This window comes from Schistocerca nitens, chromosome 7 (assembly GCF_023898315.1).
Source record: "Schistocerca nitens isolate TAMUIC-IGC-003100 chromosome 7, iqSchNite1.1, whole genome shotgun sequence".
Classification (NCBI taxonomy): Eukaryota; Metazoa; Arthropoda; class Insecta; order Orthoptera; family Acrididae; genus Schistocerca; species Schistocerca nitens.
The window spans coordinates 118,787,329-118,931,507 of record NC_064620.1 but is presented as its reverse complement, the minus strand read 5'-3'; the positions used below and the strand labels follow the sequence as shown (position 1 = coordinate 118,931,507).

The 144,179-nt window shown below is 42.9% G+C and overlaps 1 protein-coding gene and 1 long non-coding RNA gene across 3 annotated transcripts; both read left to right on the top strand.

Moving 5' to 3' along the window:
• Positions 1-76,254: 76,254 nt before the first annotated feature.
• On the top strand, positions 76,255-76,772 carry LOC126195057 (uncharacterized). Its single transcript, XR_007538548.1, has 3 exons — positions 76,255-76,434; positions 76,532-76,576; positions 76,680-76,772. It is a non-coding gene; the product is annotated as an uncharacterized LOC126195057 (long non-coding RNA).
• A 16-nt stretch (positions 76,773-76,788) lies between these two features.
• LOC126195055 (tubulin-specific chaperone C) lies at positions 76,789-117,613 on the top strand. 2 transcript variants are annotated; one of them, XM_049933503.1, is made up of 3 exons: positions 76,789-76,900; positions 83,641-83,803; positions 116,111-117,613. In XM_049933503.1, exon 3 carries the CDS (start codon positions 116,384-116,386, stop codon positions 117,398-117,400), a length of 1,017 nt encoding a protein of 338 aa, XP_049789460.1. In that variant the 5' UTR covers positions 76,789-76,900; positions 83,641-83,803; positions 116,111-116,383; the 3' UTR covers positions 117,401-117,613. The 2 variants fall into 2 exon arrangements, with proteins under 2 accessions (XP_049789460.1, XP_049789459.1); XM_049933502.1 differs by having other exon boundaries at positions 76,798-76,907.
• Positions 117,614-144,179: the final 26,566 nt, after the last annotated feature.

Below are 144,179 nucleotides of genomic sequence, written 5' to 3'. Positions count from 1 at the left end.
TTTACGCCTCCGCACGAGGTATTTACCTTGAGCTGAGATGTACTGCTGTCTGCAAGGCTGCTCTCTCCTGCTGAAATTCCTATAAAACTAATCTGGCCTTTGCTGAACTTTCCAGCAGAAACTTTCCCTATGTTTCTCGTTATGCGAGAAAACACGTAATCATCCCTAGTCTTTGTAGGTGGCGATATACACATGCATGGTTGGAGCAGCGTGCATATTATAGTACCCTCTCAGTTCTAGCAAGAACAATTAACTAATTTGGCTAGTTCGTTTCTCCACAGTTGGAGCTAAACGTTGCTACAGCTAATTTCTAGCTGGAGTGCAGCCGCCATGAACGCAATTTCCACACAAATTTCTTTTCTGCATCTTACTGAGCATTAAGCGCTCCGTTCTGCACTTGACGCCAGGTCAGAGAAGAGTCCTCGAAAATTTCTCTCTTGTCCTACTCATGGCAGAACTGCTTCCCCCCACTTGGGTTCATTCGTTTTTCATGTCACAGCCCTTTTCGACCAATAGGAGCGTTCCTTTTATTTTGTAGAAACTCTCTCTACCAATCGCAATGTCCCTTCTATCAAACTGCATCGAAACTTCAGTATTTTTCTCCTTCGTAGTGCGTTTTCTTCAATTGGACGTTTCGTGCCCGTTCTAGATGCCTAAAGTACATTGATCTTTGTGTGTGTCGCACTCGCTGGACGAAATGCGTCGCTGGCTCTTGTTCGTATCCCGTTGGAATTCCGAAACGCATCTTTCTAAAGCTTTTTCTCTGTCCCTTGTGCAGATGTCCCGCTAAATGCGGTCCTCCAGCCCAAATCACCTGGCCCGGGGTCGCTGACCTTCCTCCTGCCACCCCTTTAAGTGGTTTCCGTCGTAACTACCGCAGCGCGCCTCCACTACGCCATTTTATGGCTGGATTTTCAAAACTAAAAGCGACTCACATTGCCTGTTCCACCATCCGCTCAAAGACATCCATTATATACGAACTGTGTATTAATTACTGTCGATTGGCTGTCATCCCTTTTTGCATTCCATACTGATAGGCAAATAGTCTCATAACCGCCGAATTACGTTAGGTATCTTCACCTTCTCGTTGCGGTGTGTGAAGGTCTCTCATAAGTTGCGAATCTGACCATTTATTCTGCCACCTTACACTGTAGTATGACTACTGCTTAACATATCTGTTGCCTTATGTGAACTTTTGCATTACAGATTTATCAGTGCACCAACATGCCTTTTAATGCTGACTTCTTGTTGGCATTTTTTGATGACACTAGTATCTTGCATTTTTGTGAGGGGATACTTTACTTTAGGTGCTGCACTATTTTTTTTTTTAATTTTTTTTGTATGACTTGTCTTAGCTTAAGAATGTGTACTTCATTTTGTTTACTAGATTACAATAATGATTTTTTGCTGCATATGCGTAAGATAAGGTACTTTGCTGATTTGTCTTTTTTATGAAATATTCGTTATGTTCTTACGTGTCTGAAATGAATTTGGTTGCATTGCTTTTCTGATGAAATATTTTTTTGTGTATATGTATATCACAGCACCTACAGTTTCATTAGAGCTCATTTAGGATAAGCACTTACTGCTGGAGGTTATAAATAAGGTAAATGTCATGACTAATAAGAGAATTATGAAAAATGGGTATAGGAAAACAGTAAATTGAGAACACAACAGGTGCACCTGGAAATGAGAAAGAAACGAGTACAGAGAAACTGAAGATGTAAAATGTCTGAATAGGCAGGTTGAATAAAATTGCATGTATGCTTTGGTTGAAGAAATATGTTGACTTCAATGTGGAAACATAAATGAATATAAGCAGGTTGAATAATGGTTTTTTATGTGGTTATGATGATGTGATAACGAAATATTTAAATTAACTTTGAATATGATGTTTTTTGCAGGTAAATTGACACGACATTTTTGGCAGGAAAATTGACAGGGAACATATTATTCTGTGAATATAACGTTTTTGGCTGGTAAACTGAGATAAAAGATATTATGAGAAAAGTATGAGGTTTCAGCGAAAATGTAAGTTCGTGAAGTACATATACAGTGTAGAAGCGAGAAAGCTCATCAGTATTCGATAGAGTAGTGTATGACACTAGGATAAAATATCACACAGACTGACAGGGATTTTGTTTTTAAGTGCACGTCGTTCCCTTTCCTTTCTCCTTTACATGAACTATGACACATTTATCTGTTGGTCCTCTATTTATGTTCTCTACGCCTTCTTGTTCTTAAGTTGTGCAAGTGTTTTTCGTATATGTACTTTTATTCCCACTGTTTCTATATTTTCAACGTTAGTGTTTAGTCTGTGTAACCAGGCATTTTCTGAGTGATAGGTAACATAAGATCTATTATCATGTACCACCAGATTTTCTTACATATGTTCTCTCAAAAGCTCCACTTCTTAAACTTTACCTTTATATCTTGCACACAATTTTGCATAATTATTTGTGTAAATAGATCTTTTCTCACCACATTGATTATTATAATCTACAAATATTAATGTTTTGTAAAAAAAGAAAAAACATAAATTCAGTGAAGTTGCCAGAGATTTAACTAATTTATAATTTATGTACACATTTAAAAGAAATAATAGTACTGTGTGAGAAGATACCTATGAGACATCAAATAGACAAATGAGCTGTCAATGGAAAAGACTTCCTGGAATCGACTCATGTTTACTTCTACATTTACTACCAATCTTCAGAGTGTTGTCAGAGGTGGGCGATCAGTTGTCTTACTGAATCTACTTCTGATGCAACTTCATCAGTGCTTCATGAATTATGTCAATATTGTGCTGCTTGCATTCCCTTTCTTAGCCATGGGTTTAATGACAAGAGACATTACACAGTATGTTCAGCAATGCTAATTGATGGAAAATTTTACCTTGGATTGTATTCACATAGTAGCCTCAGCATTAGTGATATGAGACACTAAATCAAATTTTCGATGGTTATAAATGGTGCAACATTTACCTACAATGTACAAAACTCAGCAGATAGTGTGTGCGCTCACTGGCCGGTGTGGCTGTGTGGTTCTAGGCGCTTCAGTCTGGAACCGCGTGACCGCTATGGTCGCAGGTTCGAATCCTGCCTTGGGCATGGATGTGTTTGATGTCCTTAGGTTAGTTAGGTTTAATTAGTTCTAAGTTCTAGGGGACTGATGACCTCAGAAGTTTAGTCCCATAGTGCTCAGAGACATTTGAACAATTTATTTTTGTATGTGCTCTCACCTCATGCAAACACCAATCTTCACATAAAAAACACAGATCAGAGCATTCTCCGGTACATTTTGTAACCTTAAGTCCTACAGTTAGAAATTTTATTTATAATTTTAGCTTATTGTACTCAATTCTCTGCAATTTTTTTCAAAATTTCATTCTTCTTGCCTACCACAACTAAGAGCACATAAAACTTTTTCTGGGGGCAAAGGATAAATGTAAGTTTTCCATATGTTTACTGCCATTGTAAATAATTCACCTCTACTGTACTGGGAAAAAGACGAATGAGGGCACTGCACAAATAGTAAAAAAGATGCTTGACTCAGTGTTTAAGTTTATCTGTGGTTCACTTGCTCACCACTCAGTTGTGCAACTTTGGGGCGTTCCTATTTGAGACATAGTAGCGAGTAGTTGAGTTTTTAGAGAAGCAAATGTGACATTTGTGAATCTGACATAAATTACACAGGTCTGCAAAAAAAAATTTTTGTCAGCTGCTTGAGATATTTTTACTGAATTATATGATTTAGAATGCGCTGAATTCAGAAGTGATGTCCACTTTTTTTCTATCACATAAGGTTTTTTTTGCAAATTCAAACACAAAAAATTGGTAAAAGCACTCGTTTATTCAAAATTATCAAACATAATATTTTTTTTACAACCAATGAAACTTGGTTTGAGACATATAGTAACAATATTATACTTATTCATGTTTTTTATGAAACCTTTTCTTCTTTTCCTTGCTACTTCGCCGAGTCCTTTTCTGATTTCCATCTTTAGATTCCTGCTTAAGCATCCAACAGCAGTCAGCAAGCATAGTGACATCCCATCTTCCTTGGTACTGTCTCTCGATATCATGGACATCCTGGTGAAACTGCTTCTCCTGTTCTTCACTGTAAGCTCCCAGGTTTTCAGGAGAACTGTCCATTTGGGAGTGTAAAAAATGGACCTTCAAGCTCATTTTGCATCCTTGAGCTTAATATGCTGCTAGCATCCGTTGAACAATGGTTTTGTAGTCAGGATTCTCAGTATTTCCCAAAAACGTTCACACTTCATGCTTGAACGATACCCAAGCTTCTTTTTGCTTCTCATTCATACTTCCCACAAAGAGGGTGTCGGTTAAAAGTTTTCTTATGTCGGGGCCAGTGAAAACTTCCTCTTTCAACTTGGCTTCTGACAGCTTCGAGAATTTTGTACATAGATATTTAAAACACACCCCATCCTTTTGCAGTGATTTTACAAATTGTTTCGTCAATCCCAATTTTATATGGAGAGGGGAAAAAAACCTTTTCTTATGGTACCAAAGTAGTGTTAATAATATTTTTCTCTCCATGTTTTAATGTTGCTCGGGGTGGCCAATCACTTTTAGTCCAGTTCTGGCTCTACTATCCCACAAGCATAAGAAGCAAGGGTATTTAGTATAGCCTGCTTGCTGACTCAAAAGCATCGTGAGTATTTTGAAGTCCCCACAAACCATCCATTGATGGTCCTGATATTTGATTTTTTCCAGGATAGTGGAAAAATCGTTATAGCTTTCGTCCATATGCACAGAATGTCCCATCAGAAGTGATGCAAATTTATTTCCATTGTGCAATAATACTACTTTAAGACTAGTTTTGGATGAATAAATGAATAGGCGCCATTCAAATGAGTCATACTGCATATGAAAGCAATGCATGAGTCCTGGCTTAAGCCAGAGATAAATTCTGCCGAAATTTTTACAGAGGTACAGACGGTGTTTAGGAAGGATAGATTGCATGCAACCGGTGGTGGAGTGTTTGTCGCTGTTAGTAGTAGTTTATCCTGTAGTGAAGTAGAAGTGGATAGTTCCTGTGAATTATTATGGGTGGAGGTTACACTCAACAACCGAGCTGGGTTAATAATTGGCTCCTTTTACCGACCTCCCGACTCAGCAGCTTTAGTGGCAGAACAACTGAGAGAAAATTTGGAATACATTTCGCATAAATTTCCTCAGCATGTTATAGTCTTAGGTGGAGATTTCAATTTACCAGATATAGACTGGGACACTCAGATGTTTAGGACGGGTGGTAGGGACAGAGCATCGAGTGACATTATACTGAGTGCACTATCCGAAAATTACCTCGAGCAATTAAACAGAGAACCGACTCGTGGAGATAACATCTTGGACCTACTGATAACAAACAGACCCGAACTTTTCGACTCTGTAAGTGCAGAACAGGGAATCAGTGATCATAAGGCCGTTGTAGCATCCCTGAATACGGAAGTTAATAGGAATATAAAAAAAGGGAGGAAGGTTTATCTGTTTAGCAAGAGTAATAGAAGGCAGATTTCAGACCACCTAACAGATCAAAACGAAAATTTCTGTACCGACACTGACAATGTTGAGTGTTTATGGAAAAAGTTCAAGGCAATCGTAAAATGCGTTTTAGACAGGTACGTGCCGAGTAAAACTGTGAGGGACGGGAAAAACCCACCGTGGTACAACAACAAAGTTAGGAAACTACTGCGAAAGCAAAGAGAGCTTCACTCCAAGTTTAAACGCAGCCAAAACCTCTCAGACAAACAGAAGCTAAGCGATGTCAAAGTTAGCGTAAGGAGGGCTATGCGAGAAGCGTTCAGTGAATTCGAAAGTAAAATTCTATGTACAGACTTGACAGAAAATCCTAGGAAGTTCTGGTCTTACGTTAAATCAGTAAGTGGATCGAAACAGCATATCCAGACACTCCGGGATGATGATGGCATTGAAACAGAGGATGACACGCGTAAAGCTGAAATACTAAACACCATTTTCCAAAGCTGTTTCACAGAGGAAGACCGCACTGCAGTTCCTTCTCTAAATCCTCGCACAAACGAAAAAATGGCTGACATCGAAATAAGTGTCCAAGGAATAGAAAAGCAACTGGAATCACTCAACAGAGGAAAGTCCACTGGACCTGACGGGATACCAATTCGATTCTACACAGAGTACGCGAAAGAACTTGCCCCCCTTCTAACAGCCGTGTACCGCAAGTCTCTAGAGGAACGGAGGGTTCCAAATGATTGGAAAAGAGCACAGGTAGTCCCAGTCTTCAAGAAGGGTCGTCGAGCAGATGCGCAAAACTATAGACCTATATCTCTGACGTCGATCTGTTGTAGAATTTTAGAACATGTTTTTTGCTCGAGTATCATGTCGTTTTTGGAAACCCAGAATCTACTATGTAGGAATCAACATGGATTCCGGAAACAGCGATCGTGTGAGACCCAACTCGCGTTATTTGTTCATGAGACCCAGAAAATATTAGATACAGGCTCCCAGGTAGATGCTATTTTTCTTGACTTCCGGAAGGCGTTCGATACAGTTCCGCACTGTCGCCTGATAAACAAATTAAGAGCCTACGGAATATCAGACCAGCTGTGTGGCTGGATTGAAGAGTTTTTAGCAAACAGAACACAGCATGTTGTTATCAATGGAGAGACGTCTACAGACGTTAAGGTAACCTCTGGCGTGCCACAGGGGAGTGTTATGGGACCATTTCTTTTCACAATATATATAAATGACCTAGTAGATAGTGTCGGAAGTTCCATGCGGCTTTTCGCGGATGATGCTGTAGTATACAGAGAAGTTGCAGCATTAGAAAATTGTAGCGAAATGCAGGAAGATCTGCAGCAGATAGGCACTTGGTGCAGGGAGTGGCAACTGTCCCTTAACATAGACAAATGTAATGTATTGCGAATACATAGAAAGAAGGATCCTTTATTGTATGATTATATGATAGCGGAACAAACACTGGTAGCAGTTACTTCTGTAAAATATCTGGGAGTATGCGTGCGGAACGGTTTGAAGTGGAATGATCATATAAAATTAATTGTTGGTAAGGCGGGTCCCAGATTGAGATTCATTGGGAGAGTGCTTAGAAAATGTAGTCCAGCAACAAAGGAGGTGGCTTACAAAACACTCGTTCGACCTATACTTGAGTATTGCTCATCAGTGTGGGATCCGTACCAGATCGGGTTGACGGAGGAGATAGAGAAGATCCAAAGAAGAGCGGCGCGTTTCGTCACAGGGTTATTTGGTAACCGTGATAGCGTTACGGAGATGTTTAATAAACTCAAGTGGCAGACTCTGCAAGAGAGGCGCTCTGCATCGCGGTGTAGCTTGCTCGCCAGGTTTCGAGAGGGTGCGTTTCTGGATGAGGTATCGAGTATATTGCTTCCCCCTACTTATACCTCCTGAGGAGATCACGAATGTAAAATTAGAGAGATTAGAGCGCGCACGGAGGCTTTCAGACAGTCGTTCTTCCCGCGAACCATACGCGACTGGAACAGGAAAGGGAGGTAATGACAGTGGCACGTAAAGTGCCCTCCGCCACACACCGTTGGGTGGCTTGCGGAGTATGAATGTAGATGTAGATGTAGATGTTGGGAAAAATTGCATTTCCTTCTTTTGAGAAAAACTGGGTAAATTCTTTTTCTTGGTGTCTGTACCATGAAAATGAGTTACCAGATGATAAAAGGTTTTCATTTTTTAATTTGGAACCTAACAGTTTGGCTGCATCTTTTGAAAGACCTCAATCTCTTACTAGATCATTGAGCTCAATTTGAGAAAGTATTTGAGGCCTTTCATCTTCGTCTGAAGAAAAATATGAGCTTCATTCACCCTGAGGAGGTAATGTAACTTCGTCCTCCAACTCACTCAGGTTTTCATCTACACTGGAAGGTGGCTGTGGAATAGGTATTTCAGAGCTGTGGGGCACTGGACGTATAGCTGAGTCAAGGTTAGGATGACTTACGCTTCTTTTGTTTTTTGAATTGAATTCCTTTACGTAAACTAGACAGAAGTAGCCATCAGTGGTATGGTTTTCCTGCTGACGCCATGTGATAGGAATTCCAAATCGAAATGCATTTTTCGTAGCCTTAAACCACAAACGAAGATCTTCTTCACATCCTCTACACACCTTATGTGATGCCCATGGTTTATCTTGATCACCAAGTTTTAAATTAAAGTAAGCAAAATAAACTTTCCTCTTAAAATCACTTATGTTTTTTGTCGTCTTTTAACAGAGTATTCACCACAGATATAACAAAAACTGTTTGGAGAAATAACACAACGTCTTGTAACCATGACTAGACAGAAACAACAGCACAGTTCACTTGAATAGCAATATGTCTATTGAGAGTTTCTCTTCATTTCATGTGAGATACAAATCGTCATTTGACTTGTCACAACACGATAAAACTTTTTTGTTTGCATTTCCTTCTGGCGCCCAGGAGTTCACAGTAAAAGCTAAAAGTGGTAACAAAGAATAGTTAACATTGTAAATTTTTAAAATGTAATTTGATTTTATCAATTATAATTGATATAATTTTTAATAATTATTAAATTAAAAAAACACATAGGTTTATTACTAATGAACATAAATACTGCAATATACATAAAAACCTATGTGATAGAATTTTTTGAATATTTTTCCTGTTTTTAACAAAATGTTAAAAAATCCTATGCAGTTTTTTAGTCGCAGACCTGTGTTATACGAAATACTTTATTATGGAGATGAAAACTAGTTTGTAAACATGTGTTATTGTGTCTATTGACGGAGAATACTTTTGGAAGAATATTCCAAGGTAACCCACGAACATGTAAGAATGAGATGCTAATTTATTGAAACTTTTAAGTGAAGAAAATCTTTGTCTATCGAATAACTAATGACATTCATGATTAGTGTTAATTTGATTTCTTTGCTTTTATAATGTCATGAATAAAGCAATTGATTGGAATGGCTGTAATTTTCATATTGAGAGAATTTGATAATTGTTAGGGTCTTCTTATGTTTTACACTCTTTTTTGACAGTAATCAGATTTTAATTTTGCAAGAACGACTTTCTTTAAACTAAAACGCTCCTCCATCATTCTTAGTGAAGTTTTGAATATTTTGTCAAGTGTGTGTCATTGCACCATAAATCACATGAAGCCACAGATTGTTTCTCACAAGCAATAAACCAATGTTTTGAGTAGTTTATTTTCTCTTTATCTGCTGCATCTACTGATTTCTATTTGCTATCGAGAACGTCACTACACCAGACACAAAACGAAATGCTGAGCATGGGGTAAGTTACTTTTATTTCAGAGAAGATCTCATTTTACATTCTTATGAGGGAACAGTTCGTAGACAGGATTATCAAGTGTTGTGCTAAGCAAGCAGATTAATTTACAGTGAGCAGTGTAGGTAATTTCGAACAGTTATTTTATTTAATAGATTAACTACATTACATTACTATATTATTAATATACACATATATTAGTGTTCCACATAACTTTAGTGACTTTTGTGATCTATAGTTAAAAGAATATTACTTTTATTGCCTAGATAAATTTTGTATAAAATATTGTAAACAACTATGAGCGAAAAGTGTTTGAGCTGACGTAGGAAAGTCAGTTCTGGGGTTCTGTGCAGCTGTTGTAGCAGATAGTTACAACTGGCGTGAATGTAGTGTCATGGGAATCGGAGAAGTAAATGGGTCTCTTCCATGGTATTGCAGATTATGTTCAAGGGATAGGAAAATAGAGGAACAGGAAGGGAAGATTAGAGCCTTTCAGGCTGAACTGGATAATGCTAGGGAGGAACTGATGACATTAAGGGGGGGGAGGATGGTGAAGACAGGTGGGAAATGGTAGCAAGGAACAGGGGCCACAGAAAGAGAGCAGTATCTGACAGTTTCATCATTGACACAAGCAATAGATTTGCCTTGCTACACCAGTCAGCCAAAGAAGAAACTCAAGTAGTCGGATGTAAGTGTAGTCAATACTCAACAGACTTTCACTAGGAAACCAACTGCTGCAAAAAAAGGAGAAAGTATGAGGTAAGTTCTGTTGTTAGGTAATAGCCATGGATGAGGTATGGGCCAGATCTTGAGGAAAAATTAGGTGACAGGTACCAGGTCACAAGTATTATCAAGCCCAAGTGATAGCGAGGATCATTGTGCAAGGGTTTTAGAAAGCAGGATCATGTTGTGGTAGTGGGTGGAGCAGGAAACTGTATTGATAGGGATCATGGCTAAAACATTGAGTGTGGCCTGGTAAAAATAGCATCTGCAACGAACCATGCAAATGTTGGCTTGGTTCCTGCTTTCATGTGGTATGACTGGCCCTAATTGAACAGCTCTGTCAGGAGGGTCAATATGGAGCTAGATCAGCTGCTTCAGGAGGTTACTTCCTCAGGCATAGGTTTGGTCCCTGTTGATGGTATTGGTAGGTGGGACTTCACAAGACATGGCCTACTTCTCAATAGGAAAGGCAAGGGTAAACTGCCTGGGATGATAGCAAAATATTTAAGGGAAGGGGGGCACTGAAACTCATGGGAGTACTTTTTTAGGCTAATATCAGTGTCCAATCAGCCTACATTGATTGAAATTAAGCTTCATGAGAAGTTCAGACATGCAGGTACTAGAGATGTGAAAAAGATCACAAGATTCTCATAACGGTACCGTGAAAAATAATGTTAGTATGTCACAAAATTCACATAAAAGCACAGTGAAAAATAATTTTAATATATTGCATCAGAATACTGGGGAATTAAAAAACAAAGTAGATCAGTTTGTTTTTCTTTAGAAAATTTAGAAACAGAGGGTGGAATAGATGTACTATGCCTGCCTGAACATCATATAGTCACAGGTATGGAAACGGAAAATGTAGGTGGGTATAAGCTGTCAGCACATGTAAGTAGAGACACTATGGAGAGAGGAGGAGTTACCATATATGTTAATATCTGTCATAGTGTGAAAAATTTGTAAAAAAAGTTTTGCTTAGGGCAACATACAGAAGCATGTGCATGTGAGCTTAAACTAAATAACGGCCCTTTTATAATTGTAGCTGTGTATAGGTCCCCATCTATAAATTTTCAACTATTTTTGTAAAACTTGGCTTCTTTGTTGTGCTAACTATCAGGCAGAGGAGAGCAAATTATTGTTTATGGAGATTTCAATGTAGATTTTCTGAAAGAGTTCGATAGAAAGCTTGACCATGAAGTATTACTTGGTTCTTTCAATTTGACATCAGTTATTGATTTTCCTACTCAAGTGGTACAAGAAAGCAGCACACTGATAGATAATGTGTCCATAGACCAAGACAAATTTAATCAAATAGAAACTTTTCCTGATGAGAATGTTCTGTCTGATCATGACGCACAGCTAGTTACAGTATAGGACATAGATTCATACAGTAATGCAAAACAGTCCTCCAAAATAGTGTGTTCAATTAACCATTTAACAATTCAAAATTTTAGGGAAAGCTTGCAACAGTTATACTGGGATGTGGTGTACAGGGAACATGACGCTCATTTAAAATTTCACCTATTTCATGATACCTTTGTGAGTATATTTGAAAACAGTTTCCCTAAGAAAACAGTGAAATATAATTGTAAGAAACCATGTAAAAAGCCATGGATTACTAAAGGGATAAAAATACCTTTTAAACAGAAAAGGGAGATGTATCTTATAGCTAAGAGGAGTAATGATCACAAAACAGTGAAACACTATAAAAACTACTGCACTGTATGAAGAAAAGTTATTAAAAAGTCCACATGTATGTGCATTATGTCTGAGATTAAAAATTTTTTTAATAGTGCGAAAAGAGAAACAGGGCAACAGACAGCACAGTAAGACTGTATTTCTGTCAAACACAATGAAAAGTTTGTTAACAAGAAGTCAGAAGTCGAAAAAATTTTAATGATCATTTTTAAGTGTTGTAGAGAAAATATGATCCAGCTATTCATTAGAAAATTCAAGGCAGTATATGGAATTCAACCCACCGCTCCTGATGAAACTAGGAAAATAACAAATTCACTCAAAAGTAAAAGCTCACATGGAATTAATGGCATTTCCAACAGAGCACTAAAAGATTCTTCCCAACAAATAAGTAGGACTCTCAGAAAAATATTAGTAGCTCACTGAAACAGGGCATTTTTCCAGATAGACTGAAATACACTACTGTCAAACCATTGCATAGAAAAGGGTATAGATCTGATGCTAACAACTACCCCCCAGTCTCACTTCGTACAGCTTTATCCAAAATTATTGAAGAAGTAATGTATTCAAGAGTATCATCACATATTTGTAAAAATGAAGTACTAATAAAATGTTAGTTTTGTTTTCAGAAAGGCTTTTCAACAGAAAATGCTATATATGCTTTCACTGATCAAATATTAAATGCACCGAATAACCAAACGTCACCCATTGGGATTCTTGTGATCTCTCAAAGGCTTTTGATTGTGTGAATCATGAAATTCTTCTAGATAAGCTTAACTATTGTGTTATGAGTGAGACAGTACACAAATTGTTTAATTCATTTCTAACTGGAAGAATGCAGAAGGTTGGACTTGACAATACAGATAGAGTGCAAAAATCAGCAGATTCCTCTAACTGGGGAGGTATAAAGAATGATGTCCCACAGGGTTCAGTCTTGGGTCCCTTATTATTCTTAACATATATGCAAGACTTGCCACTCTATATCATGAAGGTGCAAAGCTAGTTCTTTTTGCTGATGATACAAGTACAGTAATCACACGCAACAAACAAGAATCAGCTGAGAAAATTGCAAATAATGTCTTTCAGAAAATTATTAAGTGGTTCTCTGCAAATGGACTCTCACTGAATTTTGAGAAAACACAGATTATAGAGTTCTGTAAGTAAATGTCATAAAATCATTGATAAATATAGACTATGAACAGAAGTCTGTTGCTAAGGCAGAATACTCCAAATTTCTATGTGTTTGCAATGATGAGAAATTGAACCGGAAGAAACGCATTGATGATCTGCTGAAATGGTTAGATTCAGCTACTAATGCTGTTAGGGTTATTGCAAAATTTGGTGGTAAACATATCAGTAAATTGGCCTACTATGTCTATTTTCATTCACTGCTTTCATATGGCATCATATTTAGCGGCAATTCGTCATTAAGAGAGAAAGTATTCATTGCACAAGTGTGTAAGCAGAATAATAGGTGGAGCCCACCCAAGATCATCTTGCAGACATTTATTTAAGGAACTCAGGATATTCACAGTACCTTCACAATACATATATTCACTTATGGAATTTGTCATTAATAACCTGTCCCAGTTCAAAAATAACAGTGAAGTGCATAGCTACAACACTAGAAGAAAGGATGATATTCACTATCATGGATTAAATCTCACTTTGGCATAGAAAGGGGTGAATTATGCTGCCACCAAAATCTTTGGTCATTTTCCAAATAGTATTAAAAGTCTGACAAATAGCTAACCAACATTTAAAAGCAAATTAAAAGAATTTCTGAATAACAACTCCGTCTACTCAACAGATGAATTCTTAGATATAAAGTAGTAACTGTAATAAAACAAATTATTAATTATTTTGTGTAAAGAAAACTGCCGGCCGCTGGTGGCCGAGCGGTTCTGACGCTACAGTCTGGAACCGCGCGACCGCTACGGTCGCAGGTTCGAATCCTGCCTCGGGCATGGATGTGTGTGTTGTCCTTAGGTTAGTTAGGTTTAAGTAGTTCTAAGTTCTAGGGGACTTATGACCTCAGCAGTTGAGTCCCATAGTGCTCAGAGCCATTTTGTAAAGAAAACTTATGTTAAAGTGAAACGTTCCACATATTACGAAATGTCGTATTCATGATCTATGGAACAAAGATTAATGTATGTACGTATGTATATGTGTATGCATTTTCTGAGTAGAGCAATATTTCATTTTTGTGGACATTTCAAGTTCATGTCACACAAGTTTGATTATGTACTTGAGTACTGAGTTTCAGTTAAATGGTTTTCATTGAGTACACAATTAATTACTTTTGGAATTTAATTAGATTAGTTCTTGTTATTTGAAATTCAGTATTTCACTCAGCTTCGAGTTTTGTCTCACGACACCGTTCACAGGAGCAACACAGGTCAAGTCAACAGCCAGCTTTTACTCAGTAGCTGAATACAATAGCTAAAGAACATGTTATTTGGGGAGAATATCTTCGAAAGAGAATATTCAGTATCTTCATTTACTGATAATTTTTTTTATAGAAACCTTACAACATCACATACCCTGTCAACCCAGGAAGTTTCATTGCGTTTCATCTTCCCTTTCTTGGCGCTTCACTTTCTTTGTTAGCCAGTGCAAACAGATAAAGAATATTTTAGAGTTTTCAACACGTCTGTTTCTCAGTAACCGTATACAATTTTCATCCATAGGAATTATACAGACAATCAGTTGCAAATAACTGTTTGGTACAATTGGCCTATGTTGCGACACCTACTGTGTCTTCTTCAGACTGAAATTTTGAGAAAATCTATAAAATAACACACACAAAATTAAGTAAGACCAAAAACACATTAACTGAGATAACAACTGTCATGACGTACAGAGGTTACTTACGTAAAAATTACATAGTGAGAAAGCAGTGTGCGGCAGGGCGGGGTCAGTCGTCTGCGTTTTTGATAACGCTATCGTTCAGTCCACCTACCTCGATAGAATTCTTGCCAATATCCCTTCCCTCTGTGGTAGCAGATACGTGCTAGGCAGTGTAAAGCAGTGTTGATGAAGCCACCACCTAATACCTACCACACAGAGCCCGTTTAACTCTAACTGAATAATCAGTTCCTGGAAGTTCATGATTAAAAAATCGGGAGTTCGGGATCTTCAGTCTACCTGCAGAAATGCGTTTAAAATTAGAATAACTCTGCTTTTTGTTCATATTGAAACACATTAAATGGCTATCAAGTCCGTATTTAATATGTTAAAACTTTATCATTCAAAGATCATTGTCTGTATAACAAATATTCACGTGAAGAGCAGCCAGAATTTTAGTAAGTCCGACCCGACTAATTTTCACATTCTACCAGTGACAGACCCACAGCTATTCGAGAGTTAAACATTCGATCGTTTCAGTGGTCTTCTTCGTAAGAGGTGCTCGCCAAAATATTCTGTACAGAGCGCGAAACACGCCATGCCGAGTTGTTACTACGACCAGAAAGTCCACACGCTCAAGTCTCTGAAACTATTTAATTCAGAAACACCAAACTTTCATTAAAATTTTCGTAACTCCAGTCGTTTGAGCCACGATATGTTAGAACCGAAATTAGCTCACTATTTCCTCAACTTACAAAGTATTTTTAAGGAGCGATCTGACCTCGTTTTATCTGTAGCGAATCTTCCTGAGGTACGCTCCTATCTGCCCACTTCTCTATTCGCCCGGGAACAGCTTAATTCTCATTTGCTATTGATCTTAACGACCAATCAGAATGTTCCTTCCAGATCATTCTCGCGGCAAATCTTGCCTTATCCAATCACTAGTTTGATAGTACACTACTGGCCATTAAAAATGCTACGCCAAGAAGAAATGCAGATGATAAACGGGTATTCACTGGACAAATATATTATACTAGAACTGACATCTGATTACATTTTCACGCAATTTGGGTGCATAGATCCTGAGAAATCAGTACCCAGAACAACCACCTCTGGCCGTAATAACGGCCTTGATACGCCTGGGCATTGAGTCAAACAGAGCTTGGATGGCGTGTACAGGTGCAGTTGTCCATGCAGCTTCAACACGATACAAGTTCAACCAGAGTAGTGACTGGCGTATTGAGACGAGCCATTTGCTCGCCCACCATTGACCAGACTTTTCAATTGGTGAGAGATCTGAAGAATGTGCTGGCCAGGTCAGCAGTCGAACATTTTCTTTATCCAGAAAGGCCCGTACAGGATCTGCAACATGCTTTCGTGCATTATCCTGCTGAAATGTAGGGTTTCGCAGGGATCTAATGAAGGGTAGAGCCACGGGTCGTAACACATCTGAAATGTAACGTCCACTGCTCAAAGTGCCGTCAATGCGAACAAGAGGTGACCGAGACGTGTAACCAATGGCACCCCATACCATCACGCCGGGTGATACGCCAGTATGCCGATGACGAATAAACGCTTCCAATGTGCGTTCACCGCGATGTCGCCAAACACGGATGCGACCATCATGATGCTGTAAAGAGAACCTGGATTCATCCGAAAAAATGACGTTTTGCCATTCGTGCACCCAGGTTCGTCGTTGAGTGCACCATCGCAAGCGCTCCTGTCTGTGATGCAGCGTCAAGGGTAACCGCAGCCATGGCCTCCGAGCTGATAGTCCATGCTGCTGCAAACGTCGTCGAACTGTTCGTGCAGATGGTTGTTGTCTTGCAAACGTCCCCATGTGCTGACTCAGGGATCGAGACGTGGTTGCACGATCCGTTACAGCCATGCGGATAAGATGCCTGTCATCTCAACTGCTAGTGATACGAGGCCCTTGGGATCCAGCACGGCGTTCCGTATTACCCTCCTGAACCCACCGATTCCATATTCTGCTAACAGTCATTGGATCTCGACCAACGCGAGCAGCAATGTCGCGATACGATAAACCGCAATCGCGATAGGCTACAATCCGACATTTATCAAAGTCGGAAACGTGATGTTACGCATTTCTCGTCCTTACACGAGGCATCACAACAACGTTTCACCAGGCAACGCCGGTGTGTATGAGAAATTGGTTGGAAACTTTCCTCATGTCAGCACGTTGTAGGTGTCGCCACCGGCGCCAACCTTGTGTGAATGCTCTGAAAAGCTAATCATTTGCATATCACAGCATCATCTTCCTGTCGGTTAAATTTCGCGTCTGTAGCTCGTCATCTGCGTGGTGTAGTAATTTTAATGGCCAGTAGTGTGATTAATGTCAGAAAAGCTTCAATTTCTTGTGTTTTGTTTAATCAAAATAAACTAAGTGCGAAATATTCTTCAAATTGAAAATAAAGTTATTCCACCTCAAACTTCCTCTTTGGCTGCTTTTATACAAAAGCAAGCACACACCGACATACATCACCTGAATCGTGGTTGCAACATACCTTTCCCACGGTTCGTTTGTACAAGGTTTTACGTATAATGAAATATTAAATTTTAACGTATGTCCCACATACTCTCTCTCAATCATTCTCACGCACTGACACTGCAAAATAGAATCAAGTAATAATTTTTGGCCGATTTTTGTATTACGAAATGCACAGTGACAGGTTTTAAAAATAAAATTCTAAGTAATTGGTTTATATGCACTGATAACTTTGGAATGACTTCAAGTGATAATGAAAGTCAATCTGTTATTGTTCCTAACTTGGTTTTAAAAAACAAGCGTACATTTTAAGACTTTTAGGCAATTCTCTTTATCACCGGAAATATAATAAATAAAAATCTGAAATTTTGACGGCATCATTCCATTAATAACAAAAGGCTGTGTACCAAATTTCAACAAAATCTGATAATAATTAATGTGAATTGTTTAGATTCGTAGAGGGTATGAATCTTCGTATCGACTGAATGTCACGCTATGCAGTTTTCACGGCAGGCAGCGTCAGCTGTGCTGTGAGCAAAGCGGAAAAAAAAGCCATCCTGCAGCCACCGTACCAAACGGATGCGTGCCTTACTGCGATGAATGTCATCTCACATTAATTTGCTGCGTTATGAGTGGTCAGGATTTGCAGCAGTTATGTCTTGTCACGTTTGCCTAGCGAGGAGTAACACCTGACTGATCTGTCCAGAGGCTTACATTGCTACCACAAAAACAATATAAGTAGCGCCCCATATTGGGCGCGGATAGTGACATGTGCCCATTTGAAGCATTATAACAGAACTAACTGAAGAAACTACAGTTAATTATAAAACCAAATCATAAAGAAAGAGAGCTTCATGTATTTTTGAAATTACACACTATTCAAGCAGATTCAGTATAAGAGCCATCTATTGGGCTTTACAGAAATTACTATTACGTAAAGGTCAGAATAACATAGAAAATTTATACAAATAGCTGTACAATCCAAAAAAGACCTACATGAAGGTAACTATAGCAGTACACATCTATGAAATTCGAAGAAAATGATGTTTCGGAGCTAGAGGCAGAAAAATATAGTGAAAAATAGAGGAGTCAAAATTCTGCGAGTAGTGGATTAAAACCATTGAAAAAAATTTTGTTGCGTATTTGTAACTGTTTATTGAGGATGAGGCCATGGATCTTAGAAATATGCTTGAAAATCTCCACCTCTTCGAGGACGTCCAGTGTATGATGTGTCTTTCTCTATGTAAAATGGAAATTTCTTCAGCGCTTTTCAGTTTGCGACCAGAAATTAACAGGTGATCAATAAAAGTGGAATTATGTGCATTAGTGCCTCTTTTTCGTAATAAATGTTTTTCGTACCCGACTAAAAGATCTTCCAGTTTGTCCTATATAATAAACGGGACACGTATCATAAGTGATGAGTTGAACTTAGATGTAGACAGACGTTCCCACCCGACTGACGGATCACCATCGACAGCATCGAACGCCCTCACCTCCTGATGCACTGCGGAGAGTTTGGTATTTAACCCAGCACATTGGCGCAAAGGCTGGTGGTCAAAACCTTTACGCCACCATCTTTCACCCCCCACCACCTTCCCTCCCACCCGCCCCTTGCCGACCAAACACAGGCAACGAAAATTCGAACAGGCTTGCTTGCGACGCGCGTGCCATCGCACATTCCTTAGTCTGGTCTTTCTCGGTTATGTTTGGAACTATTTTTGGCAGAACTTCTGATTTCGTCAGACGCATATGCTGACGCAATCATTTAGTGAAATCATTATCATACTCACACTGGGGACCGATACAAAAATTCCGAAATTTTATCTGGGTTGTGGAGAGAATTGTTGTTGTTGTTGTGGTCTTCAGTCCTGAGACTGGTTTGATGCAGCTCTCCATGCTACTCTATCCTGTGCAAGCTTCTTCATCTTCCAGTACCTACTGCAGCCTACATCCTTCTGAATCTGCTTAGTGTATTCATCTCTTGGTCTCTGCCCTCAAATACTAAATTGGTGATCCCTCGATGTCTCAGAACATGTCCTACCAACCGATCCCTTCTTCTAGTCAGGTTGTGCCACAAACTCCTCTTCTCTCCAATCCTATTCAGTGCCTCCTCATAAGTTATGTGATCTACCCATCTAATCTTCAGCATTCTTCTGTAGCACCACATTTCGAACGCTTCTATTCTCTTCTTGTCCAAACTATTTATCGCCCATGTTTCACTTCCATTCATGGCTACACTCCATACAAATACTTTCACAAACGACTTCCTGACACTTAAATCTATATTTGATGTTAACAAATTTCTCTTCTTCAGAAACGCTTTCCTTGCCATTGCCAGTCTACATTTTATGTCCTCTCTACTTCGACCATCATCAGTTATTTTGCTCCACAAATAGCAAAACTCCTTTACTACTTTAAGTGTCTCATTTCCTAATCTAATTCCCTCAGCATCACCCGATTTAATTTGACTACATTCCATTATCCTCGTTTTGATTTTGTTGATGTTCATCTTCTATCCTCCTTTCAAGACACTGTCCATTCCGTTCAACTGCTCTTCCACGTCCTTTGTTGTCTCTGACAGAATTACAATGTCGTCGCCGAACCTTAAAGTTTTTATTTCTTCTCCATGGATTTTAATACCTACTTCGAATTTTCCTTTTGTTTCTTTTACTGCATGCTCAATATACAGATTGAACAACATCGGGGAGAGGCTACAACCCTGTCTCACTCCCTTCCCAACCACTGCTACCCTTTCATGTCCCTCGACTCTTATAACTGCCATCTGGTTTCTGTGCAAATTGTAAATAGCCTTTCGCTCTCTGTATTTTACACCTGCCACCTTCAGAATTTGAAAGAGAGTATTCCAGTCAACGTTGTCAAAAGCTTTCTCTAAGTCTACAAATGCTAGAAGCGTAGGTTTGCCTTTTCTTAATCTAGCTTCTAAAATAAGTCGTAGGGTCCGTATTGCCTCACGTGTTCCCATATTTCTACGGAATCCAAACTGATCTTCCCCGAGGTCGGCTTCTACCAGTTTTTCCATTCGTCTGTAAAGAATTCGCGTTAGTATTTTGCAGCTGTGACTTATTAAACTGATAGTTCGGTAATTTTCACATCTGTCAACATCTGCTTTCTTTGGGATTGGGATTATTATATTCTTCTTGGAGTCTGAGGGAATTTCGCCTGTCTCATACATTTTGCTCGCCAGATGGTAGAGTTTTGTCAGGACTGGCTCTCCCAAGGCTGTCAGTAGTTCTAATGGAATTTTGTCTACTCCCGGGTCCTTTTTTCGACTTAGGTCTTTCAGTGCTCTATCAAACTGTTCACGCAGTATGATATCTCCCATTTCATCTTCATCTACATCCTCTTCCATTTCTATAACATTGCCCTCAAGTACATCGCCGTTGTATGGACCCTCTATATACTCCTTCCATCTTTCTGCTTTCCCTTCTTTGCTTAGAACTGGGTTTCCATCTGAGCTCTTGATATTCATACAAGTGGTTCTCTTTTCTGCAAAGGTCTCTTTAATTTTCCTGTAGGCAGTATCTATCTTACCCCTAGTGAGGTAAGTCTCTACATCCTTACATTTGTCCTCTAGCCATGCCTGCTTAGCCATTTTGCACTTCCTGTCGAGAGAATTATCTCCTGAAAAATGGTGTTTTGCCCTTGTGACAGAAAAAAGTTTCTTGCATGCAAGCGATCCGGTTTTCTGCTTCATCTCTTAAACTATGTATGAGTCGAAGAAATATTCGAATCCTTGTCTACTATCATCTCTGTTGTTACTTTCCGTGTCTTCTGCCGAGAGCCTGTGCCTGTTTGTAAATGGCAAGACGCTACCTGTAGACACCCGATCGACGCGACATCGTAGCGTAGGACTGCGGTAGCAAATGACGTCACAAACGCTCCAGACCATGTCCAGTCACGCCGCGCTCCGCTGGATAAAGAAGCCTTGGTGTGTCAATAGCTGGTGTCATCACCGCTGGCTGGCACAAGTTCACCACACCCCGTGCCGGTTGTATACGCTGAGCGAACGCTCGGCGCCTTCCAGATGGAACATGAAACTAAAAATAAAGATCGTTTTGTTCTGTAGAAGCGAACCTCTACCAATTTTCCATTTGTTCCAAGAGGGCATTATAGGCTATCTGTGTACTCACCTCCGCAAAAAGAAATAGAATCAAAAAAATAACAGAACTGTAAGAAGGACAAACGATTCGTGTTTAATCTGCCTTCGACGATAAGGTCGATTTTCTCCTTCACGCCGATCTGGTCTGGTATTTACTGGAGATTATTCGCCACAGTAAGACTTCTTAAGATGTTCTGAGCTCAAGGATTTGCAGATTTTTCCGAAGCTATCCTCGTAAGAGGTGGAAATCAGGGTTCTGTCGACTTGTAGCTCTGTTGCTTACAATATATCCTACAAAATACAAAGGTTGAAAATTCGACCTCTGCTATAATGCTCAGTTGCGGATGTTCCTCCAACAGGATTGTTCCTACAAAATACAAAAAAATCTAAGCTGTTATGGTGGACTTTTCTATTGCTACTTAGGAGAATCAGCTTACGTCGACAGATCTCCAGAGCAACACATCGCCATCGACGGTGCAGTAAGTGCGTGTGCATACTAATTTGTATTAATAACATATCCCGCTTGTGCAACAAAATGAATTTTTATCATTAGTTGCAAACTTCAGTTGTTGGACTTCACCTTGAAAGGCTTTACCTCGAAATTTCATAAAATCACTAAAAATGAACCCTTTGCGGACATATGGACCTTCTTTGTTCTTTTCGTATGAGGAATGTGCAGCCAAAATTTATAATGACGTTACTGACACACCTTACGTTTTAGTACTTTCTCACTTCTCAGCTGCCCTTAATGCTTGCCCATCGTTACGGGAACCCCATTTACGCAATGAGACGACCCTGTTGTCATTAAGTTTTAAGTGTTGTATTTTAACAGATTAGAATTTTGATGTTAAACAGATAATTCCTAATACATAGTAACAATTAAAATACTGAAATTTTTTTGGAGACGTCTCAAGTAAAAGTCAATTTGTAAACTCTTCATTTCCGTCCTTCGTGTATTATTAAGATCGTGGCTATAGGGAAACTAAGTTGGCCGGAAATCCAGACACAGAAATTTTTAGACTGTGTACAGTATGGTCTGAAGCCCAGCAGACGCAATGACACAGTATGAAAGTATAGTGACCGTGTGGCTCGTAACGCGGGAATGCACGAGTAATTAGTGCTAAAAGACGGTTATTAATAAATTCGTTATGAAGCAGCGCTTATGTGGGGAAGTCCCTAAATGTAACTGTTGCAAATTTTGTATCTGATAGAACTGTTTTACGATGTATGTATATAAACAAATGCGAATCGGAGTTCATCTTATTCAAAACAGCAGTACCCGAGTTTTCTCAATCGCAACGCACCTCAACGCTCACGAATCAGAGTCAGCAGACAGTCTGCGGTCAATACTCAGCGCGCGAAAATTATCTGCAACACGCAGCGTAGTGTGGCATTCAAGGCTGTTCGCCATTAGTTCACAGCTAAGGATAGCGTCGGCGAACAGACTATTATTCTACGTTTATGTATTCGATATTTCTGTGTGAAGAATAATTCGTGTGAGTTCTCTGTGCAGCTAATAAGATTCTCCTGGCAACCGGACTAATTATTGACAGGCCACATCCTGCAAGAGAGTCAAGGGAGTTTTTTTCACGGTCATTTCTACTGAACGCCACTCAGCGGAACGCGACGACATCCACAGAAGAATTGTTGGACAGAGTTTAAGCGCCGTAAACTAGTAATATGAAAGTATATGAGGATACTGAACCGATAATTCAGTGCGTGAAGGGAGACGAGGATACTGAACGGGTAATTCATTGCATAAAGGAAGAAGAAAATCTAATAGTCATGGTGGACAGTAATGCGGGGTAAAAGAAAGGATTACGGGAGAATTGGACTTTTTACTAGGAATGAGGGTGGAGAAAGACTAACTGAGTCCTGCAATAAATTTCAGCTAGTAATAGCGAATACTCTGTTCAAGAATCACAATAGGACGACTTATGCTTGGAAAAGATCCGGGTATAGACGAAGATTTTCAGTTAGATTGCATCAAGGTCAGGCAGAGATTCCGAAATCAAATATTGGATTGTAAGTCATATCCAGGAGCAGATACAGACTCAGATCACAATTTAGTAGTGATGAAGAGCAGACTGAAGTTTATGAGACTAGTCAGTAGGGATCAATATACAAAGAAGTGGAATACTGAAGTACTCAGGAACGCTGAGAAACATTTTAACATCTCTGAGGCTATAGATACTGCAATAAGGAAAATCTCAATAAGCATTTCAGATGTAGAGGAATGAACATCTCTAACAAGGGATAGTCACAGGACTTGGAAAGAAAAACATAGGTACAAAGAAGATAACTGCGAAGAAACCATGACTAACAGAAGTAATACTTCAGTTGATCGATGAAAGAAGGTAATACAAAAATGTTCAGGGAAATTCAGGAGTACAGAAATAAACGTCCCTTGAGAACGAAAGAAATAGGGAGTTCAAGAAAGCAAAGACGAAACGGTTACATTAAAAATGTGAAGAAATCGAAGAAGACATGATTGTCAGAGGGACTGACTCAACACGCAGGAAGTCAAAACAAGCTGTGGTGAAATTAAAAGCAACGGTGGTAACAATAAGCGTGCAACTGGAATTCCACAAAGCAATGGTGGTAACAATAAGATTGCAACTGGAATTCCACTGTTTAGTGCAGAGGAAAGAGCGGGTGGATGGAAAGAGTATGTTGAAGGCCTCTATGAGAGGAAAGATTTGTCTGATATGATAAAAGAAGGAACAGGAGTGGATTAAGGAGACATGGGGGATCCAATATTAGAATCAGAATTTTAAAGAGCTTTGGAAGAACTAAGATCTAATAAGGCAAAGGGAATAGATAATATTCCATTATAATTTCTAAAATCATTGGGGGAAGTGGCAACAAAACAACTATTCACGTTCGTTTGTAGAATGTATGACTCTGGCGATATTCCATATGACTTTCGGCAAAATATCATCCACACAATTCCGAAGACTGTGCGAGAATTATAGCACAATCATCTTAACAGCTCATGCGTCAAAGTTACTTACGAGAATAATATACAGAAGAACGGAAAATAAAATTGAAGATGTGTTAGATGACGATCAGTTCGGCTTTAGGAAAGGTAAAGGCGAAAGAGAGGCATTTATGACGTTTCGGGTAATAATGGAAGCAACACTAAAGAAAAATCAAGACACGTTCATAGGATTTGTTGACCTGGAAAAAGCGTTCGATAATGTACAGGGAGGGGCACGAAATGTGTTACCATTTGGTTTTTGAATATAAACTTTATTGTCAATACAATCTGAAAGGAACATATACTACAATGAAGAGCCGTCCATGGAGATTTGTTCTAACTCAGCAGATGCTCAATATGTCCACCATTTCGTTTCCTAACTTCCTTCAAATGAACACTGAAGTTAGGCCGGCCGAAGTGGCCGTGCGGTTAAAGGCGCTGCAGTCTGGAACCGCAAGACCGCTACGGTCGCAGGTTCGAATCCTGCCTCGGGCATGGATGTTTGTGATGTCCTTAGGTTAGTTAGGTTTAACTAGTTCTAAGTTCTAGGGGACTAATGACCTCAGAAGTTGAGTCCCATAGTGCTCAGAGCCATTTGAACCATTTGAACACTGAAGTTAGTGATTACCCTACGGCACATGTCTTCCGTAATTTCACTGCAAGCTTGAAGAATAAGTCTTATGAGCTCCATTAAATCACGTGGACGTTTCGGGAAAATTTTTTCCTTTAGGTACCACCAAAGAAAAAAGTCACATGGATTGAGGTCTGGACTATTGGGGGGCCAATTTTGTCCGTCATTGAAGCGACCTGGAAACCTGAGTGAAATGATCCGCATGTCGAAATGCTCGTGTAAAAACTCCAACACAGTGTTTGCAGTATGTGGCCTTGCTTCATCTTGCATGAACCACTGCGTGTTGAAGGGCAAGGCAGTAGCAAGAAGCTGTGGAATGAAGATATTGCGAAGCTTGCTCAAATAACGCTCGCTGTTCACAGTTTCTTCAAACAAAAAGGGTCCAATAAGTCCGTGACTGGAAATTGCTGCCCACGCTGTAATCCTCGGAGCGTAATGTTGTCGTTCATGAAGCACTTATGGGTTTTCAGTGGACCAAATGCGTACATTTTGTTTGTTAACCACACTGTCTAAATGAAAATGCGCCTCGTCTGAAAACCAAACGTTGTTGAGAGTTTCTTCCCTATCCTCCGCCCACTGAGCAAACAGTAGTCTCTGCTGCTTGTGTTCTTCAGTGAGCTTCTGTGCACAGGTCATCTTGTATGGGTACATATGGAGGTCACTTTTGAGAATGCGTTGAACGGAGTGTCTGAATATTTCCAGTTGCACTGCTACCTTTCTACACGATTTCCCGGGACTTCTCTGTACAGCAACTCGTACCGCTTCAATATCCTCCGGCGAACAAACAGGCTTAGGCCGAGGTCGCTTCGCTTCCAATACTGTTCCTTCCTGTACAAATTTATCGTACAACCTGTGGATGGCCTTCTAGCAAGGGACCCATCGTTTGTTAAACTGTTGTCGAAAACGCCTCTGAGTCACAACAAGGCTTTTCGTTTTATGAGAAAGTAACACAATTGCCGAACGTTGCTGTGTCGTCAGTCTTCCATTGTCAGCCATTGCTGCTTACTAGTCTCCTAGCGGCAGTATCGCGAATTACACGCCATTTAGTAACTCATTTGTTTTTCCAAGCTCTTCTGGTACTGCTGTAGAGATCCCAGCGGGATATCTAATGTCCGTCGTAAATTGTGAAAGAAACAATTGGTAACACATTTCGTGCGCCACCCTGTAAAATGAGGCAAGATGTTCGAAATTCTGAGAAAAATAGGGGTAAGATATAGGAAGAGACGGGCAATATACAATATGTACAAGAATCAAGAAGGAACAATGGCAGACCAAGAACGATGTGGTCGGTTTAAAAAGGGTGTAAGAGAGTACCTACTGTTCAGTGAGTATGTTGAAGAAATAAAAGAAAGGTACAAGAGTGGAATTAAAATCCAAGTGAAAAGATATCAAGGATAAGATTCAGTGATGGCACTGCTATACTCAATGGAAGTGAAGAAGAATTACAGGATCTGCTGAATGGAATGTACAGTCTATGAGTACAGAATATGTTTTGAGGGTAAATCGAATAAATACGAAAGTAATGAGAAGTAGCAGAAATTACAACAGCGAGAAATTTAACATCAGGATTGTGATCACGAGGTAGATGAAGTTAAGGAATTCTACTAGCCAGGCAGCAAAATAACGCAAGACTAACGAAGCAAGGACACCAAAAGCAGACTAGCACTGGCAAAACGGGCATTTCTAGCAAGAGGAGTCTACTGGTATCAAACATAAGTCTTAATTTGAAAACCGGAACAGAAGAGGTACAAAGCATTTGAAATGTGATGCCACAGAAGAATGTTGAAAATTAGCTGGACTGATCAGGTAAGGAATGATGAGGTTCTCCGGAGAATCGGCGAGGAAAATAATACATGGAAAACACTGATAAGAAGAAGGGACAGTATGGTAGTACCTCTATTAAGACATCACGGAATAACTTCCATGGTTATAAAGGCAGCTGAAGAGGGATGGAACTGTAGAGGAAGACAGATATTTGAATACATCCACCAAATAATTGAGGGTGTAGGTAGCAAGTGCTACTCGGAGAAGAAAAGGGTGGCACAGGTGAGGAATTCGTGGCGGGACGCCTCAGACCAGTCAGAAGACTGGTGAAAAAAAGAAAATTGACAATAGGTAACTGTTCGTTGTGCTGCATGGCGAATGTGCCTTTGCTACAGAACCTGATTTGCAATAGCTCTGATTACGCACCACAATAAAAATTATGTACATAAATAATTTCCCCGCATATTTATTTTTAAGTCAGAACACTTTAGACTGTTGTAATGCCTCTAATGACGTCTCGTAATGACTGATTTTATTTTCTGTCCCTTAACTAACATCATCCACAGGGAACACCTTGCCTAAACACACACTCCAGTAGTCTTCCGCCCACTGTTAAATATAACTCTATTGTCACTGTCACTTATTGGGATGACTATGAAAGGAATTGTGGTCACACAAGACCTTACCTCATACATTACTTAGTACCCTACATCCACATATCGTATGCGGCTCCTAAAAGAAATATTTATTTATCAGAGTTGTGTAGTAGGCAAGAAATACTGTGAATAGAAAAGAAAGGGTAATTTCAAAAAAATGGTTCAAATGGCTCTGAGCACTATCGGACTTACTTCTGAGGTCATCAGTCCCCTAGAACTTAGAACTACTTAAAGCTAACCAACCTAAGGACATCACGCACATCTCCATGCCCGAGGCAGGACACGAACCTGCGACCGTAGCGGTCGCACGGTTCCAGACTGTAGCGCCTAGAACCGCTCGGTCACCCCAGCCGGCGGGAAATTTCACTTTTCTTAGCAGGTGACATATACTTAGCTTTAACCAAACAATCAAATGTAATAAGACATTTACTACATACATTAATATACGGATCTGAAATGATACTTTACTAGTTAAATAACGACCCTAAGTTACATTCCGATTTTCTGTTCGTAACTAATATGAAAGTTTCTTTTGCTTCAGGCCAAAAAAAACTTATTAACTTACTCTATAAGGTTCCTCTTTTCAGATAATAATATTCTTAGGTAGCTCACCAAGGTTCATTGCTTTTTCCAGTAACTCTAGTCTGGATTTCTTTAGAACGTCCATTTATTTCATACAACCATATTCTTCGTCTGCTCGCAAGAGTTCATCGCCCTCCTACCTAAAGCACATTGTCACTTATACACCGAGATGGAAAAAGTCCTTTTGCCCGGAGTAGCGCAGCAACTCGATGTGGCATGGACTCAACAAGTCGTTGGAAATCCCCTGCAGAAATATTGAGCCATGCTACATCTACAGCCCTCAAGAATTGCGCGTTGTCGCCGGTGCAGGAATTTATGCACGAACGGACCTCTCGATTACGTCCCATACTCTTTCGATGGGTGGCCACATCATTCGCTCGATTTGTCCAAATTGTTTTTGGCGTTCTTTCCGGTGTGTCCTGCACATCTGGCAACCCGCAACGCAGCACCGCTATGCTGGTCATCTCTCCAGCTCCGCAGGCGCACCGGTCGAAGTCAGCCGAACTTCGGCATACCTGCAGGAAGCAGGTTACTTCAGAGGGTGCGCGCAACAGCAGTAGATGCCGCCACATCTATGGACCTCTTGCTGCATCCTCCGCGCAGTTTTCCTCAGTCATTAAGAGCCCAGGATGCTAGATCACAAGTTGTCTGGTAGTCATCCGCCACGCGGGTATAACTGCCCTTGCCCGGCGAGCAGCAGGCAGTTCCGTTTCTGCGCGCAGAATTAGAAGATCACCAGCACCACGTCGTCGCCATGACTCGACGTCGCCCTTGCCACCCCGGGACTACTGCGCATCGCGACCCTCTGCTCAGGCCGAGAAATCTGATGCTGGAACTCCGTGTACTGCTCGTAAGAGGGGAGTTTAATTTTCTGCTTGCTCTTGTCTAGGAAGATAGTCTGTTTCGTTTGCGCCGGCCGCAGTAGCCGAGCGGTTCTAAGCGCTTCAGTCCGGAACCACGTGACTGCTACGGTCGCAGGTTGAAATCCTGTCTCGGACATGGATGTGTGTAGCCGGCCGCGGTGGTCTCGCGGTTCTAGGCGCGCAGTCCGGAACCGTGCGACTGCTACGGTCGCAGGTTCGAATCCTGCCTCTGGCATGGATGTGTGTGATGTCCTTAGGTTAGTTAGGTCTAAGTAGTTCTAAGTTCTAGGGGACTGATGACCACAGATGTTAAGTCTCATAGTGCTCAGAGCCATTTGAACCCATAGTGCTCAGAGCCATTTTTTTTTCGTTTACAAGAGAACTTTTCAGAAGAAAATATCACGCAGAGATTTACTTGTGTTGTTTCCCAAGAAGTCATTTCTTCGTTTTCAAGAAGAACTTTTCTTATTTGTTTTGAACTGCTATGGATTGCACAACTTACATTTATGAAAATAAACTGCCTCTGCCAATAAATTGATTTATGAGTGTAAACAACTGCCTTACTATAAAAGTGCCCCAAGCCGGGACATTTCAGTCTTTTTTTTTTTTTTTTTCAAAACAATCGCGAATAACTGCGACCAGGTGATAAGATTCTATCGTTGTTTGGGAACAGGAGTAGGAGTAGCAGTTTAGCGTCCCCTCGACAACGACGTCATTAGAGACGGAGCACAAGCTCGGATTAAGGAAGGATGGGGAAGAAAATCGGCCGTGCTCTCTTAAAGGAACCCGCCCGGAATTTTCAGGAAGCGATTTAGGAAAATCTCAGGCGCAAATTTAAACCGTCGTGCTTCAGAATGCGACTGCAGTTTGTTTGGGAAGATGAAGTCATTGAATGGCTGCAAATAGTCTCCAAGTAGCCGAACATACTATTTTCTAGTCAATGATTGGTTCACTTGGACCAGAGAACACACTGCACCCCACGTAAACGCAGCCCACGACGTTATGGAGCCTCCACCATCTTGTACAGAGCCTTAGTGACAACTTGATCCATGGCTTCGTGGGATCTGCGCCACATTCGAATCCTACCATCAGCTCTTACCAACTGAAAAAGGGACTGAACTGGCCAGGCCACAGTTTTCCATTCGTCTAGGAACCAACGGATATGGTCACGAGCCCAGGGGAGGCGCTGCAGGCAATGTCGTGCTGTTACCAAAGGCACTCTCGTCGGTCGTCTGCTGCCATAGCCCATTAATGCCACATGTCGCCGCACTGTTCTAAATGATACGTTCGTCGTACATATCACATTGATTTCTGCGTTATTTCATGCATTGTTGCTTGTCTGTTAGCAGTGCAGTGCAGTTAGCGTTAAGTGAAGGTCGTAGACGTTGCCAGTGGTGAGAGGTAATGCCTGAAATGTGGTATTTTCGGCACACTCTTGACACTGTGGATCTCGGAATATTTAATTCCCTGGTGCTTACCAAACTTGAATGTCTCATGCTTCTAGATCCAGTTATCATTCCGCGTTCAAAGTCTCCGTCATACAACTACAGGGTGTTACAAAAAGGTACGGCCAAACTTTCAGGAAACATTCCTCACACACAAATAAAGAAAAGATGTTATGTGGACATGTGTCCGGAAACGCTTAATTCCCATGTTAGAGGTCATTTTAGTTTCGTCAGTATGTACTGTACTTCCTCGATTCACCGTCAGTTGGTCCAATTGAAGGAAGGTAATGTTGACTTCGGTGCTTGTGTTGACATGCGACTCATTGCTCATCAAGCACGTCAGTACGTAGCATCAACAGGTTAGTGTTCATCACGAACGTGGTTTTGCAGTCAGTGCAATGTTTACAAATGTGGAGTTGGCAGATGCCCATTTGATGTATGGATTAGCACGGGGCAATAGCCGTGGCGCGGTACGTTTGTATCGAGACAGATTTCCAGAACGAAGGTGTCCCGACAGGAAGACGTTCGAAGCAATTGATCGGCGTCTTAGGGAGCACGGAACATTCCAGCCTATGACTCGAGACTGGGGAAGACCTAGAACGACGAGGACACCTGCAATGGACGAGGCAATTCTTCGTGCAGTTGACGATAACCCTAAAGTCAGCGTCAGAGAAGTTGATGCTGTACAAGGTAACGTTGACCACGTCACTGTTTGGAGAGTGCAACGGGAGAACCAGTTGTTTCCGTATCATGTACAGCGTGTGCAGGCACTATCAGCAGCTGATTGGCCTCCACGGGTACACTTCTGCGAATGGTTCATCCAACAATGTGTCAATCCTCATTTCAGTGCAAATGTTCTCTTTACAGATGAGGCGTCATTCCAACGTGATCAAATTGTAAATTTCCACAATCAACATGTGTGGGCTGACGAGAATCCGCACGCAATTGTGCAGTCACGTCATAAACACAGGTTTTCTGTGAACGTTTGGGCAGGCATTGTTGGTGATGCCTTGATTGGGTCCCATGTTCTTCCACCTACGGTCAATGGAGCACGTTATCATGATTTCATACGGGATACTCTACCTGTGCTGCTAGAACATGTGCCTGTACAAGTACGACACAACATTTGCTTCATGCACGATGGAGCTCCTGCACATTTCAGTCGAAGTGTTCGTACGCTTCTCAACAACAGATTCGGTGACCGATGGATTGGTAGAGGCGGACCAATTCCATGGCCTCCACGCTCTCCTGACCTCAACCCTCCTGACTTTCATTTATGGGGGCATTTGAAAGCTCTTGTCTACGCAACCCCGGTACCAAATGTAGAGACTTTTCGTGCTTGTATTGTGGACATTTTGAACATTTCCTGTAACAAAGTGTTTGAAGTCACGCTGGTACGTTCTGTTGCTGTGTGTTTCCATTCCATGATTAATGTGATTTGAAGAGAAGTAATAAAATGAGCTCTAACATGGAAAGTAAGCGTTTCCGGACACATGTCCACATAACATGTTTTCTTTCTTTGTGTGTGAGGAATGTTTCCTGAAAGTTTGGCCGTACCTTTTTGTAACACCCTGTATAATCAGGTCGGAAGCCTTTTCACACGAATCACCTGAGTACAAATGACAGCTCCGCCAATGCGCCGCCCCGTTATAACTTGTGTAGGCGATACTACCGCCATCTGTATACACGCATGTCGCTATCCCATGTTACCTCAGTATAAAGGGCGAAGGAAAAATTCGTTCACTCTGAGTTCGCAGCGCGATTCCTCACATACTGGCAATACTACGCATATTTCAGGCAGTAAATGGGCATTAAAGATTGGCAATCAGACAACACTGTAATCACGTGTACGGTAGCTGCCTCTGTCAGGATACAGCAGAAGAGCAGTGCAGTTGCTGCAGTGGATAGTGTTTCGGGTTAGCATGCAGGAGATCGAGGGTTAGATTCTGGCTAGAGGTTTATTTGTTTTTGTTTGCTAATTGTAGTCTGCGTGGTACGGTATCTGGCATCTTAATCGTCATACTGCGATTACAGTGGGTCTTTTCCAAAACATTTGCAATTATATACTACTAACACAGAAATGGAAATAGAATCGTTTTTATTGGTCAGCTTTTAAAGAAACCTTTTGCATGTCGTAGACGCGAATTGTTTCACACCAGTGGATCTACTAGATTCCAAATTTGTTTTGTGTGTACCCTCCTCCAATGGTTCCATCGGTTAATTCCAACTGTTACTGTTGTCACGTTCAGGTTCATTACATATTGTCAGGCCCTTACGACGCCAGTAGGGCTAGCAACGTCCTTGCAAATAATTTCGATGGGTTCCCGCCAATTTTCCCACCCTATTCTTTTCTTCTCCCTCCATAAACACGGTTTGGCCCCTGTCTCAAATACCAATAGGAGTATCAACAAGTATTCCATATTATACGACCTCACATAACAACCCATCAACTAAAATGCCACTGCACTCCTCGAAGCACCAATCAACACTCTTACTCCCAACTTATCCCTTCCCCCTGCAGGTCTTTCAGTTTAGTGCAGTGCAGTGAAGTGCTCCCATCTTAAAATAATGACAACTGTTATAGAAGAGAATAGTTTCTCTAATTCCAACATTCTGTTGGTATCAATCAGTAACTCATAACATTTGTAATTTATCGATTAAGGTTTCTATCAACCTTTCATATAATATTTTAATTTGTGACTAGTTTCGAACATTTTTCGTTAATTCTGCATCATTATCTGCGTTAAAAAGTACAGTGTTATTAAAACAACATCAATACAAAATGTTTGGTTACATAAATAATTTTGAAATATTTTGTGTGCACAAATTATAGTAGTCCAGTAAATTTTTTTGTGACATACCTGCATTTGTAATGTTTGACTGTAAATAATAGATCTGATTTTACATCATATCAGTATAACAAAATTTATGTTGCTTAGCTGTATTATGATCATCTTGTTACATTAGAGATTCGACATGTATGTTTTATTGTTTGCACATTAAAATTTCAAAGGCACCTTTTATAACCAGATACAAGAAACATATAAGCCCAAACAACAAGACTGTGTTCGTGGCCATCATTTGAGAAGCAAAAACTGACAGCAGCAGTATTGAAAACATTATGTAAATTTTACATGTAGCAACTTAATGAATGAAGTTAAATGTATAAGAAGGAAAAATATACACTCCTGGAAATGGAAAAAAGAACACATTGACACCGGTGTGTCAGACCCACCATACTTGCTCCGGACACTGCGAGAGGGCTGTACAAGCAATGATCACACGCACGGCACAGCGGACACACCAGGACCCGCGGTGTTGGCCGTCGAATGGCGCTAGCTGCGCAGCATTTGTGCACCGCCGCCGTCAGTGTCAGCCAGTTTGCCGTGGCATACGGAGCTCCATCGCAGTCTTTAACACTGGTAGCATACCGCGACAGCGTGGACGTGAACCGTATGTGCAGTTGACGGACTTTGAGCGAGGGCGTATAGTGGGCATGCGGGAGGCCGGGTGGACGTACCGCCGAATTGCTAAACACGTGGGGCGTGAGGTCTCCACAGTACATCGATGTTGTTGCCAGTGGTCGGCGGAAGGTGCACGTGCCCGTCGACCTGGGACCGGACCGCAGCGACGCACGGATGCACGCCAAGACCGTAGGATCCTACGCAGTGACGTAGGGGACCGCACCGCCACTTCCCAGCAAATTAGGGACACTGTTGCTCCTGGGGTATCGGCGAGGACCATTCGCAACCGTCTCCATGAAGCTGGGCTACGGTCCCGCACACCGTTAGGCCGTCTTCCGCTCACGCCCCAACATCGTGCAGCCCGCCTCCAGTGGTGTCGCGACAGGCGTGAATGGAGGGACGAATGGAGACGTGTCGTCTTCAGCGATGAGAGTCGCTTCTGCCTTGGTGCCAATGATGGTCGTATGTGTGTTTGGCGCCGTGCAGGTGAGCGCCACAATCAGGACTGCATACGACCGAGGCACACAGGGCCAACACCCGGCATCATGGTGTGGGGAGCGATCTCCTACACTGGCCGTACACCACTGGTGATCGTCGAGGGGACACTGAATAGTGCACGGTACATCCAAACCGTCATCGAACCCATCGTTCTACCATTCCTAGACCGGCAAGGGAACTTGCTGTTCCAACAGGACAATGCACGTCCGCATGTATCCCGTGCCACCCAACGTGCTCTAGAAGGTGTAAGTCAACTACCCTGGCCAGCAAGATCTCCGGATCTGTCCCCCATTGAGCATGTTTGGGACTGGATGAAGCGTCGTCTCACGCGGTCTGCACGTCCAGCACGAACGCTGGTCCAACTGAGGCGCCAGGTGGAAATGGCATGGCAAGCCGTTCCACAGGACTACATGCAGCATCTCTACGATCGTCTCCATGGGAGAATAGCAGCCTGCATTGCTGCGAAAGGTGGATATACACTGTACTAGTGCCGACATTGTGCATGCTCTGTTGCCTGTGTCTATGTGCCTGTGGTTCTGTCAGTGTGATCATGTGATGTATCTGACCCCAGGAATGTGTCAATAAAGTTTCCCCTTCCTGGGACAATGAATTCACGGTGTTCTTATTTCAATTTCCAGGAGTGTATAAATGAAAGATAGAGGACAGCACAAAGTCATTTCAAAAATGATTTATGATTCAATAAAGCAGTTAACTGATGACCGTACATATCAGTAATTTATAAAATAATGCGATAATGTCAGAAACTTTGTCAATTCAGTGTCAATGTATTTCGTCTTAATATTATGAGATCTTTATCAATACAATATCTTAGCTTTCAAGTTACGTCCTCTGGAGAGATAGACCATATGAATACATAATAAACACTGAAGGCACATGTCAAATTTTAATGTATAAAGAAATAAAAAAATGCTATCGAATTTTGAATCTACGAAGACAATCATAACACAATCAAACAACGTTTGTTATTTTGATCTGTCGTAAAAACGAATATATTACGTATGATGAAACATTACAAATTAAGGTAAATTACGAAGGAGTTATTGCACTATCGTCTTCTGTGCACATAAAATGTTTGAAAATTATTTATGTAACTAAACATTTTGTATTTCATATTTTGTTGATAACATTGTGCCTTCTAATGTATGTAATGGTTTGAGAATGAACGAAAATGTTCCACACTAATCACTTACAAAAATATTAGATGCAGCTCCCAATATATATATATATATATATATATATATATATATATATATATATATATATATATATATTGAAATTTTAATGCTATATCTATGCATTTTTATGAATGATCTTGGCTGTGCCATTTTCATTCCTGAGAGGAGAGGAAATTTAATTATAACAAAGAGAAAAAAATTCTTGATCATCTTTTGTCTAACTGAATGTCCACCCATTCTGCTCCTATTTCTTAGTAGCTCTTCTCTTTCTAGTGGGAGGTGTCCACAGGCTTCTCTCCTCGCTTAGTGTTTCTAATAACTCTTCTTTTCCTAAATACAGATTAAACCGAAATCAACGAACAAAATTTCGGAGGTCATTTCGTAATATTTCCTAAGTATTTTGGTGTAAGGGCCCGTGGTCTGTGGCGACACGTTACGGAGTAACTGCATGTTTTTTCATTTCTTACTCCCAATTCTCTGTGTGTCTGCACTGCAGTGAAATAAACGTTGATGCTGTGCTCTCGATTGAATGCAAACTTGTTCCCTTCCAACTGAAAACAGTACCTAACTCTTCATCCTCGACCTTACATTCAGAACCGTTCAGTTCTTTCCGGAGTTTGTGTTTCCCGCAGTGTTAGTTGTACGTTAACAGTAAAACATCGCAGCATGAACAGGTTTACTGACAATGAGGTGGCCGATATTCGCCTCATGGATGGATTCACTGAACGTAACGGGAGAGCAGCATGCCGACACCACACCTGATCTGTTCACTCAGCGACAGCGACCACACCACGATACTGTGTTTCGTCTGAGGGTTGTTATACCTCCCCGTGCTTTGTATTGTGCGGTTTGGTCATTGCGTATTACAGGATTTTTCACTGTCGTCATTAGTGAGAACTATGGATAACTGCGGTTTCAAACCGAATAAATCATAATTACATTAACTCTCAGTAAAGAGCCACAGGCGATCACGGGTCCCTTACACTACAGCACTCAATAACTATCCTTGAACAACCGCCGGCCGGTGTGGCCGTTCTAGGCGCTTCAGTCTGGAACCGCGCGGCCGCTACGGTCGCAGGTTCGAATCCTGCCTCGGGCATGGGTGTGTGTGATGTCCTTAGGTTAGTTAGGTTTAAGTAGTCCTAAGTTCTATGGGACTGATGACCTCAGATGTTATGTCCCATATTGCTCAGAGCCATTTGAACCATTTGAACAACCAACTTTGTCGGTCGAGTTCAGAGTCACTCTGCATATGGAAGAAATGTTAAGAGTTTGACATGTCTTCGACATTATGGTATGCTTGTACAAGAAAAGGATAAACAAAGGGTTGTGAATCACCTCTAGTAGTTTATGAAACCCACGGGAAATTCAAAAATCAAGGTAACGATGGGGATTGTAACCCATTGGTTGCCAAATTTCATCAGAGATTTCTTGTATTCGAATCTTTTAATGATCAAATTCTAGCATATCCAACCAATTAGTATATTTGCTACAAGTTTCAACACAACAGCAGGTTTCTGAAACTAAATAGTGCCGTAACACCTTACCATTGATGTTTCCTGATTTCTGTCATTCACTGGTTATGCATTTCCGAGTTCCCAGGCAGATTGATGACTTCAGTTCTATACGAATTATTTCTACAACTGACCCAGCAGTCTCCGTCACAAGGTTCCAGTAATAAAATTGAGGACCTCGGTCAGCCGCTGACAAAGCGACTAAATTACTCGTTTAAAAATTGTGCATAAATACAGAAAGTTCAGACTGGTGAGACGGCAAGCAAACCACATAGCTATGAAGTTTCTACTTGACAGTGCCTTGATTCGAGCCGCTGCCTAACGTAGATCAATACTGTTCGACGTTTATGAGGACTCTCAGAAATTTCAAGGTTGGCTCTGTTGCCTGACGCAATTTGATTCGATTAGAACAGTCGTTTCTCTAATGATATCGATTACAGTCGAATGCTGACATCAAACGCAGCCTGGAAAGTAGGCCGTTCCTGTGGAATTGTAGGGGGCTAGACTAAGCACAGGCACACACGCAACCGGACGGATGGAAGCTACCCACTGCTGCCTCTTCGAACAGTCCACTCGCTCTAGGGATAGGCAAACGGGAAGTTCAGATGGAACATACTGAAGGTGACCGTAAACATTATTTGCCCATACATCTCCTCCAGAATGCACTGTCCGTAATTTGCTTACTATCTTATTTAATTGTTAGGTAGAGGATTATCCAATACAACATTCTCGCTAGGAAGTTTAATAGCAATAATAGGCGTAACTGTTTTACACGTAAAATTCTTCATAATTTACAATTCTTCAAACTAGCAGGAAAAAAATGGGTCGTCATCAGAGGCATAATAATGTTGTTGTTGTTGTGGTCTTCAGTCCTGAGACTGGTTTGATGCAGCTCTCCATGCTACTCAATCCTGTGCAAGCTTCTTCATCTCCCAGTACCTACTGCAACCTACATCCTTCTTAATCTGCTTAGTGTATTCATCTCTTGGTCTCCCTCTACGATTTTTACCCTCCACGCTGCCTCCAATGCTAAATTTGTGATCCCTTGATGCCTCAGAACATATCCTACCAACCGATCCCTTCTTCTAGTCAAGTTGTGCCACAAACTTCTCTTCTCCCCAATCTTATTCAACACCTCCTCATTAGTTATGTGATCTACCCACCTTATCTTCAGCATTCTTCTGTAGCACCACATTTCGAAAACTTCTATTCTCTTCTTGTCCAAACTAGTTATCGTCCATGTTTCACTTCCATACATGGCTACACTCCATACAAATACTTTCAGAAACGACTTCCTGACACTTAAGTCTATACTCGATGTTAACAAATTTCTCTTCTTCAGAAACGATTTCCTTGCCATTGCCAGTCTACATTTTATATCCTCTCTACTTCGACCATCATCAGTTATTTTACTCCCTAAATAGCAAAACTCCTTTACTACTTTAAGTGTCTCATTTCCTAATCTAATTCCCTCAGCATCACCCGATTTAATTTGACTACATTCCATTATCCTCGTTTTGCTTTTGTTGATGTTCATCTTATATCCTCCTTTCAAGACACTGTCCATTCCGTTCAACTGCTCTTCCAAGTCCTTTGCTGTCTCTGACAGAATTACAATGTCATCGGCGAACCTCAAAGTTTTTACTTCTTCTCCATGAATTTTAATACCTACTCCGAATTTTTCTTTTGCTTCCTTTACTGCTTGCTCAATATACAGATTGAATAACATCGGGGAGAGGCTACAATCCTGTCTCACTCCTTTCCCAACCACTGCTTCCCTTTCATGCCCCTCGACTCTTATAACTGCCATCTGGTTTCTGTACAAATTGTAAATAGCCTTTCGCTCCTTGTATTTTACCCCTGCCACCTTCAGAATTTGAAAGAGAGTATTCCAGTTAACGTTGTCAAAAGCTTTCTCTAAGTCTACAAATGCTAGAAACGTAGGTTTGCCTTTTCTTAATCTTTCTTCTAAGATAAGTCGTAAGGTTAGTATTGCCTCACGTGTTCCAACATTTCTACGGAATCCAAACTGATCTTCCCCGAGGTCGGCTTCCACCAGTTTTTCCATTCGTCTGTAAAGAATTCGCGTTAGTATTTTGCAGCTGTGACTTATTAAACTGATAGTTCGGTAATTTTCACATATGTCAATACCTGCTTTCTTTGGGATTGTAATTATTATATTCTTCTTGAAGTCTGTGGGTATTTCGCCTGTCTCATACATCTTGCTCACCAGATGGTGATCAAGATCAAATATAAATTAAGTTATATGCTCCTAAGTAGACAAATTTTTTTATTTGCACAATTCATTTCCGTTCTTGAGGGTAATCTGTGAACACTATGCCGTAAGCTGCACATTTCTACTTACTCCAATTTCTGAAAATATTTTATGAAAGTGGTAAAGATCATTTTGGAACACTCTGTATTTTAGACGTTAAAACGTTCAGAAACTAATCCGTACCCAACCACGTGCCTTTCGTGCTCTTAGGTTTGCGTCTTGAGGCATGTGTCAGGGGCCACCTCAGAGCCTTAACTTTCTACTCACTTATCTCCCTGCCACAACGGCTCACCGAGAAAGAGCTTTCTTTCTCTCTTTTCTGCAGCGTTTAACCCACCCAGTACAGGATTTGCTTTTTGCAGGATTTCATTATGTAACTTTGTTGCCGGATGTCTTTCCTGACACCACAGTCGGCAAGGTAACCTAGAGGTGGGACCGTCAGTTAACTCCCTGTTATCTGCGAAGTTTCCACTAAACTCTTCACAAATCGCATCAGTGCTATTGTGGGAAACGCACAGCCCATAGAACGAGCTGGACTCTGCAGTCGTTATAGCACAATTGACCGCATACACACCCTGCGTGAACCAACTTGTCGCGCCACTGAATATGAAATGACTCTTCGCATAGCTCTCATAATTTCGAAAAAGCTTTTGATTCTGTCAGTCACACTGTTGTTATACAAGCACTGACGGAACAAGGTTTAGAAACAAGGTACGTAAGCATATTCTATATACTGATTCCGTGGTGATGTTACAAACTTTCAGGAATGACGGAGAATGGTACATGCTTCAGTTTGAGGTAACGGACCCTGGTCCATAAGCGACCGAATCGACAGTTATAACGGAAAAGCGTTCTGATACCTGTGACAGTGGAACACAAGTACCGGTACTGTTGTTCCTAAGTTGTAGGAAAGCTAACTTTCAGATGTGTTAGTATGGACCAAAACAATCAAAAAATCTCCAGTAAATGTGAGCTCTAAAATGCATAACTTTAGAGCTATGAGCATTAGAAGAGATGTGTTTTACAGTATCGAACATGAGCGAGTGTTCATAGCTCCCCAAGTATGAATTGTAGAGCCCATGTTTACTAGGCATTTTCTTCTTGTTCTGGTCTATAGTACCACGTCTGAAAGTTGCCTGCCCTACAGTCCTAGCAACAACAGTACCGGTACACATATTCCACTGTCAGAGGTATCAGAACAGTCTTCCCTTATAACTGTCGACTCGGAGGCTTACCTCCAACTGATGCATATACCCTTCTCCGTCATAGCTGAACGTTTGTAACATCATCATGTTTAACATCTATGATACCTCGATGGCTTCCATCTGCACAGGAAAATCTACAAGGGAATTTGAGAATTTGACATTGGAAGAGTAGTAAAGCAGAGTTACCCCATATCCCGCAACTATAGCAGGCCACGAGACGACTATGTTCAAAATTAATTAAAACTAAAAAGGAATTAGAATAAATGGGCGAACATTCGCCAACTTGAGATTCTCAGACGACATAGTAGTCCTAGGAAACATAAAGCTTTTATCAGATAGTTTCAAAAAACAGTGCCTTAAGATAAATGTGTCCAATTCAAATAGTATGCACAACAAGTGGGTAGCTATTAGACAAATAACACTGAACAACGACAGTCTAAAAAATATTAACGGATATGATTATCTGGGACAGTTAATTAATATCCAAGAACACTTTAAACGCGAATCGAGTTAGATTCGAGAGCGTATGGAAGAATCGCAACCATTTTTGAATCTAATATGTCAACAAACTTAAAAATTTTGTTTTCGAAAAATACTTTTCAAAAGAAAACTACAAATGGCTCAGAGAGCTATGGAAAGAGCTCAAGTCTCAGTAAGAATGATCGGAAAATAATTGAAGACATAAGAGCAATAATAGGAGTTCAAGATGTTGTGGAATGGGTAAGGGCTCTAAAATGGAAGTGGCCAGGATATATCGCACGAAGAACTGGCGGAAGATGGACAAAGGCAGTACGAGAGTGGAGTCCCAAAGAAAGACGCAGACCACACTACCTCTGGGATAAAGAGCTGAAGAAAGTCTCAGTCTTCAAACTGGCAGAGGACACGTGTGACGGAAAGGAGTGGAAAAAGCGACTGAAAGTGTACTTGTTAGCTTAACATTAAAGCGGCTACACCTTGCGAACGTTTAATTAGCTGAGTATAGGCTCGCCACGAAAAAAACCTCTTGGGCTCAAGTTTGTAACTAGTAATGATAATTTTCTCGTGGAATTTGTCCTAAAATGTCTCCTTGCACGCTTAAGTAAATCCTCTGGAACTAGAACCTCGCCGTGGTAGAATATGAGCTTCTTCCTGAAGCACAAACAAACAGCTTCCTCATGCAAACCTCCTCCGAATGCACAAACAATTTTTGACGCCCGCCTACACAGGGAGAAGTGATCATCGTAACAAAATAAGAGAAATCAAGAATCTCGCGGAAAGTTTGAGGTGTTCTGTAGTACACTGTGAGACACTGCGTTGACGATCATCAGCCGTATTCAGTTACGATCGGAAACTGCGACTATGATTCCCCATCACCTGTAGACTATTTTAGAAGAAATGAAAATTTGTGGCGGACTGGGTCTGGAACGCGGATTTCCCACTTGTCACGAGCAATCACGTTAGCCACTTCGGCTATCCAGGCACACCTCCAGGAAAGGTAAAGATCTCCATCTGAAGATGCGTGGACAACCTCCATTTGAAGATGGTTGGACAATCTCCATCTGAAAAAACCTGGACAATCTCTATCTGAAGAAATCCGGATAATCTCCATCTGAAGATTCACAGACGACCTCCATCTGAAGAAACCTGCACAGTCTCCATCTGAAGAAACCTAGCCAATCTCCATTTGAAGAAACATGGACAATTTCCACTTGAAGATACCCAGACAGTCTCCATTTAAAGACACTTGGACAGTCTCCATTTGAAGACACTTGGACAAGTTCCATTTGAAGACACTTAGACAAATGGAGATCTAGGACGCTCCTGAAGGCGGGCATGGATAGTCGAAGTTGCTAAGGCAAACGTTCGCAACAAGTGGGAAATTCCGGTTCGAGACCCAGTCCGCCACAGATTATCGTTTCTTCTGAAATATTCTACAGCTGATGTGGAACCACAATCGCAGTTTGCGAGTTCGTTTACTTAAGTGTTAGTTTTTCCCCGCGCTGTTCGGAAAGGTGGTTCGAGGAATCTTCTGCCAAGGACATAAGTGTGAGTTTCAGAGTAGTTATGTATATGTCAATGTAAAGCAATGAAATAAACTCTTCATGAAAACTAAAATATACAAACATGCGCAGACATGGCTTAGCCATCCGCAATATTCTTTCTTCCAGGAGTGCTAGTCCTGCAAGGTTTGCAGGAGAACTTCTGTGAAGTTTGGAAAGTAGGAGACGAGGCGCTGGGGGAAGTTAAGCTCTGAGGAGAGGTCGTGAATCGTGCTTGGGTAGCTGATATGGTAGAGCAATTAGCCGCAAAATGGAAAGGTCTCGCATTCGAGTCTCAGTCTGGCACATAGTTTTAATCTGCCAGGAAGTTCCAGTTTCATGTCAGCGCACACTCCACTGCAAAGTGGAAATTTCATTCTGGAAACATCATCATGTGAAGAAAAGAGTTTTAACAAATTAGTCTGAAACATAATTAAAAAGAACACTTTTCTTCACAGAAAAATCAACCAACAGCACAACTCCTCTAGAAAACAATTAAAACAGCTTGGGTAAAACCAAAAAGTACAAAAAGTCCTCATGAAATCCTGGAAATCTTTTCTTGAGGAAATAAGACATTGTTTCTATGGGAACCTTCGTCTACTTTAATGAGTGAGCTATCTTCTAAATTGCAGAAAAATCCTTGCAGAAAGTAGCTTTTTAACAGCAAGGGTTGTCCGTCTCTGTTGAAGTTGTAAAAACGTGACAAACGAAGTCAGCCGTATAGAAGTATCATTCCGGTTCTAGTAAATTTTCTAGCGGTACTACTGAAGGTGCCATGCAGGTGATATGGGCCAGTCTTTTACAGCCCCAGGACCACATTTTGTTTGGATTTGCAGTGCATTCCGCTTCAAAATAGCTTCTCGCGCATCACAACTTTGTTATAGACAATCTCATACCATTTTGACCTGACATTTGCGGACAGAAAAGTTTGATGCGCCAGGTAGTTATAATCATACTTACGGAAATCCGAGCGCTGCAGTGCGGGTTGCATACATCGTAGGACGCTGAAACATTGTAGGTAGGTTCATTAATCAATGCGGAGTCTGCTTAAAAAATAATAGTCCCACTTTCTGGCACCAGGTGAAAATATGGCGTTGTAAGGAATCAGAATGCGAAATGCTTCCTGCTTTAACATCAGTGTGCTGTGCGTCACTTGGCGACGTGTGTTTATTCCTTTTATGAGGTGACTGTTGGTGTAAAGGGTTAAGGAGGTTGATGCTTTCCACAATGAAATGCAATGTCTATTGAGATGAAAGGCAGTGGACTGCCGGTAAAATTGTTTTATCAAAACGGGAGCAATAGTAGTGCTGTACTGCAGGAACATCGTCAGTAGAAACAGCTGTGAATGGGCTCAATAATATGATCAAGAAATTTGAAGAAACAGGTGAATTAGGTGGTGTATTAGGGAGATTGAGGGGGGGGGGGGGGGGGGGCGGCGGCCCATTCCCACGGCAGTCGTAGATGAAGTTGCTGTAGCTATAATCTACCGTGAGGCACAAGGCTCAAATTCTGCAGCCACTGCTATAGCTGTGTCACGTGAATTGTCTCTCCCCTGGTCAACAGTTCATAAGATATTGCGGCGCATTTTACCCTGGTATCCCTACAAGATTCAGAATGTGCACCAAATGAAACCCCGTGACAGGATACACGCCGTGATACTGCCCTACATTATTTTTCACACTTGGGAATGTATGGCATGTGGCCAGGGAAAATTCTATGGACAGACAAGACACATTTTACCTTGCATGGTGTCGTGAATGCACAGAACTCTCTCTTATAGGGTTCCACTCCGTCACATATTGTGCGGTAACATTCACTGCACTCAGATTATGTGGCCGTGTGCTGTGGCTTAACAAAGCTCCTTCATTCTCGGTCAGTTTTTCTTCGAGGAGATGACACCTCGTGGGCCTATGGTGTATGCTACAAGGACCTCCTTGTGCAACACGTGATTCCGGCTTTGCAAGGACGCAACTGTGTCCACGCCACTATTTTCATGCGAGATGGGGCGTTCAAAGTCTGTTAATTCACCATAATCACGTTGGAAACCATTTCACTTGAATCACTTGAGTACAAATGACAGCTGCGTCAGTATGCTGCCCTTTTATACCATGTGTATGTGATACTGCAACCATCTGTATTTGTACATATCGCTATCCCTTGACTTTTGTCATCTCAGTGTATAAAGCCACACACACGAGCCCAGTTTTTTCTACGCAGAAGGATTTGTCTTGGATGTGAGGAAGGTAAGTGGAAGAATCTCTTGCACAATTTTGCCCTGATCAAGAGTACTTGTCCTCACTAGCATCGATGTAGTATCCTCTGACATGTGGAAAGCGCGATTATGAACTTGATACGTGCAAAGTACAATAAACTGGAAAATAGGTTTCTGCTATCTTACACCAAGCTGTCAGCCATACTTATAACTAACGGTGACACAAATGAATGATTGCAGTGTAAGTTCACTGCAGCTACCCCGAATGAGAATTCTGGAAATCAATATAATAGATAAAAAATACAAAAACAGAAATTCCGTATGTCTTAAAGTTGAGACGTAAAATATGGGTGCCCTCGACGGTTGCTACATGCCAGGTTCCTTCGATACGGCACATCATCCACACAGACTGGCATGAAGCCATTCCACTGTAACTTCCTGGTTTACCTTCTAGCACAGTCTTAGTCAATAGTTCATCTTCGATATCGAGACGTATCTTGTTATGTTATGGTTCGATAGTTCCCGTCTTGAGTGGTATAGAGGACATTGAAGTCAGCGTTGTAAGCTCTTCACCCGTTTATTTATTTATTTATTTTTTCAAGATATCTGACAGTGGTTCCTAATAGTTGGCAATCGGACTTCTGGGAGAGAGACTTACTTCAGCCATGATCGTAAAAAAGCTAAACTGATGCGTGACTGTTCTTGACATAACTATAATTATTTACTTCCAAATTAATCGTGAAAGATGGTAAGGTCCCTCAACAATAAAAGATAACTTCTCTGACATTAACTTATTCCTCTTCAATCAATGCAGACACTCTACCTATACCGGAGTCATACACTTTGACGATTCTGACACATTTTGATGTTCATACGCTATAAAAAATGTTATGGACGAATCACCATTCTTACTCCAACGAAATATTTCCTATCGATGCAGTGTTAGCCACCTTATAATCCAACTAGGAGTATTTCTGAGTCGCAACTGTGTGACAACTTGTTCACTCGGCCGAGTCCGCCCCACCGCTGTCCCGGCACGCTCACTGCTAACTGGCGTTCTCGTCGTGACACAATACGGCCTTGCCTGCCGGAAAAAGCGGGCGGTTGCAGAAAGTTCTAGAGGCTATTGTAAGGCTCCCCACTTAGCGCCTGCTGCTGGGTAGTTCACTGGCAACGGTATCAATCACGGTACCATTAAAGGTTCTGGAGAGAAAGATTTGGCCACTGCTCATTGCCTGCACCACGCAGAGGCAATATAGAAATTAAAATGTTTGAGACAATAGTCAATTGCAAAACTTCTAACATTCTGCGTGGTGTCTGTCTGTTCTAAGTCGTGTCTCCCTACCACTTCCGCGCAACGACGCTCTGAGCGTGTTTTTTAAGGAATTGACTAGTTTGAGCCTGGGACCTGTTGCTGGTAAGGAGACGCCAGACCACACATGACATGTAGAGTTCAGAAGAGTGCAGCGAGACTAGCGATGATATAATCAAATACTTAATGATTTCAGCGTCAGCTCCACTGCACTCCCTGTAAAAGAATCTCAATACTAACTAAATTTAGTGGAAGGGGTTCAAGGCTTTCCTATTTTTAGTTATCTGGTAAAATAACGTCGAAAAAGCAGTTAAGTTTACCATTGGAAATTTTATTCTACTCACAAAACATTTTTTATAAATTGCACTATTGATAAAAGGAAATATTTTAGTACAGAATGATAAAAACCAACTGCGTTCAACAAAAAAAAATGTGAACGAATATTCCCTGAATGGCTTTCCAAGTTCTACAATGGATCGAAGGATGACCTATGCCATATTACATCTATAATCTAGATTAAAGTTAAGTTTCATAAAAGAGAAAACTATCAAAATGGTCTACAGTGACCCTTAATTATCTTTAATCACTTATCTAACTTGTCGTAAATTACAGTGGCTGATGTGGCTTCTCAATAATTATATAATAGAAAAATCATCGCGTTTCAGATTTTTACTTCAAGTAGCAAATGTGAACACCATGAGATTTAATTGACAATCGACACTAGTATTACGTAAAAAGGGGGTGTAACAGATGAGACTTCTGCAGTTCTGAGTGAAGCCTTATGCGCTCAAAAATGCGGCATCGCGTGCGTTCATTACCTTGTCGGTGTTTAGGCAGTGTCAGGGGGCGGCGGGCGGCACAGCTCCACTCACCTCAACGTCTCGGAAGCAACTCCTTCTAACTTCTCCTTACTACAATTTACCGAAGTTGGTTTAAAAAAAAGGTATCTGGCTGTGTTTTCAGCTGACCAATCAGGGTCTCAATGTTAACCTTAAGCTCCGCCTACAAAAATTCTGTCTATCCAATGAGAAACGTTATACTTTTCGTGGTGGGGCAATGTTTTTAACATTTGCAACATAACAGAGACACGAAAAAGTCTCACGCTATAACTTGTAGCTGGTGTGGCCCTTTTAGTGTTAGCGTAAGATCTATACTGTCCTTCTGGAGGGCTATATCTTTTAACATGGGCTGGGGGGTGGTCCTGACGGTCAGCCGAAAATGTGGGAGTCCGTCCCTTACCGTAGGGCCTTCTAGCTTAACACGGTTCTGCTCTCAGCTTCTGTTCTCGTTTCTTCCCTCGGAACTGCGTCTGTTTCACGGTGGGAAGGTATGACATGCATTTAGGCGCTCTTGTGTTAGTCTGTGGTATTCCATTTGCTCACTCGTTGATCGTATTACTTTGGTTAATTTAATGTCAGGATTTATTCGGAGCTATGTGACATACTGCCGGATTTGCTTATCATGTCAGGGTTTTCATGGAAGGTGTTGGATTTGCCTGACACCTTACAAACTTAGCAGCATTTATTGGAAAAAATTGGGTGTGTATGGTTTTGTTTTGTGTGTATGTGAAATCGGCATAGGGACAAATCCTGCACGAGTTAATTGACCAATGGTGCAGCAAACAGCTACTACAGGAGTGGGCGCACGCACAACGAAATGTAACACGGTGAAATTAAGTCATTCGCCAGGGAGACCGACATCGAGACACTTTGCAGAAAAGAGTGTTGGCTCTGAATGGCGAAGCAGAGTCGTAAACAGGGAGTGCTGCATACAGGCGTGGACCAGTGGGCGAGCGGGGTTTGTCACATAGTAAGCGCTGTTGCCGGCAAACAAGGGAGCTCTGCCACACGAACGGAGCCCACTCGATGAATGCTACGAAGAGGTTGCTCGTAGTAATGAGTGCGCAATATGACGGAAAGCAGTGGTATGGACTGCACTCACTCAATTGGGTACCTTTACTAATTTTAATGACTTATTCACAGATTGTGTATTCATCTACCATTCGATTAAATCATACCTGTGTGTAAACCTGAACTCAATTATACAGTTCGCAGAATTATTGTTGTTCACTTTTACAGCTACCTGTATTTTATAACTTCGTCTGATTTACACTGCCTGAGAAGCAGACAGAAGTCGTGGTCAGGTATACTATGTGATCAAAAGTAACCGGACACCTCCAAAAACATACCTTTTTTCATATTAGGTGCATTGTGCTGCCACCTACTGCCAGGTACTCCATATCAGTGACCTCAGTAGTCATTAGTGATCGTGAAAGAGAATTGGGTACTCCGCGGAACTCACGGACTTCGAACGTGCTCAGGTGATTGGGTGTCACTTGTGTAATACGTCTGCACGCGAGATTACCACACTCCTGAACATCCCTAGGTCCACTGTTTCCGATATGATAGTGAAGTGGAAACGTGAAGGGACACGTACAGCACAAAAGCGTACAGGCCGACCTCGCCTGTTGACTGACAGAGACCGCCAACAGTTGAAGAAGGCCGTAACGTGTAATAGGCAGACATCTATCGAGACCATCGCACAGGAAAACCAAACTGCGTCAGAATCCACTGCAAGTACTACGACAGTTAGGCAGGAGGTGAGAAAACTGGGATTTGATGGTCGAGCTGCTGCTCATAAGCCACGCATCACGCTGGTAGAAGACAAACGACACCTCGCTTGGTGTAAGGAGCGTAAACATTGGACCATTGAACAGTGGGAAAACATTGTGTGGAGTGACGAATCACGGTAAACAGTGTGCCGATGCGATGGCAGGGTGTGGGTATGGCGAATGCGCGGTAAACGTCATCTGCCAGCGTGTGTAGTGCCAACAGTAAAATTCGGAGGCGGTGGTATTATGGTGTGGTCGTGTTTTTCATGGAGGGATCTTGCAACCCTTGTCGTTTTGCGTGGCACTGCCACAGCACAGGCCTTCTTGCTTCCCACTGTTGAAGAGCAATTCGGGGATGGCGACTGCTCAAATGGTTCAAATGGCTCTGAGCACTATGCGAATTAACTTCTGAGGTCATCAGTCGCCTAGAACTTAGAACTAATTAAACCTAACTAACCTAAGGACATCACACACATCCATGCCCGAGGCAGGATTCGAACCTGCGACCGTAGCGCTCGCTCGGCTCCAGACTGTAGCGCCTAGAACCGCACGGCCACTCCGGCCGGCTGATGGCGACTGCATCTTTCAACACGATCGAGCGCCTGTTCATAATGTATGGCCTGTGGCGGAATCGTTACACGATAATAACATCCCTGTAATGGACTGGCCTGCACAGAGTCCTGACCTGAAGCCTATAGAACACCTTTGGCATGTTCTGGAAGGCCGACTTCGTGCCAGGCCTCACCGACCGACATCGATACCTCTCATAGTTGTACCACTCCGTGAAGAATTGGCTGCCATTCCAGCACCTGACTGAACGTGTGCCTGCGAGAGTGGAAGCTGTCATCAAGGCTAAGGGTGGGCTAACACCATATTGAATTCCAGCATTACCGATGGAGGGCGCCACGAACTTGAAAGTCATTTTCAGCCAGGTGTCCAGATAATTTTGATCACATAGTGTATCAATGTAACTTGGCACACATAAACACCATCGACGGATATGTAAATAATTAGGGCTGCAACTCTGTGTGACAGATAGAACACGAACCATAGTACATTAGCGCAGTTGGTGTTTAGGGTCGTTACCAGGCCTGCTGGGTCATATAAGGGGCGTGAACAGCGTCAGATGTTGAGTGATCACTGAAGGAGATGGAGATGTCGCTTATTCGCCTGAGATAGCGTTGTCTGCACCTGACAGCATCGGACATGAGCCTCGGTGTGGTTCTCCATCTGGCCGGCTGGTCGAATCGTGCAATATCCAGATTTTTTGGGCTTCCAGATGCTACAATGGCACAGTGTTGGACTGCATGGGAAGATGAGGGTAGGTACACTCGTCATCAAGGTTCGGGTCGACCACGTCTGAGCGCCACAAGGGAAGATAGCTGTATTGTGAATCGAGCACATTGTAACCGTTGCACATCTACGCCTGCCGATCCTAGAAGAAATGATGGACTCCTTGCGACGTTCCGCATCATCCCAACCCATCGGTCAGAGACCAGTAGCAGCCTGTGTAGGGAATTACCGTCCCGTGCATATACTGCCATTAACACCACAACACGGACGGCTGCATTAGGAGTAGTGCTGTGACTGGATAGTATGGACTGCTGACGAATAGAGTCGCGTTGTGCTCAGCGAAGAATCAGCTTTCTGCACTAACCGAGATGACCACTGTCGGCGAGATTGGCGCCGACCTCAGGAAAGGTTCCATTCCTCCAGTGTTTTGGACAGGAGCAGCGGTATTACTCTTGCTGTCACGGTGTGGGGAACCGTCGGGTATCACTTCACGTCACTGCTGGTAGTAACAGGGAATTCTGGCTGCACGACAGTTCGTCACGAACATTCTGCATCCTCATGTGTTACCTTTTATGCAACAGCACCATGGTGGCGTTTTTCAACAGGACAATACTCGTCCAAACGTGACACGCGTCTCTATGAATTTTGTCTGCATAAAGGTGTAGCACTCCTGTGTCTAGAAAGATTCCCAGATCTGTCGCCAATAAAACTCGTGTGGGTCCATTTTGGACATCAGCTCCATGCTAGATGTAGTACCCGGGATACCGAGGACCATTTACAACATTTATGAGCAAGTTTGCCTCAGAAGAGGAAGCAACGACTCTATGACTTCATTTCCAAGTGAATCAGTCTATCCATCCAGGTCGGAAGGGGTGTAACGTCATGCTAGTAAATGGGCTTATCCTCTCATGTGCTTTGTAGATTTCTCTCGATTTTGTGATCACTGAAATAACATCAAGTACTCTGTCAACTCACGAAATTTTGTTTCTTTTATTGCTCCCCTTCTACGTGCTTCTGTTTTCTGTCAGGCAGTGTACATTCTAAATAATGGTTCAAATGGCTCTGAGCACTGTGGGACTTAACTTCTGAGGTCATCAGTCCCATAGAACTTAGAACAACTTAAACCTAACTAACCTAAGGACATCACGCACATCCATGCCCAAGGCAGGATTCGAACCTGCGACCGTAGCGGCCGCGTGGTTCCAGACTGTAGCGCCTAGAACCGCTCGGCCACTCCGTACATTCTAAAGGTCGATGTGTACAACCTCTATGGTGGCAGGTGAAGCTGGTCGTTATGTGTCCGGATGCAACGCAATGCACCTCCTAGTGCTTGGCTGCAGTGATGTGGTGGCGTGTGTTGGATGGTGACCCATCGCAAACACATTTCTGGATTAACAGGTATTTTATTCAACAACAGTTACAGTGACGGATACGTAGCTGGGAAGGCTACCAAAGGCCTTGGTGACATGGGCGGCCGCAGTCGGAGCGGCATGCAATCGCCACCATGCAATCGCCACCAGCAGTGCCGAGTTGTGTGCCGCGGGCAGCATTGGCTCCGCTGCTCAAGTTGGCTTGTACTGTGGCAGGTGGGGTCACACCGCAGTCTACAGCAAGGATGGTGCCGGCCGGCCGGAGTGGCCGTGCGGTTCTAGGCGCTACAGTCTGGAACCGGGCGACTGCTACGGTCGCAGGTTCGAATCCTGCCTCAGGCATGGATGTGTGTGATGTCCTTAGGTTAGTTAGGTTTAATTAGTTCCAAGTTGACGACTGATGACCTCAGAAGTTAAGTCGCATAGAGCTCAGAGCCATTTGAACCAAGGATGGTGCCAGTGGCGTGTACCTGCACTGTGTTGTCGACAGCACCAGCGTATACCTGTCCACGGCTACGAGCAGCAACATGGTAGTCGCTCAGCCGGTGGTGGCTGGGTTGCTAGATGGCCCTGACTGGAACCCACAGCCCACTAGAAAGACGGCCATCAGGAGACGGCGGTCATCCAGAGGGTAGCCCTGTGGTGCGAAGGCACCAAGTTGACAGCATTCCGAGTCAGCTCAGGCAGTGCCCTGCAGCTAATGGTTTCGGAGTGCATGTGGGTGTGGACCTCTTCTGGGTAACTAGCAGCTGCGGTCGACTGTGTAATTGAGCAAACTGAGCACAACTGAGGTGGTATATGTACGGCGTCCCAGAAGGGATCAAAAATATTGAACTGTGCGAATTTCTAAGGAACAAAATTGCTGAGGTCATCAGACCCTAGACTTACACACTACTTAAACTAAGAACAACACACACCCATGCCCAAGGGAGGACTCGAACCTCCGGCGAGACGAGCCATGCGCTCAGTGACATGGCGCCTCTAACCACGCGGCCACTCTGCGTGGCCCAGGAGGAATGGCCAACATTCAGATGTACTTTGAACATAGCTGCTAAGGTTCAGTGACCGTGTCAGAATTATATTAGAACAAGTAAGACCTCGGTCACAAATTATAAGTCAAAATTGACCAGGTTTCGACGCTACTATGAGCGTCGTCTTCAGAATTAAACTGTTCTAAAACATAATAGTTATATAAGACATTAATAAACTAAAGTGTGTACTGACAGGAAAGAGATTCACATTCTAAAAAAATCTAAGCCGGAAAGGCGACGTCATGAAAAGTTGTAAATAAGATAAGATGGCGAGCCGCTAAGGGTTGCTCGTACCTGGGTGAACACGGGTTGCAACAAAACTGAGGTTCCCACGTCAGAAAGTGTGGGCAAATAAACATGGTGTTGCTACGAGCACCATCTAGTAGCCGCAGAAACAACTAGGCTACTGTACATTCAAAATTAGGCACATGAAATTGTAGTGAAGCTGATTCAGGCGTAACGTAAGCACTAATCATAATAAGATGAAGTTACATATTTATCTGCTTTAAACGGAGATACATTTTGTAACATAAGAAAAAACGTCAGTTATGACACACAAGAAAACAGCAAAGACGTAACAGGAAAACAACATTTGGGCAAACTGCATGAGGAAATCAGAATCAAAGATCAAGCAACGGCTTTATACAGTCGAAAAAGTTTTTATTTCACAGCTGCAGCTGTTCGTTGAGAATGAGGCCATCATGACGAGATAGATGTTCGAAAATCTCCAATTCCTCTAAAATATCTAACCTACGCCTCTTCTTTTCGGTATGGAGAATATTGCTATCGCCAATGGCTTTAGGCACGTGTCCAGTAATTAAGAGATGATCGGCAAACGATTAATTTAGGGGACTGGTGCCGTTTTTTCTCAAAAGATGTTCTTCATATCTGATGGTGAAAGCACGTCCAATTTGCTCTATATAATAGGAGGAGCAGGTATCACAGATGATCTTATAAACGCCAGAACTTTCTGTAGGGGAGCGAATGGATTTCAAATTATGAATGAAGTTTCTCTTCAGATTGTTATTGGTAGAGAAGGCAACATTGCAATTGTATTTGTTGCGAAGCAAGCGCTGAATCTGATAGGAAATGGGTCCTACGAAAGGAATATAAAAACGTTTTTTTTGGGTTAACTTCAGCGCGTGAGGTGTTGAGCGTAGTAGTTCTTGCAGTTTTCTTTTTGAGGATATCGTCCACTATGTTAGGCGTATATTCATTATTGACTGCTATGGTTTTAAGTAAATTAATCTCCTCATTAAACTTTTCTGTTGAAAGTGGTATAGAGGTGGCTCGGTGGACGGCAGAGTGAAAAAAGGCCATTTTTTGAGACTGTGGATGAAAAGAGAAAGCAGGCACGATTTGGTCAGTATACGTTTCTTTTCGAAAAAACATTAAAAGTGATGTTATTGTCTTCTATTGTAAGCGTCAAGCCTAAATAATGTAATTGGCGGTTTTCGTTTTCGAGTTCAATAGTGAAAGAAAGTTTTTCATGGAGGTCGTTAAAAAGTTTAAATATATCTAAGGAAAAGAGCTTGGTGTCTGAACTGCATACTAAGTTTTTAATATTTTGGACCAAAACGTAGCTGTTGGGAACTGAATAATTATTTTCGAAAATATTTTTCAAAGTTTCGTGTAGAAATCGGGCCAAATCGTGATATGCGCTATTCATGCTATTGGAAATTGGACGTATTGGATGATTAGGTTTATGAATTTTGAACTGGAACCGAAGTTTAGGGAGCTGAGGGTTCATATTAATGAGTAGTTTCTTTTGGAAAGGTTTTATAAGAAATTTTGCATTGTTTATGGCTGACCTCACTTCTTTCTGTAATTTAGGAGTCGGATCCTCATGCAGCTCCGACATGTTGTTCTCACTGAAGAAATTTTCAGTTTTAGAAATATACTCTGAAATATAAGCAATGACTAGACAACAACCTTTATCGGATTTAGTTATTAAAGCATTTGCTGTTTTAAGTTTATTATTAATGGAAGTTACTAAAATTCTGTCGTTATGCGTAGCATTAGGCAAAGTAGCTGTATTTTTCTCTAGCATGCGGGTTACATCATACGCAATTCTGGCTTGAGAAGCATTATCTATCTTATTATAATCTAGACCGATTTTTAAATCAGCAAGCATATTTTCTCTCACATTTCTGTCTGGCAGGTTAGGGCTGACGTTGTATTTTAGTCCTTTTCCTAACAGGACTTTTTCATTCTGAGTAAAGACGATGTTGGTTTTATTTAAAATTCTTTCATGAAAGACGTGACTGCTTTTTTGAAATGTATTCTGAGGACATTTTTCGTTAGAAAGCAGACAAAAAAGATTGCTGAGCTTCTCCTCGTGTTCCTGCATTATACCTATTTTACAAATCTCTAGATGTTCGTTAATTTGCGTCCACATGTCGTCAATATTAAAATTATAGTTAACACGATAAGTGTTTGTGATATTTAAGTACGAATGGTATGCTTCTTCATTAAGACGGTCTTTTTTAGCGTACAGCTCTTTTATCCCATTACAAATAATATTCTTAATGCTAGGTCTAAAGGATTCTGGATTTTTCTTACAAACAGAAAAATTGATGTAGGCTTTTGTATAAGACGGGACAAGTCCCGTTTTTTTTTTCACTGCTTGTTAAAATAGATAGCCATACTTGTATTTAAAATGTTCTTTTTTAATTCTTTATATTTCGAAGCAGCCTTAGATACCTGGGCAGGCAAAAATCGTAAAACTTTGAACATAGCTGCTAAGGTTCATTGACCGTGTCAGAATTATATTAGGACAAATAAGCCCTCGGTCACAAATGTTAAGTCAAAATTGACCAGGTTTCGACGCTACTATGAGCGTCGTCTTCAAAATTAAACTAACTGTTCTAAAACATAATAGGTATATAAGACATTAATAAACTAAAGTGTATACTGACTGGAAAGAGATACAGTACTTACAAGTCACATTCTAAAAAAATCTAAGCCGGAAAGGCGACGTCATGAAAAGTTGTAAATAAGATAAGATGGCGAGCCGCTAAGGGCTGCTCGTACCTGAGTGAGAAAAATTCTCAGTTCACCGAGAATCTTACCTTAACTTTGTAGTATCAGTTCCATCGTTGTATGTTGTTTTGAACTTGGATATTGTGGCCAAGCTATAAGTAACTTCAAGGTGTTCGTGGAATTGGCGTATATGATGCAGTGGAGGTTATTTCAATGTAATGAATGCCTTACAAGGGCTTCGTGGCATTTTTCAACGATCTTTGATCTCGTTGCAGGGGCTGGTAGAGACTTCAGAAATGCTTCGCTGCCTGAATGAATGTAGATGCCACGATCCTTGTAGCACCTACACAGGTTCTCCTCCGTGCACGCTCTGCTAGCAGATATTTCTGCCTGGAATACCGCGGTCAGCTTCCCTAGAGAGACTGCTCCCTCTATTTCAGGCTGTAACCCGCCTCCGCGTACGAGGTCGCTGACACGTGCTCTTGCGGTGCCAAGGGGGAAGAGAGGTTGTGGCGTAAAGCTGCTGGTCACCAGACTGTGCGCCAGTGTCCTGGTTTAAATGTCAAATCTCTTCGCAGTGTCTCATGAAGACAGAGCATATGACGCTGTTTGTAGTGATCCGTCCATCGGATGGGGTCGTTGACCTCAGCGGACCCCCTCAGTGTTATTCACGAGGAGCAAGCTGTGTGCCAGCACCAGGTTTCACCTTCTACCTTCTCTCACCCCATCATCATCATCATCATCATCGTACAACACAAACATTATGCTACACCCCACACATGTGCACGCACACAATACATACACGTAGTACTACAAAAAATATGCTGGAGCAAGTTGTAAATAAATAAACAAAAACAGTTTAGGCTGTAGCCCATATACTGCGGCTGCAGCACTTTTCTATGTTTTCGACCCAACAGTAACCCAGACTACGTCTCCTGTACGCTAAGAAAGAAAGGGGTGAAGCCTCTCCACGCCCGCATCGGCATGGTTGCCAACACAAAAGGTCTACTGCAACCTCTGCATATTGGTTAGTTTTCACTAAGTGAGGTCTTCGCAGGATGTAGGGACTGCGATGGTCGTGTGCGTCTGGTTATGATTAACGATTAATAACCGCTCTTCTGGAGATAGACTGGGTAGAAAGTTGTACGAAGGGTAGCAGTTTGAAGGGCAGAGGAAAAAAGTGCCAAGGCAAGTGTCAAAGGAATCAAGAACAGTAGCGGACTGCTTGCTATCTGTGACAGATCACGCATAGGTTGCGTAAGTTAATCGTGGGTATTATGCAGGCGGATATCTTTACGTTGTGAGACGTTGTTACTCGGCAGGTGCAGTTGGATACTGACATTGACTTCTCGACCAGCATCCGAACATCTGTAACAGATGGTTACATCATCGGTTAGTGTCCGATAGGTCATATACCGGATTCACAATGCAGGATAGTGTTGGCGATTTGTTTTTGTGCTAGTGTGCGAACTTATCGGCTTCCCTGCTGTTGCCTATTGGTCGGCTGTGGTAGCAGCTGGAGCATCCAGTCAGTATTGCTGATGTGCAGGGACTTGCTGATGTTGTCGCTTGTGTGTGTTAGCTCGCCGCAGGTGGTTATGCCCTAGCAAGCAGTGTGTTGGGTCGCTTAAGTTCCATCTATGGTTGTGGTCATAGTTCCCCAGAGTAAGGATGAAAGGATCGTTCGAGTTCCTACACTCCTGGAAATTGAAATAAGAACACCGTGAATTCATTGTCCCAGGAAGGGGAAACTTTATTGACACATTCCTGGGGTCAGATACATCACATGATCACACTGACAGAACCACAGGCACATAGACACAGGCAACAGAGCATGCACAATGTCGGCACTAGTACAGTGTATATCCACCTTTCGCAGCAATGCAGGCTGCTATTCTCCCATGAAGACGATCGTAGAGATGCTGGATGTAGTCCTGTGGAACGGCTTGCCATGCCATTTCCACCTGGCGCCTCAGTTGGACCAGCGTTCGTGCTGGACGTGCAGACCGCGTGAGACGACGCTTCATCCAGTCCCAAACATGCTCAATGGGGGACAGATCCGGAGATCTTGCTGGCCAGGGTAGTTGACTTACACCTTCTACAGCACGTTGGGTGGCACGGGATACATGCGGACGTGCATTGTCCTGTTGGAACAGCAAGTTCCCTTGCCGGTCTAGGAATGGTAGAACGATGGGTTCGATGACGGTTTGGATGTACCGTGCACTATTCAGTGTCCCCTCGACGATCACCAGTGGTGTACGGCCAGTGTAGGAGATCGCTCCCCACACCATGATGCCGGGTGTTGGCCCTGTGTGCCTCGGTCGTATGCAGTCCTGATTGTGGCGCTCACCTGCACGGCGCCAAACACGCATACGACCATCATTGGCACCAAGGCAGAAGCGACTCTCATCGCTGAAGACGACACGTCTCCATTCGTCCCTCCATTCACGCCTGTCGCGACACCACTGGAGGCGGGCTGCACGATGTTGGGGCGTGAGCGGAAGACGGCCTAACGGTGTGCGGGACCGTAGCCCAGCTTCATGGAGACGGTTGCGAATGGTCCTCGCCGATACCCCAGGAGCAACAGTGTCCCTAATTTGCTGGGAAGTGGCGGTGCGGTCCCCTACGGCACTGCGTAGGATCCTACGGTCTTGGCGTGCATCCGTGCGTCGCTGCGGTCCGGTCCCAGGTCGACGGGCACGTGCACCTTCCGCCGACCACTGGCGACAACATTGATGTACTGTGGAGACCTCACGCCCCACGTATTGAGCAATTCGGCGGTACGTCCACCCGGCCTCCCGCATGCCCACTATACGCCCTCGCTCAAAGTCCGTCAACTGCACATACGGTTCACGTCCACGCTGTCGCGGCATGCTACCAGTGTTAAAGACTGCGATGGAGCTCCGTATGCCACGGCAAACTGGCTGACACTGACGGCGGCGGTGCACAAATGCTGCGCAGCTAGCGCCATTCGACGGCCAACACCGCGGTTCCTGGTGTGTCCGCTGTGCCGTGCGTGTGATCATTGCTTGTACAGCCCTCTCGCAGTGTCCGGAGCAAGTATGGTGGGTCTGACACACCGGTGTCAATTTGTTCTTTTTTCCATTTCCAGGAGTGTATATAGTCGCGGGACGAGTTTTTTGAATACTTCCTTGAGGGTTTCAAGGCTGTATTCATTGTGAAGAACTGTAGTGGGAGTGTAGCTTGGAGCGTTGCTAATGTTGCCTTACACTTTGTTCTGTATGACCTGCAGGCAGCACAAGCGTGTAGGAGCTGCGAATCCCCAGACGGGAGATGCGTACATCATCAGAGGTCTGATCAGCATCATGTATATGGACCTCGGTACCCTCCTGTTTAGTGTACTTTCCCTGTTGGCCTTGGGTAGAGTTCTTTGAGCCTCATGTGCGCTCCGTTGGCAACATATTCTATGTGGTCACCCCCTGTAAGTTTCTGGTCCAGCCGCCGGCCGCTAGTGGCCGAGCGGTTCTGGCGCTACAGTCTGGAACCGCGCGACCGCTACGGTCGCAGGTTCGAATCCTGCCTCGGGCATGGATGTGTGTGTTGTCCTTAGGTTAGTTAGGTTAAAAAGTTCTAAGTTCTAGGGGACTTATGACCTCAGCAGTTGAGTCCCATAGTGCTCAGAGCCATTTTCTGGTCCAGCCAGACACCGAGGTATCTGAATTTCTCTCGGAAACATATAGGGCGTGCATGTAGTGTTACCTGTCTACAGTGTTGAGGTCTGTGCAGTAGTTTCGGTGTGCATGTGAACAGAACTGCTTCGCACTTGTCGGCGTTTACTTTAATACGGCATCGTTCCAACCAAGGCTCGTCAGTTCTGAGTGCTGTCTGCAACAGTGAATTTATGTTCGACAGTTTCCAATCTTGCGCAAGGATGGCTCTGTCATCCGGGTAGATGGCCAATGTCGTGTTTTGTATTGCTAGGAGATCATTAATGTAGAGGTTGAACAAGATGCGCCTCAGTATGCTTACCTGGGGTATTCCAGTTTGGATACCGTGTTGTGTCGATTGTTTGCCTTGCACATCAGTGTTGAAACATCTGTTCGTGAGATACGAGTGTAAGAAACGTACGAGTCTCTCGGGAAAACCAGCATCGATTAGTTTGCGTATGAGGCAGTAGTGCCAGAGACGATCGAAGGTTTTTTCGATGTCCAGGAACACAACCTCTGTGGCTTTTTTCGTGCTGTAGCCGTGTGTTATGTGTTCAGCTAACAAGGGAACCTCCCCATCGCACCCCTCTCAGATTTAGTTATAAGTTGGCACAGTGGATAGGCTTTGAAAAACTGAACACAGATCAATCGAGGAAACAGGAAGAAGTTGTGAGGAACTATGAAAAAAATAAGCAAAATATACAAACTGAGTAGTCTATGCTTAAGATAGGCAACGTCAAGGTTATGGTAGGGATGGGAGCGCCGTAGTCCCGTGGTTAGCGTGAGCAGGTGCTGAACGAGAGGTCCTTGGTTCAAGTCTTCCCTCGCGTAAAAAGTATATTTTTTTTTATTTTCAGACAATTATTATCTGTCCGTCCGATGCGACTGTGAAACTGTTGCATTCATTTGTTGTAGTTTATGTGACAAACTCTTATGTTTTCATCACTTTTTTGGGAGTGATTATCACATCCACAAGAAAACCTAAATCGGGCAAAGTAGAAGAATCTTTTTACCCCTTCGCCAAGTCTACAAGTTAGGTGGGTCGACAACATATTCCTGTCATGTGACGCACATGCCGTCACCAGTGTCGTATAGAATAAATCAGACGTGTTTGTGGAGGAATCGGTTGACCTATGACCTTGCGATCAAATGTTTTCGCTTCCCATTGGAGAGGCACGTCCTTTGGTCTACTAATCGCACGGTTTTGCGGTGCGGTCGCAAAAAACAGACACTAAACTTATTACAGTGAACAGCGACGTCAATGAACGAACGGACAGATCATAACTTCGCGAAAAAAAAAAGAAAGTAAACTTTTCACTCGAGGGAAGATTTGAACCAAGGACCTCTCGTTCCGCAGCTGCTCACACTGACCACGAGACCACGGCGCTCCTGAGCTCACATTATTCTTGATGTTATCTTGCACATGGACTACTCAGTTTGTATATTTTGCTTATTTTTTTCACAGTCCCACACAACTTCTTCCTGTTTTCTCGATTGATCTGTGTTCAGTTTTTCGAGACCTATCCACTGTGCCAACTTATAACTAAATCTGAGGGGGGGTGCGATGGGGAGGTTCCCTTGTAAGCGGAAGAGTTGTTGTGTTGTTGAGTGGTGATTCTCAAAGCCGAATTGTTCCGCCTTGGGGTGTCATTGGTGATGCAGTGCCTAGCGACGTGTTTTAGTATTACCTTGTCGGCAATCTTGCCGAGCGAGCACAGCAAATTGATGGGTCAGTAATTTTTTGGGAGGGAATTGTCTCTCTCTGGCTTCCTGAACATTAGTACCTTGGCCACCTTCCAAAATTCAGTGAAGTTTTCGTGTTGTAAGATGGCCTTTGTTACGTGTGTAAGGTATTCTACAGTTCTATCCGTGAATTCCTGGAGGACATGGATTTGGGTTCCATCGGGACCACGGGCTTTCCTGGCACTGGAATGCTTGGTAGCCCAAGTGATTTCGTTTGTGCTAGTACGTCTGATTTCGTCGCGCATGGGCTGGGCTACAAGTCATGTAACCTCCTGGTCCGTTTAAATTGTGACTGCTGAGTCTGAATGAAGCAGATTCGGCGTGAAGGACACTGCAAGTGTTGTGGCCGTAAGCTCTGCCTTCTCCTTCGCAGAGTAAGCAGGGCCGTCTGGTCCTCATAGGATGGGGATGTTGTGTTTCTCCCTGGTGAAGTGTCTGGATAGCTTTCATGCACTAGGACTTTTTGCATCTAGACCTGCGAGTTTCTGCCCTCGTTGCTCGTTTCTAGACGTTTGTACTTTCTCCCATATTAGTTCCTGGAGTCTGTTAACCTGCAGATTGTAGAACGGACGCCTGGTATGCTGCCGGTATCTGCTGAGGCAGTTCCTCATTCAGATGAGGCCCAGGGCTTCTGGGGTAGGGCCATCGAGTATTGTTATGTTGTTTGTGGAATGGTGTCAGACATTGCATCTTGGACAGCAGTTGTAAAAATCTCCACCACCTCGTCAGTTCGTTTCCTGTTGGTAATTTCTTGAGTGTCCAGAATACGATTATCAAACGTTTCCTTCAACAGGAACCAGTTCGCGCGCTTGTAGTTCAGTATCCCGCGTCGTTCTGCGTCCTGCACAGTGTGTGTTCCGTGTGAAGTATTACAGAAATGTAGTCTCAGTCCAGATCGTTTTCAGCTGTAGGGTTGAGTGTCCATGTGATGCCCCTGATGGGGCTATGTCTAACACGTCTGGCCTGAGTCGGTCCTGTGAGGGCACATACGTGGGGACGTCCTGTCCTAGTACAATATAGTTTCAGCCTAGTGCATGTTCGTACAGTTTAGTGCCGTTGGAGGTACGTATTCGTTAATTCCAGTTGGAATTTTTTGCGTTTAAATCTCCAGTGGCGATTATCCGTGGTGCTATGTTGAGAACTGTGCTGATATGGGGATCTGCCCTGTGTTTTAGCTAACGATGAGACGTGTGTGTCTAGGGTTTTTAAGTTTTGTGATGTGTCTGGACTCTGGCCTAAACTTTTAGGCTGGAGGTTTTAGTGAATTACAGAGTGGCTGACTCCTCCCTTTTTTCCTTGCGGTCAGCCAGCCACTTCCATCTGCTACATTGTTTTAGCTCCCTCTACCATTTTCTTCCTGTGTTGTCCATGTTTTACTGCTGACGCCCTGCTTCATCCCACGCTTCGGTGTGGGTGAGCACATATTTTTCAATGATTGTTCCCCGTGTTTTATGTTCCGTTTTATGTAAATGTTCTGAGTTTTTTTCTTGACACCTGTCTCACTATGATACTGAACGGGCGCTGAAGACCCCTCTACTACTACGACTACTACTACTACTGTGCTGATATGTTCTTAGGTGGGTTGTATAGTGATATCAGTTTGGTTTTGACCATGGCGCCCATAGACTCTAGTTTCTCAAGTGCAGGGAGCTCGATGTTCGTGTATTCTATGTCTTTGTGTATGATGATGGCTGCGCCATTCCCCTTCCTGTCTTCCACTCAGTCGGTACGATAGACGCAGTAAGATGGGATGTTTAGCTGTCTGTGAGGCATAAGCAATGTCTCGTTCACAGGAGCGATTCTTATACCCTTTCGCTCCATCAACGCAACCATTTCGGTTCTTTGGATAAGATCCCGTTGGCATTCCAAAACAGGATCTGTGAGTTTGTATTGACATTTTCATTGCGGGGCTGATTTGGTATGTTACCCATGAATTGGTGTAAACAGTTGTGCGATAATAGTTTGTGTGTTAGTCGAGTTCGGAGAGCCCGACATGAACTGTTTGAAGAGCTGTGAGACACATCCTATAATTTTCATGACCATTTTGGTGGCTGTGAGTCTGTGGAATAATGTCTCTATTATTCTTCGGAGTGTTGTGTTGAGTGTTGTTGGGGTTGGTCTGTGGGTTATCAGTGGTGCTGCCGGCCGCAAGTGCTTGTGTTGGTTTTGGATTTGGTCTGGCTTGTGAGTCAGTTGTTTGTGGAGTTGTTGTGGCACCTGTGTGGTCTCTGTGGTGATCATGTGTTCCATGGGTCGTTGGGTTGGTGTCCAAGTTGTGTATCTGCGTGTTGGTCTCTTCTTGTCTGCGTTCTTTTCGTGGTGTAGTCGTGTTACCTTTGTTCCGGTTGTTTCTCCTCCTCCACCTTCTCTGTGGCTGTGACTGTCCCTATGTGGATGCATTTTCTCTGGCTTGCAGTGGGCTGCAATCCGTTGTCTTGGGGAGTAGGGTCGTGTTGCTTTTATGTGTCCTATGGGGTAATTGATGCAGGTGTGGTGTTGGACGTTGTCTATCTTGTCTGTGTGCCTGTTGCTGGGGGAGTTTTCTGTGCAGTTGCGCAGCTCTGAGGTTCCTCTGCCCAACCCTGTTGCTGAGGTTGCCAGCTACCACTCCAGCAAAGGATATTCCTCTCCTTACTGGGCGTGAGGGGGGGGGGGAGGGGGGGAGGGTGTTCAGAGCTATGCTGCTGATAGATTTGGCATTTTGCGCCTCAGAACCTCCTTGTAGGCAATGCACCCCCTATAGTTGACTGGATTGGCACAACCGCAGTTGGCGCATTTGCATGGCGCTATATTGGGGAGTTTGTAATGTTAAGCTGGGTGGCCTCCAGTGCATTTCCAGCAATGGAGAGCGAGACTGCATCGGATACCTGCAAGTCACTAGCAGTTGTGACATTATTGTGGGGTGCAGGCTAGTGTGGCTCGTTCTTCCACTGCTTTCTACTTCCAATTGTTAGCTTGAAAAGTTTATCGAAGCAGCTGAACGCTATTTATAGTCAGCCAGCATTTCTCTGACTATTCCTGTGTTTGACATATTCACTATATTGGTGTGGGACTCTGGATATCCTAAAGGTTTACAGTTATTTCCAGTTTTTAACCTGTATGACCCTGACACTGCCTCCATGGAGAAATGGGGGCATTTCCAGTACAGTCTCCATCCCATCAGTGGGCGTGCTACTGTAGCTAAGCAGACCAGTTTCCGCACCTTGTCAAGCTCCTTAGCAGGCACCTTCTGTTCTGCTTTGTTCCACCATACTGTAGCTCCATAAATTATCATACATAAATTACCAGACTTTTGAGATTCCTCAGTGAGAATTCATCCATATTTCTGTAAGTTCAGTGGCATATATACAGTACATACTCCTGGTACTTAGATTTCAGTTTTTATCATAGGCCCATGTAGTGCACATAAGAACACCTTTCACCTTGTAACATATATATTTTTATATGAGAGGCCCATGATAGTTTCGCACCCAGGGTCACCCCTAGATGCTTTACTTACCCTTCTTTTGGTAGAGTTTCGTCGGAAAACTTGAGATACTAGATATGATTCTTTGTGAACAGTCCTACAACAGTTTCTAGGCACTGGCCCTTAGATCATGCACCAGCTTTCAACAATGTTCAGTGACATTGCGCTGTTGTTTTAATGTCACTAGTAAATTTGTCAAGTATTACTATGAATAATCGTCTGCATATCCTTGATAAAAGTAACATCTAGTGTTTAACTCGTCAGTGAGTTCATTCACCACTAGGTTTCACATAGCAAACACACTCTGGTGATCCTGACCAATATTTTCTCATTCATCATGGTAGCTCCTACCTTTAGTCTACTCAGCATGGTCTTAATCCAGATGCATGTGGTGGTCTTAACATAATGCACTCCTGTAGCTCTAACCATGGATTCGAAGGTCCTGTTGCTAAAATCACACTCGATATGCAGGAAGATGCAGAGAGCACTTTCCGGTATTATCAGTTTCCTCTTATCTCTGAATGAAAATAACTTTCACTTTCCTCCAAGCGTTAGGGATGACTTCTGCTGCTAAGCTGACTCCAAACAGTCTGTAAAGAGGTCTAATTGATTCTTCTCCTGCTTGTTGCAATAAGCCCAGAAAGACTGCATTTGCATCTGGTAACTTCAACAATTGGAATATCTCCTCTGCCCATTGATTTTTTTTAAAACCAACACATTCTCTGGCAGCTTCCCAGTTCTCCCTTTGGCTACCTGTAAAGCAGTGCCTCCCAGGGGCTGGATCATGTTCTGTGTTATCTGCCAGAGTGCACTGAGGGAAGTCAGTCTCAGGAACACATACAGCTTCTCATATGTCGTCCTTGTACTTCCACCATACTCCTTCCTTAGTGTGCCTCCTGGATCAGTTGGTATTCTAGTGATGATTTCGTGAAGTCAGGCGCAAGTAGCCATACCTTCGATCTCCTAACAGAATGCATTTCAGGATAATAGTTTCGCTTGCTTAATCGCAAGATTGTATTTGGCCAGGGCCTCTCGACACTTTTCCCATTGTTCTTTCCTTTTTGTAACGTTGAACAATCTTCTTACTTCCTGCCTTTGCAATTACAGATTATTGTTCGACCAAGATACATGCCAGTTTGCGTACTTCTTGGTGGCTCCACAGTTTTCTACAAGAAGGTAAATGTCATTTTGTCTGCCCATTCCTCAGGATCTACTGGTGTGCTTTTTACAGTTTAAATTATCTTCAATATTGTCACCTAAGAATTTTGAAGTTTCCTCTGTACCTATTATTTTCTCACCATATATTACAATTATCAGTGGTGTAGTACCCCTAGATGTTCAGAACTGATATCTTGTGTCTTTTTAAAACTGAGGGTAAACAGTTTTCAGAAAACCAGTCAAGAATCAGTTGCAAACATTGTTTAGCATTTCTTTTGCTTCTGTATGTATGCTTGGACTGATTATAATACTTGTGTTCTCTGCAAAAAGAACTAATTCTGCTTGTTTTGTATTAGAAATACATACGTGATGAACGATAGTGGACCTAAGATTAAGCCTTGAAGAATATCATACATGATTTCTCCGCAGTCAGAATTATGTTCCTGAACTACGCTAGTTGAATTACTGAGTACAATTTTCTGCATTTTTTCGTTAGAGGTGACATTAGCTATTGATTGCCTATACCATTAGCCCCATAAAACTTCAATTTATCTAAGACAATATTGCGATTCATGCTTTGAAATGCCTTAGATAGGTCACAGAAAATGCCAACTGGTGCTATTTTGTTATTTAATGCTTGTAAAATTTAGTGAGTGAACCCGTAAATAGCGTTCTCAGTAGAGCAACTCTTCTGAAATCCAAACTATGATTTGCTGAGATGCTACATTGCTTAGGTGTTGTGTTATTCTAGAATACACCATCTTCTTAAAAATTTTTGAAATTTATGCCAGCAGTGAAGCAAGATAGTAGTTATTGCCATCTCTCCTACACCTTCCTTAAAGAGAGGTTTGACAATGACGTGTATCAGTCTCTCTGCAGAAATATGTTGAGTTAGTGATGCATTACACATTTCTGATAAGACAGGATTTATTATACAGGAACAAATCTTTAGTTCTCTATTGGTAACACCATCAAAACCTGAGAGAGTATACAGTTTTCTTACTTTCAGAAGGAGAAATTGGTGATTCATTCGCATGATTGAATTTTATAAGAGTTGCTTTTCAAATATACTGTTTTGATTTCTCTCTCAAACTGTTTGCCTGTATAGTTTCTACTATATTTAAGAAATGATTATTAAGTGTACTTGCTACTTGAGACTCGTCATTTATAGCCCTTCCTCTCATTTCAACAGTGATGTTATTCTGTTCTACAGCTTGTTGTCCTGTCACTTATTTCACTGCATTCTATATAGCCTTAAATCTGTGGTCAGAATTACTGATTTTTGACATCATGCACACGTTTTTTTTAATTTTTTAATAAATTTTCTTAGTAATTATTGTCGTGTGCAAATACTGCAGAAACTATACTTGTTCTTGCCAATAGATACATTTCCCTTTTCCTTTCATGAGGTACTTTAATCCCTCTAGTGACCCATAGTTTTTTATCTGGCTGTTTAAAGTCCTTTGTGATTAGCTTATGTGATCTCTTATAAACTACCTTCAAAACATTTGTTATTAATTATTCTGACTGGCTACTACTGAGGAATATCCACACTGTAAGGAGCTATCTTCTTTATCGTAACTAACTGTGCATCATCATCAGAGAGAGCATTTGTTACGGGGTAAACAGTTATTTTCTTTTTCTAAACATCACCAAATAAAATTTTATCAGTTAGGGCTTTGCTGTCTTTATCCATCTGTGTTGGATCTATATAAGTTTTCCAGATCATTTTCCTATCATAATCCTTTAGAAAATCTACACTTGTGAGATGCCAGGGTTAAGAAGTGTTTTGTGGACATTTCAGTTCTAAAGGATCTACCTGTAGCTTGATCACGTACTTACCCCCCCCCCCATTTATAAATGTCATGATAACTTAAGTGCAAGGATAAATACACTCAGAAAAAGTTAGTGAAGTGACCATGTAAATGATAATTGCAGAGAGTTCCTAGCAAGCTAAAATTTAGTTAAATTATGAAGTAATTGTTTTCCTTAATAGTCATTAATCAATATGAGAGGAAATGACAGCTATTAATTGACAATAGTTTAAACATAACAAAGTGATTTATTGAGCTAAGGAGATGGAAAAATATACTATAGACTACAATAAATCCTTATAGTAAGGGCACAACGATTGGAATATTGAATAAGAAGTTGGTAACGCACTTGAAGGGGTTCCTACTCTCAAATAATGAGCTATCTTATCAACCACTTGAGTCTGCACATTAAATGGTACACTTCGACTATCAAATAGAAAATAGAAAATTTGAGTTGTATTGGTGACACTGAGAACACATGCTGCTGAGTGCAAAAACTTTTACGAAGTCCCTACAATGCCAGAGCACCCAAAATACTTCACCATAGACTTCTTCAGCAGTACGAAGTCGGCAAACAGCAAACAGGTGGTGCAGTTGCTGAGATCTGTGGTGTCAACTCTTCTAATACACTCCATCTGTGAGGAGAAACCCAGCACGAATTAATTCTGTCAGTGTGACTGAGACAGTGCAATTGCTAGCTCATGATTAAGTGTCTCCAGGAGGAGACACAGACAACGCCTAAAACGAAATTTTGCACCCAGACGGTACCAGAGCTAAATCCAGAGCGACCTCCCTAATGCTCATGTCACATGCACTTCCCTAGTTGAATCATCCATGACCCTCACAACTATCGAAAGTTCTCAATCGACAGCGGCCGCGGGAACCGCCAGTCCTAAGATTCAAGAAATAGTGGAAATTTCCACCAAAGTAGTGGGCGACATATACCCATCCAATGGGGTCTTGTCCTGCCAGTTTCATGACGAGGTTCTCTGTGGTCACAGATCGTCATTGTGAACTGCCCAATCGATTTCCTGCATCTGCACTGCCGCAGTAAAATAGTCCCACCCACCACTATATCTGTGAGACCAGAAGTTCATCAAACTGCCGGTGCCAGAGAGTTTTACTCAGCGTGTCGTCTAGCATCCGCTTCAGGGAAGATCAAAATACGTTCAGTTTTGCCAGACTCCATAGTTAAGGCTGTTGATGCTATAATTACAGTATTTTTTATTTGCAGTTTCATGAATTTCACTGTGTATTGCTTTTACATCTTGAATATTATATCAAATTTGAAATTTTTGTTTCAAGGTGTTATTTCACAACTTTTAAATTTTCTTTATTTTTCGCACAATTGGTTTTTAATGTACTCCTCATTTCTTGATTCCTCGGCCTTTGAGTTCTGTATTTCTGGCTTCTTAATTCTGGATCTCAAAATTCTCAAGAAATTATCCGTCCCTGCTAACACACTTTCCATATCAGAAGTTCTTAATTCTCACTCTGAAACTGTGATTTTTAGCCTTTTATTCTTCATTCACAAAAAAGACAAAAATTAAAAGGGAAATCAAAATCAGTACTTGGAAGTCCATGTACATTCCCATTGTTGGTGAGGCCAGTTCATTTAAGTCCATTGTAATTATCATACACCATTTCTAACAGCTAGATGTGTATCTGTCCATCCATAACTTTTGCATAGTAACTATCTTCCCTCTAAATGCACAGACAATTTCAACTTGTTGATCTGCAAAACACAAATTAATGGTAGTGTATAAGAAACCTTTTAAAATATCCCAGACCTGAGATCCCAAATTGAAGCAGCCCTTCTTTTTGATGTCAAATAAACAACTGGAAAAATAAAGTCCAAATCAAGTGCATATGTAGAAATGCTTAGCAAAAAATTAAGCAAGTACTGTTACATATTAAGAGTGCCTAAAGATTGCTGCAATACCGAAACAGTGTTAAGTGAATATTACACATACATGCATAGTCTACTTTAGTATGGTATAGTGTTCTGGGAAACTACTTCTTTTGCAAAGCAGTCTTTTAAGTTCCTAAAGGAAGCTGTAAGATTAACATTTGATGTTGCTTAAAGAGCAACAAGTTGAGGTATCTTTAAGAAATTAAATTTATATTTATATTTGAAAGCATCCTCTTCATTAAAAACCATCAATTTTCAGCTTTGAATGGTGAGATCCACAATTATCAAACAAGGAACAGGGATGACTATCATAGGGATGTGCACAGAAAATCAATACATCAGGACAGTGCTGTTTACAAACCAAAAATTATATACAGTGCATTGCCAGATAGCATCAAAAATACCAAACATTAATAAATTAAAAAAAGAACTAAAAAATCTACTAATAAACAACAGCTTCTACAGAATTAATGAATACCTGGAATTTTGCTCAAGTCCGTAGGTCTTTCTTCATAAGTCTCTAAACAAAAATTCATAATTATCAACCATTCCTAGATAAAACCAAACTTCTTTCGTCCATGTATGTATCTAATTATACACATAGATTTTGTGAGATATGTTAGTATGCCTAGTTAACTAAAGTACTGGTATTTAATAGTTTTAGAAAATCAACCAAGGGGTTTCACTAGCTTTTATTCTATCTGTATGTATGTATATAATTTTATAATCAAAATTAAGCAGAATAATGTTTTTCTTATAAAGATGTTGTTCATACCAATGATAAGATTTTGTACATGATGTAAAGATGTAATATTTTATACTGTTCTGTACCTTGACAAGTCCAATATCATGAATGTGAAATACAAGCGCTAAATAAATAAATAAGTGAACTTTTTAAACTTACATGGCTAAGTATGTGCAGCTAATAATTAGGCGAGAAGGAGAGACACTCATTATCTGCTTTTACTGCTCCTTGATGAATGTCTGGTTCATAACATATTATAGCTCACTGAAAATAACAATGCTGGTGTTGTAACGATCTTTAAACATTACTACTTAACTTGTCTTGGCCTATGGTTCATCGATGTTGTGGATGCTGTGAATAATGAGAACATCAAGAAAATTTCAAGTTTGACAAATTATTTATTGACATCAGCTGATCGACAGAACTGATATAAGTGCAAAACAACTGATGAAACTGAAGTGCACTGACTCCTGAAGTAAAACAAAACTTGACTGATTGCCCATGCAGCCTCGCTGCGTTGCTTTAAATACAGTGTTAACAATTGCCCATTGTTAATTTATTACAAAATGTAACTTACAATTAAAAACAATTTCATCTAAGCTAACTGCTGTTACATTTGTACATGTTATAAATTATGATGTCAAATAACATAATATTTTTATAATCATCTTGGTTTTATGTATGAAAATTAATTCACAATCTGATTTCAACAATTATTTTGATTTTACTTTACTTTCGTAATTAGTGACATTATGCTTCACCAGCTAACATAAATTAAATACACACTTGCTTTCTCAAATACCAGGATTTCGTAAATGTGGGTTGTGCAACTAACAAGAGGTAAATATCTGCATAATTTACAAGCATCATTAATTACAATGAATTACATAAAAATGAGTACCGAATGGAATTGCATCACTGGATAATGATTGTTATTTTCATTTGAATTGTAATGAGGTTTTTGTGTTAACAAATTTACAAATTGCAATTATGGTAATTAGAGTCATTAGTTATTTATTCTAACATTTCCACAAACTCTTTATATTTGTTGCTAAACATTTATTACTTCTATTTCACGATCTGATATTTAATTTGGCAGATGTACATATTTTTGTTAATGACAACAATCTATTAACACTCACAAGAAAGTATGTCATTCCAGAATATTCTATGTGTATTTAAAAGAAGAATAGGTTTTTGGGCAAACTGAACTGCATGATACCTATAAAAATACACATAAAAGGCCCTTGGAAGCACTGAATCGTACGATAAATACACGGATGCATATAATAAAGATGATATTGAACAGTTCATAATGATCTTGGGGGAGGCTGTTGCATAATAGTGTCTAGCAGGTACAATCGGGATGAATACTGAAATTTGGGCACTGCCCCTGTTTTTTGATCAGTTGTTTTATTATCTTCATTTTATGTGTATTTTCACAAAAACAATTCAATACAAATGTCAACTAAATCTTTTCCAACCAAAACCAAATGAGTTCATAGTCCAATAGTTCACATCATAGCTCACCGACTTCCGACTCATTATTCTATAACTGACTGATGCAATTATTGACAACTGTTGAGATATGGAATTTTTAGCTCAACAATGTGTATGTAAAATGGATATAATCGATGTTTTTAATCAAAGAGATCAATTAGTTAGTATTTAATAGACAAAAGCATTTTCCCATGAATGTTTTATTTTGGAATAAATATGAAAAACTGTAAGTATGATTAAGTCCTAATTTTAAATATTATTGATTTCAAATATGAATATAAATTAAGCATATTCAAAATATATGAATAGTTATGTTTTTATATATACATACACAATATTATTAATTTGGGTATAACATCAGAATTATGGAAAATGTTCAATGACAATTTTTATCTCAGTGAATGATGATGTGAATTATACTGTATAGGGATCTCTGATCCTTGAAGAAAAAAGATGTGTGATGAACAGTTCCATTACACTGTTTATGTCTCTAGTGCACAGAAACGTCAACATCCAATTGAAGAATTTGATACAGTCAGTTTGAAAGCTAATCTTAAAATCAATATAAGACAAAAACATTTCCATAATCACCTCACTAAAAATCATATACCACAAATTAACAATGAACACATATAATCGGTGAACTTCTACATTCAGAGCAGTTCACTTGATTGAAAAGAAATAAAGAGAAGATGAAAATTTGTCAGTTTTTCAAATAATATTAATATTGTCGAAATAGTTTGTGGGTAAAATGCCAGATGTCAGTGACTAATGGGCACAATATTTCGACAAGCAACTACATCGCCATTATCAGGTCTGCTGATGAATTGACTGATGGGTGTGGGTCTCGTAGATTTGTCCCCTCCTCTCTCCCTCTGAATGGCTGCTCCACTGGCCATCTGCATCCAGCAGCCCTTCCCCCACTTCTCCAGCAACACCATGTCCATCCACACAGCACTGGCCCCCATCAGTCAGTTCACCAGTACACCTTATGATGGCAACATGGCCGTTTGCTGAAATATTGTGCCTGTTGGGCACAGACATCTGCTAGTTTACCCATAAACTACTTCAACATGAACTACACAGGGACGAGCTGTAGTATCACAATAGTAGTATTTTTCTAAAACTAAGATTTCAGTGTGTCTGAAAAGGAAACAACTATCTGTGTATAATATCATATTTGTCATAGTAGTTAGACATGAATGAGAACTAAATGCAAAAACTAGTCAAAAATTGAAGGTTGTTTGTAGTACACTGGAGAAATTATGGAAGGAAATTGGATAAGATAATTATTTGTAAAAAAAAATATGTTCCAATATTGAGACCATTCCAATATGGTTTTTATTTTTACTTAAGACTTCTCAAAACAACAGGGTGATTAAAACTGGACTTTACAACTTTGGGATGATATAGAAATTTATTGACATAACTTACAGAATCGGTAGGTACGTCATTTTGTAGCAAATAACTTCAAGTTTCACATAAAGGCGTCAAGTGTCGATTTTGGTTTGATGTGACTACCATTTACGATGCAGCAAACGTCCCACTGGTAATCAGTTTTTTCCCACACTCATTGTGGCAAATCAGGCATAACTTATATATGTAGGAAATTCAATCTGAATAATAATTACACATCAGTAGTTTTTATACAAACACACCACAAAAAGTTTTGCATCACTTCGTTTCTGAGAGTTCTGTAACCTGTACAGAATTGCAATAGAGATCAACATAAACATCATTTCCACCCTTTTTATTGCTCATGGAAACCTCACATTGCATGTTGTACCACCATACAGTGAGACCTTCAGAGGTGGTGGTCCAGATTGCTGTACACATCCTGTACCTCTAATACCCTGTAGCACATCCTCTTGCATTGATGCATGCCTGTATTGGTCGTGGCATATTATCCATAAGTTCATCAAGGCACTGTTGGTCCAAATTGTCCCACTCCACAATGACGATTCGGTGTAGATCCTTCAGAGTGGTTGGTGGGCCATGTCGTCCATAAACAGCCCTTTTAGATCCATCCCAGGCACGTTCAATACAGTTCGTGTCTGGAGAACATGCTGGCCACTCTAGTCAAGCAATGTCATTATCCTGAGGGAAGTCATTCACAAGATGTGCATGATGTGGGCGCGAGTTGTCGTCCATGAAGACGAATGTCTCGCCAATATGCTGCCGATTTGGTTGCACTATCGTACAGCCATTATGGCACCTTCCATGACCACCAGCGGCGTATGTCAGCCCCACATAATGCCACCACAAAACAGCAGGGAACCTCCACCTTGCTGCACTTGCTGGACAGTGTGTCCAAGGCGTTCAGCCTGACCAGGTTGCCTCCAAACACGTCTCCAACGATTTTCTGGTTGAAGGCATATGTAACACTCATTGGTGAGAGAACTTGATGCCAATCCTGAGTGGTCCATTTGGTATGTTGTTGGGCCCATGTGTACTGCACTGCATGGTATTGTGGTTGCAAAGATGGACCTCGCGCAATGGACGTCAGGAATGAAGTTGCGCACCATGCAGCCTATTGTACACAGTTTGAGTCGTAACACGTCGTCCTGCGCCTGCACGAAAAGCATTACTCAACATGGTGGCGTTGCTGTGAGGGTTCCTCCAAGCCGTAATCCGCAGGTAGTGGTCATCCACTGCAGTAGTAGCCCTTGGGCGACCTGAGTGAGGCATTTAATCGACAGTTCCTGTCTCTCTGTATCTCCTCCATGTCTAAACATCACCACTTTGGTTCACTCTGAGATGCCTGGACACTCCCCTTGTTGAAAGCCCTTCCTAGCACAAAGTAACAATGTGGATGCGATCGAACCGCGATATTGACCATCTAGGCATGGTTGAACTACGGACAAAACGAACCATGTACCTCCTTCCTGGTGGCATGACTAGAACTAATCATCTGTTGGACCCCCTCCGTCTAGTAGGCGCTTCTCATGCATGGTTATTTACATTTTTGGGCGGGTTCAGTGACATCTCTGAACAGTCAAAGGGACTGTGTCTGTGATACTATATCCACAGTCAACGTCTATCTTCAGGAGTTCACGGAACTGGGGTGATACAAAACTTTTTTTGATGTGTGTGTATATATTGGAAATTCAGTCTGAATGATAATTATACATTAGTAGTTTGAGTTTTGCACCCCACAGAAAAATTTTAATTAGAGAAGGACTAGCTGCATATATAAAATTAATTCTTGCATAATTTCATATCAGATATACCTAACCATTATGTAGAAATAGAATAAAATGATAGTTCTTGGCAAAAAGAATCTGTAGCCTGGTTTAGAATCCAAAAACAGAAGGCATCCAAAGCGTGAACAAACATCTCATGGATGGGCCAAAAATGTTCCATTCATTCTGGCAGGCTAAACGGCATCTACAGCTATTGCCTGGGGTCAAGAAGGAGATGTGGAACCGCCCCAGCTCTCATGGAAGGGAAAAATATGAGGTAGTCGTGATTTTCTTTAACAATAATGATTTAAAAGTCGGTATTACACAGGTTTTTAACAGGGTCAGGACTGGAACTTTTTGTCTCTTTACAACTCCCCGTTCGCCTCCAAAACATTAAAAATACTGCATACCCCCATGTCTAGCCCCCGGCTCCAGTACTCACTATAGTATGGGCGCTCTTGGGTGTTGCCCCTGACACTCTTCTACTCATATTGAGTCCTGTTCCTTGACACACTGACTGTCACGAGGGTGCCAGTTGACATAGAAAAGCCTTGCAACTGACACTATGTGTCCACTGGTAGCCACATGCTCCAGTCTGTTCAGTACAGAATATAGTGCAGTACTCGCAATTAATCATTATTTCTTGAGGTGACAATCATGTACAGGTAACTAGGTACAATGTGTTGTTCAACAATTTGAATTTTGTTTTTTGCAATTCTTCCCTCAGCAGAATTATTATTGATATTTGTTTGAAATTTCAACGTTGGTCTACATCCGTTGTAAAGGTGACCACTGATTTATATTTTGGTATGAACAGTGAGATTTCCTTTATCGTATACTACGAGCACAAATGGTTTGATCTCAAATGGATCATGCTACATCAACCAGTGGGGCGCCATGGCATTATAAACGTCGAACAAAAGGCTGGGTTAAGTGATGAAGAATTATTGAAGATGTTGGAATAATCAAGTTTTGATGTCGGTGGTCCAGCATTATCGGAGTTTTCAGTGAAAGCGGTTGTGGACACCACTGACAGCAACAGCTGTAACGATGATAACGACTGGGTTCGTAATGGTGATGGCAGTGGGCTGCGAAACATCTGCAGCAGTTAGAACTGGAAGAAGCCGCAACTGTGACCAATGCTAAACTGACATCACGACAACTCAAGATCGCATGTACAGCCCACATTCATTCACAGTATGTTTCACCAACGAGCCACATGCCATCCAAAGTTACACTGTACTTCACAGAGTGGAGCTCGAGGCCACCAGCAGGCACATGGCTTCAGGCTACGTTGTCAGCCGGGGTCTTAGTGGCAGTCAACACGTTGTGACAGTGATTTCATTTATAGCACTGGTTGAGGTCCTCGGTAATCAGCAGCCAGTATGCAGGTACACTGCACTGTCTTTGCACACTTCCAAAGGTTGATTGATTCTTCTGGCAACTAATGTAAAGAAAAAGCGGGAAACCTCTAGTGGGATGAGTGAAATTCACAACTATGTTACTCGTAAAATGATAACATAGATATCCTGAAGTGTAGATTATTTAAAAAGCATGTTAACTTTACAGAGGTGGAACTGAAACTGTTCAGTATACAGCCCTCTTGTAATCACAAAAAATATCCCATACCACAAACAAAAGCTTTTATATCATGTTCTCTTATCAACCCTCCAACCATTGGTTAATAAGGAGATTTTTGTACTACAAGCAGTAGTGATACCGAGATCTGCTTCATTGTTCTATGACTGAATGACTGTCTCTTTCCCAACAACGTAGTGCGTAGGTGTAAATAATATCTTTGGCCCGTTGTGTGTTGTGGTAATATGTGACAAAATGTTAACAAAATAATGATTGTGAAGCATCCTAAGCCAGCAGGAAGAAAATACATTCGTAGTGCTACAAAAATTTTATTAGTGGCCGAGGCTATTGCATTTGCAGGAACGTATGCTGCATGGTATCGAATGAATACATCTCGAGGTATGTGGAAAAGAAGATTAATAGAAAATGTTAAGTAATTAAAGAGTGCATAGTCATTTAAATGGGAGTATCTCGGAAATAACATTTTCGAAATACGTGCGTGCTACGTCGTCATTTCCTCCAAGAGTTGATTAGCACTTGAGTTCTTTGCAGTGATTTAAATGGTCTAAATGCTAAGCCATATATGGTAAGGATTCCATTGATACGGAGCATTGTATTGACAGTAGTGCGTCATGTGCGTTGACTGCGATGTAAACTAATAGCCTTGTGCTGTTGTTTTTCAGACTTTCGGCTTTACATGTACCACAATTTTAACTGGGCTTTGGAAGGTAACGTGTAAATTTTAAACGACCTGTTTCTTAGGCGTAGATCGTAATGCAGTAGTGATTCGACATGATAACACTAACATCATTTAATTGATTGTAATTTCAGGTTTCTATAGAACTGGTGAATACCTGGGATCCAGTAACATACGGGATATTGATATGTCCGTTTGGATTCAGGAAGGCAAAGTGCGGAAGGTCGAAAAATAGTGTCAGGGAAATTAGTGTGTTATGGCTCTTGTAAAATCAGTTATTTATATGCTGAGCTTCGGAGCTTTAGGTTACACTTTAATGAAGGTGACATCGTCAAATAATACAGAACTTGAAAAGGTGAGAGGTGAGTTTTGAGCATGCCCATGCATGTGTGCTGGGTTTTTTGATATTTTTCACAAATCGTTAATTTTGAAATGCTAGAAGTTGCAGTAATGACATAGAGTGGTTCCAGGTGTGTGTTTACGTGTGTCCATCCTAATAAATAAAATCACTGGCAGTGCTTGCAGCATATGTAAGCAATGGGTAAATCTTTTAAGTTTGATCTTATGCATGAAATTTGCATACTTCTAAATGCTTTTATGTTTTTGATGTAAGTGGGAACTACATTTATTTCAGTGTATGCTGTTAACCTGCAGCACTGTGATACTTTTTTTATATGTCAGAGTTTATCATCAGCCAGCTGTCAACTGCATTTCCATCAATAGTAGCATCACATTTTTGATATACTGACTATGCTCCATACCATTTCCATCTTTGCTATTGAACACTAGCTCTCACTTTAACTGCATTTTTACTTATCTGTTTACTTTAATAGTTTTTGTTTGGGACAAAATTTCTATTTCCTATGTACCCAGAAAACCACTAATAAACCTATGCCTTGGTCATGTAGAAGCAAGTTCATTTAGTTTTTTTATGTATTTTTATTAGGTTAACAATGATTGAAAGAGACTAGACTAGGATGGGATGGCTACTAAAAAAAGGAACACAGAAAGAAATTTGAGGTGAAACAAAGTAACTGTGCATTGATATTAAATCATCATAATAAATAAGTGTAGCTCATTTGCCCTAAACTAGTTGCAGCAAATGACTCAACACATTAATCGAAATTTGGAAAAAGGATATTGCTGTAAACAAAACTAATAGGATGTTTAGCCACTTACATAATCTTTCTTGTTCACTGGGCTCCTCTTAGTATTTTTCCCCCTTTTCAAAATGCGAAAAGCTAAGTTCAGGCTCATCATCAAAACTGACAACAGCCTCTTCGAGGCGTTTTAGAGGTCAGAGTGAAAAGAGGAAATTATTAGACTTAATGTCAGCGATCAGACTGATGGCGATTTTTGTAGGAATAGGTACAATTATTGAAAATACCAGATAGTAAGGTGTCATTCAACTATGAAGTGAAAGATGCTTTCTAACGTAAGTTGGCTTATCTGTGTGTAAAGAATGTGGTATGCTGTCTATCTTTCATTGTACCTACTAATGAAATAATTGTATTAATGAGTGTTTGCAAGTTGCGCAGTGCCTCATTTGTCTTTAGTATGATTGTTAACTGTTTAATGCCTCCATTGTCAGTGACTGTGTTTTCGCTCTACTTTTTCCCTTGAGTATGATGCAGTTAGTTACGTGTTTCATTTATCTATGTCACAGTAACCAAACGTTATGTTGTGGAACATGCCAAGTGCATAAGAAATGCACACATGAACAAGGCTCTCTCCCCCTCCTTTTTTATTTTATTTTATTTTTTTAACTTTAAATTTTTATTACTTGCCGCCACCCCCTCCCCATGAACCATGGACCATGCTGTTGGTGGGGAGGCTTGCGTGCCTCAGCGATACAGATAGCCGTACCGTAGGTGCAACCGCAATGGAGGGGTATCTGTTGAGAGGCCAGACAAACGTGCGGTTCCTGAAGAGGGGCAGCAGCCTTTTCAGTTGTTGCAGGGGCAACAGTCTGGATGATTGACTGATCTGGCCTTGTAACACTAACCAAAACGCCCGTGCTGTGCTGGTACTGTGAATGGCTGACAGCAAGGGGAAACTACAGCCATAATTTTTCCTGAGGGCATGCAGCTTTACTGTATGGTTAAATGATGATGGTGTCCTCTTGGGTAAAATATTCCGGAGGTAAAATAGTCCCCCATTCGGATCTCTGGGCGGGGACTACTCAGGAGGACGTCGTTATCAGGAGAAAGAAAACTGGCATTCTACGGATCGGAGCATGGAATGCCCGATCCCATAATCGGGCAGGTAGGTTAGAAAATTTAAAAAGGGAAATGGATAGGTTAAAGTTAGATATAGTGGGAATCAGTGAAGTTCGGTGGCAGGAGGAACAAGACTTTTGGTCAGGCGAATACAGGGCTATAAATACAGAATCAAAACGGGGGAATGCAGGAGTAGGTTTAATAATGAATAAAAGAAATAGGTGTGCGGGTAAGCTGCTACAAACAGCATAGTGAACGCATTATTGTGGCCAAGATAGACACGAAGCCCACACCTACCACAGTAGTACAAGTTTATATGCCAACTAGCTCTGCAGATGACGAAGAAATTGAAGAAATGTATGATGAAATAAAAGAAATTATTCAGATTGTGAAGGGAGACGAAAATTTAAAAGTCATGGGTGACTGGAATTCGGTAGTAAGAAAATGAAGAGAAGGAAACGTAGTAGGTGAATATGGATTGGAGGGAAGAAATGAAAGAGGAAGCCGTCTGGTAGAATTTTGCACAGAGTACAACTTAATGATAGCTAACACTTGGTTCAAGAATCATAAAAGAAGGTTGTATACATGGAAGAAGCCTGGAGATACTGACAGGTTTCAGATAGATTATATAATGGTAAGACAGAGATTTAGGAACCAGGTTTTAAATTGTAAGACATTTCCAGGGGCAGATGTGGACTCTGACCACAATCTATTGGTTATGAACTGTAGATTAAAACTGAAGAAACTGCAAAAAGGTGGGAATTTAAGGAGATGGGACCTGGATAAACTGAGTAAACCACAGGTTGTACAGAGTTTCAGGGAGAGCATAAGGGAACAGTTGACAGGAATGGGGGAAAGAAATACAGTAGAAGAAGAATGGGTAGCTCTGAGGGATGAAGTAGTGAAGGCAGCAGAGGATCAAGTAGGTAAAAAGACGAGGGCTAGTAGAAATCCTTGGGTAACAGAAGAAATATTGAATTTAATTGATGAAAGGAGAAAATATAAAAATGCTGTAAATGAAGCAGGCAAAAAGAATACAAACATTTCAAAAATGAGATCGACAGGAAGAGCAAAATGGCTAAGCAGGGATGGCTAGAGGACAAATGTAAGGATTTAGAGGCTTATCTCACTAGGGGCAAGATAGATACTGCCCACAGGAAAATTAAAGAGACCTTTGGAGAAAAGAGAACCACTTGTATGAATATCAAGAGCTCAGATGGAAACCCAGTTCTAAGCAAAGAAGGGAAAGCAGAAAGGTGGAAGGAGTATATAGAGGCTCTATACAAGGGCGATGTACTTGAGGACAATATTATGGAAATGGAAGAGGATGTAGATGAAGATGAAATGGGAGATACGATACTGCGTGAAGAGTTTGACAGAGCACTGAGAGACCTGAGTCGAAACATGGCCCCGGGAGTAGACAACATTCCATTAGAGCTACTGACAGCCTTGGGAGAGCCAGTCCTGATAAAACTCTACCATCTGGTGAGCAAGATATGAGACAGGCGAAATACCCTCAGACTTCAAGAATAATATAATAATTCCAATCCCAAAGAAAGCAGGTGTTGACAGATGTGAAAATTACCGAACTATCGGTTTAATAAGTCACGGCTGCAAAATACTATCACGAATTCTTTTTACAGAGGAATGGAAAAACTAGTAGAAGCCGACCTCGGGGAAAATCAGTTTGGATTCCGTAGAAATACTGGAACACGTGAGGCAATATTGACCCTACGACTTATCTTGGTAGCTAGATTAAGGAAAGGCAAACCTACTTTTCTAGCATTTATAGACTTAGAGAAAGCCTTTGACAATGTTAACTGGAATACTCTCTTTCAAATTCTGAAGGTGGCAGGGGTAAAATACAGAGAGCGAAAGGCTATTTACAACTTGTACATAAACCAGATGGCAGTTATAAGAGTCGAGGGACATGAAAGGGAAGCAGTGATTGGGAAGGGAGTGAGACAGGGTTGTAGCCTCTCCCAGATGTTATTCAATTTGTATATTGAGCAAGCAGTGAAGGAAACAAAAGAAAAATTCGAAGTAGGTATTAAAATCCATGGAAAAGAAATAAAAACTTTGAGGTTTGCTGATGACATTGTAATTCTGTCAGAGACAGCAAAGCACTTGGAAGAGCAGTTAAACGGAATGGACAGTGTCTTGAAAGGAGGGTATAAGATGAACATCAACAAAAGTAAAACGAGGATAATGGAATGTAGTCGAAATAAGTGGGGTGATGCTGAGGGAATTAGATTAGGAAATGAGACACGGAAAGTAGTAAAGGAGTTTTGCTATTTGGGGAGCAAAATAACGGATGATGGTCGAAGTAGAGAGGATATAAAATGTAGACTGGCAATGGGAAGGAAAGCGTGTCTGAAGAAGAGAAATTTGTTAATATCAAGTATTGATTTAAGTGTCAGGAAGTTGTTTCTGAAAGTATTTGTATGGAAGTGAAACATGGATGATAAATAGTTTGGACAAGAAGAGAATAGAAGCTTTTGAAATGTGGTGCTACAGAAGAATGCTGAAGATTAGATGGGTAGATCACATAACTAATGAGGAGGTATTGAATAGGATTGGGGAGAAAAGAAATTTGTGGCACAACTTGACTAGTAGAAGGGATCGGTTGGTAGGACATGTTCTGAGGCATCAAGGGATCACCAATTTACTATTGGAGGGTAAAAATCGTAGAGGGAGACCAAGAGATGAATACACTAAGCAGATTCAGAAGGATTTAGGTTGCGATAGTTACTGGGAGATGAAGGAGCTTGCACAGGATAGAGTAACATGGAGAGCTGCATCAAACCAGTCTCAGGACTGAAGACCACAACAACAACAACCACCTTATTCTGTCAAATGCCACAAAATGCTTATATTATGCCTATAAATTTATTCCCATTCAAGAGTTCATCAATGGTGTAGGATGATTTGTCAAGGAGATATGATTTCAGTTTATTTTTTAAACTGTTGCTGCCGTCTTTCAAACATTTTATTTCATTTGGTAATTTATCAAAAAGTTTTACAACAGCATATTTTACCCCTTTCTGTGCCAAAGATATGTTAAGTGGAGGTTAGTGTAAGTCGTTCTTTCTTCTGGTATTATAATGCTGAATGCCACTGTTGAAACTGGTCTATGTTGTTGAGAACAAATTTTATTTCTGAGTAAATGTACTGTGAGGCTGTTGTAAGAATTCCTAACCTTTTAAACAGGTGCCTACAAGATGTGCAACTATGAGCCCCACACATTATTCTAACCACTTTCTTTTGAGCAGTGAATACTTTTTGCCCAAAATATTATTCTGTAAGACATCGGGGAGTGAAAGTGTGCAAAGTACGTTAGCTTGCTAATTTCTGTGTTCTCAGAATTAGCAATTATTCAGATTGCAAAAGTTGCTGACCTAGTCACTTTAGAAGATCTAAAATATGAATTTCCAATTAAGATTCTCATCTATATGTACACCCAAAATGCTCTATCCTGGCTACTGACTTCTGTTGATGTGTTAAATTTATTGAAAGAACTGTACTCCTCGCAGTAGAAAATTGGATCTGCTGTGTTTTTTCAAAGTTCAGAGCAAGCCTATTCACAGAAACCCAGTCAATAACTTTTCCAAAGAAATTATTTGTGTAATTTTCTATTGGAGTTTCTTTTACTGGATTAATAATGATGCTTGCATCATCAGCAAACACTGTCAGTTTAGCTTCTTGTTTCAGACAAGAAGGGGGTCATTCACATATATAAAAAATAGATGGTGACCCATGATCGAACCCTGTGAAACACCTAATGTAATTGCACCCCAGTTAGATGAAGTGGAAGACTTACTTAAATCACTTAAACTATATAAAGAAACTTTTTGCTTCCTGTTCTTTAGATATGACTTAAGCCACTCATATGCTATTCCATTTATACCGTAGAATTGTAATTTCTGTAACATAATGTCATGGTTGACACAATCAAATGCTTTCGATAAGTCACAAAAAATTCCTATTGATGACATTTTACTATTTAAATACTCTGTTGGCAGTGAAATTGTATATTGCTGTCTCAGTGGAACAGCATTTTTGAAATCTAAACTGTGATTTACTAAGTATCCCATTACTGTCGAGATGGCTAACCACTCTTGAGTACATTACTTTCTTGACAATTTTTGAAAATCCTGTAAGCAAGGATGCTGGCCAGTAATTATTGACATCTGTGGTGTACCCTTTTTTATAGATAGGCTTGCAATGACACATTTTAACCTGTCTGGGAAAATACCTTGAGTTAGTGATACATTACATATGTGACTCAGAACATCAGCTGTAACTGCTCCACATTGTTATAATATCTTATTAGAGATGTCATCTACTCCAACAGAACATTTATTTTTCAAAGCTTTCATGATTTAGTTTAGAGGTTGTTAAATGAAAATTAATCTGACTAGGATTTCTGAAAACTGACTCTTCCATGTACTGCTTGGCTTTTTCTTTTGAACTATTCTCACAAATTTTTTCACCTACACTTAAGAAATGGTTGTAAATACATTAGCTACTTTTGTACTGTTTGTTAAGATCTCGTTCTCTTTAATAATAATACTACCTACCCCAGTGGTTCTATTTCCTGTCTCCCTTCTAATAACATTCCATACTGATTTTATTGCCCAAGTTATTAATTTAATTTCTAATATACATGTTTTTTTTTCTGACAACTTTTCTCAATATGTTACAATAAGTTTTATAGTGTAAAATTATTTCTGGGTCTTTACTAATTCTTGCTGCCTCATACAATTTTCTTTCACTTTCTGAAGACACTTTTATACCTGTATCAATCAAAGCTTTCTCTGAAAACTGTTTGTTGTTACACTTAGTAATTTTTTGGGGCAACACTGGTTCCCATCAGATCACCGAAGTTAAGTGCTGTCGGGCTGGCCTAGCACTCGGATGGGTGACCATCCAGTCTGCTGAGCGATGTTGGCAAGTGGGGTGCACTCAGCCATTGTGAGGCAAACTGAGGATCTACTTGATTGAGAAGTAGCTGCTCTGGTCTCGGAAACTGACATACGGTGAGGAGAGCAGTGTGCTGACATCTACTTTATTTTTTATTCCCCTGGTATTTTGAAGAAGTAAAGTGAGACTGCGCTTAGCTTTATCCCTATTTACTGTACATGAAGCTACTTCTATTCTATTTCTCTTGATTGTTGTCTGTCTGGACTTTGGCTTTAATGTAAAAACCTGACTGCCTGCTCCCATTAACCACAGGAATCGTCCCTTGTGTGACTGTACATCTCCCCCCCCCCCCCTTACAGAATCTGCTAATAGAGAAGCTAACTTATCTTTCCCCTTTCTGTTTAGGTGCAGGCCATTTTGGAAATTTATTCTTGTTATTAAGTGCAACTTTTTACATTTGTAGTCCATATTTTATGTGATATCACATAAAACGCCAGTGTAAGTAATTTGGGTCAACAGAAGTGTCAGATTCCACTCGTCTACTTTGACCCATGACATAATGGTGTGTGCCGTCATACCACGCGGAGTTTTTGAATTGGTTGTGTTTGTAGATGTCGTGTTGTTGTGTTTGATGGTGCCCTTTGGTGGTGGATGTGGACGTGCTGAGTTTTACTTGTGATGTTAGGTTCATTTAAGTTTTGGTTGTCATTGTGCTAACATTGTTTTGAGTTTAGGTAGTTGGTGCAGTAATGGGGGCTGTGGAAGTGTTTTCAGTGAGTGATTATTCTTTTTTGTTTATGTGTTTGGCAATTTTATTAGGTCTGATAAGTTTGATGTTTGTTGTGCGGAAAGAAGTCTTAATTTTCGTCAATGGTATGTGATTTATAAATATCAGTGTTCGAATGATGTTTGCTTTTAATACCATTGCTTATTCCTGTGAGTTCTTGTAGTCTATAACAACTTGAGTATTTGTTTTCCTATTTGAGAAAATAACAAAGGTAGTCACAACTGCTAAATTCATATAAGAATAGTGTATTGTCTTCGTAAATGTTTGCGGGCTATAGGTAACCAACATTTTCTGTATCACATGGTCAGAATGCTGAGCAACATCAATAACACTGGACACAATTAAAATATCTGCATTCTCGAATGAAAGAAAAAGTTTACTGTTACCAATCACTGTCTATTACCATAATGTGTTTCAAAAGTTTAAAGCTCTATTGGGTAGACTGATATGGGCTAATATGGCATGTTTGTTTTGTGACTTTGGAGTAACCTTTGGTGCTTCTAGCAGAGAAAAACAAAACAATATTTCATCTAATAAACAATGACTGGAAACAGTAAACTTGCTCCATTCCAGGATGTAGATGCCTTGACACATTGCATACTGGCTGCCATGCCAGTTACTGTTGCAGTTCCCAATGATTTTTTTGAGACAGGCAAAATAAGTGAGACTTCCTTATTTGAATATATTGGCCACGACATCTTGGTAGATGATTGTTGCAGTGTCTGTGTGTTTATGGGTTGCATTTTTTCATATGACTTGTGAAGCCAATGGCAGCACGGCATCTCTTGCCGCAATTGTCACAAGTGTATCTGGCTGCTGAGGCAGGAGCAGTGGTAGCATTGCGAAGCTTTTTCTGCCTTAATCTGTCTAACAAGCCTTCATCATGCTTAGGCATTCCAGATGATATATCATCACGCCACTCTGGTCTTGTGCCTCCCATCTGTTTGTGTCGGTTCCAAAGCTCTCCATATCTCATTTACGGGAGTCCTTGAACCTCAATACAGGATGTCCTACAGGTCTTCTGGCTATAGAGATCTCTCCAAGCATCACCTCACATGGTAATCTGTCAGGATACATACGGTGGACGTGTCCCAGCCAGTGGAGTCGTCTCTGCTTCAAGATAGCTGAAATACTGTTGCAGTTAGTTTTAGATAGCACTGCTTCGTTGGTCACTCGGTCCTTCCACGTTACTCCGAGGATGGACCTCGGGCGCCGCATGTGGAAAGCATTAAGGCAACGTTCTTGTTTGGCATAGGTAGTCCATGTTTCCGATGCATACAAAAGGATGCTGAGGATGCAAGTTTGATATACAAGAATTTTGGTGGTCAAAGAGAGTTTGTTATTTTTCCAAACACGTGTAGAGAGTTTGCCAAAAGTTGCCGCAGCTCTTCCAATGCGAGCGTCAATTTCCGTGTCAACAGACATGTTTGATTCTATAGTAGATCCTAGATAGCAGAAGTTATCTACGACTTGCAGAGTAGTGCCATCTAGTTTGATATTCGGCTTTGTGTTAGCACCCTGAACCATAATTACGCTCTTACTGCTGTTTACACTCATCGAGAATAGGTGGCATGTGTTACTAAATCTTGATACTAGCTCTTGCAGCTCTTCTGCGGAGTTCGCAACAGTTGCAGCATCATCAGCATACAGTAGTTCATGAGTGATTATCTTGTAGCACTTTGTCTTACTCTTCAGAAGACTGATATTGAAAAGCCTTCCCTCTTTCCTAGTATGCAGATGTACTCCAACATTGCAATTCTCGAAAGCCACTTGGAGCAGACCCGAGAAGAAAATTCCAAAAAGTGTAGGTGCCAACACACAGCCTTGTCTAATGCCACAGTTTATACTGAATGGTTTAGATGTACTGCCATCGAAGATTACAGAGCCACGCATATTGTCGCGAAAAGATCTTATTAAAGACAGCAAAATTGGGGGACATCCAATTTTTTCCAATGTGCTGTAGAGTCCCTCCCTATTGACTGTGTCAAAGGCTTTGTTGAGGTCAACAAAAGCCACATATAATGGCACTTGGTGTTCGCAGCACTTCTCTTGTAGTTGGCGCAAGGTGAATATCATGTCACTTGTGGATCTGCCAGTTCGAAATCCACACTGTGACTCGGGGTAGATCCGAGCAGCCAAGGTTTCCAGTCTCTTCAGGATGAGCAGCCAAGGTTTCCAGTCTCTTCAGGATTATCCTTGCATACGCCTTTCCAGCAATGCTCAAGAGAGATATTCCTCTATAGTTGTTACAGTTACCTCTGTCGCCTTTTCCCTTATAGATTGTTACTTTATTTGCATCTCGCATGTCTTGAGGTACTGTGCCTTCTTCCAGCACTGCAGTAGGATTTGATACAATATCAGCAAAATGTAGTCAAGTTTGATGATTTCTGCTGGTAAGTTATCACGGCCTGTACTCTTGCCTGGCTTTAGACTTTTAGGTGCGAGTTTTAATTCGTCAACAGTGGGAGGGTCATCAGGCTCAGACATAACAGGGTAAGTTGGTAACTTTAATCAAATGTAGCTCCACATACTGGTGTCTGATGCTGATGACACTTGGCAGACATGTTTTTATGATGTTCTTATATTCTTGAAAGGTATGATACCTCTGGAAACACACACCTTTGTGTAACAGTACTTCACAAAACTGGCAATAGTATCTTGTTTCACTTGTTTTATGATGGGCTGCGCAAACTGCAAGGTCATGCCGGATATTTCTTTTTTTCCATTTCCCACAATAGTCCGAATAATATGCTCTTTCATGTTGCCTGACTATCGAGCGGGTGGATCCTTAGCAGGTGCTCGTTTTGTAGGTCGAATTGCTTGTTTCCTCCTCAGTTGCTGCAATAACTTGATCACTTATCCTGTCTCTTGCAACTTCTTTTAGGAATGTTACTTTCTTTGACCTTTTATTGGTTTTCCGCATTATCCCAGAATAAAAAAGATATTGATGAGCTCTGTCCGTGCCTTTCATAAATTTATTATACATCACAATACATTTTGGTTTCTGTATGATTTCCCCTTTGTGTGTGTGTGTGTGTGTGTGTGTGTGTGTGTGTGTGTGTCCTGCCGCGACGCAATGTGAATTGTTAACATTCTCTCCTCCCTATTATCTTTCCACACCTGCAGCAAAAAGTCACCTTGTCTTTGAAATGTTTTCTTTAGAGATTTGGCTTCTGTTTGTAGACACTGAGGAAAACCTGTACTGATTCGTGTTGTACCACAATCTCGTTTCCCTTTGTAGAAGTGTTTTGGCAATAGCTTTGCTGTAGTAATAATTGTCTGGATAAACTTGGTGCCACATGCCAAGGTCAGTTAAAAGTACAGAGAGAATAGTGCCTCGAGGCTTTTTTCAAAACCATATCAGATAAGTTTTCCAGTATTATATGTCCGGAAATGAAGCTGCCCTCTCCATGGTGTCAGTGCTTCATCAAGAGAAAGCTCCTGTTCAGGTTTGTATACAGTCTGAAATTTATGTAGGAGGCACTTCAGCACATGTTCAGTTTTGTAGAGTGTGCTTTCCTGACCTATCTGTAAGGAACTGTCATTGAAATACCACAGATTTCCATATCTGTTCAAATCAGTTTCTGCTCATTAGTTTGCCAAAAATCAGTGTGTCTATTAGAGGATCCGTTGACAAATAGTCCAGATAATCTTTATTTGCCCCGTTAAAATAATCGTGCCCAGAATGTTTTTCATTTCAACAGGGGTGATATTTGTAAATTTGGTAGATTTGGGAGATACTTTATAATGATTTGTGTTTTGTTTGTAATAAAAGTTTGATTGTGTCAATATCTGATCAAACAATATATTGCCTAGTAATAATTCCACAGTGGCTACAATGCTGTTGATTTTACTGGGAAGGGTTTTTGCACCTGGTTTCTAAAATAATGATCTTGTCCTTCTTCAGTCAACTTTTACTGTTAGAAGCTTCTTCATCTAAATCGTTCACAATTCTCACCTTCGTTGATTATAGCCATTTGTTTTCTTCTTCACTTCCACTACCATTATCAGTAACATCATCTGAATCACTTGGAACATCAGAACAATTGCACACAAACAGTTCAGCAAGAATCTTTCTGTCAGCTGCTTTCATGCTATACTACCATACGTTGGAACAAATGATGCCAGTTGTGAGGGATCCAAGGTCATTTCTTGGGTTATTCCAGCAACTAGCAGAGAAGGTTGAGAAGACCAGCCCTGTGCATAGTGTTTCAGTGAAGCGTGCAAATTGCAGCACTGTCCCAGGAACTGATCATGACTCTTTGGTTCTGAGTAGAGTGGGAGGTCTGAACCAGTAACTTCAAAGGTTCTGTGACAAGCTAGGGTGTGACTTCCTGGACTTGTGCCATAGGTTCCCCTAAATAGGTCAGGTTTGCACTACCCATCAGAGGCTGCTAATCAGGTAGCCGACTATGTGTGGGGTGCACACAAGGTTTTTTTTAGATTATGTAACTTTCCATCCAATCCAGATAATGATAGGTGTAGGAAACCTAGAAATATCAGTGGAAAATCAAAAGAAATGCTTCCTACAAGCGAGAGTATTAAAATCCTAATGATAAACTTCCGAAGCATTTGTGTCAGAGTTTGAAGTGTTCATGAAAACCAGTGAAGCCCACGTAACGCTAGGAAGAGAAAGCTAGTTGAAACCTGAAATTGATAACAGTAGGATTATTGGGGATAATTTAAGAATATATAGAAAGGATAGACAAATACGAAATGAAGGTGGTATATTTGTCGTAGTAGACAACAAATTCAAATGCTGCATGTGAGAGTGTTTGGGCAATAGTCAGTATCAGGGGTGAGCGTAAAAAGATTATTGGATTATTCTATCACCCACCAGACTCATCTCCTGATGTAATCGGAAACTTTAGAGAAAACCTCAGTTCACTTGTACGTAAGTTCCCCATTCATACTGTAATCATTGGTGGAGACTTTAGTCATCCAACAGTTAATTGGAAAAATTACAGTTTCGATAGTGGTGGGCATGATAAGACATCCTGTGATGTATTCTCTGAAAACTCTCCACAACAGGTAGTTAAGAACCTCGCTCATGACGTAAATATATTGGATCTAATGGCAACAAATAGACCTGATCTGTTTGAGGATGTCCACATCGAAACTGATATCAGTGACCATGATGTGGTTGTGGCAACAATGATTACCAGACTACGAAGGACAACTAAAACAATCAGAAAGTTATGTGTTCAGTAAACGAGATACAAAATCAGTAGTGTCATATCTCAGTGAGGAACTTGAAACTTTCAGCACAGGGCAGGAGCATGTAGAGGAGCTGTGGCTCAAGTTTAAAAGAATAGTTGATCTTGCATGGGTAGATATGTACCCAGTGGAACAGTTGATAATGGTAGGGAACCTCCGTGATATACAGTCACTGTAAAGAAACTTCTAAAAAGACAGATAGTGCACAACAGGTGCAAAACAAAGCGTAGGGCTATAGATAGAGATGCTAAATGAAACATTTGGCTGTCAGAGCAATGCACGAGTGCTTCAATGACTACCATAGCAGAATATTGTCAAGTGATCTTTCACAAAACCCAAAGAAATTCTGGTCATATAATGGCTGTTAGTGGCACGAAAGTTAATGTCCAGCCCCTAGCAAACGAGGCAGGAACGGAAATTGAGGATAGCAGAGCGAAAGCTGCAATGCTTAACTGCTCCAGTTTAATCCTCTTACCACCAAAAAGATGAATGAAATAAGTATTAATATCAGTGGTGTTGAGAAACAGCTAAAATCATTAAAATTGAACAAAACTCTATTTCCTAATGGAATCTCCATAAGATTCTATACGGAACTGGCGACTGAGTTAGCCCACCTCTTCTAACTATAATATATCGTAGGTCTCTCAAACATAAACACTGTGCCCAGTTTTTGGAAAAAGGCACAGGTCACACCGGTCTACATAAAGGGTAGTAGAAGTAATCCACAAAACTACCATCCAATATCCTTGACATCAATCTATTGTAGAATCTTAGAACATATTCTGAGCTCAAACATAATGAGGTATCTTGAAAAGAATGACCTTATCAATGCCAACCAGCATGGATTTCGAACCCTCGCATCTCACACATGACATACTGAATGCCTTCGATCAAGAAACCAAGTAGATGCAGTGCTTCTTCAGTTCCAAAAAGTATTTGACTTCGTACCGCACCTATGCTTACTGTCAAAGGTATGATCGTATGGGGTGTCTAGTGGAATTTATCGCTGGAGTGAAGACACTTTGGTAGGAAGGACACAGCCTGTTATCTTAGGTGAAGTGTCGTTGTCAGATCTAGAAGTAACTTTGGGTGTGTCCCAGGGGAGTGTGTTGGAACCCTTGCTATTCATGTTGTATATTAATGACCTTGCAGACAATATTAATAGTAAAATCATGCTTGTTGGAGATGATGAGGTTATCTCTAATGAAATACTATCTGAAAGAAGCTGCATAAATATGCAGTCAGATCTTAATAAGATTTCTAGGTGGCGCAGAGATTGGCAACTTGCTGTAAATGTTAAGAAATGTAAAATTTTGTACTTCACAGAATGAAGGGGGGGAAAAAAATGTAGTATCGTATGACTGTAATCTCAGTGACTCAACTGCTGGAATCGGCCAACCCATACAAATACCTGGGTTCAACACTTTATAGGTAAATGAAATGTAGTGATCACATAGGTTCAGTTGCGGGTAAAGTATATGGTAGACTTTGGTTTAGTGGTATAAGACTGGGGAACTGCATTCAGTCTACAAAGGAGAATGCTTACAAATAACTCGTGACTGTTTCTAGAATATTGCTTAAGTGTGTGGGACTCATACCAAATAGAACTATGGGGGATATTTAACTTATACAGAAAGGGGCAGCAGGAATGGCCACAGGTTTATTTAATCTGCAGGAGAGTGTCCAGATACACTGAAGGAACTGAACTGGAAGACTCTTGAAGAGACTAAACTATCCTGAGAAAGTCTGTTAACGAAGTTCCGAGAACCGGCTTTAAATGATAACTCTAGGAACATACTACAACCTCCTACATATCGCTCACATAGGGATCGTGAAGATAAGATTAGAATAATTACTGCACGCACAGAGGCCTTCAAACAATCATTCTTCCCACACTCCATATGTGAACCGAACAGGAAGAAACACTAATAACTGGTACATTAGGACATACTCTCTGCTATGCACCTGACGGTGGTTTGCAGAGTGTAGATGTAGATGGCTACAACTACAGTACTGACGTTTTGTGGTACTGATTTTTGGCAGTGAAATGAAAGATAAAATTAAGTTCATACTGAAATTCACTGCACTGAACCCTCCAATTCATATCTAACCTTTTGTTAAATTTAGTTCTGGCTTGAGCAAAAAGTCACAGAAAACACATGTAGAACAAAAAACGTAAATTTACCTGACCCGTTCATAGCAGTTGGATACAGAGACACGTAAATCTCCGTGAACTATACGTGGTGTGCTAATTGTGTCCATACTCTGCACACCATAAAAATAAACCTGATATAAACATTACATAGTGTGTTCTTCAGTGTTTGCTGGAATCTCATTGGATTTCATTTCATGTGGAGCGGAAGCCAAGCTGTGTCCAGTACAGTCAAGTACAATCTTAAGGATATTTTTATGTATGGTACACGCTCATAGACTGAGTGATAATGTGAGACAACAGCTATATCATCGCATTTAACTTGGACAGCACTGTCCAGCCAGCTGGTCCAGCTAACCTGTAGTGATGTGAGCAGTTGCAGTTCAGACAGAGAGAGAGACACACAAGCAGAGAAACAATATACACTCCTGGAAATTGAAATAAGAACACCGTGAATTCATTGTCCCAGGAAGGGGAAACTTTATTGACACATTCCTGGGGTCAGATACATCACATGATCACACTGACAGAACCACAGGCACATAGACACAGGCAACAGAGCATGCACAATGTCGGCACTAGTACAGTGTATATCCACCTTTCGCAGCAATGCAGGCTGCTATTCTCCCATGGAGACGATCGTAGAGATGCTGGATGTAGTCCTGTGGAACGGCTTGCCATGCCATTTCCACCTGGCGCCTCAGTTGGACCAGCGTTCGTGCTGGACGTGCAGACCGCGTGAGACGACGCTTCATCCAGTCCCAAACATGCTCAATGGGGGACAGATCCGGAGATCTTGCTGGCCAGGGTAGTTGACTTACACCTTCTAGAGCACGTTGGGTGGCACGGGATACATGCGGACGTGCATTGCCCTGTTGGAACAGCAAGTTCCCTTGCCGGTCTAGGAATGGTAGAACGATGGGTTCGATGACGGTTTGGATGTACCGTGCACTATTCAGTGTCCCCTCGACGATCACCAGTGGTGTACGGCCAGTGTAGGAGATCGCTCCCCACACCATGATGCAGGGTGTTGACCCTGTGTGCCTCGGTCGTATGCAGTCCTGATTGTGGCGCTCACCTGCACGGCGCCAAACACGCATATGACCATCATTGGCACCAAGGCAGAAGCGACTCCCATCGCTGAAGACGACACGTCTCCATTCGTCCCTCCATTCACGCCTGTCGCGACACCACTGGAGGCGGGCTGCACGATGTTGGGGTGTGAGCGGAAGACGGCCTAACGGTGTGCGGGACTGTAGCCCAGCTTCATGGAGACGGTTGCGAATGGTCCTTGCCGATACCCCAGGAGCAACAGTGTCCCTAATTTGCTGGGAAGTGACGGTGCGGTCCCCTACGGCACTGCGTAGGATCCTACGGTCTTGGCGTGCATCCGTGCGTCGCTGCGGTCCGGTCCCAGGTCGACGGGCACGTGCACCTTCCGCCGACCACTGGCGACAACATCGATGTACTGTGGAGACCTCACGCCCCACGTGTTGAGCAATTCGGCGGTACGTCCACCCGGCCTCCCGCATGCCCACTATACGCCCTCGCTCAAAGTCCGTCAACTGCACATACGGTTCACGTCCACGCTGTCGCGGCATGCTACCAGTGTTAAAGACTGCGATGGAGCTCCGTATGCCACGGCAAACTGGCTGACACTGACGGCGGCGGTGCACAAATGCTGCGCAGCTAGCGCCATTCGACGGCCAACACCACGGGTCCTGGTGTGTCCGCTGTGACGTGCGTGTGATCATTGCTTGTACAGCCCTCTCGCAGTGTCCGGAGCAAGTATGGTGGGTCTGACACACCGGTGTCAATGTGTTCTTTTTTCCATTTCCAGGAGTGTAGCTTTGAATGTCATTTAATTTTTAAAGAGGATTAAATAATATTCAGCAATACTCCAGCACTACCCCATACTTTGTAGGTGATCAGACGGAAAGCATAAAATGCTCTTGTTCTCATGTAACATAGTATTCCAATTATACACAAGAGTTATGAAAATTCCTAACTTAAACACAGGTACTTTTTCTTTGTGCGCTGTGTGATGCAAAAGCATACAGCAAGGATTTCACCATATTGTTGAATACTGAAGCCACTGAAGGTATCAGTTACACTCGTCTGGTAACCTCTTAGCTCCTTCCTTATCCAAATCCGTGACATACATTTCAGCTCTGGAACTGTCGTCTGCTACATTGATAACGAGTTGATCAACGGAATCCGTGAAGCCACCCAGGCACCACATTTCCTCCTCTTCTTTTATGGCGTGCCGTTCTATATCCCGCCAGCGTTCGGCAGTGATATGTGAGAAAGCTGTGTGCATTAGTTCCAGTATATCCAGTACCCTAACAGCCTTGTTATTTCATGTGATAAATCCCTAAACTTGGCTCCAGGTCAGTTCTGTAGGATTCATATTGTAATGGTAAAGTGGGAAATGTAAAAATGCTGCTTTTGTATAGTGTTCTCGATGCTGTTAAAATGATACGTGGGTTTTTTTTTTTTTTTTTTTTTTTACACTTACCACTCTAGTTCGTGAGAGACTACATCTGTGGTATAAAACAATGGACATGGGCCAAATAGTTTTTTGGATCCTCATTTTTGTTCTAAAAATTAATTTGTTATATTTTCTGAATTTCAGCAACCTTTATTAACAATCTTTCTTAAAATATCGATACTTAAGAATTTATATTTGAAACTAAAACAATATGTATTTAGAAACAAGTAAACATGCATTATTCACGAAAAATGATAACAAATTTTGCAATTACAAGATGAAGCTATTTGAAATTGAATGTGGTGGGGAGGGGAGGGGGGACAAACGACCAAGGCTTGGCTTGAACTAGCAGTCAGCTGCACCAGTTTAATGATCTACTATGCTACTGATTCCACTATACATCCAATGCATATTTGTATCTCACCCATATCAAATACAGCCCCCTGGAAAACTTCAAAGTCGATCCCCCCCCCCCCCCCCCTGTAAATTTATGAAAAACATTAAGAACTTATTTCTCGGCACTTTTTAACTGTATTCCACAAACATTATTTACTACGGAGCAGGAAGCAGCCTTAGCCATTTTCATACTGCGTATTAACAGTGTGACTATCAGAGCACAACATTGCAGAGACTGTGACAGTATACAATTTTTGAAATAAAAACCATATAACTAAATCATGCTTAAGGAAAATGTTGGTGGCTGTTAATACAGTAGAATATCTTAAAGTTTCGTTTTACGCAACTTAGTAATAAGATATCTAATGCATAAAGTAGGACCTACTTCCAAGAGCATAACACCACCAGTGTACATATGCTTTGTTTTCTTACATCAGGTTTATTCTTACAATGAACAGAGCATAGTGCTTTTGATGTTGCTAAGCATTCTGTCTGTGTGGTAGACAAAATGTTGTCTATAGCCCCCAATATTTAAGTTGGCCCACACCTTTAAATAAAATATACTATTGTTACATGCATTTAGCAGTTGTGACTTGACTTCTCATGATGTGGAAAAGAAAAAAATGAAATTACTGAAGGGGTTATAGACCACAAGAACTTCAAGAAACCAGTGCAAGTATTTACAGCAAACCTGAAGCTACTGCTAATGGAGATAATGCTGTGGGCACTCCTCTCTGAAATAGGGGCAAACTCAAATTAATTATAAAGGAGGCCTCGTTGAGTGGTTAAAACAGTTTCCAGAACACCACCACCCTATTGAAAGCATCTAATTTTAAAGGAAATTAATGCAGGAACTCTAGATTAGAGCTGTAATCATACCACAGATTTTGAATTGCTACATTAAATTTATAATGTGAAAATTTACTGCTGCTGATGCATGTGTTGGTGGGGGTTTAAGTGTGGTCATAGTGCAGTGTGGCTGGAAATTGTGTTAGAAGCAAGTAATGGAAATGATTGATTTACGCTAACTCATTTTTTCCGCCTAGAGCTATAAGTCAGCTACAGGTGAACTAGATACAGGCATTTATTTTAGTGATGTTTGCACCTGTTAATAACCATCCAGATGGAATGCCTGAACACAAAAAACACAGTAAGGTTTTAAGTAAAGGGACTAAGTAAAGAATGAGAAGATGTATATTTAACACTTGTTCTGTTAATAAAATCACATAACACATATTTTCAAGCTGGCAACGTTTCTTATAAGATATTTGCAACTGCTTAGAATATGAACTGGAAGCTTACAGTTATCCTTAGAATGATGTGTTGCCACTGGATCATTCTTTTATCATCTGTTTCTGAACACTACATTTTGCGGGAATACTGGAATGTGGAAACCGTTCATGAAATATTTCATGAATTTTCATCTGTGAACCAGTGCACACTTAATCTTACAGTAGACAATCTATGGTGGGTGGTGGGGGTAATGATGTGGGATGGGGCAGGAAGGGAGAGGGATAGCAGGGAAGGGAGGGGGGAAAGGTGTGCTGCTGTGGGAGCGAGCAGGGATGTGGTGCGGACAGGTTAGGACTACCAGAGAGAGGACAGAGGATGGGAGAGACAGAGAGAAGGTGGAAAAACTGGTAGGTGTGTTGGTGGAATGAAGGCAAGTGTAGTGCTCCTGCCACAGTTTGTTGGTGGCGCTCTTGCAGACAGACAGCTTGTTAGTTTTCATGCCCATGTAGAAAGTAGCACACTGATTGCAGCTTAGTTTGTAGATTACGTGGCTGCTTTCACATGTGCCCTGCCCTCAATGGGATAGGAGATGGCTGTGACGGTACAGGAGAAAGTGATAGTGGGAGGCTGTATGGGACAGGTCTTGCATCTAGGTCTGTTGCAGGCAAACAGCCATGAGGCAAGGAGTTGGTACCAGGGGTGGAGTAAGGATAGACAAGGATACTATGTAGGGTTTGGTGGGCAGTGGAATACCACTGTGCAAGGGGTGGGGAAGATAATAGGTAGGAGGTAACTCATTGTAAGACACGATGAGAGGTAGTTGAAACATTGGTGGCGAACTTAATTCAGTTGCTACAGTCCTGGGTAGTACTGAGCTAAGAGCTCGTGTCCAAACAGTGTGCATGTGGGAACAGTAGGTGACTAGAGACGAGGCATGGGAGATAAAGAATGAAGGATGACTCTTACAGCACTTTTAAAGCAGTGACTGAAGCTGTTGACAATCAGCCACACCGATCATGTGATCAGAAGCTCAGGTGAGTGAGGAACAGTAATCACAATCTGTTGCTTACTGAGCAGGGCCACTTGTATGTTAGACATACCGTCTCTCATAACTTTAATCTAATAGTGTGTGTCGGAAGCAGACGCAGCATTATTTTAGTTGCTCGGCTGATTATTTGTAATTATTTCGATATTCTTATGAAAGAACATGATGACAGAGAGATCTGTAAGATAGCTAGAGATTTAGGTTTGAATGGAAGGTACTAACATGGTTAGTTGATATAATCAAAGAATGTTATGCAAGGAGGAGGCCAATTACATTTACTAAAAAGGTCATATGGTGGTTTTGGCTGTACATCACCTGCCAGAAAGTTTATTTTATTTTATGGGGAATACCTTATGAATATTATCCCATTTTTCATATTTTCCATGGTCTGTGTTTATATTCTTTCAGGGAAAATTATTTCAATTCGTAGTTACAAAACATGTCCGTCTACTCTTCTCTCTCATAGAGAACTTCACCCGAGCTGATGACACATACCCTTTGATCTGTCTCTCCATCCAAACAGCCCTCAGAAGGCCCAACAATACCGACTGACCACTGTGTCATCCTCGGCCAATAAGCGGGTATGGAGGGACGTGTGGTCAGCATACTGCTCTTCTTGCCATTTTTCTGTTTTCGTGGCAAGAGCCACTACTCAGTTCAGTAGCTCAGCCTCATGAGGATGAGTACACACCACTTGCCAATAGCCCTCAGATACTCAGTCAGTCACCCATCTGAGTGCCCCCAGGGGATCCACAACTCTTTTGTGGATACGTGTGTAGCGAGCACGGGACTCCGAGCTGATGTGGCCTTCCTTCCTTTCCGGGCTGCATACCTTCCCTTTCCGCATCCTTCCCCATCCCCCATCTTCGCCCCCCCCCCCCCCCTCACCTCTGGCTCTTTCCTTCCCTTTCTCCCCCTCTGGGGGTACGGTTTGTGCCTACGTCCGGAGACGGACGCTAGTAAATGTACCACATTCTTCGCCTTCCTTGCTTGTAAGTCTTCATCCTTCCTTTGTCCTTCTCTTTTCCTTACCTCTTCTCTCTACCCTTTTCTCCGCTGCGGCGTTTGAGACCTCTTCTTTCCTTTCCCTTTCTTTCTTCCTCCCTGTGCGTGTCTGAAGGCCGACCCACGCACTTCCATGCGTAGCCGGAGACGGGGTAACGCGTAATTCCCCGCCCCGGGTAGACAGGTAGGACACGTACGTACCCCCTGGTAACGGCCAGGCCCAGGGAGGGGTGATTACCCGAGCTGATACCTTCCGAAAGTGCCGATTGGTCCCTCCGTCCGTTTGTCGGGAGGTGTGACCTGAGGTGTGAACAATCACCTAAGGCGGGAGTGCCCTCAGAGAGGGCCCCCACAAGGGAGGAGCGCGCCATCGGAGACGCCGGTAATCATGGGGGATTCTTCTGCAATGGTTTCCTCACCTTCCATTATGTCTGCTCACAAGCGTAAGTTCACTGAGTCTCAGCCACAGACAGTTCTTCCATCGTTGCCACAGTTCCTTGTTGTTTCTCGGTCTGACGAAGGTCACGACTTCTCCACGGTCAACCCTTTCATTATTCAGAAAGGTGTCGACGCAATTGCAGGTCCTGTAAAGTCGTGTTCTAGATTACGGAATGGCACCCTGTTGTTAGAAACAGTCAGTGCCCTCCAGGTTCAAAAATTGCTGCGTACCTCACTACTACACACTTTCCCTGTCCGGGTGGAACCGCACCGTACCTTAAATTCCTCGCGTGGAGTCGTTTATACACGCTCCCTCGATGGACTGTCTGACGAAGAAATTCAGCACTACCTGTCTGACCAGGGCGTAACGGCTGTTCATAGGGTTATGAAAAGGGTTGACACGAACATCATTCCAACCCGCACTGTCTTCTTGACATTTGACAAAGTTCAACTCCCATCGAAAATCAAAGCAGGCTATGAGATAATTTCCGTTCGCCCTTACGTCCCAAACCCTACGCGTTGCTATCGGTGCCAGCGGTTCAATCACACCAGCCAGTCCTGTTCCAATCTGGCCAAATGTGTTAAGTGTGGCAGGGATGCCCATGAGGGTGCTTGTCCACCTCCATCCCCTCGCTGCATCAACTGTATGGGTGACCACGCTGCTTCCTCGAGATTGTCCCGTTTTTAAGGACGAAAAGCTCATCCAGGAAATTAGAGTAAAGGAAAAGCTGTCGACCTTTGCTGCTCAAAAATTATTCGCCAGTCGACAGCCCACCGTGCCTCAGAAAGGAAAATACAGCACTGTCCTTGCTTCTCCTCGGCCAACAAAGGAGGCGGCCACGCAGACTTGCGACCTCACCTTTAGTGCCACGGTCGTCAGATCGGCCAGCGCAAAGATCGCCCGTTCAACCTCACCCCTTTCGCCTGCCCACTCTCTGGCTCACCCTTCGTCGAGTTCTGCTAAATCTCGAGCCCAAAAGTCAGACACCAAGACTTCGACAAAAGAGCATACTCGTGAAGAGTTTTTACGTACGGCAACTTCCCAACCATCGGTTCCTCCTTCCTCTAAACATCATACTTCCAAGAAGGCTACAAAGAAACCCAGTTCCTCTCCTTCTCCGCCAAGGCGTGTCCCATCTACAGCACCACCTGGCGGAAATCGCCCTCGGCCGTCTTCTGTGTCGCCGAGGCGCACTGCTGGCGGCCGATCAACCGGCCGGTTGCTGGTGGCAGGAGCTGCTCCTGACCAACCTATGGATCAGGATCTTGTGCCTTCAGCTGAATGCCATTCCATGCTGTTGGTCGCAAGCTCAGAGCAGTCGTTGAGTTGACAGCGACCTTGGTCACATTCCTCCATTTTCTGTTCACCCTATGTCCATTATCCACTGGAATATCCGCGGTATTCGAGCCAATCGGGATGAATTGTCGATCCTCTTACAATCCTACTCGCCAGTCATCTTCTGTCTTGAGGAAACAAAGCTGCGTCCCCATGACCGCTTTGTTCTCCCTCATTTTCAGTCCGTCCAATATGATCTCCCCTCTGTTGAAGGCACTCCAGCACATGGAGGACTCATCATTCTTCTCCATGAAACTCTCCATTATCACCCAATCCATTTAAACACTTCCTTCCTAGCTGTCGCCGTCCGTCTTTCCCTTTCCGGATACACGTTCTCTCTTTGTACTGTATACATTCCATCGTCCACACCAATGGCACGAGCTGATCTCCTTCATCTTCTTGGTCAGCTTCCACCCCCATATTTGCTGGTTGGGGACTTCAATGCCCACCACCCGCTTTGGGGATCTCCACATCCTTGTCCACGTGGCTCACTATTGCTAGACGTCTTCCACCAAGCAGATCTAGTTTGCCTCAACACTGGGGTCCCCACATTTTTGTCTGCCTCCACGACAAATTTATCTCATTTGGACCTTGCGGTCGGTACTGTTCCGCTAGCTCGGCGCTTCGAATGGTTCGCCCTTGCTGACACACACTCGAGTGACCACTTTCCATGTGTCCTTGGACTGCAGCCTCAACTGCCATATATGCGCCCGCGATGCTGGAAGTTTGCCCAAGCCGATTGGACACTTTTTTCGTCTCTAGCGACATTCGATGACCGTCACTTTCCCAGCGTCGACGATGAGGTCACACATATTACCGACGTTATTCTTACAGCTGCGGAACATTCAATACCACGCACCTCCGAATTGCCCCGGCGCCCCCCAGTTCTTTGGTGGAACGAGGCATGCCGTGAGCACTACGTGAGCGGCGACGTGCTCTCCGCGTTTTCCGCCACCATCCTACTTTGGCCAACTGTATCCGCTATAAGCAGCTCAGAGCGCGATGCCGTCGTGTCATCCGCGATAGCAAGAAGGCAAGCTGGAAATTCTTTATTAGCTCATTTAACACCTTCACTCCCTCCTCGGAAGTTTGGAGTCGGCTTCGACGGTTCTCAGGCGCGCCTAGTTTCTCCCCGGTCTCTGGGCTCACTGTCGCGCATGACACATTAGTGGACCCCGTCGCAATTTCTAACTCGTTGGGTCAGCACTTTGCTGAGATTTCGAGCTCTTCAAATTACCCGCCAGCATTTCTCCCGAAGAAACGTGCAGCGGAAGTGCGACCTCTTGCTTTCTCCTCTCAAAATCGCAAAAGCTACAATACTGTTTTCTCCTTGCGGGAACTCCAACATGCACTCTCTTCTTCTCGCTCCTCCGCCCCAGGACCGGATGGTATCCACGTCCAAATGGTGCTGCATTTATCAACCCATAGTCTGCGTTACCTCCTTCGCCTTTATAATCGAATTTGGACCAATAGTACTTTTCCCAGACGATGGCGGGAAGCTACCGTTGTTCCTGTTCCGAAACCTGGAAAGGACAAACATATCCCCTCTAGCTATCGCCCCATTTCTCTCACGAGTAGTGTCTGTAAGGTTTTGGAGCGTATGGTGAATTACCGTTCAGCGTGGTGGCTGGAATCCCGCAGTCTTTTAACACCTGCCCAATGCGGATTCCGAAAGCATCGTTCTGCAGTTGACCATCTTGTTGCTCTCTCCACTTATATCATGAACAATTTTCTCCGGAAACGCCAAACAGTAGCAATATTTTTTGATCTGGAGAGAGCATACGATACCTGTTGGAGGACAGGCATCCTCCGCACACTGTTCTCTTGGGGCTTTCGAGGTCGGCTGCCCCTTTTTCTTCGCGAATTTATGGCAGAGCGCACATTTAGGGTGCGGGTGAACACTACTCTCTCCCGTACTTTCTCCCAAGAAAACGGGGTATCCCAGGGCTCCGTGCTGAGTGTTGTACTGTTTGCCATTGCCATAAATCCAATTATGGATTGTCTCCTTCCTGATGTCTCGGGCTCCCTCTTTGTGGACGATTTTGCGACCTACTACAGCTCTCAACGGACCAGCCTTCTTGAACGACGTCTTCAAGGATGTCTCGATCGCCTCCACTCTTGGAGCATCGAAACCGGCTTCCGTTTTTCTCCCAGTAAGACCGTTTGTGTTAATTTTTGGAGACGTAAGGAGTTTCTTCCGCCCTCCTTACATCTAGGTCCTGTCAACCTTCCATTTTCCAACGTCGCTAAATTCTTGGGTCTTATGTTTGACAGAAAACTGTGCTGGTCCTCCCACGTTTCCTATCTTTCGGCTCGCTGTCTGCGATCCCTCAACACCCTCCGTGTTCTGAATGGTACCTCCTGGGGAGCGGACCGAGTGGTCCTTCTCCGCCTCTATCGCGCCTTAGTGCGCTCGAAATTGGACTATGGAAGCATAGTCTACTCCTCTGCTCAACCGTCTATTCTTCGGCGTCTCGACTCTATCCACCACCGTGGATTACATTTAGTGTCTGGAGCTTTTTACACCAGCCCTGTGGAAAGCCTTTATGCTGAGACTGCTGAACCTCTGCTGTCCAATCGGCGAGCAGTCCTTCTGAGTCGTTATGCTAGCCATCTGTCTTCCATGCCTGCTAATCCAGCCCATGACCTTTTTTTCGACACCTCCTTTGATGTAGGGTATGCAGGCCGCCCCTCCTCCCTACTACCACCGGGAGTCCGCTTCCGTCAACTACTCCATTCTCTTTCCTTCCGCTTTCCTAAAACCTTCTTGACAACTTGGGGTACAGCACCGCCTTGGCTCCGTCCCCGGATCTGCCTGCTCTGTGACCTTTGTCGATTTCCCAAGGATGGTACCCCTTCACTTGTTTATCGTCGGGCATTTGCTGCTCTATGTGCACAAATGACGGACGCCACATTTATTTACACCGACGGCTCGAAAACATCGTTAGGTGTAGGGAGTGCCTATATTGTTGGCGACACCCCAAATCACTTTCGGCTTCCCGACCAGTGTTCGGTTTATACTGCGGAGCTTTACACTGTTCTCCAGGCTGTCCACTACATCCGCCGCCATCAGCAGATACAGTACGTTATCTGCTCAGATTCTCTCAGCTCTCCTCAGTCTCCATGCTCTTTATCCTGTGCACCCTCTGGTCCACCAGATTCAGGACTGTCTGCGCTTGCTCCACCTGGGGGGCGTCTCGGTGGCGTTCCTCTGGCTCCCGGGACACGTTGGTATCTGTGGAAATGAGGCGGCCGATATTGCAGCCAAGGCTGCAGTCTCACTTCCTCGGCCAGCTATTCAATCACTTCCCTTCGCCGATCTACGGAGCGTTCTATGTCGACGTGTTGTCCATTTCCCCCCTGTGGGTCCGGGGTAAGAATAGGCCCGAGGTATTCCTGCCTGTCGTAAGAGGCGACTAAAAGGAGTTTCGGCCTTCCATGTGATGGTCCCCCTTGGGGTTTGACCTCCATTTTTCAAAATTCTACAGAAGTACGAGCCTTTTGGGGAAGGACACCTTACGTGGTGTACCACTGGTCCTAAGTGCGCTAAGACCTTGGCACTCAGCATTGCACCGGCGTTGTAACCATACCCACTATTCCTCAAATTGGGCCTAAACGCCTGATGGGTTGTCCAAGTTACGCCCATAGTGCATCTCCATCTGCACCAGCGATCATGATGGACTTTCCATGGCACCAGAAATCCAGCACGGTAGCCAGCCCGTTGTGGTGGGGTCATCATGTACCCTCTAGGTTGTAGCCCCCTGACAACACAGGGATCGTACTGCCGATACCTGAGCTGCACCCTCCCCACGTCGGCCAAGGAGTAGATGCCCGTCTCCTTGGGGCATCAGGATTCCCGGCAATGGTCATCCTGCCAGGTGGCCCTTGCTGCGGCTGGGTGGCGCCCGTGGGGAGAGCCCCTGGTCGGCCCCCCTGCGGGTCCGGGGATTAGAATAGGCCCGAGGTATTCCTGCCTGTCGTAAGAGGCGACTAAAAGGAGACCATCCCCCTCACGGGGGTAGTTAGCGCCTGCGTCCGGAGACGGACGGTTTCCCGACCTATAATCGTGGTCTTTTTGGTTTTTCACTTCTCGTTTCTTCATTCCTTTTGTTGGTTCCTTTCTTTGCTCTTCTCCACTTCACTGTCTTCCTTACTCTTTCCCTTGACTTCTCCTTGCCTTCTCATTGCCTTTTTCTCCTTGCCTTCTCATTGCCTTTTTCTCCTTGCCTTCTCATTGCCTTCTTCTCCTTGCCTTCTCCTTGCCTCCTTCTCCTTGCCTTCTCCTTGCCTCCTTCTCCTTGCTTTCTCATTGCCTTCTTCTCCTTGCCTTCTCTGGTCTCCGCCTCGGCGTTTGAGACAGTCTGTCCTCTTTCTCCCTCTCTCTTCTTTTTCCTCTTCTTCCTTCCTCCCTGTGCGTGTCTGAAGGCCGACCCACGCGTTCGCACGCGTAGCCGGTGACGGGGTAACGCGTAAGTCCCCGCCCTGGGTAGACATGTAAGGCACGCGCGTACCCCCTGGTAAAGGCCAGGCCCGGGGAGGGGTGATTGCCTGAGCTGATACCTTCTGACCATGCCGATTGGTCCCTCCGTCTGTTTCTCGGGAGGTGTGACCTGAGGTGTAAACATTCACCTAAGGCGGGAGTGCCCTCTGAGAGGGTCCCCACAAGGAAGGAGCGCGCCATCGGAGACGCTGGCAATCATGGGGGATTCCTCCGCAATGGATTCTACTCCATCGCTTTCGACTTCGACCCACAAACGGAAACGTGACCAGCCAACAGTGACAAAAATACTACCGCCTGCCCCACAGTTCCTCGTCGTTTCTCGATCTGAGGAAGGAAAGGATTTTTCCTCTGTCAACCCTTTCGTTATCCAGAAGGGCGTCGATGCCATAGCTGGATCTGTCAAATCTTGTACCAGATTGCGTAACGGTACCCTATTACTCGAAACTGAGAGCGCCTTTCAGGCACAAAAACTGCTTCGGGCCACACTCCTTTACACATTCCCTGTCCGGGTGGAGGCTCACCGAACTTTGAATTCGTCTCGTGGTGTGGTCTATACTAGATCCCTCGACGGCTTGACTGACGAGGAGATTCAATCTTTCCTCGCTGAGCAGGGCGTGACGGCTGTCCATAGGGTCATGAAAAAGGTCAACAATGACCTTGTACCGACCCGGACACTTTTCTTAACCTTCGATAGTGTTAAGCTGCCATCGCGCATCAAGGCGGGCTACGAGGTCATTTCAGTTCGCCCCTATGTCCCGACACCTACGCGCTGCTACCAGTGTCAGCGTTTCAATCACACTCGACAGTCTTGTTCCAATGCGGCTAAATGTGTCACTTGTGGCAGGGATGCCCATGAGGGTGACTGTCCACCTCCGTCTCCTCGTTGTGTGAACTGTCAGGGTGACCATGCCGCATCCTCCCGCGACTGTCCTGTCTATAAGGAAGAACGCTGTATCCAGGAAATTCGAGTCAAAGAGAAAGTGTCCACCTCGGCTGCTCGCAAGCTATTGGCTAGTAGGAAGCCCACGCTGCTCCCAGCGGGGAAATACAGCACTGTCCTCGCCTCTCCTCGGACTACCCGGGAGGTAGCAACCCAGACATGCGATCTGACCTTCAGCACCACGGTCGTCCGTTCGGCCAGTGCTAAGATCGCGCGGTCGACGTCTCCTCTTCCTCCCATCACCCCACAGACACCAGCCACTTCCTCAGCTTCTGCTCAGTCGAAGACCCCGAAGTCAGATGCACGGGCCTTCAAGAAGGAACCATCCCGTGCAGACTTCCTCCGTTCCTCGACCTCCCAGCCTTCGACCGGTACTTCCACCAAACGTCCTTCTAAAAAGGCGCATAGGAAGCACAGTTCTCCTTCTCCGCCGCGGCGCCTTTCTTCTCCTGCGCCACCCAGCGGTTGCCGCCCCAGGCCGTCATCCGTTTCGCCTGGCCGCACCGCTGGTCGCCGAACATCTGGCCGTTCACCGGCGGAGGAAGCTCCCCCTCCCGGCCATCCTCCTGAGATGGCCGATGACCCTATAGACCCCATGGACGATGACTGTCTGCCTCCTGCTAGCGGCGGCAGTGCTCGCTCGAAGCCAGGCCCTAAGCGGCCTTCGAGGTGACCCCTTCTCTCATCTTCCTTTTCTTACGATGGCACTTATTAACTGGAATATTCGCAGCATTCGCTCCAACCGAGAGGACTTGAAGTTGCTGCTCCGCTCGCATCGTCCGCTCGTCGTAGCCCTCCAGGAAACGAAGCTACGCCCATGCGATCAAATTGCCTTGGCACACTACACCTCTGTGCGTTTTGACCTACCCCCTGTGGTAGGTATCCCAGCTCATGGAGGGGTTATGTTGCTGGTCCGGGATGATGTTTACTACGATCCCATCACGTTGCACACCGGCCTGCAGGCAGTAGCCATCCGCATTACTCTCCCAACTTTCACGTTTTCCTTTTGTACCGTTTACGCTCCATCGTCATCTGCCGTTACCAGGGCAGACATGACGCAACTTATTACTCAGCTACCTGCACCATTTTTGTTAACTGGAGACTTCAATGCCCACCATCCTCTTTGGGGCTCTCCAGCATCCTGCCCGAGGGGCTCCTTGTTAGCAGACCTTTTCAACCAGCTCAATCTTGTCTGCCTCAATACTGGCGCCCCTACTTTTCTTTCGGACACATCTCATACCTATTCCCATTTAGACCTCTCTATATGTACTCCCCAACTTGCACGCCGGTTTGAGTGGTATGCACTTGCTGATGCATATTCGAGCGACCACTTCCCGTGTGTTATCCATCTCCTGCAGCATACTCCCTCTCCGTGCTCCTCTCGTTGGACCATCTCCAAGGCAGACTGGGGGCTCTTCTCTTCCAGGGCGACCTTTCAGGATCAAACCTTCACAAGCTGCGATCGTCAGGTCGCACACCTCACGGAAGTCATTCTCGCTGCTGCTGAATATTCCATCCCTCACCCTACTTCTTCTCCACGTCGCGTACCGGTCCCCTGGTGGACCGCAGCATGTAGGGACGCTTTACGTGCTCGTCGACGTGCTTTACGCACCTTTAAACGCCACCCTACAGTGGCGAATTGCATTAATTATAAACGATTACGTGCTCAGTGTCGTCGTATTATTAAAGAAAGCAAGAAAGCCAGCTGGGCTGCTTTCACCAGCACCTTCAACAGTTCTACTCCTTCTTCTGTTGTCTGGGGTAGCCTGCGCCGGCTATCTGGCACTAAGGTCCACTCCCCAGTTTCTGGCTTGAAGGTCGCGAATGAAGTCCTTGTGGCCCCTGAGGCTGTCTCCAATGCCTTCGGCCGCTTTTTCGCCGAGGTTTCGAGCTCCGCTCATTACCACCCTGCCTTCCTCCCCCGCAAACAGGCAGAGGAGGCGAGGCCACCTAACTTCCGCTCCTCGAATCGTGAAGGTTATAATGCCCCATTCACCATGCGGGAACTGGAAAACGCACTTGGCCGATCACGGTCCTCCGCTCCAGGGCCTGATTCTATTCATATCCAGATGCTGAAGAACCTTTCTCCTGCGGGTAAAGGTTTTCTTCTTCGTACTTACAATCGCATCTGGATTGAGGGACATGTTCCCGCATGCTGGCGCGAGTCTATTGTTGTCCCGATTCCTAAGCCGGGGAAGGACAAGCACTTGCCTTCCAGTTATCGACCTATCTCGCTTACCAGCTGTGTCTGTAAAGTGATGGAGCGAATGGTTAACTCTCGATTGGTTTGGCTGCTCGAGTCTCGACGCCTACTTACCAATGTACAATGTGGATTTCGAAGGCGCCGCTCTGCTGTCGACCATCTGGTTACCTTGTCGACCTTCATCATGAATAACTTCTTGCGGAAGCGCCCGACCGCGGCTGTGTTCTTTGATTTGGAGAAGGCTTACGACACCTGTTGGAGGGCGGGCATTCTCCGCACCATGCATACGTGGGGCTTTCGCGGTCGCCTCCCTCTTTTTATTCGTTCCTTTTTAATGGATAGACAGTTTCGGGTGCGTGTGGGTTCTGTCCTGTCCGACACCTTTCGCCAGGAGAATGGGGTGCCACAGGGCTCAGTTTTGAGCGTTGCTCTCTTCGCCATCGCGATCAATCCAATAATGGATTGCCTCCCAGCTGATGTATCAGGCTCCCTTTTCGTGGACGATTTTACCATCTATTGCAGCGCGCAGTGTCCACGTGTCCTGGAGCGCTGTCTTCAGCGTTCTCTTGACCGTCTTTACTCTTGGAGTGTCGCCAATGGCTTCCGTTTTTCTGCCGAGAAGACGGTCTGTATTAACTTCTGGCGCTACAAAGAGTTTCTCCCACCGTCCTTACGACTCGGTCCCGTTGCTCTCCCACTCGTGGAGACAATCAAATTTTTAGGCCTTACCTTTGACAGGAAACTTAGCTGGTCTCCACATGTGTCATATTTGGCCGCCCGTTGTACCCGTTCTTTAAATGTCCTCCGTGTTCTCAGTGGTATGTCGTGGGGAGCGGATCGAACCGTCCTACTTCGTCTATATCGGTCGATCGTCCGCTCCAAGCTGGATTATGGGAGCTTCGTATACTCCTCTGCACGGCCATCCATCTTACGCCGCCTCAACTCCATACAACATCGGGGTTTACGACTTGCGATCGGAGCGTTTTATACCAGTCCCGTAGAGAGTCTTCATGCTGACGCTGGCGAATTGCCACTCACCTACCGGCGCGATATACTGCTTTGTCGGTATGCCTGTCGGCTACTGTCAATGCCCGACCATCCTTCCTATCGTTCCTTTTTTGACGACTCTCTTGACTTTCAATACGGGTTGTATGTCTCTGCCTTGCTACCCCCTGGAGTTCGCTTTCGTCGCCTCCTTCAACACCTTCATTTTTCACTCCCTGCAACCTTTCGAGTGGGCGAGAGCCGCACGCCACCTTGGCTCCAGGCTCAGGTCCGCGTTCACCTCGACCTCAGCTCGCTCCCAAAAGAGGTCACCCCCGGTTCGGTCTACCACTCCCGTTTTTTGGAACTTCGTTCGAAGTTCAACAACATGACTTTCATTTATACAGATGGCTCTAAGACCAATGACGGGGTCGGGTGTTCCTTTATTGTCGGGGCACAAAGTTTCCAATACCGGCTCCATGGCCATTGTTCGGTCTTCACAGCTGAGCTCTTTGCCCTCTACCAGGCTGTTCTGTACATCTGCCGCCACCGACATTCTGCTTATGTCATCTGCTCAGATTCCCTGAGCGCCATCCAGAGCCTCAGTGATCCGTACCCGGTTCACCCTTTCGTACACCGGATCCAACGCTCTCTTCAGCAGCTGGTGGACGTCGGTACGCCGGTTAGCTTTATGTGGGTTCCTGGCCATGTCGGTATCCCTGGGAACGAAGCTGCAGATGCCGCGGCCAAGGCTGCGGTCCTCCAGCCTCGGACAGCTTCTTGTTGCGTCCCTTCGTCCGATTTTAGCAGGGTCATTTGTCGGCGCGTTGTGTCGCTGTGGCATGCCGATTGGGCTGCACTTACCGACAACAAGCTTCGGGCCTTAAAACCTCTTCCCGTGGCTTGGACGTCCTCCTCACGCCCTTCTCGGCGGGAGGAGGTCGTTTTAGCAAGGTTAAGAATTGGACACTGCCGGTTCAGCCATCGCCATCTGCTGACGGCTGCGCCGGCGCCGTTCTGCCCATGTGGGCACTTGCTGACGGTTAGTCACATTTTAATGTCCTGTCCCGATCTTAAAACACTGCGCCTCGATCTTAACCTGCCTACTACTTTAGATGCCATTTTAGCGGATGACCCACGAGCAGCTGCTCGTGTTCTTTGTTTTATCAATTTGACAAACCTCGCTAAGGACATTTGATAATGTTTTTTAATCCTATGCCTGTCAGTCTGTCTTTTATTGTGTTTTCCCTTTTAGTTGTTGTTGTCAACTTGTGCCTCGCGGTGCATTCTTAGAGTAGTCAGGGCGCTAATGACCATTGAAGTTGTGCGCCCGAAAACCACAAAAAAAAAAAAAAAAAAAAAAAAAAAAAGAGCCCCTGGTCGGAGTGGGTGGTATCGGGGCGGACGTTTCGCAGATGAAACGTCAACGCGTATCAGGTCGCTCTGCGGCAGAGTCTTTCAAAAGAAAAGGTACCGTTTCTAGTTCTAGTTCTGGTTCTCCTGCCCTTTCCCCCTTGGCCACTCCATGGGAGGAGGGACAGGCCCGCCGGCTTGGGGCGAAGTACTTCCCCCGCTATTTGGTCTGTTCTCGAACCGATGGGGGGACATTCGCCACCTCCAAGCCCATGTTCTTTGTTCAGCACATTGAGGACATCTTCGGGGAAATCGAGGCTCTTAGCAAGATGCGTTCAGGGTCCGTTCTTATCAAGACCACCTCCGCCACACAGTCGGCGGCGCTCCAGGCGTGCGACCGCCTAGGGGACATCCCAGTATCCATTGTCCCACATCTGGCACTAAATAGAACGCAGGGGGTTATTTTTCATCGTGACCTCTTGCTACAATCTGATGAGGAGCTCAGGGCCAACCTGGAGCGCCGAGGCGTGCATTTCGTCCGGCGAGTCCAGCGCGGCCCCAAAGACCGTCGCATCGACACCGGGGCCTTTATCCTCGCCTTCGAGGGGGACGTTCTCCCGGAGAAGGTAAAGGTGATGTGCTACCGGTGTGACGTGCGACCTTACGTCCCGCCTCCTATGCGCTGTTTTAGGTGTTTGCGCTTTGGGCACATGTCGTCACGGTGTGAGGCTGAGCCCCTTTGTGGCGATTGTGGACGTCCTCTTCGTGAGGAACATACATGCACCCCACCACCTCGGTGCATTAATTGTCCTGGCGTCCACTCGCCTAGATCCTCAGACTGCCCCGCATATCAGAAGGAGAAGAAGATACAAGAAATCAAAACTTTGGATCGGCTGTCTTATTCTGAGGCCAGGAAGAAGTATGACCGCCTCCATCCTGTGCCATTGACCACTTCGTTTGCCTCAGTTGTGTCCACTCATTCCGCGGTATCCTCACCCCTATCCTGTCCCCCCTCCGCCTCCTCCGCCCATCAGGGGGCTCTGCCTCCGCCTCCCAAATCCCTCCCTTCCAAATCCTCCTCCCCTGTGGCCCCCACCCCCTCTGCCCCAGGGGCCACCCTTCCTCCTCCTTCTGCCCCCACGCCACCTGAGAAGCGATCCTCTTCTCAGGCGTCCATCGGGGAAACGTTCCGGACCCCAGCTTCCGAGGTCCGGCGTTCCAAAACGGACACCGCGCGTGAGGACCTTCTTCGGGTCCAGCCCACCATCCCTGTGCCTCCTCGGCCTTCCAAGAAGGCCTCCAAGAAGAAGTTTCTATCCCCTTCTCCACCCCGGCGCGTTTCGTCTGACGCTCCATCTGTGAGTCGCTGCTCCCGGCCGTCCTCAGTTTCGCCGGGACGCTCTGCTGCCAGGCGCTCAGCTGGCCTTTCGTCGGCAAACAATGCTGCCCCTCCTACACAACCAGGGACAGCGGCCGCAGCTGGCGACGAGTTGATGGAACCGGATCCGCCTCCCGTCAGTTGTAGCGTTGTTCCCTCGCAACCTGGCCCTCTGCGGCCGTCAAGGTGACCAGCTCTTCCCCCGTCTCGGTCCCCCAACTTTTTGACTAGCGATGGCGTTGTTTCATTGGAACATAAGAGGTATTCGATCTAATCGGGAGGAATTACAACTGCTCCTCCGCCTGCACTGTCCTCTCGTCCTTGGTCTCCAGGAAACCAAGTTGTGCCCGACTGACCGTATTGCCTTTACCCACTATACCTCGGAGCGGTATGACCTCACCCCTGTGGACGGTGTCCCAGCTCATGGTGGGGTCATGTTGCTCGTTCGGGACGATGTCTATTACCATCCCATCCCATTGACCACCCCACTCCAAGCAATAGCTGTCCTCATTACTCTTTCTGCTTTTACTTTTTCTGTTTGTACCATCTACACTCCACCGTCATCTGCTGTTAGTCGGGCTGACATGATGCACCTGATCGTTCAGCTTCCCCCGCCGTTTTTATTGTTTGGCGACTTCAATGCCCATCATCCCCTTTGGGGCTCTCCTGCATCCTGTCAAAGAGGCTCACTCTTGGCGGATGTCTTCAACCATCTCAATCTTGTCTGCCTCAATACTGGCGCCCCGACTTTCCTCTCGGACTCTACTCATACCTACTCCCACTTGGACCTCTCGATCTGTTCTACCACTCTTGCCCGTCGGTTCGAGTGGTATGTCCTTTCTGACACCTATTCGAGCGACCACTTCCCCTGTGTCGTTCGTCTCCTGCACCACACCCCATCCCCACGTCCTTCGAGCTGGAACATACTGAAAGCCGACTGGGGACTTTACTCCTCCCTGGCGACCTTTCCGGACCACGATTTTCCCAGTTGTGACAGTCAGGTCAAATACCTCACGGCTGTTATCATCAATGCTGCCGAACGTTCCATTCCTCGTACTACTTCTTCTTCACGTCGCGTTTCCATCCCCTGGTGGAACGAGGCTTGTAGGGACGCTATCCGTGCTCGACGACGTGCTTTACGCACCTTTCGCCGCCATGCTACGTTGGCGAATTGTATTGAATACAAACGACTCCGAGCACAATGCCGTAGAGTCATCAAAGACAGCAAAAAAGCTTGTTGGGCCTCTTTCACCAGCTCCTTTAACAGCTTTACTCCCTCTTCCGTCGTTTGGGGTAGCCTGCGCCGGCTGTCGGGCATTAAGGCCCACTCCTCGGTACCTGGCCTGACCTCAGGTAATGGGGTCCTTGTTGATCCTGTGGCTGTCTCCAACGCCTTTGGCCGCTTTTTCGCGGAAGTTTCAAGCTCCGCCCATTACCATCCTGCCTTCCTTCCCAGGAAAGAGGCAGAAGAGGCTCGGCGACCTTCCTTCCACTCGCTGAATCTGGAAACTTATAATGCCCCCTTTACTATGCGGGAACTCGAACATGCGCTTGCACTGTCTCGGTCCTCTGCTCCGGGGCCAGATGCCATTCACATTCAGATGCTGGCACACCTTTCTCCGGCGGGCAAAAGCTTCCTTCTTCGTACCTACAATCGCGTCTGGACCGAAGGTCAAGTCCTCATGCGTTGGCGTGACGCCGTTGTTGTTCCTATACCCAAACCCGGGAAGGATAGACACCTTCCTTCTAGTTACCGCCCCATTTCTCTTACAAGCTGTGTCTGTAAGGTGATGGAGCGCATGGTTAATGCTCGATTAGTCTGGATTCTTGAATCTCGACGGCTACTTACTAATGTCCAATGCGGCTTTCGTCGCCGCCGCTCCGCTGTTGACCACCTTGTGACCTTGTCGACATTCATCATGAACAACTTTTTGCGAAGGCGCCAAACGGTAGCCGTGTTCTTCGATTTGGAGAAGGCTTATGATACCTGTTGGAGAGGAGGTATCCTCCGCACTATGCACAGGTGGGGCCTACGTGGTCGCCTGCCCCTTTTTATTGATTCCTTTTTAACGGATCGAAAGTTTAGGGTACGTGTGGGTTCCGTATTGTCCGACGTCTTCCTCCAGGAGAACAGAGTGCCTCAGGGCTCCGTCTTGAGCGTAGCCCTTTTTGCCATCGCGATCAATCCAATTATGGATTGCATTCCACCTAATGTCTCAGGCTCTCTCTTTGTCGATGACTTCGCGATCTACTGCAGTGCCCAGAGAACATGCCTCCTGGAGCGCTGCCTTCAGCGTTGTCTAGACAGCCTCTACTCATGGAGCGTGGCAAATGGCTTCCGGTTCTCTGAAGAGAAGACGGTTTGTATCAACTTTTGGCGATATAAAGCGTTCCTTCCGCCATCCTTACATCTCGGTCCCGTTGTTCTCCCATTCGTGGACACAACTAAGTTTCTAGGGCTCACGTTGGACAGGAAACTGTGTTGGTCTCCACATGTCTCTTATTTGGCGGCCCGTTGTACGCGTTCCCTTAATGTCCTCAGAGTTCTTAGCGGTTCATCTTGGGGAGAGGATCGCACTGTCCTGCTTCGCTTGTATCGGTCCATAGTCCGATCGAAGCTGGATTATGGGAGCTTCGTCTACTCGTCTGCTCGGCCATCCCTCTTACGCAGTCTCAACTCCATCCACCATCGGAGGATACGTCTTGCGACCGGAGCCTTCTACACTAGTCCTGTCGAGAGTCTTTATGCTGAAGCTGCCGAGTTACCATTGACCTACCGGTGCGACGTACTGCTGTGTCGGTATGCCTGCCGGCTGTTGTCTATGCCCGACCACCCCTCTTACGAGTCCTTCTTCGCCGATTCTCTCGACCGTCAGTACGGGTTGTATGTGTCTGCCCTGCTGCCCCCCGGAGTCCGCTTCCGTTGCCTGCTTCGACAATTGGATTTTGCCCTCCCTACCACCTACAGAGAGGGTGAGAGCCCGACACCACCTTGGCTCCAGGCTCCGGTTCATATTTACCTCGACCTCAGCTCACTCCCGAAGGAGGGTACTCCGGCTGCAGTGTATTGCTCACGGTTTGTCGAACTTCGTGCTCGACTTGCCGGTCACACCTTTATTTACACCGATGGCTCCAAAACTGACGATGGTGTCGGCTGTGCCTTTGTCGTCGGGGCCGCCACCTTTAAATACCGGCTCCTCGACCAATGTTCCAGCTTTACGGCCGAGCTTTTTGCTCTCCATCAGGCCGTTCAGTATGCCCGCCGCCACCGCCATTCATCGTATGTACTCTGCTCTGACTCACTCAGTGCTCTTCAGAGCCTTGGAGCTCCCTATCCGGTCCATCCCTTGATTCAACGGATACAGCAGTCCCTCCATTCTTTCGCTGATAATGGTGGTTCTGTCAGCTTTCTGTGGGTTCCCGGACATGTAGGAGTGCCTGGGAATGAGGCTGCGGATGCTGCAGCCAAGGCTGCAGTCCTCCTGCCTCGGCCAGCCTCCCATTGTGTCCCATCATCTGACGTTCGTGGGGATGTATGTAAGAGGCTTGTGTCGTTGTGGTGGGATGCTTGGTCATCCCTCCAAGGAAACAAGCTCCGGGCAGTAAAACCGCTCCCAACTGCTTGGACAACATTCTCCCGACCATCTCGGCGCGAGGAGGTCCTTCTGACCAGGTTGCGGATTGGGCATTGCCGGTTTAGCCACCGCTACCTGCTCTCCGGTGACCCAGCCCCGCAGTGCCCTTGTGGTCAGGCATTAACAGTGCGCCATGTTTTATTGTCGTGTCCCCGTTTTAGTCAATTTCGTGTTGTCCTGTCCCTGCCATCTACTTTACCGGATGTTTTAGCTGATGACGCTCGAGCAGCTGCTCATATTCTGCGTTTTATAACTTTAACTGGCTTGTCCAAGGACATTTAACCTTTTTACTTATTTTATCTGCATCTTTGTCAGGTCCTTCTGGTGTCCCCCCCATCCCCTTGACTTTTACCAGATTCCATGTGCTCTCACAACAGTGACTGGGCGCTAATGACCTCAGCAGTTGAGCGCCCTTAAACCCAAACAAAAAAAAAAAAAAAAAAAAAATATCTGAGTACTAGCCATGTCCAATAACGCTTAACTTCAGTGAGCTGATGGGAACCGGTGTTACCATTGCAGCAAGGCCATTGGTGCCCCTGATCTGGACACTCAATAAATGTTTCCTGAAGGAAGGTAAATTAATGATGTCAGGTGAAGCATTTGGAGTACCTTTTGCATTCTTTGTGTCTCTCATGTTGTGGTGTAAGTTCCTTTTCTCTCTGTTTGTATGGTTTTTTTTTTTTTTCTCCTTGCTTGCATTTTGCTCCAGAGAAAGGATCCACAAATTCCAAAAGAAAGGCAATTGTTGTTATATTAACACCGTTCTCTATATGTTTAACTGTGTTGGTGTGCATTTTCTTCTGCTATACTCTTTTTTTAATTTTTTATAAGTTTTTTCTTTTACCAGTCAAAATTCGTCTACTTATAATGTCTTGTTGGCAGTAGTTGAAATGGAACACTATAAAATTACAGAGAGACAAAATGGCTGACCAAGAGACTTCCCTTCAGGATGTGATATTCCAGGTCTCCTGATACACACTTAAAACTGAAAACACAACCCACATTTAACGTCTTTAAAAATAGTACGGAGGCTTAAGAAGACTGTTTAAAGTACTTGCTTCATTTTGCTACTTAGAGTGCTGGAATATTTACATTGTTTTAAATTTAATGTGATTGTTTGAAAATCCTACCTGACGGGGCTGCATCATTTATTTCATCATGGTATTTTGTGTGTCAGAATAATACACGCTTATATAAGGATTATTATGTATTTGTTCATTTCAAAAAGTAATTGAAACTGTTTCATAACACTTCAAGTTTACTTCTTGAATAACAATTTTATTTTTCGAATCAAAATGCCTATTTTCTGAAAGTAAATTTTTCTTCCAGAAATTGAGACGATCTGATCCTGCTTACCAGTCAGATGTGCTGCGAAAGAAGCAAGAAATGCTTAACGTTTTGCGTGGTGCAGCTCAAGATTCTACACCTATTTACCGAAAGACCAAAGAAGAAGTTGAAACAAAAAAGAAGGAATATGTTTCTGGTGACAAATAACGTATATTGAGGTAGTTATTGTAGCAGGTCTCAGTTTCGTAGTGGACAGTGTTGCTTTTGTGAGTGCAGTATTTCCTGGTTGTATTGTTGACTATTAGGTATATTTAAATGGAAATGGATAAAATTGCAGTAGAGGACAACCGTGATCTTGTAAAGGAAAAACTAATGCGTAGAGAAGCAGAAAGGCAGCAACTGCTTGAACAAAAAAGGGAAGAAAAGGAACAAAGATCAACTGGTGAAGAGCTCAGTTACTTTTTTGATACATTTGCAGAAAAACAAAAGGAGATTGAGAATGCTTTAACCGCAGCAGCAGAAGGACTTATAGAAAAAACCCAATTGCCAAATCATTTTGATAGGATTGGAAAGAATGTGCAGACCCTGCAGCATTTTTTATCTTCATCAACAATGTTTCTTCGTGTTTATGATATCCGGAAAGCTCAAGAAGCAATTCTGACTTTGCAGCAAAGATGTCAGCAACTAGAGCAGCAGTTACTACCAAAGAAAAAATTTGGTTTTAAAATTCGAAAGGTGCCTAATAAGAAAGATGTAATATTCAATGAAAAAATAGAAGACACTGTAGATTCCCATTCTTCACCTGTTCACAAGCTGCTTCAGAACAGTAAGGAAAACAATTGTGGTTTCTCTGGCAGAACTGCTGAAATTCTTTCTCTTCCTCATGAAAAAATATATAAAAAGGATGTTGTTCTTTCTAACCTTAATAGCTGTACTGTGAGACTACCTGGAGCTCCTAATACATTGTATATTGCTGGCTTGAGCAACTGCAAAATAATAACCGGTCCTGTAACAACATCAGTTTTTATTGAAAATTGTTCAGACTGCACATTTGTTTTGGCATGTCAACAGTTAAGAGTTCACAGCACAACACACAGTGACTTTTATCTCCACGTTACAAGTCGAACTATTATTGAAGATACTACGCATGTCAGGTTTGCTCCCTATAATTTAAAATATGAAAATATGGTGCATCATTTCCAGTTAGCAGGTTTAGATGTAAATAGAAACAACTGGGATATGGTTGATGATTTCAATTGGCTGGCAAGTGATAAAGCATCACCAAACTGGTGTATTATGAAAGAAAATGAATGGAATATTGATTGGATGTAATTTTTTAAAAAGTTACTTGTGAAACCTATAATTTTGAGATGGGATGTTCATTTAATAAAAAGCTATGTAATTATTTTCATTAAAATGAATTTGCTCAATAAGTGATTATTTCTGTGGAAAGGTGTAACACTAAATGTAGACCCAGTGCACAGCAGTGTATCAAAAAATTATTTTTGGGGAACAGTGTAATAACATTTAATTTGTTTTCCTGTGCTTATTTTTTTCTGTGTTTCATGTCTGTTATAACCATTTGCACATTTTGAAGAATTTAAATTGAGCTTCTATAACCTGTACAAAAAAATGACGGACATTAGTGCATAAAAAAGGCAATTCTTTGGAAAATTGCTATAGCATGAAACTACTGTGCTGTTTGTGATGTAATAATTTTAGTATCAAACCCCATCCACCTTCCTTACAATTCTCGAATATTCTCAGTGATGAATGCATGTTTCACTATTATGAATCCGCTTAATATTTACAAAGAAAAGGCTTTTCTAAATAAAGTAGATAGGAATATTTTCTTTGTTAAAGACTGTGGCTTATTCTCAGGTGAAACTCGTGTAATTTTTATAAAACATGGGCTGCTAATATATGGAACAATTATAGTCATTTGAAAGTATCCTTTTTGAAATAGTTTGTTTTGCCATTGCAGAGTGTTTGTGTCATTTTATTAACAGACACAAGCAGACAGAAAATGTGTGTGTGTGTGCGTGCGTGTGTGCGTGCGTGCGTGCGTGCGTGCGTGTGTGTGTGTGTGTGTGTGCGCGCGCCAAGGAGCCACCCCTATGCCCCACCCTTTTTATCACCAAATACCACCCTTGGGTGAAACAACTTAACTATATCCTCTGCTAGGTCTTTCACCACTTATATCTACGGATATCTTATATCTGTCCTTTTTTCCCCCCTAAGGTAAGTCTTTCCGCTCCCGGGATTGGAATGACTCCTTACCCTCTCCCTTAAAACCCACATCCTTCCATCTTTCCCTCTGCTTCCGTCTTTCCTGATGAAGCAACCGTTGGTTGCGAAAGCTTGAATTTTGTGAGTATGTTTGTGTTTGTTTGTGCGTCTATCAACCTGCCAGCGCTTTCGTTTGGTAAGTCACATCATCTTTGTTTTTAGATAGATTTTTCCCACGTGGAATGTTTCCCTCTATTATATTAAAATAATGTGTAAGAAAAGAGATCTTTCAGTAATTACTGCCATAAACAGTGTAATGAGTGGAGAAAACATCTCAGTGTATAGGGGGAGGCAAGTGGTAAATGGATACATACTATGGGTGAGTACACTGTACAGGTCTCGCACCTAGATCTGCAAGGGTTACGACCCAGGTATCAAGAGTGTTTGGCAGGAAGTGTGGAGAATGAATGGACAGAGATACCTCATACAGTATGGATAGTATGTTCCTCATTTCTAGATATAAGTGGTGAAAGACCTAACAGAGGATATAGTTAAGTTGTTTCACCCAAGGGTGGTATTTGGTGATAAAAAGGATGGGGGATAGGGGTGGCTCCTTGGCATCTATTTTATAGGGGTGGACAGAGGATAAAGGGTGTTATGTGGACATGGCATGAGAAATTCTTTTCTCACATGATCTCCTGAAAGCTATGGATGAAACACAACAGGCAGATTTCATATCCCTAGATTTCCAGAAACCATTTGTCAAGGTGCCCCACTACAGACTGTTAATGAACGTCCCAGCGTACGGAATAGGTTCCCAAATATGAGACTGGCTCGAAGACTTGTTGAGAAATAAAACCTCAGTGTGTTCAGTCTTAGGTGAATGAATTTGTTTGGAATAACAGTGTTTTTTTGTGGGCCGGTGGCTTGTTGATGTTGCCAGTGCTTTTTAACTGTAAGCTGCTTATATGCTTCAGTGACCTCCATGTTCAGACGAACAGGGAAAACAATCCTGTACTGTTGTAATACAGTGTTAACGGTGTTCTATTGACATGGGCACACTGATTAGATATCAAGGCATAACGTTTCAAAGCAATATTAAATGGAATGAGCTTGTAAAGATGACAGTAGCGTAAGCAAATGGTAGACTTTGATGTATTGAAAAAATTTTAGGAAAATATAGCTCATCTATAAAGGAGACCATGAATAGAGTAGACTTCATGTATAATCAACTACATATAGTACTGGCAGGTTCATCTTCAGACAGCTGGTCATTCATGTGTCGTGTGTGAGAGTTCGTCCATGTATGTGTGAGTTGCATTTGCGTGCACTCGCACGTGTGTGTGAGTGAGAGAGAGAGAGAGAGAGAGAGAGAGAGAGAGAGAGAGAGAGAGCTATTTTTGACGAATGATGTTTGTGGCAGTCTTTTTGTTCTGCCTATCTGCGACTCAGCATCTCTGCTATATGGTGAGCAGCAAGTTCCCTTTTCATAAAGTTCTTACATTCCCTCCTGGATTTTCCACTGTTTCATTCTGGAAATGTAATATAAACGTGAAAAACTGTCTGAAAATGAACCTGTTAGTTTGAAACCAGTGACAGTGTTATTGGTGTAAATAGCTTTTTTAAAAGTGGATGATTGGTGTTTCCTTCTTTGCATGAGTCAACTTATATTTTGTACTCAGCTACAGTCTCAGAAATGTCTATTTTTGACAAAATAACAGGAGGAAAGGTTTTGTTTCAAATGCCGCTAATACTGAGGCTCTGTGTCTTATTTGTGAAAATACGAGCATTAGTTTTTTAAATTATTAGAACTGTAGTCAACAAAAACCACTTTTTACATCTTTCAAATATTAGAACTCGAAAGGGAAGCACAGCTTAGCAGAAATATCATGCTCCATCTACTAATGCATGTTTGAAAGAACCTTTTCCATGCCTTGGTACCTTGATCATGCCTAAAGACGTTTAACAGAGTACCAAGAAGACAATAGCAATGAAAATGTGTTTTGAGAAAAAGTGGCACATGGAACATTTTCATTTCCACTCTTCAAACGTAGTCTGGCACTGTTTTTAGTGGGCAATTCCATCTCTTTAGTATGATATTGGATTGTTTGGAAAACACTCTTTAATTTCTTTAACCATTGCACTCCTCCTAGCCCCGCATTTCTTTAGGTGTGGGGATATGTGAGAGTCTCAGTGTGCCAATTCTGGTGAATAGATACAATTCGTACATCAGATTTGTTGTGTTTGTCATTGCCACAGCACCTGTGTGAATAGGTGCATTTTTCTGATGAAATGTTATTTTTGTTCTGCATTCCACACTCATTTCTATGCATTTTTGAATCTATTTGTCTGAAAGACTTGCATAGTATTGTGCAATTATTGCTTCACACTTTGTTAGGTAAATAGAATAATTCATTCTGCATCCTAGTAAAACTTTACCGTAGCTATTGCAGCAGATGAGATTAATTTTGCCTCCACCTGCTACTTTTGATTGCTGTTTCTCTTCTGGCTTGAAATGATGGTGTCGTGTCTTATCCATGTAACCAGTAGGGACAGAAAACTGGTCAGATTCTTTTCAAATTTGTCGCAACATTGCTGAAAATGCAATTACATATGTGCTTTTGTCAGTATTCAACAAATGTAGCATTCATCTTGTTGAAAAAATTCTCATAGTTGATACTTCATTTAAAATGTATGCTGTTTTTGGATATGTCTAGTACTCTCTGCGTCAAACCCATTTGAGTATCAAATATTGTGTACTACTTCATGTTTTCAAATGTAATTGTAGCTGTGGGACCTCACTGGCATGGAACATCTTTAAAATTAAGGCCCCATTGAATTATGAAGCGCAACTTTTAAAAATATCATCTTTAACTGAATTCCCATTGATGATACGGTGTCAGAAACAAGTTGTCATAAAACTATTCTTTGGATAAAGCAAGGAGCACCCTGATCAAAACAAAATTTCATTTGTGGCAGACGGGAAAACTTTGCACCTTGGTCTAGTGTATAGCAGGAATTTTCTTTATTGTATCAGATTTCTCACCATTCCCTTCAAACAGCAAAGCAAGAGTATTGGGCCGAGGGGGACATTGCTCACTTTTCTGTAGCAGTCCATATGCTTGATGGATGGTAAATGTTGAGTACCTCAGTGAGCTCAGTCTTAGGTGACTGAATTTATGTTAGGCAAAACCAGGTTTGGTGAGCTTATGGCTAGTCGGTGTTAAAAATCATTTTTAACTGTAATCTGTGTACATGCTTCAGTGGCGACCATGTGGAGGCAGTGGAATGTATGTCATGGGGAATGGGAATCCCATTTAGCTCCCCAGATTATGAGGATGGAATGGACTTCTAACCAAAAACTCGTACTGTGCTGTATGCTGATGTGGTGGATGCTGTTGCCTCTGGGACACCTGCCACACTCCGGTAGTTTCAAGGCTCACTAAGGTAAGAGGTCTTGTGGATGTTTGTGAAGCCTACAGCAAATTGAGTTCAGAACTCCTGAACATCCACAAACACCAGACAATAGTAATGGAACAGAGCTCAGCTGTCAGAATGTGCCTGTAATAATAAAGATAGCCTGCAACACTGTACAAAGAATGAATCGGAACATCCTGAAATGTGCCTAAAACAAAAAACCCATAAAATCAAACTCAGAAACATAAATTACCTAGCTGCTTTTAATGTAAATCCTCTCTTAAAAAACAGGAAAATTGAAAACTATTACTTTCTAAAGGAAAAAAGTATAACACCACTTCAAGAAACAAGATTTACTGATAAACGTCTAACTTTGATTCCATCAGGAACTGTTGTGCAGCGACTGTAGACTGTAAGGAAGAAGAGGCACACAGCAGTCGGTTGCAATGGGAACGTGATCCAGTGACTAATATACGAAAACTGATGAAAATTGGCAGTGCAGAAATGCTAAAGGCAACTGCATCTATATTGATTTATCATATGCCCATTCCTTGTATATACAGGGTGTCCCATTTATCTTGACTACCCCAAATAACTGTTTGTCCAGATGCAAATTATAAAATTTTTCAAGCAAATGTTCTTTAGCTGTCAGGGGGACATCAATCGGCATGGTTGCCTTCATTGTAGCTTTGTTTTTTTACAAAGAAATGAACAGCAGTATGACTTTTTTTAAATGGCACCCTGTATTTTTAATTGAGTAATTCATTTCCTCTCCTAAAGACCTATTCAAAAATGTATCACAGTGTACCATTCACTGAAACACAATGTTATTAATTACATAATACAGCATTGACGTTGAGCATGGGATCACAAACTCACCCACTTCCTGGAGTTGTCTGAAAACAAATGAAAACCAAGTAAAAACATAACACAAAATTGACTTTGACTCTCCTGTACCATTGCCCAAGAGGAGAACACTCGAAGGTTCTCAAAGTGGTGACTCTGGACAGCGATACACTGGTGCACTCGTTGAATAAAAGAATTATTTACTGCTTCCAGTGTTGCCTGCTGAAGAGAATCACAAGCAACCACGATACGTGCCTGCATGTCCTCTGGAGTTGTTGGAATATTGCAATAGACAACGTCTTTAATGCATCCTCGAAGAATAACGTCCAGAGGATTTAAATCAGGAGACCTAGCAGGCCAAGTAACTGTTCCTCCTTGACCAACCCATCTGGCAGGATACCTTCGGTTCAGAACACGACGTGCACGCAAGGCATTATATGCTGGACGTCCATCGTGTTGATACCACATAAGCATTCTGGTTCTTAGCGGCACTTCATCCAGAAGAGGAGGAAGAATTTCTCTGAGGAAGTTGGCTTACACTGTGCCGTTTAGACTACCATTGATGAAATAGGGGCCAAGTACCAAGCGGCCCACACCATAGGTTAACTCTCCATTAACACTGATGTTCCACCTGTCTTAACCCATCATGAGTTGTCGCTGGACCAATAATATATGTTGCTTGTATTTACTGTCCTTTGTTTCAGAAGGAACATTTGTTGGTAAATAGAACACTGGAGAAGAAGTTTGGGTTGGTGAGGATTTGCTGCTGTGCCCACTGACAGAACTGTACACGATTCTGGAAATCATTCCCATGCAATTCTTAATGTTTGTGTACATGATGAGGATGGAACCAGTGAAGTGTAAGAATATGATGTAGACTGGTTTCAGGAATGTCAATTTCGTGTTCAAGCTGCCGCGTGCTCACATGCGGATTCATAGCAACGGAAGCGAGGACAGTAACTTCGGCAGCTTCGTCTGTGCGAGTGCTACAATGGTTGCGTTGTCATGGGTTGAAACTTACTGTTTCCTGAAGTGTCACAACAAGACGAGAAAACATCCGTCGGGAAGTGGTTCTTGTCAGGATATTGCTCTCTGTACAGTTCTGCTGCCTGCGTAGCATTTTGCCTACCTTCAACAACAACAATAAAAGAAATATTATGTCGATGCAGTTTGTGGGAAGGACAGCCTTTACTGTATGCCTACTCTACACAACAGTATTTAAAAGGACTAAACTACTGTACTAAATGTACCCATACATAAGAAAACAGTATTGCAATTACTGTTCTGCTAACTTACATTCCCCATAGGTGAGTAGCATTTCTACCTTCTCTTCCTCGGTGTACATTCTACTCGCACAACTTTTCAACTGACAATGGTTGACGGAATGACAGGTGTGATTTCTACTTGTATTTACATTTGTCCACTGTCAATGTCAGCAAGTGGATGTGTTCCATTACCCCGAGTACCTGCACTAAGCACTGGGAGTGTCAACGTCAGTGCTGTGTTATGTAATTAATAACGTGTTACAGTGAATGGTACACTGTATTACATTTTTGAATAGGTCTTTAGGAGAGGAAATGAATTACAGAATAAAAAATACAGGGTGCCATTTAAAAAAGTCATACCACTGTTCATATCTTTGCAAAAAACAAAGCTACAATGAAGGCAATCATGCTGATTGATGTCCCCCTGGCAGCTAAAGAACATTTGCTTGAAACATTTTGTAATTTTCACCTGTAAAAACAGTTATTTAGGGTGGTCAAGATAAATGGGAAACCCTGTATATCGAAAGAAGGATTTAACTGCTTAACACACTGTATGCTGGGAGGCCGTCAACGTATGCAGCAGAGGATCACACGTGACGGTCTGTCTGCTCTGGTGGCCATACACTTTACTTTGTTTAGTACAGTATATTTTTATGGTTGTGTATAACCCTTTGAGGTGTTTTAAATGCAAGCATTGTTGGTACATTCCATCGGCATGCAAATTCCAGGCAATTTGAAAAAATTATGGCGCAGCTCTGATGAAACAGGCACTGGACGTACAGAGTGGTCAGAAACAGTTGCAGCAGTGTAGGTTGTGCTGACAAATAATTGTTAAGAAAAAAAATTTGATGCGGTGCACTTTTTCTGAGTTCATTAGCGTTGAAGTTAGCCAATCAGGCGACTGCACATGCAAACTCGAGAGGCCCACCAGGGAGGGTGTCGCCAGACATCTTTGTTTGATTCCTATAAAACTGAACACGAGAGTGATATAAAAACTGAATGTGGGATGGTAGTACGGATTGAACTGGAACCAAAGGCTGAGCAGTCTCGTGCTATCACCTACACTAGAACAACTGGCACTAATTGTATCTGGCAGGTCGCTTGAATTTGCACACAAAATGGCCTGATTGGCTAATTTCAATGCAAATTAACCCGGAAACAGTGTAGTGTATTGAATTTTTTTCTTAACAGTTATTTCTTAGCACAACTTACTTTACAATACCCTTACGAGCTTTCCACACTGTCTCTGTGCACCCTGTACATTAGTGCCCTCAAGATTTAATTGTAGTGAGAGTCATCTTACCTGAAGTCAAGATTGTTGTGACCTAGCAAGAAACATACAATGAAGTGAAAGATGTTTAAGGAGCAACAAGCAGCCATATTTGTAAATTCATGTACAGCTGCAGTGCAACAGCTGGCACTAAAAGTAAAAAGGTTGCACATCAACAGAAAGAGCAGTAATGAAAACACATACATACCTGCAAATGCAAGTGTATTTTAAAAAATAAAAAAAAAGTGAGAGAGGGAGAGGGGTATATCCACAAGTGTTCGTACATTTGAGTTACTCATCCAGTTCATCATCCGTTTTAAGTCCATCATCCCTTTTAAGTCCCCAGCTCGGAGGAGGAGGGATAAGGAAAAAGACAGACATAACTGCTAAAATGACTCTCAATTAGGACACATGTGGAGGAACAGAAACTTCTGCTGCAGGGAAGGACCCTATGCTTATACCCTTTAATGCCACTGGTGCATTTATGCTACGGGGCTACTCACTCCATAGCAAAGTTGACCTTACAAGGGAAAGGATGTGTGTCACAACTAAACCAATGAAAACATTCCATTTCACACAGGTAATGGAGGTGCATTAATCCACATTCAAAAACTTGTATTACTACCTGCATGTCTGTATCATCAATGAACAGTCAGTAGTTATTCTACATAATCTTGCTCTTTTTGTCTAATAATAAAGGAGTTTCTTCTACAAAAAATATGCCTCTCAAAAACAGAGAAAGCCACAAATGTCAAAAAATTGATCTATCTAGTCCTCAGTCAATGATTTATATGCAGTTCTTCCATCAATAACTAGTGCAGTGAGTTTTGGGGGACTGACCATATCCGCACCTGTAACGGCTAGTCATGGATACCACCAATCAAAGGATGTCGCTGTAAATAGTTGTCATCTCAATGAAGTGTGCCGCGCAGTGACCCGTACACCACAAGTGCCATACATTGGAGCAAGAAGCCATGTGTCATAGAGCTGTGGCCTGTGCAAAGACAACTAAAGAGGACATCGTTGTGGCCGGAAGGAAGTATGCCACAGCTGTGTTTTGGGCTTTACTAGACGGAACTTATTGTCTGTCACTTCCAGCCACTCGTATTCCCATCAACACATGACTTTGTAACTCGGCATCAAGATGATAACATATAGGGGATGACACACTGAAACGACTGAGGATCATGACAAGCCTCTTTGGCTGCTAGATTCGCTCTTTCATTCCCTGCAACAATACCCATGTCCGCTGGTACCCAACAGAAAGACACCTCCTTCCCCAGTTGTCATAGTCGGAGGAGGAGACTCTGGATATTCTGGATAACTTTATCTGCTGGGTACAAATATTGGAGAGAGTGGAGGGTACTAAGAGAATCTGAACAGACAAGAAATTTAACACTGGGACAAAGTCTCATCTGCTCTAGTGCCCGCAATATCGCATACATTTCTGTGTCAAAGATAGTAAATTCTTGAGGCTGTTGGATCTTGAGGACATGATCCCAGGAAAACAACAGGGCAACCAGCCAAGGCCCCCTATTTAGACCTAACATTAAAGACAGCTACATAGTTGTGGTGCTCAAATAAAACGTCAGTAAATATCGTATGGAAAATGGAAGCAGGAGTGAAATCTCTCCTGTACTGCACCAAATCTAAAATTGTCCTGGGCCTCTGTAGTAACCAGGGCGGCAGACAGTTAAAACCTCGGAGTTGTGGTCGAACTTTCTCCACACCAAGTGACTCAAGCACATGCCACACGTGGATCCAAAGCAGCATTGTGGCTCGTGGACGGTTGGAGAAAAGGCACTCCAGATGCGGATGAGCAACATTATGGTATGCAGGTGAAGCCGGAGCTGTGAGGAACTTATATGCCTGATGCACCATGAGGAGCTGCCGCTGGAGGGTGAGTGGCAGTTCCCCAGCCTCCGCACAGAGACTGGGTGTAGGATGGTGTCCCTCATAAGCAAGTCAGGAAAATTAAACGCATAAAATGAACACACACATCTGGAGAAAACTGAACCCCGTCTTTGTTGCCCACTCCTCTAATCTCCGCAATTTTAGATACTGGACTCGCATTCGGGAGGACGACGATTCAATCCCGCGTCCGGCCATCCCTAAATCACCCCAGGCAAATGCCGGGATGGTTCCTCTGAAAGGGCACGGCCGACTTCCTTCCCCATCCTTCCCTAATCCGATGAGACCGATGACCACGCTGTCTGGTCTGGTCTCCTTCCCCAAACCAACCAACCTCCGCAATTTAAGTTGCAAATGATGTCTTGCTGTTGCAATATTGGAGGAGGAACAGGAAACAGCAAAATCATCCGCAAATAAGGAGCACTGTATAGGACTCCTTACCATAGACGTGATACTGTTTACAACTGTGGCAAAGAAGGTAACACTTAAAACACTGCCCTGAGGGATACCATTCTCCTGCTCAAAATGATCAGAGAAGTGTCACCAACTCGGCTCATAAAAAACTGCTAAGACAGGGAAGATCATAGGAAGATGGTGAGGTGGCCACAAAAGTTCCATTGATGCAGTTGTGTGAGAATGCTGTGTCTCCAAGTGGTATCGTATACCTTACTAAAGGTACGTTTACACTGGGATACATGTATCACGACATGTATGAGCGACATGTCAATTTGACATGTCGCGATACATCACCTCATACAAAAATTCACAGAACTTGTATGCGGACCCTCCAGCTCATACATGTCGCGTATACATTTTGTATATCGCTTTTTGGCCATATACGCGACATGTATGAGCGACATTTGAAGAACTCGCGCATGCGCAGTACTATCATTTCCTGTCGTCTTGTCGACTGCCGCTTATTTCGACGATTAGCGCATGCGTAGTACCAGGCTCTTTGGCGGCTGTTTGAGTTTTGAAGGTGCCGACTGTCGTTTCGACGTTAATGTATCTGCATAGAATATCAAAAAGTGCCATATGCAACATTATTCTTCGTGTTTGCGAGGCCATTGTGCAAGTTTTATCCCAACAAGTGAACGTAAAAGTTTTATATATATATCAGAGTATGTAATACATTATATAATTTTTTCATGCATCTGGCACGTATATCAATGTTTTGCTATTATTCCGGCGGCCTCGCGTGATAATGTTGACAACGGATGCCGACAATCGTGTGTGAGGCGTTGGCATTAGCAATCGCGCGACAGTGCAAATGTTTTGTCATGAAATCTTCGTTTTACGAGGAATCCCCAGTGGCTAAAAAACGAAGTGTTACTGCCAACTGATCCTCTGGTGGAATCACTTCCCGAAAGTTTGTGTTGGTTTTGGACACAAGAGGAGCCACAAGTGATAACAAACTGCGGAAATCCTCCATACTCATCCTAACATAATTTCTAAAATATGCGCCATCCTCTAGCGTTAATTCGCGAGAAACTCTCTGTGCCACCATCTACGCTTTCTCCGCCTTTTCTTTCTATCATCTTCCAAAAGAGCAAGTGTATCAGCACATAAAAATGTGAAATCTTCCAAATCGTCGTCGGAAGCTATCGCACAGTGATACATATCAACCAGTGTAAACGCACGCTCATACATGTATGAGATTGATACTTGTCAACTCATACAAGTCGCGATACATGTCGCAAAGTCGCATATACATGTATCTCATACATGTACCGATACAAATCGCAGTGTAAACGCACCTTAATACAGTGATGTTTAAATAGGAAAGCCTGTTGAATAGCTGCCTCTAGCGGGTCAGGTTGTCGACAGTGGACCAATATCTCTGGAATGCACATTGAGAGTGGCTCAGGAATTCCATGGTCTGTAACAACCAGACCAGACAAAGGTTAACCATTCGCTCTAGAGTTTTTCCTACTTAGCTTAGTAAGGTGATACTCCTGTAACTACTGAGAAACAGATAGTTCTTTCCTGGTTTGAGCGGAGGTACTAAAGTTGCCTCCCTCCATGGGTAGGGGAAGTTGCCTGCCTGCACATAAAATTAAAACATTCAAGGAGGATTTCCTTTGACGCTGCTGGCAAATATTAAATCGTGCAGTACTAGATTTGGTTGTGACCAGGTGCAGTATCACAAGTGCTGATTCCAGCTCCCACATGGAGAAAGGACTGTAGTAGGACACAGAACTGTTGGATCTGCAGTCCAACTTGCCCCTCTCAACAGTCATGTGGGAGCAACAAAATGCCAGATCCTGGCTTGCATTGACAGTAGTTTTTGCAAAAGGCTCAGCCAGTGTCTGAGCAATGTCTCCAAATTTTGTTTGAAGACACTCCTGTTTCAGCCCTGCTGCTATTGGTAAATGACTGTGTTTACCAATAATCTACCGGATGGCATCCCATTCTTTTGGAGAACAAGCGGAATGGCTGATAGAGTCCAGGAAAGCTTGCCGTGACCATTTCTTTCTCTCCTTAATGGTGCGTCAAGCCTTGGCCTTCATAACTCAGAAAGCTCTGAGGTTTTCCTTTGTTGACCTGTATTTAAACTGTCAAAGAGCCACACGCCTATCCCGGACTTCTGAATGGCACTCATCTATCCACTAAGGTACAGGTCGCCTCCTAAAGTGACCTGAGGATTTTGGGATGGCTAGATCAGCGGCATGATTGATCACTCATGTGATGTGGTCAACCCATTCCTGGACCCTGTTGTGGCATTCAGGCACAGCCAGGTGGCTGAGCAGCATCCAATTAGCCTCTCTGATCATCCATTATGGTGGCTTCTGTTCAAACAATCCTCGGTCCAGTAGGTGGATCCAAAGTGGTAAATGGTTACTGGACTGGAGGTCATCAGTTGCTTCCCAGTGTGCTGAGTCTGCAAGGGTAGGAGAGCAGAAAGAGAGGTCGATGGCTGAGGATGACCCAGTAGCAGCTGAGATATGAATGAGATTTCCCATGTCAAGGATGCACAGCTCCTAAGATGTCATGAGGTTCTCCGAGACTCGACCTCTGGGGCAAGTATAGTACAAGCCCCATAGTGCATTATGGGCATTGGAATCACCCAGGAGAAGAAATGGATGGGGAAGTTGTTCAATAAGGCCTGGGAGTGCCCCAAGGTAAATACAGGCAGCAAGTAGTGATCTGATCCACATGAAGTGCAGTGGCTGCTGCTTGTAGGTCAATAACAGAGCAGAGGAGAGTTGTGTGTTATTGACAAACACAGCAACACCTCCCTTATCTCTGTCCCAAGTGAGGTCATCCTACATCTACGTGGTTACTGTGTGATTCACACGTAAGTGCCTGAGGGTTCATCGAACCATATTCATACTACTTCTCTATCATTCCACTCTCGAAAGGTGCGTGGGACAAAGGAACACCTAAATCTTTCCATTTGAGCTCTGATTTCTCTTATTTTATTATGACGATCATTTCTCCCTATGTCGGTGGGTGTCAACAAAATATTTTCGCATTCAGAAGAGAAAGTTGGTGATTAAAATTTCGCAAATAGATCTCGCCACAAAGAACACCGCCTTTGTTTCAGTGACTGCCACCCCAACTCGCTTATCATATCAGTGACACTCTCACCCCTATTGTGCGATAACATGAAATGAGCTGCCCTTCTTTGCACTTTTTTGATGTCCTCTGTCAATCCTACCTGGTAATGATCTCACACTGCGCAGAAATATTCCAGCAGAGGACAGACAAGTGTAATGTATACTGTCTCTTTAGTGGGTTAGTCGCATCTTCTAAGTGTTCTGCCAACAAAGCGCAGTCTTTGTTTCGCCTTCCCCACAATATTATCTATGTGGTCTTTCCAATTTAACTTGCTTGTAATTGTAATTCCTAGGTATTTAGTCGAATTGACAGCCCTTGGATTTGTGCGATTTATCGTATACCCAAAATTTATCAGATTTCTTTTAGTACCCATGTGGATGACCTCACACTTTTCTTTGTTTAGTGCCAATTGCCACTTTTCGCACCACACAGAAATTCTCTCTAGATCATTTTGCAATTGGAATTGATCATCTGATGATTTTACTAGACGGTAAATTACAGCGTCATCTACAAGCAGTCTAAAGAGGCTGCTCGTATTATCACCTAGATCATTTATGTAAATCAGGAACAGCAGAAGGCCTATGACACTACCTTGTGGAACGCCAGATATTACTTCTGTTCTACTCAATGATTTACCGTCTATCACTGCAAACTGTGACCTCTCTAAGAGGAAATCACAAATCCAGTCACATAACTGAGACGATACTCCATATGCACGCAATTCGATTAATAGTCGCTTGTGAGGAACGGTATCAAAAGCCTTCTGGAAATCTAAGAATACGGAATCAATCTGAGATCCCTTGTCGACAGCACTCATTACTTCATGGGAATAAAGAGCTAGCTGTGTTGTACTAGAACGATATTTTCTGAATCCGTGTTGGTTATGTATCAATAAGTCATTTTCTTCAAGGTGATTCATAATGTTGGAGTACATTATATTCTCCAAAATCCTACTGCAAATTGAGGTCAGTGATATGGGTCTGTAATTCAATGGGTTACTCCTATTTCCTTTCTTGAATATTGGTGTGACCTGTGCTACTTTCCAGTCTTTAGGAACAGACCTTTTGTCAAGTGAGCAGTTGTACATGATTGCTAAGAAAGGCGCTAGTGTATCTGGAAAGGAACCTGATTGGTATACCATCTGGACCAGAAGACTTGCCTTTCTCCTTTAGGTGGAGAATACAGCCCAGCAGCACAGGTCATTAGTAGCTTTGAAATGTGTTTCCTGTAAATACAAGCATAGAGGGTGTGCCTGTTCCAGGAGTTTCAGTTCCTCCATGTGAGTCCTGAACCCATTTATGTTCCACTGTAGTATGGGAGCTATCTGTCATGGGGGTTGTACTTTCTCCCTGTCTTTCTGGTGGGATGGGGAGCCCATAACAGGTAGAGTTTGAGTCTTGGGGTAGGATGGTCAAGTTTAGCGGTCCATTGGCACTGAAGCGGAAGCAGCAGAGCCATCAAGTCCTATGACATTGACAGTATCAGAGAATTTGCCACATGTGGTGGAAGCTTCCCAATTGCTTTTTTTAGACTGTGAGGGCTTTGGAGGAGCTACCACAGCAGCAGTGGAGGCAGTGCCGAATTTTTTATTGGGCTCTGCTTTTGGAGGCACTGGAAGGTCCACAGTGGCAGCAACTGTCAATCTTACCTGTCATTTGCAGGAGGACTATGGGCTGTGAAACAACTGCAGCTTCACATGTGCACTGACAAACATAGGTACTAGTGCTGATACCAGCAACCTCCATTTGTGTAGAAGTGTTGGCTGTCAAAATAGGCTTTTTAAGGGCCGAAGCAAAAGATGAAGTGATTGTGAATGGCTGCAGGGTGTTATAGATCTGCTTCGCATCTCCGTATCTGATGTGTTTTGATGTCTTAATCTCCCGTATCTTCCATCCCCAGAGGAATTCACACACTCTGGTGGTGAGGAGCAGCCAACGCTGTAATGGGTGGCCTTGCCACAAGTGGCTTCACCCATACATCCTAAGGTGGTGTGCCTGAAATGGTGGCATTTAAAACAGTGCCTTGGGCTAGAGACATATGGCCGTACACTTAGATGAAGGAAATCTGCCTTGATATGCTCAGGGAGTTTCACGCTATTCGACATAAGGATGAGAGCTGCATCCACCCTTTTCAATATATCTTTCACATCAACTACCCTTCCTGAGCCCATTCATCCTTCAATTCCTCCTTGGAAATGTCGACAGGTCACAACACCTTTGCTATAGTTCAAGGTGCCGTGGAGCTCCGTTTCTGTGGCATATTCCCCAAGACACTCAGCTTTCCGGAGGAGTTTCAACCAACAGCGTACCATTATGAAATTGTTTCAGGGATTTCGTAGTACCTGTGGTGCCCTCTGAACATTTCTGAATATGAAAAGGCGAAACCTTCACAAAGCTGCCCTCTTTTTGCTTCACAATAAAAAACACATTCTGACCAGCAGCATGCATTCTGTTAACAATATACTGAAGAACTCTGTGTAATCCCTGAGTGAGGAGGACTGGCTAGATGGGCCTTCTTGTTAGACTGGGTGTTAGTACCTACCAGTGCCCACCCTTTCTGCTGGATGGAGGAAAAGAAAATTTCAGAGGATTCATTTTGGTCACACAAGCAGCTATGGAAATAAGGGTCCACTCAGATAGAGCTCGACATGCTACGTAAGCATTATACAACTGAGGTATGGCAGGTTCCCCAGAGGCTGCCCGCCAATGACTGCTCCATTCCAACAGCCACAAATCTCATCAGCATGCAGCACACCTTGAGATTGAGGGGATTTTTTATAGGTTTATTCCATCCTCGCGACACAGGTGTTCGAGCCGAGATCCCTGTTCGCTGTCACACACAACGTTCCACTGCCGTGCTGTACAGTGGTCACTGTAGCATGCCCAGAACTTGCGGTAGCAGGCTGTAATGGATCACTTTCTTTGTTTCTTCGTTTGTTGTCCTCAGTGTCAACGTACTGGCTGAAAAAATATGGGGTGGAAGTGCACTACTGCCTACTGTGTACGATGTAGTTGACAGGTACACATTTGCGCTTCACTGTTGTTTACTTTCACTTTTCACAACCCCCCATATACGGTTTTAATATGGTCAGTGCACTATTCTTTAACTTTCGATAAGCCTCATTAATAGTTTGCAAGCGAACATCCACATACTGCTACAGTAGTTTACTATTGAACATCTACGAGCAGTAAAAAACTAACCACAAAGTTCACAGTTCTTGAAGAATAAAAAGGTATGTATGGAAACAGACACTGTCATTGTTTTAACACACTGCCTAATTGTGTTATACTTATTTCACAGATGCATTGTTGTTGATCTAACCAATTTACGTTCATCGTCTGAAACTCAACCGTGGACTGACTGTCTTGGGACCAAAAATTGGGCCTTTATATATCCTCACAATAACAGGTGCCGAAAGTACACATTGTTTGGAGTTAAATATACAGAAATTACAATTAAAACTTAACTCATTAAATTAACTGAATACATCAAAAAATTCCGTCTTTTTAACACTTTCTTCTACTACAGGGGTTAAGCCGAATTATTTGTTTAGAACAATACGTTTCACAAAACTTTTAATTACTTTGGAATTAATTAAGGGCTGGCCTTGCTGACATGTTTAGGCATAGAGCCAAATAAATACTTAAAGAATACTAGTGTTTCATCTTCCAAACATAGCTGTCCGCTCCCGGTATTGGAATGACTCCTACCCTCTCCCTTAAAACCCACATCCTTTCGTCTTTCCCTCTCCTTCCATCTTTCCTGATGAAGCAATCATTGGTTGCGAAAGCTAGAATTTTGTGTGTATGATTGTGTTTGTTTGTGTATCTATCGACCTGCCAGCGCTTTCGTATGGTAAGTCACATCATCTTTGTTTTTAGATATAATTATGTTGTTAAATTAACTTAATTATGTCATGTATTGGAAAATTTGACTCATTCCACATCATTACGAAATATCGTATTCATGATCCATGGAACTAGTATTAATCTAATCTAATCTAAGATTGAGCCCTATGGTACACCATATTTTATTGCTAATTCGCTAGAAAGAAAGGAGTTGTTTCTTGTTTTATTCATTTTATTGAATTCATACTGAAGTGATACTTTCTGCCTGCGGTTTTTTAGGTGTGAACACAACCAGCTATGTGCTACACCTCTTACTCCTTGTCTTTCTAATTTTTCAAGCAGAATGTTATGGTCCACGACATCAAAGGCTTTTGATAGATCTAGAAAAATACCTGTAGCTAATTTATGTTGATCAAGGGATTTTAAAATGCAGTCTAAGAATTCGAAAATTGCTGTCTGTGTAGATTTAGACTTTCTAAAAACAAATTGTTGTACTGTAAGAGGTGCATATTTATTTATGAAACTTAAAAGCCTGTCATAGAAGAGTTTTTCTAGAATTTTTGAGAAGGAACTTAACTGTGACACAGGTCGGTAGTTTGATATTTTTTCAGAAGAACCTTTTTTTAGCAGTGGTGAAACTTTTGCTATTTTAAAAATATCTGGAAATACACCAGTTTTTAAAGAGAGGCTGAAAATGTTTGCCAAGGGGTTTGCTATGTGGTGAGCACATGCTTTTAATATGAAATTAGGTACTTCACCAACACCACTTGACATTTTATTGCTTAATGATTTAATTTTACTTATAATTTCATTGGGATTTGTTTCACAAACATACATAAACATGCCTAGTCGCTAGCATGGCAATACATTGCAGGGCATGCATCACTGTTCATGGTGGTCATACACCCTGTTAAGAACCATGTACAGTCCTTGTAATATCCAAAGAAATGGGCAATGTATAAATTATAAGATGCAAGGGTTGTGTAGAAGTTCAAGCATACAACATTGGAATCAGATAGGAAATACAAGAGTGGAGGTGTAATCAAGTCAGATATAACAAATACTGTTACAGAAACATTAGGAATAAGGAAGTTAAAGTCTAGGACATCTTGGATGACCCCAGAAATGTTGGAAGATATTGACAAAAGTGAAAGAAGCTCCATCAATATAAAGCAGCCAAGACCATTATAACAACAATGCCATTCAGAAAGAGAAAAATGGTTGACAAAAATTAGCAGTGACACAGAAGCTGATTTTAAATATGGGAAACAGATTAAGCTTACTCCAAAATTAAACTCTTGCAACACAGGCAGTGAAAAGTTCTTTCATTGGTGGTGGCATGAATTCATGGAAGGGCCAAGATCCAGGTTCAACATTACTTGTAGTTGACAACATCTAGATCTATTTCAGCAAAACATTTAAAATTTTCCTTTACAGTGGAATGAAGCAAAAAGCCAGTTAACAACAACCAATAATCACAGAGCACCAGAAGGCTTAGAATTAACTTTAAAATTCTCTGTTAAAAATTTACAAGATCAGAATCAATAATCACTAAGCGCCAGGAGGCTTAGAAATTGCCCTGAAATTTTTAAGTTTTACAAGGCAAGGTCAATACAGAGCCCCAGAAGGCTTAGAAAAATTCCCTTAAAAAAGTCACTTTTAACATAAATAGATCAAGATATTTTACAATTCTTCCAAAATAGTTTAAGTGAACTAAACTTGCAACAGAGTTTAACTTGATGAAATTTAGTAACTGTCTGATGACTGGAAACCTACCTATCTGAACAGTTTTGAGGCTTGATTCTGGGAGAGGAAGGCAGGCAAGGGCAAATTTAATGAGGACTGGAAAATTAAGAAGATCCCCAGGACAGAGCATCACAATAAGCATGAGAAGTTAAGTGACTGATGACCCGCAACCACAACTCAACACAGAATAGTGATCCTAATGAAGTCCTCTGCCCAGAACCATGCCCGCTTCCTTTCCTGCCGTCAAGTCAACCAGCTAGTGAGGCACACCACAACAGTTTGTTGGCCACTCAGAAAATCAGGAGCTGAATCAGCATACAAGATGGCTAACTAGCTTAGTCTGTGAAACAAACAACCTGATGTTAGCATTAGATCCACTTAGATGGTAACCACTCAAAACACAAGAATAATTCACCACTTGAACCTTCTGCAAATTTGTCCCCTTTAAAAAAAAAATGACAAACACATAAATAATATTATAACACTTCAGCCCTAAAAATATAGAGAACTGCAATAACATTATTATTTGTCCCCAGAACTCTGAAAATATATATATATACACTAATCCAGTACTCGGACAGTGTTAAGACTGACTGCTCATTCAAAAACTTCACTAAATACCGATACTGCACCTTCCAGTATAGGGCACTTGTCAACAGTCCCCAGTGTCCACTACATGATAGCCATCTCCCTGGGTGGGTAGGGCTAATGGACACCCCATTGGATGTCCAAGGTAATTCTAAAACACAATTAAAAAAAAAAAAAAAAAGAGTTTAACAATTCAGCATAACAACTGCCCCATCTATCCCAGTAGGACTCCTATTAGTTGTACCCCTTCACAGACCTACCAAAAAACATTACCACAAGCAACTCAAACAATACCAAAACCAATCACTGTGCAGCAACAGGGACGAGCTGCAAGTAACCAGGGACACACGAAATGCAGAAATGATCAAAACGCCCAATATGTGCCATTCACTGACATGACCGACCCACTGACTGACCAACCAACCAACCAATGGCAAGGGCAAGGGAAAAGATTGCAAGTGTATTGCCAACTGACAGTTTGTTACTGAGAGGTCACTTAGGTGGCTAGCAACACAATGAATGATGACAGCAACACACTTTCGATGGAAAACCAATAGCCACGAGTATCTCGCAAAACAGAGCCTTTGGTCACTTCCCACACAATCAGTCAACTGCCATCCCAATTTTCTCCCAGCACTGTCCAAACAACACACACATGCTGAAAAAATTTGGCCCACCGGCCACGGTGTGGTGGCAGTGCCACTGGATGACCAGAGGAGAAATCAAGCAGAGGAAGTTGCCTGGAAGAGAAATTGCTATAAACCAACATGGCTCAACCTCCCCCACTGAAACAATGAACTCCCTCTCCCAGGTTATTCCTGACAGGGAGTGGGAAAATGGAGAGGCTCTACCTGGCTTTTTTAATCTGACTGATGTGTACTGGGGAGGTCCTACAACTAGCTAGATTATGGAATAAAAGGTTAGCAGGACTCAGCACCCAGAGGACCTGATAAGGTCCTAGAAAAAGTGGTGCAAGCTTCCTAGAAATACCAGCCACTGCCCCAGAGCCAAAATTATGAACAAAAGCTAGATCCTCACATAACGGGCTGCCTCCCCTGATTATAACACTTGGCTTGTTGGGAGTGAGGCAATTGGATATTTCATCCAGCCCTGTCCCCTTTCAGCTTAATAACCTCCAAGGTGATCTCCTGAGGCAAAAGGTTGTTAACGTTCCACAAATTGGGCTCTGGAGAATTGAGAGGGTAATCAAACATTAACAAAGCATGAACGGCCTTAATAGCCTCATATTGGGTGGAATTAAAGGCAAGGTTGATCCATGGGAGTGAGGCATCCCACTTGGTATGTGTGAGAGCAGCCTTAAGGTTTCTATTTACTCTCTCAGCAAACAAGGCCTAGGGATAGTAGGGTATTGTCATAATATGCCTAATGGCATTCTGAAAACAAAAGTGCTTAAACTCTTTTGAAGCAAAGGCTGGGGCATTGCCCCTGATTGAGGACCTGGGCAGACCAAATACAGAAAACACCTTAGAAAGATGGTAAATGGTAATTGCAGCTGTAACTTTCCTACTAGGCATAAGCCATATTAACTGGGAAAGGTCATCCATGACAACCAAGATGTAATGATTCCCTACTTTAATATGAGGAAGGGGGCCTGCATAATCAATGAATAACTTGTCCATAGTGTGTTGTTCTCTCTCCAACTGGAGGAGGCCCTTGGGTGAGTTGTAATTAGGCTTTCCCATTTTACTTAGCTTGCACTCACCCACTAATTGTCGGGCATCCTTACTCAGTGATGGCCAAGTTATGTGTTGTTTCACTTTAGTGATGATTTTGTGAAACCCCAAATGGACCTTGAGCAAGGAGCCATGAAAATAGCAAAAAAAATGGACGGGACAAGTTCCATGGGCAAACAAGTCCTTGGCTCAGGTGATCTCCCAACCTCACAACACAAAATTATCTTACAACAGGAGGCCGCCAATTGTGAAACTCTGATTCAATTCGTACTGCGCATAATAAAAGCTCATGGCCAGAGGTGTAATGTGGCAAAGCACCAAGATGCACTTCTCAGCCGTTGTCGAGAAAATCGACAGTTAAAAGAAACCGTTGCGGTGAAATACGCTCTATGATTAATGCATTTCTACAGCGTCGTGGCGCAGCGGTAAGCATTCGGATTCGTAATCCGAAGGTCGCCGGATCGAATCTCGCGCCATGCAAACTTTTTTTTTAGTATTTGTTTTTTGTAATTCAAATGTGTGTACACACACACACACACACACACATATATATTCCCGGCAATCAGTTGCAACAATTATGCGTATAATAAATTGTTGAAAGTCGTTTGTCATGGAAAAACTGGCGACTTCGAACATCATTATGTTTTCCGCAAACAAAGTTGTATTTCACAAATGTTATTAATTGTCTTCATAATGTTAACCATGTATAGTTAACGGAAGACGTAGAAACGATATTCCGAAACGAATACGTATAGCCTAAGTCAAACGTTCGAATTAGAATAGAGACCCCACGTACACAAATTTGCTGTGGCAGGTATGAAATATAAACTCCGTTACTCGCTCGTTACACTTGAATGACAGATGTTGAATGGGCCGAAACGAGCCGCCGCATAACAGCGTAGTTGCCTGCTAACTTCGAAGGAAGGTAGATGCGGTCCCTAGCGCAACTTATAACATCGTCGAAAATCAGTGCGGACGTGAGAGCTTTGGTACACCCTGTTAAACAAACGGAAAAATGGAGGCGGTACAATTGGAGAGCGATCTGTCTTCACCAACATGCATAAGCAATTCATTAATAGTTTTATATATAATAGAGGGAAACATTCCACGTAGGAAAAATATATCTAAAAACAAAGCTGATGTGACTTACCAAATGAAAGTGCTGGCAGGTCGACAGACACACAAACAAACACACACAATTCAAGCTTTCGCAACAAACTGTTTCCTCGTCAGGAAAGAGGGAAGGAGAGGGAAAGACGAAAGGATGTGGGTTTTAAGGGAGAGGGTAAGGAGTCATTCCAATCCCGGGAGCGGAAAGACTTACCTTAGGGGGGAAAAAAGGACGGGTATACACTCGCACACACACACATATCCATCCACAAATATACAGACACAAGCAGACATATTTAAATATGTCTGCTTGTGTCTGTATATGTGTGGATGGATATGTGTGTGTGTGCGAGTGTATACCCATCCTTTTTTCCCCCCTAAGGTAAGTCTTTCCGCTCCCGGGATTGGAATGACTCCTTACCCTCTCCCTTAAAACCCACATCCTTTCGTCTTTCCCTCTCCTTCCCTCTTTCCTGATGAGGCAACAGTTTGTTGCGAAAGCTTGAATTTTGTGTGTATGTTTGTGTTTGTTTGTGTGTCTATCGACGTGCCAGCGCTTTCGTTTGGTAAGTCACATCATATTTGTTTTTAGATATTTTTTCCCACGTGGAATGTTTCCCATATATATATATATATGGCGCGAGATTCGATCCGGCGACCTTCTGATTACGAACCCAAGAGCTTACCGCTGCGCTACGACGCTGTAGAAAATATTTAGTCGTAGAGAGTATTTCACTGCAACGGTTTCTTTTAACTGTCGATTTTCTCGACAACAGCTGAGAAGTGCATCTTGGTGCTTTGCCACATTACACCTGTGGCCATGAGCTTTTATTATGCGCAGTATGAGTCGAATCTCAATTTCACAATTGGCAGCCTCCCCTTGTTAGTCATGTCAACAGTGCAAGTGACGTAAAATGTCAACACTGGAATCTTTGCTGCAGTGGCCAAAGATTCTGAGCTGGCCACCACCATAGCTTACACAAAGCCAGTGGTCACTAGAAGATGCACTGTTCACTGTTTCTGACCACTGCCTCCACTGTGAAAAGGAATAATACCTTGTGATTTTAAAAAGTGAAAGGAAAATCTGTAATTGTGAACTGTTCATGTGGCATTATAGGATAGGCTTGTCATCTGGGGTAGGGAACATGTATGTAAAGATACAGGTTCCAGCTGTCACGTACCTACACACCAGCAGAGGAGCAACTTACTTATTTATCTTTTTCTGTGTTTTCTTCAGAGTTCAATTCTTAAATCTGTGTGTGTTTTTCATTTAAAAGATGTAATCTTGCATTTCTGTGATGTAAAATGTGGATGCAGGCAGTCTGTAGCACAGTTGTCATATCTTTTAAATGGCCAGCTACACAGCTCAGTAATGCATCAACCTACATTGGTACAAATCAGGAGGGTAGAAAGTTGCATATTTAGATTTCTCTGTGTGCTTCTATAGTTTACTTCTTAAGCTAGTTTTGCTGGGATATAGGATGTATGCATGCTGCGTGTGGATGCAGAAGGAGTCAGCCACAGTTTATGAACAACTGAAGGTGCATTGGCTACAGTCAGCTGTCTTCAGACTGCTGCTTTGGTGTGTGACAGTGGCGAAGAATCTACTGTGTTGCATGGGACACCCCAGGTGTCACTTGTTTTGCCTACAGGTTCTGGTGCCAAGGCACCTTCCTGTCTACCTGATATGTTGGATCTGCCCTCACCGCAAGGTGAGTGACAGGTTGCTGGAAGCAGAGGGACAATGTGAAAGCTGGCTGTCTGCCCTTGCCCATTCACCCTGTGAGTGGACAGGTGGCCACCCCTTCAGCAGGATCCAAGCAGTCATATGGGGGGAGGGGTTTGCTAGTTATCAGCAGCTCCAGTGTCAGGCACATAATGGAGCCCGTCAGGGAAATAACATTCAAGGCCAGAAAGAAAACCACTGTGCACTCAGTATGTCTACTGGGGAGGGGTGGGGGCTCAAGATGTGCAAGATGCCCTGACTGCAGCTACTGAGTGTGCAGGGTGCATTCATCTCCATATTGTGGCTTACCTCAGTACCAATGACACCTGTCACATGATTTCTGAGGTGATCCTCAGTTCATATAGGTGGCTGTCAGAAGTAGTGAAGACTGCTGGCCTCAAATGCAGGGTTCAAGCAGATCTTGCAGTTTTCAGCATTGTTTCCAGAGTTCAGTGGGGTCCTTTGGTTTGGAATTGAGCAGAGAGTCTCAACAAAAGGCTTTGTCCATTCTGTTGTGGTCTTGCCTGCAGATTTCTATGCGTGTGCTATCAGGTCGAGAGTTGTAGGACTTCCCTTGGTAGAGCATGGGTGCAGTACACAAAGCAAGTAGCTACCCAGTTGGGTACTTGAGGAGGGCACATGGGGTTTTTTCATACTATGTGGTAGTATGAGATACTTTGATGAACATTCACTAGTCGACACGCAGACAACGAAATCAGGCCACATTCAAAGTAAAGACACTTTGACTGTCAAGATTTTATTAATAAATTGTCACAGTATTCATAACAAAGTTCCCAAATTTATTTTCCTCCAGGAAATTTGTCATGCTCAAATTTTTCTCAGGATCAAGAGCTGGTAGAACCTGAAGTAGAAAGCTGAAATATTCAGTAAGTCATGGAATGTATATCAGAAAGGCAGATGGGATACCGAAGGAGGAGGACTGTTCATTCCAGTTGACAAAAATATTTTCTCTATTGACGTCCAATTTAATTGGGACTGTGCAGTTATCTGAATGTTTATGACAGGTCTAGGTGAAATCAATTTAATTATTGGAGGATTTTACAGGCCATCTGATTCCACCATGACAGTTTTAGAGTCATTTAAAGAAAATGTATGCACAGTAACAAAGAAATACCCAGTTCATGCAATATTAGGTGGATGTGACTGAAACCTACTGGATATAGACAGAGACATCTATATATTAATTTCAGGGGGTAAGGACAGGCAGTCTTATGAAGTATTTTTGAACACATTTTCTGAAAATGCCTACATGCAAAGGAAAAATTTTAGATCTTGTAACTTGAAACAGGCCAAACCTTATCAATGGTGTCAGTATAGACAAGGATTAAAGCAAGGGGAAACTACAGCCATAATTTTTCCCAGAGCATGCAGCTTTACTGTATGGTTAAATGATGATGGCATCCTCTTAGGCAAAATATTCCAGAGGTAAAATAGTCCCCCGTTTGGATCTCTGGGCAGGAACTCCTCAGGAGGATGTCATTATCAGGAGAAACAAAACTGGCGTTCTGCAGATCTGAGTATGGAATGTCACATCCCTTAATCAGGCAGGTAGTTTAGAATATTTTGTGGCAGTTATCGAATGCAAGAGTTGACTGCCTCATCTTTGAGAATGAACTTCTTTGAAAACTGTTGATCTCAGTGTGTTCTGAACTCTGTATTTGTGCAGATGTGTTTGTACCGACATGATCAAAATAAAGTCAATTCATTATAAACGAGCGAATACTTAATTTTGGGTTAGATATTACCATACGTAATATCTCGATCCCCACACTGGTGACCCCGACGCTCACAAACGCCACTTACGATGCCAGAAATGTGTACTGGAACATCGCCATGAACAAACAATGCAGCAACCCTTTGTCGGATTTATACGTCCAGGGACTTCGTATCGCGCCGCATCTGGATGCAGTGTACAGGAAGTGTAATTAGTGTGTAAATTCCTGACTCTTGTGTGAATCGTGCTTTTTGGTAACTTTCGTCATCTTCTCACACATCAACAATGCGACCGAGGCGTACACGTCATCCGTCGTAACCCGCTCAATGCATCAGTAATATCACTTCTGGACAGTGCAGCGCTCCTTCACCGATTAATTTGGATAATTTTGACTTGCTTTTGTGTAATGAATTGACTTTGTGAAGTGCTTCGATACCAGAAAATCATGCCAAACAATGGACTGCAAAGAACAGGGACTATGTTCCAAATCCCAGTTCGCACAAACTCCGAACTACGGCTAAATTGCATGCCTGGCCGAATTCACAGGAACAATTTCACCAAGGACATGCTACCGAACAACGACAATGCACCAATTACACTGACGACAATGCCAGCTGTTTCTCAGTGCAACACTGGACGTGCCACGCCTCCCTCTACGCAGTACCAGAGCCGCACCGACTCTGCTTGACCGCTACCGACAGCGACGTCACGGCCGCCGCCTGCTGGCTTACTGACCTCGACCCAGTCAAAACAAACAGCTGTGTGACATACGATCCCGCCACGGCTACCGCATCCGCATCTTGTCAACAACTCTCCAACACTATGCACGCTTACCACTCGGCCGTTCACTACTGGATCGCGCCTGCAACTTGTTCACCCACCCCAGAAGACGATTTCAGCCATATCAATGCTTCATACAGCAGTGAATGTGTTCTCACTCTGCCTCCGCCGAGTACTGAGTTTCACAATCGCGATCGTACACACGATCTTTTCTACTCAAACTGTTACGTCAATACTGTGCCACCAACCTTGTCTTGTGCGCCAGGTTACCCTCTTTTAGAGACAGATTCTGATTTCAACCCCATCTTATTCAGTGATACACAGCAGACTGCATCACGACATACATTTTCGCCTGAACAACTGCAACAGCTACGTGAGCAAATTG

Excerpts from the sequence above, each read along its gene's own strand:
- LOC126195055 (XM_049933503.1), top strand. The coding sequence starts at position 116,384 with ATGGAAATGGATAAAATTGCAGTAGAGGACAACCGTGATCTTGTAAAG.